The following is a 123,556-nucleotide window of genomic DNA, read 5'->3' as shown; positions in this document are numbered from 1 at the left end:
TAGCTTTTTATTCAGCAGCTATCCCGTCTGCAATTTCAACAATCTGGTTGCTAGGTTCCAAATTACCCCAGCAACCATGCACTGATTTGAATAAGAGACTGGAATATGAATAGGCGACAGTCTGAATAGAAGGATCAGTAATAAAAAGTAGCAATAGCAATACATTTGTAGCCTTACAGAGCATTTGTTTATAGATGGGGTCAGTGACCCCCATTTGAAAGCTGCAAAGAGTTAATGGAAGAAGGCAATTCATTAAAAAACTATAAAAAATAATAATATAAATAATGAAGACCAATTGAAAAGTTTCTTAGAATTGGCCATTCTACAACATACTAAACATTTACTTGAAGGTGAACCACCCCTTTAAACAGATAAAGAAGATGGAGTCATCAGAGAGGAGTATAGAGTAGTGATGTAAGGGTTGGGCTTTTCCCGACCCGGACCCGCCTGCCACCTGCCCTCCCACCACCATTGCTCGCCCGAGCCCGACTTCCGGGTTCCTTTCATAGTTCCGACCGCCCACAAAAGAGGCGGAGCGAGAGGCGCGCGTCTATAAAATTCAACCCAGAAGTCAGAAGCCGTCATTTGGAAGGACCTGGAAAGGGGGATGCAAGGTCAGCCCGAACTCGCCCGACCCACGGGTATCGAGCACAGTGAGCCAGTATCCAACTGCATGGGCCAAGGACACTGTAGCGCAGCATCTGTAAGTATGAAGAGTACTAAGCTCAGTGATATAGAACATATTCTCAGTACCATTTGTTGGGCTGCTGTTGAGTATGGCATCAGCATTTTCCAACTAGCAGCATATAATTTGTTGCCAAAATACAGTCTTGGCACCCATCTCCAGCCAAAGCTGAATTGTATTTATTCAGGTCATAATATGCAGTATCTAGTAGCAGGGCTGGCATCAGTGGCGGGTGTACAGGGAGTATTTCAGTCAGGAGATTCATGGGGAGTTAAAAAGTGACCCCTGCAATGAGCACCACCAAATTCTATTATTTTAAGACGTGCACCACCAGTATTTACTTAATACTTAGCAAGCGGAGTTGCTTCAGACTACTAGATTGTATGTTACAGCATGTTTAATAGTCTGGTAAATAAACCCTTTATAGACTTTATAAAGATGTTGTGCAAATTCTGCATTATGGAATAGATCTGCAGTGTCCAGAAAGCAGAGGCCAGAGGACTGTACAAACAGTGGCCATTCAGCAGTTTCTGTCTTGTTAGTGGATATTCTGAAGTTTAAGTTTGCAGAAAACGCACCAGAATAGTGGATATTTTACTGATTTACTGATAAAGTTTGGGTCAGTTGGATCATTTGCATTCATTTTATCACATCAGGGCATATGCAGACCAAATGGGTAATCAATGGCCTAATATGGTCCCCAACCAAAAGGCATTTTCCAGTTTTCAATTGGCTCTTACACATGGGTGCTTGACATGTTCAGAAAGTAATAGAATATAGAACGGAGTTTGGAACCGACAAAAAACACACTTAAAAAAATCATACACACGCAATATACATGGATTTACATGTTTAGCATGCATTTATAAATGCACAAAAATTGTTGCGTGTTTTAGAAGCCTTAATCAATAGTTAAATGAGCCCCTTTTGGCCCAATACATCTGTATGGCCAGTTGGCGATATTTAAAGGGACACTTTTACTAAGGGTCGAAGTGAATTCGAAGTGAATTTTTGAATTCAAAAACTTCAATTTTCGAAGTAATTTTTGGGTACTTTGACCATTGAATAGGCCAAAATTAGATTCGAATTGAAAAAACTTTGAATATTCGACCGTTCAAAAATCTAAGTACTGTCTCTTGAAAAAACTTCGAATTCGCCACTTCGCCACCTTAAACCTGCCGAATTGCTATGTTAGCCTATTGGGACCTCCTAGAACCGAGGTTTTTAGAAGTCAAAGTTTTTTTTTTTAAAATCGTTCAAGCGATTCGATTCAAACGATTTCTACGATTGATCGAACAATTTTAATTCGATTGAAAACAGCTAAATTCAAACAAAAAAAAAAACTTTGACTATCAAATTCTTTAAATTCAATGGTCCAATTTAGAAGTTTTAGCACTTCGAAATTCGACCCTTAGTAAATGTGCCTCTTACTGTTTCACAAGAGCATGGAAGTTCTTTAAGTGAATCATCGCACCTAAAGCCCACTGGAAGAATAATGCTTTGTATTTATGGGTTTTTTTCATTACATTCCTTATTTTATACTGTATAAATCAATAGTCAAATTATCCCTTTTTTGGCCCAATATATCTGTATGGCCAGTTTGCAATATTCACTGTTTCACTAGAGTATGGAGTATGGAAGTTCTTTAAGTGAACCATGCCACCTAAAGGCCACTGGAAGAATAATGAATAATACATTGTATTTATGTTTTTTCATAATATTCCTTATCTTATACTGCATAAGGAATTTTTGCAGGTATAGTAATTTATGTCCCACACCCCTTCTCTTTATCCTTATCTTATACATTATTAGCATGCAGAAGGACAAAATGACAGATTGTGGCAAAATCATTTCCACTAACCAGGTGCTCTTGGAGCACTTGCATAACACTTGGCAGTGTCACCCACTGTAACCTACAGCATTTAATATCCGCCTAATTTGTGTTTGTAAGTTACCCTCCCATTTAGACTGTAAGCTCTATGGGGTAGGGACCTCCACCCTTTTGTCTCCTTGACACAAACACTTAGGGGCCGATTCACTAACTTCGAGTGAAGGATTCAAAGTAAAAATACTTCGAATTTTTGTGCTCCTCGACTATCGAATTGGCGTAAATTCGCCTGAGTAGAATGATTCGAATAGATCAAGCGCAAAAACGCTGCGACTATTCGCCATTCGATAGTTGAAGTACTGGATCGAGTGCAAAAACGCTGCGACTATTAGACCATTCGATAGTCTAAATTACTGTCTCTTTTAAAAATACTTCGACTGCCTACTTCGCCACCTAAAACCTACCGAATTGCTTTAAAAGCCTATGGGAATGTCCCATAGGCTTTTTTTCCAAGTTTTTGATCGAATAAAAAGGCATTCGATCGAATGAAAATCCTTTGAGCGAATATTCGATCGAGCGCCTATTCGCCTGGCGAATATTCGCCAATTCGACTATTCCCCAGCGCGTAAATTCGCCCGAATTGCCTATTCGATTCTATTCCCCAGTCGAATTTCGAGGGATTTAACCCCTCGAAATTCGACCCTTGATGAATTTGCCCCTTAATCTGTATTGTAACTGTACTTTATATGTATGTGTATTGCATTTTTGTACTTACGATATTTTCATTTATTAATAGAATGACTCCTGTTTGTTCTTCTAATTTACTGTTCTGTTGTACAGTGTCTTGCCCTCAAGGAGCACTATACAAATAAAAATATACATGCATACATATATATATATAGATGCATAATCACTTGAATATATCAGGTTGCAACTCTGTGATCCATTGTTGTGAGCTGACAAGCTCCGGATGGAACATAGAGAAAATGTTATTACAAGGTAATAATGACATTTTTTGGATAGGATAACGTAGGCAATTAGAAGGCATTGATTAAGATGGGAGGATCCAGAAACAACACAAAACAAGTTCCTTAAACATAATAGTACTCATGTTATTGACATTCCTTCTTGAATGGAGGTATGATTCGTTTGTGGGTTACAAACTGGTTGGATATCTTTCCTGACAATTAGTCGGATATCATTTAATTAAGTGTAATTGATTCAGGGAGCAATTGTATCGCTGTTTTGGGATAAGGAAGGAGTTTTCCCCCATGATGTTGAATTCACAGTTTAATCTGTTGTTGCTTTAGGTTTTGTCTGCCAAATCTCCCCTATCCCATTCCCCATCCACCCTCCTACTAGATAACGCTGATCACTTGTACTTTACTCATCCAGTTCTCACCCTTTCTAACTATCTCTTTCACCAATCCCGTCAAACTTCCCAGCATGTCACCCATTCTCCCACTGTACTCACAAGTGGTCATTTAATATGGACCCAGGAGTGCACTTCTGCCCATAGGAAGGCTACGCTTTGCAGCTATCACGGAATATAAAATGGGGTATGAGGTGCAGAACAGTGTCAGGGTGGGGGATAACGTTCACCATACTTCCAATCTGCTCAACATTTGACACACCTTGAACTGTACCCTACCAACTCCACTCCACTCACCCTCTGACCATTTCACGCTTATCAAAACTTCTGGGACAGATCATGTATATTGTATTCTTTCAAAGATGCTGGCAATAGTTTAAACACTATATTTTAATTAAATATTAAGAATCATATGGAGCAGAGTTTATAAAGCAGTATATATGAAATATTTGCATCATTTGCACAAAGGCAGCACGACAGGGAGTTTTATACTATCATGAAAGTAGATAATTCTAAATAACCTTAAAGGGATACTGTCCCTTTATATTCAATTTTGAAATCTGACATGGGGCTAGACATATTGTCAATTTCCCGGCTGCCCCAAGTCATGTGACTATTAACTGATGCGTTTTGAAAAAAACATGTTTTCAGATGACAGGATCCCTTTAATAAGAAGTTTCTGGAAATAAGCCTTTCAGCCTTTTGGGAATCTTTTCTCAAGTAGTAATGGAAGAGTATGGAATAGTGACCTATAGACTTTACCAGGAGAAGATCATTAAAGCCAGATATCAGGGGCTTGAGAAGGGAGTTGTGAGTCAGATGTTGGTATCAGATTTTATGCTCAGTCTAATGAGATTGAGCACAATTTTGGGCAGTTACATTAATAGGTGGAGGGTGCAGAGGGGGGTATAGAAGTGAGTTAAATGTGGTGAACAGCGGTTGTTCTTTAGCTATTAACAGAGCTTGATTGTAGCAGGATAGCATGAACTTGAAGTGGATGAAGTCAGGATCAATTTATGACTTTCTCGGCTGTCATTCAGCTGATCTATTACATCTTCTGAGTTTCAACACATGTGCCAGGGTTGGGGTTTAAATGGTCGACTGTGACAGGTGGTAGAGAGAAGCTGCCATATTCGGACAGGAAAGGTTGTTAATATGAGATATTGGCAGTCCAGCTACTGTTGATAATGGTTGTGGATCAACAATAATATGAATATATTAGAATTAAAAACCACGCTTTGCAAATTCAAACCAGGTTCTATGATTACTAGTAGTATGGAACCACAGTTCTTCTTTACAGAGCTCTGAAAGGAAAACTATACTAACTATACTACCCCCCCCAAAATGAATACTAAATCAACAGTACTTCAAGACATCCTTGTGGATTATAATAAACAGATGATGCTGATTGGAGCAACATTCCAGGGTATTTATTCCAGAAAGATCTTTTTTTTTCACAAGTCGTAAATTGAGAAAGCCGATTGGATGACTGGTGAAACTTCTTCAACAAAAACACAACAATTCCAGTTGATTTGACTTATTTCTACAGAATAACATTATTCGTAACATCTTTGTACAAACGTTTAACCACAGAACACACTGGTCTTAAAACATTGACACCACGTGGCTCTTCTTCTTGACTCCTTTTTATCACAAAGCTTGTGCTGTAAAGTTAGGCTTAGGGGCACATTTACTTAGCTCGAGTGAAGGATAAGAAGGAAAAAACTTCGAATTTCAAAGGTTTTTTTGGCTACTTCGACCAACAAATTGGCTACTTCGACTTTCGACTACGACTTTGAATCGAGCAATTCGAACTAAAAATCGTTTGACTATTCGACCAATCGATAGTCGAAGTACTGTCTCTTTAAAAAAAAACTTCAACCACCTAAAACCTACCAAGCACCAATGTTAGCCTATGGGGAAGGTCCCCATAGGCTTTCTAAGTATTTTTTAAGCGAAGGAAAATCGTTTGATAAATTAAAATCCTTCAAATAGTTCGTTCCAACAAATGAATTGCGGTAAATCTTTTGACTTCGATATTCAAAGCCGAAGGATTTTACCTCGACAATCGAATATCGAGGGTTAATTTACCCTCGATATTCGACCAATAGTAAATGTGCCCCTAAAAGTAGCAATGACATAAAGCAGTTGCATTTCATTGTACAGATGTCTGGGAAATGTGACAACATCAGGGTAGTTGAGGGTAAGGATTACTACAGGTATACTAACAGTGCAGTGAATAAGAGTAAAACAGTCAGATGGTGGGACCCTTTAAGAGGGGATGCGCCGTTATCTCTTGTTTGATACCCAGTATAGAAGTACGGGTGATCCTGTGAAATTAAAAAAAAAAGTTGTTATACTCATATTTTCTTTGTAGCGCTGGAAGCTGGCATTTAAATTGTGACTGTTCTAATGCTCTGTTTTGGCTGTAGAATGTTTATATTGGCACCCAGTTCAAACATATAAGTAAACCATTAATTGTAATATGGATTGAGATAGAATCCTCCAATGAAAAGGTCTTTGCTACCCCTTTATGGGAAAGGAAAACCCCTTTCATGGCAGTCTGGGTACTCGACTACCCATTTAATCCTCCACCCACTGCCACCGCATTCAACTTATTTGACCTACCTGGACATGTCACCACCCAAACCCTCCATCTCTAAATAGTAATCTACCCTGGTAAAAGTGGCAACTCTACTTGGACAAAGACCATTTAAAGGAAAACTATACCCCCCCCCAAAATGAATACTTAAAGGGATACTGTCGTGGGAAAACATGTTATTTTCAAAACACATCAGTTAATAGTGCTGCTCCAGCAGAATTCTGCACTGAAATCCATTTCTCAAAAGAGCAAACAGATTTTGTTATATTCAGTTTTGAAATCTGACATGATGCTAGACATTTTGTTAAATTCCCAGCTGCCTCCAGTCATGTGACTTGTGCTCTGATAAACTTCAGTCACTCTTTATTGCTGTACTGCAAATTGGAGTGATAGCACCCCCTCCCCCCCCCCCAGCAGCCCAACAACAGAACAATGGGAAGGTAACCAGATAGCAGCTCCCTAACACAAGATAACAGCTCCCTGGAAGATCTAAAAAGAGCACTCAATAGTAAAAGCCAAGTCCCACTGAGACACATTCAGTTACATTAAGTAGGAGAAATAACAGCCTGCCAGAAAGTAATTCCATCCTAAAGTGCAGGCACAAGTCACACGACTGGGGCAGCTGGGAAACTGACAATATGGCTAGCCCCATGTCAGATTTCAAAATTGAATATAAAAAAAACTGTTTGCTCTTTTGAGAAATGGATTTCAGTGCAGAATTCTGCTGGAGCAGCACTATTAACTGTCACGGGAAAAAAAAGTTTTTTACAAAATGCATCAGTTTCCCCTTTAAGCAACAGATAGTTTACATCATATTAAGTGGCATATTAAAGAATCTTATCAAACAGGTATATATATTTAAGTAAATATTGCTCTTTTACATCTCTTGCCTTGAACCACCATTTCGTGATGGTCTTTGTGCTGCCTCAGAGATCACCTGACCAGAAATACAACAACTCTAACTGTAACAGGAAGAAGTGAGGAAGCAAAAGACAGAACTCTGTCTGTTAATTGGCTCATGTGACCTAACAAGTTTGTTGGTTTCTTTGTGTGCACAGTGAATCGTACGATCCCCTTATTTTTTTAAAATGGCTGTTTTCTATTTATGATTACCCAATGGCACATACTACTAGAAAAGTATATTATTATGAAAATAGTTTATTTACATGAAGCAGGGTTTTACATATGAGCTGTTTTATGCAACATATTTGTATAGAGACCTACATTGTTTGGGGGGTATAGTTTTCTTTTAAAGGACTTCAGCCTCCCCCTAATGGTAGTTGTGGCAATTTATTCCATAGAGGAATCTAAATTATGTCCGTAAAATGGAAGTGCAAATATTTAGTACTTAAGTCTACTTAGAATGGGAAGAGTGGATTTCGGGCTTTTCACGTTATGCACAAATCCACCTCTCACTGGTGCTTATAGAAATGGGCAAAGTGGTTTTAGTGGGTTTACCCATCATGCCTAAAATCAGGGTTGGACTGGGGGACCGCTGTCCAGGGCGCCCATCCGGCCCCCCGCCTGGCCCCTACTGCGAAGTTAGGCCAGCGCGCACGCACTGCACAGAGCCATTTTTTTTTTTTGAGGATTTCAAAATAGAGAGAGGGGGTCTGGCCCGGCGAGGGCCCATGAGGGTCGGGGCCCACCGGATTTTTTCCCGGTGTCCCGCCGGGCTAGTCCGACACTGCCTAAAATCACCATCCACTATTGCTGCCTATAAAAATGGGCCCAAGGGTTTTATTTACTGGATTAAGCAATGGGTATCCATTACCCCTAAAACCAATGCCCTTAGGTTGATGTTTTTTGAGTGTGAATTCTCAGTTATCCGAAGAAAGGTAATTAAGAACAAACTGAGAATCTGTTGGCAGATTAGAACCCACCAAACCCAGTTTTATTTTTCTCTCAAATTTATATATCTATTATCTATTATGTAGATACAAAGATTTTACCTTAGAAGGACAAAGAAGCGGGATTGGATCAGACAGAGTTTTCATGTAATACTTATCTCCTTGTGGCTGGAGCTGAAAGGTAGAAAAATAAAACGATGTGTTGATTATGTGGTGAGCAGGCAAAGAAGGGATAGTGTATTGTAGTATGTAAGTACACTTCTGCCACCCTAAAAGTTTATTATACCTAGATCTGATTATTCAGCCAATTATACAAACACATATATTAACTTTTAGCATAGTTATAGGAACACAACTCCTATTTCTTGACAAGCTCATCTGCAAACCATCAGGATGATATGGCGCTCTCCAATGCTTTACTGTTACTATATACATTCAACATACAGGAAAACACAGAAAAACCACCAATAACCAAAACAAGAGCTAAATAGGGTCTTGGCCAGAAAAGCTTACTGCAGGATCCTTGTGTTATTAGCATAAGCTCACATAAGGTAAATTTAGCTAGCTATACATCATAAGATCTTTCACCAATATGCCCACCAAAGATTGGATCACAATTGCTGCTATGCCGGCTGTCAGATTGAGGACCAAATCAACACACAGATGCAGCCCTCATATCTGCTCATTAGACATCAAGCCAATTTTTGGGTAGGCCAGTTGTCCCATACATAGAAAGATAAGCTGCTGACTTCTGAAGGGGCCATATCAGCAGCTTAAAACTATTTGTGTATGGCCACCAACAATTACGATCTTTCCTGGAAAAGAAATATCGTTAGTTTCAATACACACATGTAGAGCTGAATCGTCAGATATACAGGTAGAAACAATAGAATTCTACCTGTAGCCGACGATTTAGCACTACCAAATTTGGTATGAAAATGTATTTTGTACGATAATATCTGTGCATGTATGGCCACCTTTACTCTCTGAATTCTAATTTAAAAGCTTCTCAAACTGAGAAGTCTCATCCTTCTCCCCTAGATTCAATATAAATGTTACTTAAAGGAGAACTAAAGAATTAGTGTAGAAATGTTGTATATTATGGTTTGGGCTTCTGTGCCAGCCCGAGGGAAACACAGCCCTTTAGCAGGGAATATCTGTGCCCCAAAGATGCCCCATTAGCTCCCCATCTTCTTTTCTGCTGATTCATTGCACATGCTCTGTGCGACTGTCACTTACTGAGCTTAGGGATTCACTCACAATATACAGTACAGCTTAGCTGCTGAAAGCTCACTGAGCATGTGCATATCGCAGACACTCCTAACAAAATCCAAGATGAGAAAAGATATGACAACTTTTAAGTTCTGGGTCATAACTACTAAAGAAGTGATGGGGTGAATTTGACCCATTTTGAAGAATATTCGTGAAACGACGAAAAATTTGCCAAATGCATTTAAGTCTATGGGCTACAATTATTTTTTTGACTTGCAACAAATTGGAGTGTTTGGGTGTTATTTCGCAGCGAAAACCTGGTGAAAAAATTCACTCATCACAAATACTAAACATTTAAATTGGTTCAATAAGTTCCATATACAAAATATGGAAATTTAGCCATATTCATTCTTTGGGTTTAGTTCTCCTTTACGCAAAAATCTTATCTTGGTCCTTGTTTCCTTCATTGTGCAAAAGCCCCATAAGTTTACACAAACTTATTTTTATAGCATTCCAGATTTGGGAAAGATTACCGGTAACTGGAAGATGATCTTAGTCATTAAATATTTACAAACTAATATATCCTACCTGGACTAACCCCAGGGTAGATGAAAAAGGACTCACAAAGACAAGTAAGATACAAGTAGAGGTGACTGTGCACCCTGGGCCCATTGATGCATCCAGCCTCTTATACACTGAGAGATCCGGTCCTTTGGCGATGTCGCCCAACGAGCGGATCTCTCCCAGATTTGACCACATTGAGGTGGGCGATATCGGGCTGATCCAATGGTAGGCCCTAGGGCCCAACGATCGGATCATAACAACGGGATTTTTAGTCCTGTCCAATCGGCATCTGTCCGATTTTCGGCCATATGTCGATCAGGGAAGCACATTGGAGGGCCCCATACACGGGCCAATAAGCTGCCAACTCGGTCTGACGGCAGCTTTTATCAGGCCCGTGTATGACCACCTTTAGGCATAACTAGTGTAGAGAGTACAGTTGCACAATCTACATTAGAAGAGAGGGTGGTTTAAATTTCAGCTCTCAAATTTTTGCCACCCCTGGGAACCTGTCGCACACTACAGCCTGAATCCTCAATTGCTTGCTTCATGGCAAGAGGCATGCAATGGATTAACAGGTTTATGTTCAACTGGAAAGTGACACTTAAAGCTGGTGCTCTGTTATGGTTTATTATTCAGTTAGAAATGGTATAGGCCTTAAGTTTATAAGCTATAACTAGCATGAGAGCTAAAGGAGGATTCACACAATGATATTCTTTAGAGAACCACACCCATTGCTTCCAAGTTTGCCATCATTGTAGTCACAAGCCATGCTTTAATTTTTCATATCAGACTTTTGGAGGGTTATTTATTAAGGCACAATTTTCTTGGCGGCGCTGAAAACCGGTAAAAAAGACGGTAAAAACAAGATTTTTTTTCGATTATGCCCTGAAGCTGTTCCAAGTCTGAATCGGAAAATAAGCCATCTGAAAACCTGCCAGATTCATGTAAAAGTCAATGGCAGATGTCCCCTTAACCATTTGAAGATGTTTTAACTCTGTTTCCGGGATTTGACACTGTTTTTTTCACGAAAACTCAAATTTTTCTTGGTTTTCGGGTGTCAAATGTCACGGTTTATCCTGAGTTTTTTTATCGATAAATAAGGGCAATATGTGGATTCAGTGGCATAACTACCAGGGGTGCAGGGGGTGCGATCGCACCAGGCCCCACACCCCCTTGGGGCCCACCGGAGCCACAATAATGGTTATCACAGGAGGCTGTGCAGGGGGAGATATTACAGCTTGCACGATTCATAGGGGGGAGAGCCCAACAGGGGGGCCCAGGTGCACATGCTGTACCAGGGCCCACCGGTGAGAAGTTATGCCACTGTGTGGATTCTAGTTTGGTCTGACTTTTTTAATTTAAACAAAATCAGAAAAATTCAGATTTTGATAAATAAACCCCCTTAAAGTTTCATTGGAGTATGCAGGGGAGACAGCCACTATTCCAATGAATTAAATGTTTGTGTGCAAATAAATATGGCTAAAAATAACCTATTTCTATATTTAACTGAAAATTAATACCACTAATACAATTTTTACAAATTTTTCTTACTCTTTCTCTTTCTTTTCATTTTTAAACTGTCTTCACTTCTCGGCGGTAACAACTGAACCGTTACGGAATATTACTATTTCTATTGTGTCAGTGAAATAAGTGTATGTTCAATTTGTAAAAAAAGAGGAAATAAGCAATTCAGAAAATCCAAAAGGGCAGATACTTTCACATGAAACTGAATATAGATATATGGACAGATAGACAATACCTTATTACTCATTATACAGTAAAATTCTTAATATAAGCTTTACCATGTTATTCCACAGTGCCCTGGCCATTTGCTCATGACCTTTGATTGTAAGGTGGAAACAATCAGGAGTAAAGTAGGAATAGTCGACAACCCCGTTCTGCAAAAAATAATATATATTTTTATTTATTTTATATAATAATGAGCTATTATATTTCCGTCATAAAACAATCGATTGGCTTTGTTTTACCCAGTACTGCTCATCCCTTTGTAATTGTATGAGGACTAAGGTGCCATCATTTAACCTTGAAACCTGCTCACACTCACTTGGTCTGTAGGTGGTTTGACATTCTTTAGAAAAGGCTGAAGGATCACCGCAAAGTCTTTCTTTGAATTAAATCTTGTGGAATTCACAAACAGCTGCTCTAGCTTTTCCTGCAGGGGTGGAAAAAAAGAACCCAAACCTAAGACAGAAGGTTTATTTTTTTACGTGTGTACAAATTATAGGGTAAAATGATTTTTTTATTCACCAATACTCCATATACTGAGATTTACTTATGCAAGCTCAAGTGCAAAGTGATAAAGTACACACTAAGGGGGTTATATTCGTGATTTTTTTTTCTTATAAAATCGGGATTTATTAAACCCCGAGGATGGAAAAATCCGAATCAGAAAATCCGGCATCACAGACCTGTCGAGGTTGCATATAAGTCAATGAGAGAAGTCCCAATGATTTTTTGATTTTCGCTGGGTTTCGTGCAATACCCTGAAGTTTATGGGTGAAAAATCCGAAAAAAAACCCTGTGAAAATATGATGAAAAATCCGAAAAAAATTGTGAAAATCTGATTTCTTTTCCCGAAAAGCAAATTTTTGGGAAACTGTAATAATAAATAAGCGTAAAAAAACAGAGCAGACCGTTTGTAGCAGGAAATATTGAGATAAATTCGGACTTTGATAAATAACCCCCTAAACCTTGCACTGGTGTTAATCAGTTTTTACAACATACTTGCACACATACATGCAGGCTCGGACTGGCAATCTGTGGGTTCTGGCAAATGCCAGAGGGGCTGCTATCAGTGCCATAGAAAGTCACTATTTAGCGGGCTGGTGGGACCTGTTTGGGCCTCTTTTTACTTGGAATGTCAGGGTCTATTTTGATCCCCAATCCAGACCTGCATACATGTACCTTACACCTTGAGCTGAGTGCCAGTAAACTGGTTTAGCCTGCTGAACAGCACCAGTGCATGCAAGGGGCAAGGTACAGGGTGTATGGATGCATTCAGACCAAAAAGGTTTGCTTAGCTTGTGTGTAGTTTGACAAAGTGGGTACAGGTATAGGACCAGTTTTTTACTTCCTTGTTTTGTGACAATTTCCAAATTGCATATGCAAATTAGGATTTAGTTTGGCTGGGCATAAGGATTCGGCCAATCCGAATCCTGCTGAAAAAGGCAGAATACTGGCCAAATCCCGAACCGAATCCTGGATTCGTGCATCCCTACAGATCAGTTTATAAAAGCATTAAAAGGAAATGCATAAAAGGGCCACCAAATGTGATTGCAGAGAATACGGGCAGGGCCGAAATCAGGGGGGGACAGGGCATGAAGGGGGGCCCTTTTGAAAAGTGCTGCACTTTTGAAAGTGCCGGGCCCCCCTTTTGAGTGCGATGAAGCTTTGCGGTCATTTTTGAGGTCCCGAACAACCGCAAAGCAGAAGTGCCGAAAAGCCGAACAGCCGAAGTCCAGAAGCGGCAAAAAGACCCGAAGTCACGAAAACAGCCGCAATTGAAGTCCTGAAGCGGCAAAAAGACCAAAGTCACAAAAGGAGGCAAAGTTGAAGTCCTGAAGACATGAGTTCAATTCTACTGAACACCAATTTGTGTTTTTTTTTAATCCCCTGGCCACCAATGTATTATTTTAATATTCTATAGGCCTCTGCCACCAATGTTTTTTTAAAAAATATTTTTTGGGGCCCAATTTTTTTCCAACTTTTAAGGGGGGCCCTGGTGCCATTGTTTTTTTTAAAAAAATATTCTTTGGGCCCCAATTTTTTAAGTTGTAAGGGGGGCCCTAGCACCAATGTTTTTTTAAAAAAAGGATTCTTTGGGGCCCCGTGATTTTTAATAGCGGCCCTGGATATGGGAGCACACACCGAGTGCAGCAGCGGTAATGCAATTACCTGGTTCAATGAAAAAACATAACCCATTGATTGCCAGGCAAATCTCTGCAGTAATTATCATGCACCCGAAATTCACATACCGTATATATTCGAGTATAAGCCGTCCCGAGTATAAGCCGAGGTACCTAATTTTACCTCCAAAAACTGGGAAAGCTTATTGACTCGAGTATAAGCCGAGGGTGAGAAATGCAGCAGCTTCTGGTAAGTTTCAATCAAAAAATTTAGGGTTTTCTGCTCCCATTGGAGGTGCCGGTGTCTCGTTTTTGGATGCCGGCGACCATTCTTGGACGCCGGCGAATATTTTGGGGACTATTCTTGGATGCCGGGGACTATTCTTAGACGCCAGCGACTATTCTTAGACGCCGGCGACCGTTTTTGCGCTTGACCCGAGTATAAGCCAGGGTAGAGTTTTTCAGCATATTTTGGGGGCTGAAAAACTCGGCTTATACTCGAGTATATACGGTATCTTTAAGTTTCCAGGCCAAACAGACATACCCTTTAGGCACAGTGTCAGTATATCTTATATATTCTAATGGCAGCTAACAGGTATCTAGCATTACATTGGTGGAGGAGTTGATTATAATTGCACTTATGAGACAACTTTGTTACCATCATAAATGTAGCAGCATACAAAAAAACTCATCTCAATATGACAATTGTAACGTAGGTTAGGAAATACAATTTTTACATTCTGGATCTGTAATATTTTCACATAAAGTCAAAAATACCCTGTAACTGAGCTTCGGCTCACCTGAAACTGGGTCATCTGATCTAATATTTCTTGGAACTCTGTAGAATTTTCATTTGGCACAACCACACAGGAACAAAAACTCCTAGAGGACAAAATATTAGTCCGGCATGTGTGAGGCTTCTCAGTAGTATTGTAAGCAATCAAATCGAGCGATACAGTCACTTACAGTTATACAAAATAATCAAATGAATACAACTTGCCTTTGAAGCAAACATCCCAAACTCTCGTCATTAACGCTGCGAAGTTTCTCAATACGTAAAAGCTGAACAATATTTATAATGGCTCTTGGTAGCTGCAAATATAAAGTTAAAGGGATACTGTCATGGAAAAACATGCGTTTTTTGAAAAAGCTTCAGCTAATAGTGCTGCTCCAGCAGACTTCGGCAATGAAATCTCTTTTTCAAAAGCAGATTTTTTTTTTATATATTTCACTTTGAAATCTGACATGGGGCTAGACATATTGTCAGTTTCCCAGCTGCCCCCAGTCATGTGACTTGTGCTCTGATAAACTTCAGTCACTCTTTACTGCTGCACTGCAAATTGGAGTGATATCACCTACTTCCTTCTCCCCCAGCAGCCCATCAGCAGAACAATCCATGTCCAACTGCGACCCCATTCAGTTACATTGAGTAGGAGAAACAATAGCCTGTCAGAAAACAGTTCCATAGTGCAGCACATGACCAGCCAAAATGTCCTGAGATGGCTGCCTACACACCAATTTTACAACTAAAACAAATTACATTGTTGAATTAGGAATTCAATTTTACATGGTAGAGTGAATTATTTGCAGTGTAAACAGTGTCATTTAGGAATAAAAACTACACCATAAAAATCATGACAGAATCCCTTTAAGCATTCTGCTCATTGATTAGTCTTATCAAGGAAAGGTAACATGTCAGCCCTAATGCTGCAACTGTCACTATCCTGCCTTTCTATCCTACAGTTTCTACATTCCTAGATCAAAGAGAAAGCATTGAGAGTGTCAGGGCCCGAAGGATCCGGTTGGGATATACGGACAAAGGAGGAAGTAGGGTTGCCACCTGGCCGGTTTTTTACTGGCCTGCCCGTTAAAAATGATGATTGATCCCAATGTTATCAATAGGGAAAAAGATAAATATATAGGAAAGCTGGTATTTTTTTTCAGAAAAGGTGGCAACCCTAGGAGGAAGTAGCAGGTATCGTGGTATCCAAGGGGTTAAGAAGTTCAGCGTAGTCCAGGCAATGGTCAGTTCAGGCAGCAAGAATTCAATAGTCAGTGAAACAGGCCGAGGTCAGTAACAGGAATCAGTAATAATTAGTAAATAGCGCACCCAGGAACACACAAGGTAGAACCTATAAACGGGCAAGGTTCAGGCATCTTTGGCATATATTTAAAGGGGATTTTCGCCAAAACGGGTGCTCTGACGTCAAGCGTCACTTACTGACGTTGAGCGTTGCTCATGCGCCAAAATGTCACTATATGATGCGCCCGGTCCTTGGGCGCCTCCATCTTGCCTGCGGCGCAAAAGAGTAAAGGAACGCCATCGGGCATTCCTTACAGCAGGGATCCCCAACCTTTTGAACCTGTGAGCAACATCGAGAAGTTAAAAGAGTTGGGGAGCAACACTAGCATGAAAGATTTTCCTGGGGTGCCAAATAAATGCTGTGATTGGCCATTTGGTAGCCCCTATGTGGATTGTCAACCTACATTGAGGCTCTGTTTGGAAGTGCACCTGGTTTTTATACAACCAAAACTTTCTTCTAAGTCTGGAATTCAAAACTAAGCAGCTGCTTTGAGACCACTGGGAGCAACATCCAAGGGGTTGGAGAACAACATGTTGCTCACAAGCTACTGGTTGGGGATCACTGCCTTACAGTGAGACAGACTATACTGTGGCATCTTTGTGTCTGCATTTAAACTTTCCATCCCTCCTGCACAGACACCCACCGATTTTTTTAATAAAATCTTACCGACCTACTAGAAGTGGTCTTCTAAATCCCCTTTATCCATTTTAATTTTTATATTTTATTGTTATATTTGAGCTAAAAACAATTTTTTTTCTGCCATTTCATCTTATCTATCGTCCAGTATATTTTGATCCATACTGCAATTCCCACCCACACCGACACAATGATAGTGCGCTGCAAATTGTTCATAATTATCACAAAGGAGCAAATTGGCATCTGCATTGGTAAATTGCATGCAAGCTGCAGTCCTGGCACCTTTGTAGGTAGCTGCAATGAAACCAATAATTCTGTTAAAAATAACATAGCATGTAAGAGTTTTGCATCCTGCATCTTGTAGTTGCATTTTAAAAGTGTTGTATTATTTACTTTCTTATAACTGGATGCATTTTTGGGTTTAGAATATACTGTAGGTAGACACTTACTTGCTGCTGCAGTATGTCCAGCGATATGGTGAGGTGGTGGATAAAGTTGTCTGCAGAGAAAAGAGTCTGTAGAGGAAAACAGACACTATTATAACAATATGTATGCTATGTATAAAGAGTTTATCTGGTAACACTGAAGACAGCTCCACTATCAACAATGTGATAAATCAAAGTGTCTACAAGCACACGAGTATATGCCATTAACAGAAACAATCCACAGTAGTAGCGCTGCACATCATTTTAGAAAGATTACTGGCTAATAAATGTTTGTGGGTTATCAGCTGAATATAAAATCAGTAGCTGGATGGATGGACATAGGAGGCAAAGCTGCCCAAGGTGGGGGCAAGGCCAGTAGGCTAAACAATCTGGATAACATCCAGACAGGGTGAAAGATGAAAAAAGTATCTCTCTCTCTCTTGCTGACCATTCTGATCTCATATCTTGTGACTAATATTTCCAAATACACTTCTAGGTTGTTTGTTGGACAGGTGTGCTCTGAAGGTTTAACATAAAAAATTTTTTTCAAAAAAAATTAATTTGTATATAACGAAAAAAAAAACACCAAGACATATTTAACTTTAAAATCGCAAAGTCTTTATTAAGAAATAACTAACCAATACTCCGTTTGCGCTCCTCTTTAGAAACGGCGACAGGTTGACGGTCCATCGTGCATCGCTCGATTTCTCCTCCCTGTCTATCTCCTATAGAAGGCAGGGAGGAGATATCGAGCCCCGCACGATGGATTGTCGCCCTGTTGCCTTTTTCTGAAGAGGATAGGATTGCCACCTGGCCGGTATTTTATAGAAGGCAGGGAGGAGAAATCGAGCGCCGTACGATGGATTGTCGCCCTGTCGCCTTTTCTGAAGAAGATAGGGTTGCCACCTGCCCTGGCTGCTAAAAATGTTGCTTGATGTCAATGTTATTCATAGGGAAAAACCATAAAAATATAGAAAGGCTGGTATTTTTTCCAGAAAATGTGGCAACCCCAGAAAAGAAGCTCAAGCGGAGTATCTGCAAGTTATTTCATAATAAAGACTTTGCAATTTTAAAGTTAAATATGTCAGTGTATTTTTTTCGTTATACACAAATTTTTAAAAAAAAATGTTTTTGATGGTACTGGTCCTTTAATTATATATCCCAACCTAACTGTAACACGCTGAAACTAGAACAGAGACATTGGGGATCACTTCTAAACACTGGGCAAATTTGCACCTGGGCAGTAACCCATAGCAACCGATCAGTGATTAGCTTTTTTTAAGCCAGCTGCTCGTTAATGAGTGAAAGCAAACATCTGATTTATTGCCATTGGTTATTGCCCAGGTGCAAATTTGCCCAGTGTTTATAAACATTCCCCACTGACTTTTATTACTATTAACAAGTATTTATAAAATTCCAACAAATTCTGGAGTGTTGTAGTCTGACACCTGCACATCTGAGAACTTTTAGGTAAATATATGGCCAGAACAATTGGGAAACAGGAGACTTGAGGCCCTGACAACCAATTGAGAATGAAGTAGAACACAGAAGGCAACATAGTATATCACTAGGTCCAACCATTCCTCGGGGAAAATTCACTAAGCGCTGAAAATGCGATAGCGACGGCTTTGCCGCACTTCGCCAGGCGTAGTTTCACCAGGGCTGCGCAAATTCACCAAGATCCAAAGTTGCGCACAGGTTACCGAATGCTTGCGAAGTTGCGATTGCGATAATACGATAAGCAGTCCGAAGTTACGCTAGCGATGCCTAATTAGCATACGGCGTGCAGTTAAAGGGCACCTATCACAGCCAAAATCAAACACATATTAACAATCTGACCAGTACAAGCTAAACACGTTTAATCAAACTACATATAAAGTCTTTTGAAAAAACTGCAGGTTTTAAAAAAAATCCCTTACTTTGTCAAATGGGTTCTTTCACTGAGGGAGGCCATACTGTGACTATAACAGAGACTCTAATATGCAAATTTCAGGAGCATGCTCAGATTGTAACACTGCTTTGAGTATTCTACCCAGAATGCCTTGTTTAAGTAAACTCCTCCACTAGAAGTATCATGAGATTTCCCTATCTTGTCCCCTGCTGGTGATGTTATTATGCAAATGAAGGGCACACACTAACTTCCAGCAGGTGGCAGCACTACTGAACAGCAGCTAACAGAGGTTTGGCTGATTTGAAAATAGCTTAGAAGGGTTGATAAGGAACAAGGAATTTCAACTGAGCATGTGCGAGATTTCAGAGCTACAGTTGGCTGGGAAGATATAGGTAGGAGGAGCCAGTGAAATCCAAGATGCCTGCCTCAGCTAGAACTGCAGTGGAGATAGGGGAGATCTTGCAGAAGGTAAAGTGAGCTGATCATTTACATTATACAAACCATTCTAACTGTTTTAAAAATCGGATTTCTTGAACTTTCACATAGTGTATTTACTTAGTAAATGATTTTGGTCATGATTGGTGCCCTTTAAAGTACAATGGACGTTTATGCTGCAGCAACTACATTACACTACACAAGGCCAGGGAAACTTAATAAGATTAAAGAGAGGTGTTATATTGTCCTACACATGTGCCCACTGTATAGTTTAGGTGCCAAATGTAAGGGGGAAGGAGGGTTCCCCAAAAAAAATTTACAATCTTTTTCAGCCTATCGCTCAGTAAAAAGTAAAAGACGCCAGCGTTTTTTGGGACTTAGAAAAATTTTCAACTATTTTTGAAGAAACTCCTATCTACTCTATTGCACTTCGACTGGTCTGAGCTGGTGAAGGCGAGTCTTGTGCAAGAGGGAACGTTCAGTAAAATCTGCAAGTTAGTGAATTAGCGTAGTTGCATCCTTTTGCCAGAGCGCAACTTCGCCCGCCGCTTCACCCGCCGCTTCACCCAGTGCGAAGTAGCTCTAGAGTATGAATACTTCGGTAGTGAATTTACGCCAGCACCCGTTAGTAAATCGGCAAAGTGGCATAATTACGTCACGCTGGCGAATTTTCGCTAGCATTAGCCACTTCGCCCTTTAGTAAATTTGCTCATGTCTGTATTACACCTGTGCCCAACCATTTCCCATGCCTGAGTATAAAAACAAAAAAAAATCCCTATGATCTTCACCCACCTTATTTTTGCAGTAATCACATATGTCATTAGATCCAATGAAGATGGTCACTACTTTCCAATCTTCTTCAAAATTGACACCCTGAAAAGAAAGATGAATTCAAAGGAGTATTGCAGGGCCTGCATAGGATTGCATGTGGAATATTCTGTCATTTATATCACAGGGCACCTGTATATTTAAATGTTTTAAATAAATAATGATCATAACTATAATGCCTTATATAATATATACATATATCTTAATAAATATATTAAATAAAAATATAATGAATACTGTACATTAAAAAAAAATACAATAGCATAGAAATATTACCGGATACGTTTTCATAGTGTCAATCAAGTGCTGGGTTTGTTCTGGCAATTCGCTGCAATGGAAAAGTCATGCTTCAGTTTTCATTTTTATATTGGCTCACATGTACATAATAGATACTTGCAGCAGTTTTATTAATGATCTATTTATTTAACTGTTGCATACATTTGAAAAAAGGGAGTCTCTTTATGCCACTGGGAACAAGCATGAGTTTTGGGATTTAGAGATCTTAGAAATATTATATATTCCAGTTTGATAAGATTATTAATATGCCATATAATATGATGTAAACTATCTGTTGCTTAAGTATTCATTTTGGGTGTATAGTTTTCCTTTAACTTAAGCATGATCATAATAAAAACTTGCAAAAAAACGAGTTGTGCCTTACAATGTATTTGCTCCAGTAACAGCCAGATTTAGGCCTGTATCCTCCAGTGGGGCTGGTCTATAGCTCACGGTTTTCCTTTTTCCAAATCCAACAATGTTGGGATTGAAAAGTTTCAGAATATCTAAAATGTTTAGGGAGATATGTCAGTTGGAAACATAACAGCACATAGAGAACTACTATTAGGAAAAAAGTGGATGATAAAAACAGGATTGGCTCTACATGGAGACATGTTGAGGTACAGAAGGTTGGAATTGGCAATAAGGGAAGGAGGATCACCGGCACAGAAAGATATAGGGAAAAAGGTGACTATTATGACACACATTGGTATAGATAATAAAGCCTTGTCCATGAATATGCAGGTAAATGGGGTATAAAGATGTTACGAGAGCTCAAGGGTACTGATACTCACTTGGTAATGTAGTAACATCCAAGATGTTTCCAAAGCCCCCAATGCTGTTAATATATAACAAAAACTAATGTTAGAAATTCCTTTATTAGAAGACACAAAAGCTTAAGGGTAGAATGGAGCCAGCGGTAGACATTGGGTTTTTTGGTGCAATGACAAGATTCATTTTTGAATATGAATTAACTAGAAGGCATATATACATTATAATTAGTTCATAACCAACATTTAACTTAAAATTCAATAACTGTGGAGCCAAGAGAATAGTCCTTGTCAGAGCAGATATCAGCAGCACACCGTAGATATGAACAAACGTGTATTTTATTGCATCAAATCATTTTAAACAGGGCAACGTTTCGGGCCGCCCGGGCCCTTTATCAAGCCTTGGAATAGTCCTTGGAGACACTAGAACATTTAGCTAGAAGGTATGCACTGATTACATATCATTTTAATGTAATCAGTGTGTGGCAAGAGCAGATCAAAAAAATCTTCTAATAAATGCAAGTAAATGGGCTGCAAGAAGTCTCAACACTAGGGCTAAAACCTAAAGAACCATAGCTGGCTCTCAAGCATAGAGTTCCTATCAATATATGCTTCAGAACTTTGATCCCCAGTGAAATATATCCCCCATAAAGAGTTCCTTCTTCTAGCTATTGGTTAAGGAATAGCCCAGTTTCTGGTTTCTCCTGTCCTGCTTGTGCTGGAGGGGGAGATGCTTTTGTATTGACAGTAGCATAAGCACACTTTTCATTAAATGTCTTTGAATGGGTGTGACCAAGGAGGGAGTGGCCAAAAAGTAGATTAATAATACTAATATTTCATTGTGCCTATTATAAGTGTAATATCACTATCAGAGCTACTTTCAACAGAGGAAAACAGAGAATGGAAAGACAAGGAGCTGTTATTGATAAATTGTTGAATTTGGGGAAAAAACAGCAAGCAACTGCAATTAAATCTTTTTTTGCATTGTGCCCTCCTTTTTCTAAGATGGTTGTGCTGTAGGCACATATAACCAAAGATGCAATCCACTGCACTTATACACTTATTTATTTGGAGAGGGAAAGAAACATGGTGGCTACACCTTCCCTTTAAAAAGCCGGGGAGGATGCCTCACAATGGCACTTGCTGTCCAACGCATTTGCACTTTATTCATTTTTTGCTTCAAGCACGTTTGCATCCATAGACTTTCCCATAGAACAACAGCATTCAATATTTAATGGGAGAATTAGATGGCAAGCAAAAGGCATGACCTTAAAAGGGAGGTAAATAATTAGTTGAGAGTATGTCTGTACAAAAGAAGGGAGATTATTATTGGTAGAGGGAAGAATTAAGAAGATAAGAAGGCAAAAAAAAAAAAGAGAAAAAGGTGATGTAGTAACATGAAAATTACATGGAAGAACAAAGTAAAATACAGTTCATATGATATAAGTGTTAGGTAGATGGTATGTGGCAGGGCTTGATCATTAATCCCTAATGGTATCTAAAGGTGGCCATACATGGAGAGATCTGCTCAATGTCGCCAAACAAGCTGATCTTTCCCCAATATGCCCACCTTGAGGTGGGCAATATCGGGCTGATACGATCGAGGGCCCTAAGGCCCAATGATCGGATCCTAATGATGGCTAACCGGTGGTCCGACGGGATTTTTAGTCCTGTCCGATCGACATCTGGCAGACTTTCAGGCAGATAACGATCGGGGAAGCCCGTCGGAGGGCCCCATACACGGGCCAATAACCTGCCGAATCGGTCTGTACTAAAAAGTATAAGTAAGAAGATGAAATGGCCATGACCACAGAAAATAGAATAGCCATTGGTCAATAGAATGATTAGCAACTAATACTATTTTGAGACAAATATTTGTACCACAAGAGCTTGCAGTCTCTTCTTACCTCCAGGAAAGTTGTCGGTATTCATTTGGGGTCTCCAGTACATTTGTAGCATTGGCTGCAATTGCTGTCTGAAACGCAGAGGGGCAAATTTACTAAAGGATGAATAGGGCCGTCGCTAGAGAACATTCGCCAGACATCCAATCTGCTGGGACATCACCAATTTACGAATAGGCATAGAGGAAAATTCGATGTCGAAAGAGTACATCACTAATGAAGTTTCGTGCCCTTTCACCAGGCAAATTTTTGCTCAGGTGAACGATCATTACTCCGCAAATTCACTAGTGTGTGAATTTTCCATTACGATACCCCTTTCGCCAGAGTTTCCTTTGCCAGGTTATACCTGGCGAATGGATAAGATGAAGCCACATCCTCCTCAATCTTATGTCAGTGACATCATATCCTGTATGCCGAAAAGTCAAAAAAAATTGAGGGTAGCCTCATGTCTAGGACATTAGAGGATCTCATTGACTTTATTATGCTTCCTTTTTTTCATATTTTAAAGTGGGATTATGTTTAAAAGTTGAATATATATTTTTTAAAAATTTTTATTAACCATTTGAGGGGCATGCCACATTTGTTTTAGGGTGGGCTCATGTCTAGGACAACAGAGAATCTTTGTCTTTATTTTGCTTTCTTGGACATTTTTAATAAGTGGCCACTTCAAGGATTACCAGCAACATCTCTAATAAAGACATATATACAACCTATATGTACCTGCCATTTTCAAATTGACCTAAGAGTAAGTCTGTTAACTAATTTCGCTAGGCAGAAATTCATGGTAGTGAAAGTTCGCTTCTAAATGCTTGCGCTGACAACATTTCGCTGGAGAAACTTTGCCAACATTTGTCCTCTAAAATGTAACTTTTCATTTTGATGAATTCGCATATGCGCTGCAAATTAACGTCTGACGAAATGGCACGAAGTGTGGCTGAGCCTTCCGAGGCGAAAATTTGCCCTTTAGTGAATTTCCCCCAGAGAGTTTTGTTAATCCTTTTCTTATATCACATTCTCTTCCCCAAAATGGGGCAAAAGAGTTCTTACCGTCAGTGAGTCCCCCAAAGCAGCCACAACTTTCACATCAGCTGGTTTCACTTTCTCCACTGTGAGAAAAAGAGTTGAACAGACATATCATGTAATATCCAGTTTAAAACTATTGCCCTTTCTCTTGTTCAGGAGACATAGGTATGCCGTGTGTTCCATTAATTCTTACTGAGCACTTTATATACCTATCATTCTATTATTATTATCATAATTATTATTAATAGTAGTAGTAGGTATGCCTGGTGTTTCAATAATTATAATAATACCTATCATTGTAGTAGTAGTAGTAGTAGTGGTAGTAGTGGTAGTAGTCGTCATAGATATGCCTTGTGTTCCAAAAATTCTTACTGAGCACTTAATTTACCTATCATTCTTTTATTATCATAATTATTATTATTAGTAGTAGACTTAGGTATGCCTTGTGTTTCAAAAATTATAATGATAATACCTATCATTGTAGTAGTAGTAGTAGTAGTAGTAGTAGTAGTAGTAGTAATAGTAGTAGTCATCATAGGTATGCCTTGTGTTCTAATAATTCTTACTGAGCACTTTATATACCTATCATTCTACTATTATTATTATAATTATTATAATTATTATTAATTAGTAGTATTAATAAAAATAATAATAATAATAGATTATGTCCCCTCAGATAAATTTGCAAGATTTCACATTACCCCATGGGGACTTTTATTTTTATTGCACAATATGTTTTATAAAGCAGAAAAAATAATCTACTCTATGTCTGGTCCTTGGGAGCCAGATAATCGTATTACCAATATGCCACTTCCTCCCTTCATCATTTGTTGTGACTATTTTGTTAGCAGTAGTCCATTATATAGGGGATATCTGCCCACTGGTAATCTAATTATCTACCTTGCAAGGACCAAACATGAAGTAGCTTCAATTTCCCTGTTTAGCCTGTTTACCTCAAGCACCAAGAAAACAGGGACACTAACTTAGGGTCATTTATTAGAGATAGAGAGAATAGATTTTTCATGATTAAAACAAAAGGCAAAAAATAGGTAACTTTATGTTATAGAATGTCCAGTTCCTAGCAACTTTGCCATTGGTCTTCATTATTTAAATTGTATCATTTTGGAGTTATTTGCCTTTTTTCAGCTTACAAATGGGGGTCACTTACCCCATCTAAAAAAAACAAAAAAAACATGCTCTGTAAGGCTACAAACTTTTTGTTGTTTTTTAATTTTTTATTACTCATCTTACTAGTCAGGCCCTCTCCTATTCATATTCCAGGCTCTTATTCAAATCAAAGCATGTTTGTTAGGGTAATTTGGTACCTGGTAATCAGATTGCCAAAATTGAAAACTGGATACTGAATTGACTGAATAAAAAGTGAAATTAAACAAAAACGAAAAATAATAAAAAATGAAAATCAATTGCAAATTGTCTCAGAATATCACTCTCTCCATTATACTAAAAGTTAATTTAAAAACATCCCATTTAGCTAAAAGTCCTATCCATTGTACTCTTGTTAAACAAGGGGCTTTAACACAGTTCAGTATAAAAATAAAAACTGGGTAAATAGATAGGCTGTGCAAAATAAAAAATGTTTCCAATATAGTTAGCTAGCCAAAAATGTAATGTATAAAGACTGGAGTGACTGGATGTCTAACAGAACAGAACAGAACAGAACACAACTTCCTGCTTTTCAGCTCTCTAACTCTGAGTTAGTCATTCCTTTAAGATGAAAACCTCCCTTGGTGTAATCAATCTATGTTGTCATCTGGAAGGATTTGCTAACCATACATAGTTTTTTCTAGTTGTTTTCCGTTCAAAAGAAAAAACTAGTAATAAAAAGCGAAAAAATTAGGAAAAAAAAAAAATAGACATACATAGGCTGATACTGATCCTGGTATTGGCCTGTGTATGGGGACTACCTGACCAGATATCTATCCAAATTGGATCAGACTTATTTGCATCCCAGCATATGACATAGTTTCCACTGATTTGGTTACCAGGCAATTACCAATCAGTGACTTGAGGGGTCACATGGGTCATAACTGTTGCTTTTGAATCTGAGCTGTTGAATCTGAACATGTTGAGGATCAATTGCAAACAGATATGTCCCTTGTGGCTCCCACACACTAACTCAGAGTTAGAGATCTGAAAAGCAGGAAGTAGTGTTCTGGTTATTATGTGAGACATCCAATCACTCCAACCTTTATACATTATACATTTTGTCTAACTAACTAGATTAGAATCGTTTTTTATTTTGCACAGCCTATTTACTCAGTTTTTATTTTTACACTGAACTGTTCCTTTAAGATGTAAGAAAGATTTATGTATTTATAAATAGCAATTAACTCCCACCCTACCTTGAATATAAAGAGTCTCAGTATAGAAGCAGCTTGCCAAACAAAATATACCTGAAGTGGGGACTTCAGCAGAGGGAGACATATCCGGGCATATGAGTATTGAATCATTACTGCTCCCATTTCTGGCTTTCTCCGGAAACTCCTGGTACAAAAAATAACTGTTATAATATATTGTTTTTTTTTTCCTAAACCCTGTTGATTGTAACTAGTAGGGATGGGCAAATTTGAGTAGTTTTGTCAAAAATTTGCCGCCGGCAAAATGTCACCGACACCCATTAAAGTCTATGGGCGTCAAAAAAATTATTTTTGATGCACGCCTTTTTTTTTTTGGACGCACAACACCATACAAGTCTATGGGCGTCATTTTTGCGGTGAAACAAGTCGAAAAAATGCGCCCATTCCTAGTAACTAGTTTACAGGTGAATTTTAAGGGTTTCAGCAGAGTTATGCACTACAAATTCTGTGTATTTTTGGCCTATTTTTCATTGTCATCATAACGAGTGGGAAGTTTATAACACGTGTCACCCATAAGGACAACATACATCAGCTTGTTATCTTTAACCCCCTCTCGTCACCAGAGTAAATAGTAACACTATGGGGCAGATTTACTAAGGGTCGAATATCGAGGGTTAATTAACCCTCGATATTCGACTAGGAACTAAAATCGTTCGACTTCGAATATCGAAGTCGAACGATTTAGCGCTAATCCTACGATCGTACGATCGAAGGATTATTCATTCGATCGGACGATTAAATCCTTCGAATCGAACGATTCGAAGGATTTTAATACAACGATCGAAGGAATATCCTTCGATCAAAAAAACGCAGGCAAGCCTATGGGGACCTTCCCCATAGGCTAACATTGACTTCGGTAGCTTTTAGCTGCCGAAGTAGGGGGTCGAAGTTTTTCTTAAAGAGACAGTACTTCGATTATCGAATGGTCGAATAGTCGAACGATTTTTACTTCGAATCATTCGATTCGAAGTCGAAGTAGTAGTCGAAGGTCGAAGTAGCCCATTCGATGGTCGAAGTAGCCAAAAAACACTTCGAAATTCGAAGTTTTTTTAATTCGAACCCTTCACTCGAGCTTTGTAAATGTGCCCCTATGTCTTTGCAAATACAGTCATTTCTGTCTGAATATTTTTCATATATTATTTAATCCTCTGCTATTTTCTCTTCGATTTATTCATTAATTCGCTGATCAAAAGAGCATTCTGACAATAAGGGAGTTATTTACTATGGCGAAATTTTTTTTGTAGCGTCCGTTTTGATGCCAAAAAACCCAAAAAAGTTGTGGTAAAAAAAATGCCAGTTTATTGTCCCTGAAGCTGTTGCAAGTCCAAATCTGAAAACATCCATCTAAAACCTGCCAAATTCATGTAAAAGTCAATGGCAGATGTCAAATAGGAATAAATAGAGGCAATGTGGCATTAAGGAGAAGTCTCCTTTATTCCGCCGCGATCCGCAAAAACGCAGGCGTCACGTCGGATGCGACGAAAATAAGGTAAGCAATGCTATTGTCGGATCGTGTCGCATTGTTGATGCGACACGACTGTCGGATGCAGACACATCATCTGCATCAGACAGTCGTGTTGCGCCACATCAACGCTGTGACACGATCCCACAAAAGAATTACTTACCTTATTTTGTCGCATCCGATGTGTCGCCTGCTTTTTTGTGCAGCGTGTCGGATCGCGGCGGAATCTTCCGTGGAGTCCTACCTTAAATCCCCAAGGTCATTTTGAGGTTAACAAAACATTAATAAATTAATTAGAAGTGTGTTTGGAGACCAAATTAATCTGAATGTATAAGAATTTTGTTTTACTTTAAAAAAAAATTCATTTAAAACCTGGCCGGCCAGGAACCCAACATATAACAATATAAATACATAAATAGATTTTTTAAAATTATTCAGGTAGGTTGTCACTTAAAATCACAGTAATAGGAATTTTCCGAAACTCCTAGGTTGTATCGAATGATTCCCCCAGTCTAGCTGGTGTGTCACTTGTAAGGTTTAAATTACATTTTTGGTGAATTTACCCCAAAATCGTGAAAATCGGCAAGATACCGGGACTCTGTGAATCGTGAAAAATCGGTAAATTGCAGAGATTCAGTGTGAGCAAATACACCTTTTAATTAATTTATCCCCTTAAGCATTTGAAGACATTTTTAACCCTCACGGAATTTTTGGTGTTTTCGGAGTTTGATCCTGTTTTTTCTGCAAAAACTCGAATTTTTCATGGTTTTCGGGTGTCAAATGCAAATGTGTGGAGTTTTTTTTTATTGATAAATTAAGGCAAATTGTAAATTCAAGTTTGGTTGGACTTTTTTATTTAAAAAATCAGGTACTGTCTATCTGAATTAAGAGAGTATTTTCATAATTTTCATCAGAATTGACTGCAATACATGTATTTCATTTTAACAGTATTAATTTAAATATGTTTGCACTTTATCCCCATGTTTTCTTTCAATGGGAACCAATGCAGCAGTAAAACATAGATCAAAGGCTGCATTATATTAAAACTATGGTGTTTAAAGAGCACAGTGTAGATAATAATGGGGTCTCGTTAGTTCACATTCAATGGAATGTAAAACTAAATATATCATTTTGTTAAAAAAAAAGAAAATGCAGTTATGGGTAGCTTTCAAATATGGATTGATTAAAAACTTTCAGTGGGTTGAAAGCAGTATTTGTGCTACTGGTTCTGGTGCTACTGTACTGCTGGTTCTGACTCTTGAAACAATGTAAAAGTGATCAATTTTGCTCTAGCCAGGATTCCCTTTCCTGCAATGCCTTGCACACTTCCTCACTTGTGATGTACACCCGCGCCCGACTTCAGGGTTCCTTTTTATAGACCCGTGCCGACCCGCCCTGCTGATGACGTCACAAAAGGGGCAGGGCGCACAACTATAAAAGTTCAACCCGGAAGACGGAAGCCGGTATTTGGAAGGTCGTGGGTGGGGAGAACAGTCAGAAGAGCTCAACCCGCCCACAACCTGGAAAGGGAGGTGCGGGGTCGGCCTGAACCCGCCCGATCCGTGGGTAAACTGGAAGGTATCAGGCCAGTCCGCACATCACTATTCCTCATAGATCTATAAATCAGCTGGCTTCTGCTACATTGTTTCCATTGTCAGAAGCGGCAGTGCAGAGAATAGCAAGAGACAAATGTTGCTTTCAGTAGTATTTACATTCACAAATTGCTTTAAAGCCATTGAAAAATTGTAATACATTTTAGAAGAATACTATTTAGAAGAATACCAGAGCATGCACTGATAGAATAGCTATGATAACATCTAACTATACAATATTTCCATTCTTACCTGTAATCCATACGTGGATATTTGGATTTTAAGTCCGGACATATAGTTATCAAACCAACCCAGCCCTTTTTGAAAGAAATAGAAACGGTACAATGAAAAACAACCAGTAAACAGAAGTCCAAAACAAAAACAAAAGAGCAGGCTAATAGCTCATACAAGCATTTGTTTGTACTGATATGGAATCTCCTATTTGTCTGAGAAACTGACCTCAGGTGGCAGCACCCGCAGGTTACAGGGGACACCAAAAAAGCTGTTCCTAGTAACTTTAATATGAAAGAGTTGATATTGTTTAAAATTGTGTTTTCTAGCCAATCAACTCTTCTAGTGCAGAAAGCACAGTTGCATGAAAACTAGGATGAAATCATAAATGGGCAATATGCAATTTATATTCAGGCTAAAACAATATGCCCAAATGTTCTATACGTCTAAAAATCATTAATGACCTTGAGTTTATGGCCCTGGGTGAGAATTATGATGGGACCAGTATTGCCAAAAAAAAATAGTAATGGTGATCACTTACCTGATACCCTTTTTTTTAATCTTTTTCTGTTGCTTCTTTTTCGGGAGGATGCACAGACACAGTAGAGTGAAAAGCTGAACTTTTAAGAAAAAAAGGAGTCTTTTTCACTCTGCTGCATCAGCCTGGGACCATTGAAGAACGAAGAAGCTCCGTGGTGCTGAGATGTTTTCAGTTAACTGGAGCACTGGCCTGGGGTACCAGGTAAGTGATTGGAATTCATTTTTTTTGGCAATACTATCATATCATAATTCTCGCCCAGGGCTGGATTTTGATAGCGGACGCCCCTAGGCCGTATGCCGTTTGCACCCCCATCCCCTCCTCTTTATTAGCGCAAGTTTTCATCATCGGGACAGGAGCAAAGGGAATTGGTGCACAGGAAATTTTAAAACTATTGTATCTCCTGCGCATCCTCAGTGTTTCTGAACCAATGTGGGTGTGGTTGGGCTGCTGCCCTGGCCTTGGTGGTCTCTCCACAAATCCAGGCCTGTTCTTGCCCCAGGGCCATTAACTCAATCTCATACATTTTACCACCCAATTCAGCACCTGCACCCTCTGCCACTATTTTCTCTTTGATTAAGTGTTGTGAAAACACGAAATGCGTAAGGCTGTAATCCACACATATACTTCAATAAAGACCTTTTTTTACTACTACTGCCTGGAGGATTGGTCTTTGAGTGCCTACCCTACAAACAATACGGTTATATTTTCTCTGCTGTGCCAAGGTTTTTGTCTAACTTAACACTATATTTCTCACTGTACCTCCCCCAATTATAGTTTAAAATACAGTAGAACCCCCATTTTATGTTTTTTAGGTGACCAGAAAACAACCATGTAAAATGAGGGAAAACTTAAAATCAGGGAAACGTATTATGCATAATATAGGTGGGACCACAAAACAACAATTTAAAATGAGGGAAAACTTAAAATCAGGGGATATAAAATGGGGGTTCTACTGTACTGTATACTTCACATTTAGCCATCCTTTGTCTCTGCTTAACGCTTCTAATACCATACCATTGTACTGAGCAAAGCGCTGTCGTGCATAGACGAGAACAAGTGGACGGTCGGGACTCGGCAGAGAAGGGACCAGACTAGGGTAGGAGTAAGTACGTGCCTGGCGCCCCTCCACCTCTGCACCCTAGGCACGTGCCTACTCTGCCTACCCCTAATTCTGGCCCTGCTTGTACAAAAATCTTTCTGTAATTAAATACCCTGGAGTCTTGCTACAATCACCATACTCTTCTCTGTATAATCGGCAGGGGGTCAGAGATCTCATGGGGGTAAGGTGTTGATTGAATATCATGATTAGAGCTATGAGGTGTTATTAAACTATCCAGGAAGAGGTGCTAAAACAGCAATGTATGTGGCAGCCAATAGGTGTCGCACTCCACCGCCTCTGTTCAAACTTTCACTCAGCACATCAACACAGTGGACCACAACATCAGGTTTACACAGAAAGATTTGCAAGATAGTACACTGGCTTTTTTGGAGTGCTTTGTAGGAGTCAGAGAGGGTGGAAAGCTGGAAATAGAAATCTACAGGAAACCAATCCACACAGACCAGTTCCTGCTGTTTGACTCCCGCTACCCACTAGATCACAAACTGGGGTTTATCAGAACCCTACATCACAGAGGAGACCCGATCCCCATCAGCACATAGGCTAAGGTGGAAGAGTTGGAACATCTTGGAGGGGCCCATAAAACTTATAGGTGTCCAGATTGGGCCTTGTTAAAACTGGGAGAAGGAGAAAGAACAACACCAAAATTACCACTGAAGGTGGAAAGCAGGACAAAATAACTTGGTCCTCCCACATATTTCTGGGGTGTCCAAAAAATTAAGGAGGATCTTTAAAAAACACTACATCCCGGTCTGCTTTAAATCCAGCAACACAAGCTGGTTCATCCAAAAAACCCAATACTAAAGCATAAGAAGAGTAACATTGTGCATGCAGTGCAGTGAGGAGTGTTCAGATCTGTATATGGGAGAAATTACACAACTATTACACATACGTATGGCGCAGCACAGAAGAACCAGCTCCTCTGGTCAGGACGTGTACATATAACTAAAGGAAAAAGGACACACATTCTGGACATGGAGGAGGACTGGTTTTAAAGAGGGGTCAAAGAAGCCATATATGTGAAAACTGAACAGAAAAGCCAAGTTTGAATAGAGGAGGGGGTGCATTATCTATTGTCTGCCACATACAATGCTGTTTTAGCAGCTCTCCCTGGATGGTTTAATAACACCTCAAAGCTCCAATCATGCAATCAACACCTAACTTCATGAGCTCTCAGCCCCCACACAAAGATTTTTGTACAAGCCATTCTGAATTGAGAAAGCCAGTCGGATGACTACAGAAATGTCTTCAAGAGGAGAAAAAAAAAATTATATATATATATATATATATATATATATATATATATATATATATACGCACGTGTATTAAAAATTAGTGGTGAGCACAACTTTCCCTTGTTATAGTTATACAGGAGCAGTGACCAGCTCCATGTTGTAGCTCCCACCCTTCCCAGCTATAGTCAGGTGATCCCACTGGTGTCTAATAAAAGGGCAGCCAAGTTTGGGAGTTTTACTTTGAAAGCAGCAAGTAAGTTGCAGGTAAAACTTAGTCCCTTTGTAAAATGAAGCAATAGAATTCTTACTGAATCAGCTGCAATTTGAGAATAGGACTGGCCAGATATGGGATGACTTTGATGTAGTTGGCCAGCTTAAATATATTGCAATATATGGACAAACAATCCCTGTTTTGTTTAAAGGGCAAGACTTTTTTTAGTAGCTTAAAGCACAAAATGTTTCAATGTCCTTAATATATTGATAATGGGTTGAGTGCAGAGGACCTCTTGTAGAGAGAGAGAAAGTCCTGGTGATTTATTACTATACATATACTATGACCTGGATGAATGAGAACCTCCACAGACAATAAGGAGTTGTTTCATGTTTTTGTTTTCTGAAATTATTCAAATGTATTTGTCAAATTTGGTCGTTGGTGACATTGCATACTTGACCTCTTCCTCAGCAGCCCAATGATCTGCCCAATTTAAAGTCCATTATTCAAGTAACTACTCCCAGCCTTCCAACATTTCTTCCCCTGTACTAGAGCAGCTGATGACTAATGTGTTCTGAAAGTCTGTTTGCTCCATACATGCCAATTCAGTTGCTCAGTTCTCCTTATAAATGGCAAATTTGTTTGAGTGAACCGGCTGCAGATGATCCACTCTGATAAACTGTCCCCTGACTCCCCTTGTGACTATTCTGTAACTAGTCTGTCTACCCCCCACCTATTTCTTTACCCCTTCCTCATCAAAGAGCACTCTCTTAGGTTGTCTCAAACCAAGCAACTCCTTCAGATTCTGTACATTTAAAATAAGAAAAAAATACCTACATCTAACACAATGCTCACTGGGAGACTCCATGATCTTATACATGTGCAAGACCCACATTGAGTGGCACCAACAAACCCCCACATTATAATGAATAGCTCCCTTTTTGTTTTTAAAGCATCATCATATTATTATCACATTCTTTATTTTCACTTGTTGCGCTGCTTCTAAATAAACCCAGTTTGATCAGTTTCCTGTTAAATTGCAATTCTCAGAACTTTCTGAAAGCTGAAGAATGTCCGAGTGCTGGAACCTGTAGTTCAATGGGTCATAATTTGGACATTTTCATATAAATACTTTATATAAAAATCATAGGCCAATAAAGGTGTGCCCCAGGCCTCACCTCCTCTGCAGATGACCCTGCATTAACGGCTATATTTTACTCTATCATGCTTGGTTGAAACAATGTTGTGAAATTTAAGTTCTATATTTTCATATGACCAGTTGAAGTCTCGAAAGCATCTGTATAGATGTAAGGTTTTAAATCTCCAACTACTGTAGGACACACTACTTTTGATTTGTGTGGGGAGAAAACAGAACTTACCGTGTGCATGGTGCAGCCACAAGGAGAAGACGATCACTTTTACCATCCCCATTCTATTTACTGAGATTTGTTACCTGCCCAGCGTTCCAGCAATTTCTTTTTAAGAAGGTATTAGATAGCACTTGTAGTAAGCTAAACTGGGAAACAGCAGACAGAGTCAATACACAGAAAAGTATTCCGTGTGTGAGTGCAGGGGCACTGAAGGTCTAGGTTTCAGTCCAGGGCTAAAGAGCTCACAATGCACAAATCAGTAGCTGTATTTTCCACATTATACTAATTTATTCATATTATCAAAGTCCATGCTCAGAGATGTCCCACTTATTAAATGAAATTCTTTTCCGGCTAACAATTCCCTTACTGTTATCTGATAGTATGTTTAGCGAATCAGCATTCCATTAATGTTTATCTGCCCCCTTCTAATGCTGTAACTGATAAAGCTTGTCTCGGTCACTGGCATATTTTATAGTACAAAGGACATTACCTTCTTGGTTACAATAATGTGATAACAGGAGATCTATGCCTCAGAATAATAATACTGAAATTAGGGATGCACCAAATACAGGATTCGGTTTGGTATTCGGCTGAATCCTTGTGCCTGGCTGAACCAAATCCTTAAAATCATGTGACTTTTCGTCAGAAAACAAGGAAGTAAAACTATGTTAGGGTTCGGATTCGGTTCGGTATTCAGCCGAATCTTTCACAAAGGCTTCAGGGGTTCGGCCGAATCCAAAAAAGTCGATTTGGTGTATCCCTAACTGAAATATAATGGTCTGGAAGTTTTTTTTAGGAGCAGGCAGTACAAGGGGAATGAATCGCAGGGGACTGGACCATGCATGTGGCCAAAATATTGACATCAAACGATTTTTTGAACAGATCCGCGCGCACACACACACACACAATTATTTGCGGTCGAGGAGCTTACCCATTATGGTACAAACAGTATCAATGTTTCGAGGGGGAAAACCCTTCATCCTGATGAAGGGAGGGGGGAGTACCCATTTTATTATGTTGGTAGCATTATAAAAGGGGTAAGCTCCTCAACGACAAATAACTGTGTGTGCGCGGATCCGTTCAAAAATCGTTTGCTGTTGCTAAGGGACCCGGCCAGGTCAACAGAGGGCTCGCACCACCAGTGCAGTGGAAGTGAATTACAGGTGTGCAGTGGATCTATTACATTAATCCAAAATATTGACATGCCCAACGGATATCTGCCAAGTACTGTCCCATTATCTAAGGCAGAATTAAAAAAGTTCCATGAGTTGAAGGACCAATTTATGGTGACAAATATTGAATTAGGTCAATTTTACCCACCACTAGGGTTGCCACCCGGCTGGTATTTTACCTGCCTAGCCGGTAAGACACCTAAAAAGGCAGGTATTACAAATTTACTGGCAATGAAGCTGCCGGTAAATTTGTAATAACCTTAACAAGACCCCTTGGCCTGCCCCCAATCCACTGGATTGTTCTCCTTCTGGAGATCTCTTCGAGACTACGAGCCCCTTTTTACATCACGGACCGCCCCTTTTTGTTCCCGCCCCCCCAGCCGGTAAAATTTTTAAGAAAAGGTGGCAACCCTACCCACCACCCGGGAGGCCATATCAGGCACATATCTATTAGTTTTATGTACATTGATTCATAAAACTTTAACTATTTGATGCAAGGGGCCTTTAATGCTAGTTGCAAATTTCCTATTCTCAGATGCATATCTTTGAGCAGTGAGCACACAAAGCAAGGTTGCACTGGGAAGTAAACACACTGATTAAATCTAATGGCAAACATGGTGATTGCATTTGGACTGCTGTTGGAGTTTGGAACTCTGAACCGGGTTTGTTGTGGTCACACTATCTGCACGCAAATTCAAGTTTATGCACTATTTATCTTGGTACATAACTGCCCAATCAGTTTATATCTTGCCCGAGCAATAAATTAAATATGCAATTAAGCAAAAAAATTGCTTGTTTTACAGATGATGTTCTGGCATCAGTAAGACACTGGCCAAGGACCTCATCAGGCCATAGATCCAGTCCTTGATCAATAGGTCTGCATCGGCCCATCTTTTGATTCAATCGGCATGATTTTCCCTGTTGGATTGTCAAACTGAGCTATGTGTGACGGCTTCATGAAGCTTTCATTCGTAAGGGAATAGAAGAAGAAGCGGCAGCTTTTATTATGCTGTGTAAAATGAAAAATGTCAATGCTAGTTTTACAGCTGTTATTTACACTGCACAATACACTGCTTCAGACCGTTGTAAGTTCTGGCAGAAGTTGCTCAAAGAAAAAGCAAACCAACAAAATGATGCAATTTTTACACCGTTTTTTACATGGCGATGCCTGATGAATTATTCTGCTGTTTTTTTACTCCACACAATAAATCTGCCCCTTTATGTAGGATGATTTACTATCAAAAAAAATAAGGAAAAAAAGGAGCATGGGTATATTATTTAAAAAAAAATAGAAATTTAAGAGAGGATAGGGTATTCGCTATTAGCAGAAATAATTTTGCAAAGACAATTTAGAACAAAATCAATTGTCAAGCCCACAAAAATACAAACCCAAATAAAATGAAATCTTACTACTCTTGCCAACTGCATGGATATCGATTTCTCTCTGTTTGGTGGGTCCACTCAATACACTGTTCATTTATTTTCCTATCTGCCCATGCACTTTTCTGCTCTTCATAACTTTTTCCGTAAAGTCTCAGCTTAGCATTTTTTTTCTACTTCAGAGTTTTCTTATCCCAGTCCACCTTCTTTTTGACATTATTTCTCACTGCTGTTCTTCTTATCCAGGAAGTTTAGAGACTGCTAAATAAATAAATGTACGTCACAGTTTAAACTTTTTATTTAAATAAAACTCATAAGCCCAGCTGATAAATTACATGGCTTTCTTGTCTGCCCCAAGCTTTACTCTAACCCCATAGGGGAGCTGGGTTCTCAAACATTGTCCCTTGAATGCAAAGTATTTAATCCTTCTCATGCTATGGGGTTGGACTGTGCATGTTCTGCATCCCAGCACATCATGACAAGGATTAGTAAAAGTATGTCCGTGGCAGTCGATCTCGAATTCTTGCTGTGAAATGGAATTTTCTCAATTACATACAAAATGATTTTCACTTCAAATCCAAGCACATTTCTGATTACAAGTGATGTATCTGAAGATCTCTTGTCATTGCATCAAAGGAGTAATTTAAAGAACTCCTCAAGTTCTCCTCTGATTCCACAAGTCATTGCAGTATTTTAGGCTTTTCTACAGTCTTCTTCCCCAGAATGAAAACATGAAGAACGTGACATCTCTGCAATGACCACAGCTGCTTGAGTAGCTTTTCAGATTCAAGGGATAAGTGATGAAGACACTTAGCCAAATCCAAACTTGAACTGCAGTCATATCTGCTGTGCAAGGGGCTTCTCATAAAAAGTGAAGCTGACAACCCGAGTTAAGTGGCATTTCCTGTTCTAACACATATTGTTGCAGAGAGGTGCAGAAATATGCCCTAGTGCAGCTTTGTATATTCAGAAAGAGCACAAATATTCATTAGGAGTTTGCCTCTGATTGATGGGCTCTATAATAAATACAAAGAAATTAAAAATAGTGCTAACAATATCATGGGGAGAGGGTAACCCCACAGCAGGCCTTCCCAATATCCAGCACTTCCTTTTAACAAGTCCTACTTTTGGCCCTAAGGTGAGAAAAATACCTTCACGACTATTTTCAGCAGTGACGGTTTTTAAACTTTTGGAATCTTTCATAAATAATACTAAAGAAAAAAAATGTTGTTGAAAATGGATGCTTTCCATACAGCAGAAGGGAGGTAATTACCCATAAAAAAAAAAAATGAAATATAAGAAACCAAAAAAAAAAAAAATGAAAAGCAGAAAGCAAAATAGCTTGTTTTGTTTCTATTATCACTCAGCAGATCAAAGTGGTTGCATATGTCCTGACCCATTGTGGGACGGAGGCAGCTCTGGTCTTCTGGAAGCTTTTGGGTAATCGTTTTTACACCAAGTAATGTTGTTTGTACAGAGCAAACCCTTGTGCTCACTGTGGTTGCTGAACTTCTTGTTGTTGTTGGGGTTGCTCTGGCTGTGGAGGTGGTGGGTCCTGAGGTGCTGCTCTTGGAGCTGGTGTTGGGGGTCTTAAAACAACTTGAGGCTGCCTTTGTCGATATGCAATGACTGTCCCAAGCAGCAGAGCGATGATGGTCATAAGGTACAAGTCCCACTCTGGCCCCAGCAACTGGTCCATATCCAACTGGGACACCATTTCTTTAACCTGATGCAGTGGCAAGTTAAAGAGAATTACATCAGAAAGAACTTAAAGCATCAAAACAACCGTTTTGGTTTTGCAGCAACTTTGCAGTGTAGAACATCAAAACGTACATAACTTTTTCATTCGACTTTTATTCTGCTCGCAAAGTAAGCAAAGCTTATCATCCATAGATATTATGATAAAGATAACGACAACACTGATCATTTTATTTATCTATAGCTCAGATTACCAGTGCAAAAACCTTTACCCTCTGCACTGGTTTGTTAGCAGGAGTCCATTATGCAGGGGAATGATCTCTGCACTGGTAATCTAATCATCTAGCTCGAAACATGGAGTAGCTTCAAATTTCCTGTTTGCCCAGAGATTTTATACGATTAAAAAAATAGGCAAAAAGTATGTTGAGGAGAATCCCTATTCTCAAGTTCAAAACAAAGGTATATTGCCCCTTTAAAGAGGACCCGTCACCCAAACAATTATTCAAAATCCTATTTTATCACATTAATCAAGCAAAATGAACTATGAATGCTTTAATAAAATGTTTTAAATGTTTAATTGCAACACTGCGGTCGATTGACAATCTTGAAAGGAGTCTTTTGCTCACTGAGCAGGACCTAGCGGGGTCAGATAGTTTGGGGGGAACAGAACAGCAGCAGGATGTTGAGGCAGCTAGCTGGGTGACAGTTAGAAAATCTAAGGTGGGCAAAAGGAAAATGGAGGCTGATCCGGAGATTATACATCGCAACAAATTTGCCAGATTGTGTGAAGATGATGGGAGTATGAACTCTGGATTGGCAATTCTAGATGGGGCTGATCTCTCTAACAGCCGGGAGACCAGTTTCTCTAGTAGTGGTGGGGGGGGGAGAGTAGAGTCAGGCCTAAGCAGATTGTGGTTGTAGGGGACTCAATTATTAGGAAAGTGGATAGGGTAATTTGTCGTCCGGATCGCTACAACCGAACAGTTTGCCGTCTACCTGGTGCCAGGGTTCGGCATGTGGTTGAACGGATAGACAAATTATTGGGTGGGGCTGGGCACGACCCAGCTGTCTTAGTGCATATCGGTACTAATGACAAAATAAATGGTAGATGGAAGACCTTAAAGAATGATTTCAGGGATCTAGGCTCTAAGATCAAGGAAAGGTCTTCCAATGTAATCTTTTCTGAAATTTTGCCTGTGCCACGTGCAAGTTTAGGAAAACAGCGGGAGTTTAGGGAGCTTAATGCGTAGCTCAAGTCTTGGTGCAGGAAGGAAGGGTTTGGGTTCCTAGAGCACTGGGCTGACTTTTCGTTGGGGTACAACCTATACAGCCGTGACGGTTTGCACCTCAATGGAAGGGGGTCCGCGGTGCTAGGGGAAAGAATGGCTAAGAGGTTGGAGGAGTGTTTAAACTAGACAAGGGGGGGGGGGTGAGATAAAGGATTATGGGGAAGCTAGTGTAGACGGGGCAGTGGGGTTAGTAAGGGGTCATGGGGGAGGAGTGAGGGGGGCATACAGTTTACCAGCTAAGGAGGTCCCTCTGTTACAAGGAAAACAGAATAATACTAACTTAACGTATAATTCTTCACTAAGTAATGCACATTTCAAAAGTAAAAGTAGTAACCTCCGCTGTATGCTGGCAAATGCACGGAGTTTGTCAGGTAAAATGGGAGACCTAGAATTAATTGCATGCTCTAAAAATTATGATATAATAAAATTATGATATAATCACTGAGACCTGGTGGGATGAAACATGTGACTGGATTGTGAATTTAAATGGTTACAGCCTTTTTAGGAGGGACAGAGGGATTAAAAAGGGTGGAGGAGTGTGTTTGTATGTAAAGCCTGAATTAAAGCCATGCGCTAAAGAAATAACAATAGCTGGCACTGGTGAGGGTGTAGAATCACTCTGGGTAGAGATTTCGACTGGGCAAAAGGTATCAAAAAGAATTATCATTGGTGTATGCTATAAACCACCTCGTATAAGTGTCGAGTATGAAGCCCAGCTACTCTTGCAGATACAAGCGGCTTCACAGCTGGGTCAAGTTGTTGCTATGGGTGACTTCAATTATCCAGACATTGACTGGGGTAATGGGGTTGCTAAGACAGAAAAAGCTAGTAGGTTTGTAAATATGCTGAATGACAACTTTTTATTCCAGCTCGTTCAAGAACCTACTAGGAATAACTCTCTTTTGGACCTTGTAATAACTAACAATACTGAACTCATCTCTAACATTTGTGTGGGTGAGCATTTAGGGAATAGTGATCATAACATGGTCTCCTTTGAGATTCTATTGCAGAAGCAATTCTATAAGGGAGTAACTAAAACACTAAATTTCAGACGTGCAAACTTTGACAGTATAAGGGCATCTCTGCAACATATTAAGTGGGAAATGCTTTTCACAGGGTTAAACACAGAACAAAAATGGGAAGTCTTTAAAATGCTGCTTAATAAATATACTTGTCAGTATATTCCACTTGTAAGCAAGGAACGTCGTTGCAAAGCAAAACCTTTTTGGTTCAATAGAAGCGTTGGTGTTGAGGTGGGTAAGAAAAGACGTGCTTTCAAGGCTTTCAAGTTAGCTGGTACAGCCGAAACATTTATAAGGTACAAGGAGGCCAATAAATCATGCAAAGAAGCTATAAGGCAAGCTAAAATTGCTATAGAAAAGGATATTGCAGCAAGCAGTAAAAAAAATCCAAAATTATTTTTTAAATATGTCAATAGTAAAAAAATGAAGCAGGAAGGGGTGGGACCCTTACTATCAGAGGGGGGTCAGCTGGTTGATGAAAACAAAATAAAAGCGCAGATTCTGAACTCGTATTTTTCATCTGTCTACACAAATGAAGAACCAGTAAGTGAAGGTTTCCTTCTTAACACTCCCAATTCTAGTAATACAACTAATGATGCATGGTTCACACATGAAGAAATTCAAAAGAGACTTGAACATGTTAAGATTAACAAAGGTCCAGGGCCAGATGGTATTCATCCCAGGGTAATTAGCGAGCTTAGCTCTGTGATTGCCAAACCTCTTTACTTAATTTTTCAGGATTCATTGAGATCTGGCATAGTGCCGAGAGACTGGCGAATTGCTAATGTGGTGCCTCTATTCAAAAAAGGATCCCGTTCTCAGCCTCAAAACTATAGGCCAGTTAGTCTGACGTCAGTATTAGGAAAGCTTTTCGAAGGGTTAATAAAGGATAAGATACTGGACTTCATAGCAAATCATAATACTATGAGTTTGTGCCAGCATGGTTTTATGCGTAATAGATCTTGCCAGACTAACTTAATTTCTTTTTACGAGAATGTAAGTAGAGACCTCGATTCTGGGATGGCAGGGGATGTGATTTACTTAGACTTTGCTAAAGCATTTGATACAGTGCCACACAAAAGGTTACTGGTTAAATTAAGGAATGTTGGCCTGGAACATAGTATTTGTACCTGGATAGAGAACTGGCTAAAAGATAGACTACAAAGAGTGGTGGTAAATGGAACATTTTCTAATTGGACCAGTGTTGTTAGTGGAGTACCGCAGGGCTCTGTACTAGGTCCCTTGCTTTTCAACTTGTTTATTAATGACCTGGAGGTGGGCATTGAAAGTACTGTTTCTATTTTTGCAGATGATACTAAATTGTGCAGAACTATAGGTTCCATGCAGGATGCTGCCACTTTGCAAAGTGATCTGTCTAAACTGGAAAACTGGGCAGCAAACTGGAAAATGAGGTTCAACGTTGATAAATGCAAGGTTATGCACTTTGGCAAAAATAATATAAATGCAAGTTATACACTAAATGGCAATGTGTTGGGAGTTTCCTTAAATGAAAAGGATCTAGGGGTCTTTGTAGATAACACGTTGTCTAATTCTGGGCAGTGTCATTCTGTGGCTACTAAAGCAAATAAAGTTCTGTCTTGCATAAAAAAGGGCATTAACTCAAGGGATGAAAACATAATTATGCCTCTTTATAGGTCCCTGGTAAGGCCTCATCTGGAGTATGCAGTGCAGTTTTGGACTCCAGTCCTTAAGAGGGATATAAATGAGCTGGAGAGAGTGCAGAGACTAAGTGCAACTAAATTGGTTAGAGGGACAGAAGACTTAAATTATGAGGGTAGACTGTCAAGGTTGGGGTTGTTTTCTCTGGAAAAAAGGCTTACACTTTACACTTTACAAGTACATTAGAGGACATTATAGACAAATGGCAGGGGACCTTTTTACCCATAAAGTGGATCACCGTACCAGAGGCCATCCCTTTAGACTAGAAGAAAAGAACTTTCATTTGAAGCAACGTAGAGGGTTCTTCACAGTCAGGACAGTGAGGTTGTGGAATGCACTGCCGGGTGATGTTGTGATGGCTGATTCAGTTAATGCCTTTAAGAATGGCTTGGATGATTTTTTCGACAGACATTGGGGCAGATTCACTAACTTCGAGTGAAGGATTCGAATGAAAAAAATTCGAATTTCGAAGTATTTTTTGGGTACTTCGACCATCGAATTGGTTAAATTCGTTCGAATTCGAACGAAATCGAACGATTCGAACGAAAAATCGTTCGACTATTCGACCATTATGGGGAAGGTCCCCATAGGCTTGCTAACCTTTTTTTGAATCGAAGGATTTTCCTTCGATCGTTGGATTAAAATCGTTCGAATCGTTCGATTCGAAGGATTTAATCGAAAAATCCTTCGATCGATCGATCGCAGGATTAGCGCTAAATCCTTCGACTTCGATATTCGAAGTCGAAGGATTTCAATTCGAGGGTCGAATTTCGAAGTATTTTTAACTTCGAAATTCGACCCTTAGTGAATCTGCCCCCTAATATCAAAGGCTATTGTGATACTAAACTCTATAGTTAGTATAGGTATGGGTATATAGAATTTTAATTAAAAGTAGGGAGGGGTGTGTGTATGGATGCTGGGTTTTCATTTGGAGGGGTTGAACTTGATGGACTTTGTCTTTTTTCAACCCAATTTAACTATGTAACTATGTAATTTGGACTTTTATTATACAGATTTGTGTGTCTGGGTGACAGGTCCACTTTAAAAAATATATTCACAATTAGGGCCTTGGTATGGTTAAATATTATGGTGGACTGGTTTAGGAAGAATAACAATACAATTTAATCTTTTGTACAGAGACAACCTGATAGCAGCAAACTGCTTTACCGTTTCTTACTAGACTTCCTACTACATTAGCAGCTCATAACCAATAAGAAAGGTGTCATGAGAACGGTAGACTTTTGAAAGCACAAACACTTTGTCTCCTATAGGCCATTAAACCTGGAACTATATAGATAAAACATGTATATCTACAAGCAGAGGTACCAGCTTCTAGCAGTTTGTGTTGCTGAACTATTGTCTTGGCTGCTACAGGATTCTGCATGTGTTAAACCTGAAGTATACATTGCTCCAATTCCCCCTTTCAGAAACAGAGCCATTTTGCATTATCCATGTCAGTTTAGCTTGTTTTGAAAGCATACATATCTGTAGGGTAAACGTCTCTGTTCCAGACAGGGGTTTATGTGGGGCTTGTGCTAATGCTACAAGAAGATATTGAGTTATATTGGTGAAAAAATGGTTAGGGTTTATAAAATTGGGATCATTTGGAAGTACAGGGGCTGCAGAGAGGGAAACAATGTGCTCCATTTTGTGCCAAGTACCATAGGGCTCCAGTGACACCATTGCTTTCATTGGGCACATAGAAGTAGATAGGCCAAAGGAGTGGGAAATTGAAAGTAGGCTTGGAAGTTTGGGGGAATGTATTAAGTTCTAGAAGATCGTCATTACTTATGAATTCATTGTAAATGGTCAACATCCATTCAGTGGGGTATAGTCACCATTAAAGCTATATTGAGCAAAATCAACAAGATTATAGATTAATCTTTTTAAATTGTAAGGAATAACAAGCTTACTCACACACCAACCAGCTTTGTGAACTAGCAACCAATGAGCATCAGTTAGTTTGTTTCTATATTAGAAATATGCAAGCATCAATGATTTTAATGCCTAGAGTACTTACATTCATATCATGCAGAAACTCGAGAGCATAAAGCATCCCAAGTTTACACAGCGCTAGAAACACTGGCACCTGAGCATCCGGACTGGCTTCAGCAGCCATATCATAGAAACGCTTAGCAAGATGGATGTCCTGTGAAAAGGAAAAAAAAAACAAACAGATTTTGCTAAAATTAAGAACACATGGAAAGCATATATGTTGACGATTCAATTAAAGTGATACTGACATGTGCCTATAAAAATCATAGGAACGCGTCTGTATCGAGGAGGTGCCGACCCCCAGGCCCGCAAACCTTCGCAAAGCAGACCCTCCTACATTGCTCCTACACTATCTTCTGTGGTTGTTTCAGTCACGCTGGGCTGGTGCGATCCTTCCATAGGCTGATTACAAATGAAAACAGGAAGGAAGGAAGGATCGCTCTGCCCGAGCCCAGCATCACTGAAACAACCACAGAAAAACCATTAGCAGTGTCAGAGGGTCGGCTTCATGAAGGTTTACGGGCAGCTTTTAGAGGAAAATATTTCTTTGATACGGACACGTTCCTATGAGTTTTATAGGAACGGGTCGGTATCGCTTTGATATAAAGTGCTTTATTAAACTCACAATTTACTTATTGCACAATATTTGTTTACAACGCATCCAAAAAGCAGTAACAAAACATCTCAAATGTGTGAACTTTACCTTTTTGTGTATTAGCATTAAAACTGTGCCAAACATTCTTATGCCCAAAAGCACCATTTTAGGCTCTAAACAGATGCTCATATTTTGCAGTATAACACAGGTATGGGGTCGGTTATCTTAATGTTCTAAACCTGGGGATTTCCAGGGTCTATCTGTAATTTAAATCTCCATACCTTATGTCTACTAAACAATTATTTAAATATTAAACCAAAAGAATAGTTTTGCCTCCAAATAAGTATTAATAATACCTTAGCTGCGCAATATGTTTGCGCTCTAAAAATACATGTTTATAATAATTACAAGGTACAGTCTTCTTATTACAAGGAAACAATTTTTAAAATTTTGAATTATTGGATTAAAAAATATGGAGTCTATAGGTGATGGCCTTCCCGTAATTCAGAGTATTCTGGACAACCGGGTTCCGCATAATTGATTCCGCATCTGCATATGGATTAATAAACACAGAAGTACAAATACTGCTCTTTAGAAACACATAGCAAGTTACAGCACTCCATAATGAGATAACAATCACCTGCTTGATTCCCAGGCCCTTCTCGTGCATATATCCCAGGTTGAACATGGCTTGGGCGCTGTGTTGCTGTTCAGAGGCCAGGCGGTAATGAATAAATGCCGTCTCGTAGTCAATATCAGTTCCGTAGCCATAGAAATGATAATCGCCTAACTTAATCCTGGCAAGGGTATAACCTAAATGAGAATTAAGTGGATAGGTCATGTTAAAAATGGTGATTTCTAAGTTTTGCAATTCATACATGTCTTTGTTACTACATAGTGGAGCACTGAAATTTATATACCCACAGGTGAACATGTATGTGTGCATAAACAAAAAAACACCAAAACCCCCCAAATCCCATGAATGCCAGTAATATTGGGTAAAGATGGTGTATTTATCAAGCAATTGTATTGCCGCCTGAATTTCCCATCAACTTGACTGGGTTACACCATGATTGAAGTAACCTGGCAATAATGGAGTAAATCAAAGTACACACCTTTATAAATACCACAACTTGAGGTTATTAATTAATCGTTTTATAGATTGAGATGGCAACTAGTCATATGTAAAGAAATCTGCCATTTATTTTTACTGCTGGTTTCCAGAGTTCATTCTAAATGGACCCAATGTTCATCTAATGAAAGATATATATATAGATAGATAGATATATATATCTATATATCTATATATATATATACAGCGTGGAGTCGGTGCACTCAGAGCACAAAATGGATGCCTCGGTGCTGGAACTAAACAACAATAGTATGCAAGTTTCAAAAAAGGTCCGCACACACAGGACTTAGGTGAGTAAGAAAAAATATTGTTTATTCAACGTTTCGGCCCAGTCACTTGAGCCGTCCTCAAGGACTTGTAGCACCATTTCTACAGAGAAATGGTACAACATTTTGTGGAATGATGAAAGCAAGATCATTTGTTTTGGATCTAGGGGATGCAGACAGTTTGTCAGACGACCCCCAAACAGAGAACTCAAGTCAGTGAAGCAGGTGGCACAAGCATCATGATATGGGGATGTTTCTCATACTATGGTGTTGGGTCTATGTGTCGTATACCAGGGATCATGGATCAGTTTCAATACATCAAAATAGTAGCAGAGGTCATGTTGCCTTATGCCGAAGAGGAAATGCCCTTGAAATGGGTGTTTCAACAACACACTGACCCCAAACACACAAGTAAATGAGCAACATCTTGGTTTCAGACCAACAACATTGATGTTATGGAGTGACCAGCCCAATCCCTGGACCTTAATCCAATAGAAAACTTGTGGGGTGACATCAAAAATGCTGTTTTTGAGGCAAAACCAAGGAATGCAAAAGAATTGCGGAACTTTGGGATTAATTGAAATTACTATTGAGTATAACACACACTGATGAATTTTAAAATCATGGATTGTTTTGGATATTTGGATATTTATTGGACCTATAGGTTGAATCATAAGGAATAATTTTGATTGCGCGTGACACTGGGTGATCTGGTTCACTTTAAAGGTATGGGGAGCTATGACTAAATTGAGAGCTATAGTTCCATTGTGGTTATCAAAGTAACAGAAAAAAAACGTCTTCTAAGGGGCTGCAATACGGATTCAGTGGGTGTTTTATATGATACACCGATGATTTTTAGGAGTCTTTTTAACTAGTTATGTTTGTGATATCAAAGGCTATATGTGCACTTTAATAATAATAAGTATGATAATAACATTGGCACCACATGTGTAATAATGGATATTGCACTGATTGGTTGTTAGGGGTATAAAAAGTGTGTTTCACTTCCTGTTCACTATCCTGATGACGGTCCCATGTGGACCGAAACGCGTCGATATGGAGATTTTTTATGAAAATTCTGTGCCGCGAGTGCTTTCTACTATTGCACTGTGTGTGTTTTAAGAAGTCCTGAGAGTAAGGACCTTATTGCATTTTGGGTTATATATATATATTGAAATTATAAGGATTTTCACTTTTTAAAACACACTGCTATTATTCTAAATACCCTATCCCATAAAAACAAAAAACATTATTGCCCCTCACTCTTTTGTAGCTTTGGGAGATCCCACTGGTGAATGCTGACCATGGGTGACTAGGGAATATGGAAATTGCTAAATACTTTCTGTTTCCTGGTCACTTTCCTTGGCAGCATTCACCAGGGATTGACCACCCTATTTGGTCATCTTTTTATGGAGAATACGGGGAAGGAGCATTAGAACCTTTAACCTATTAGTGGGAGGTCCTGTCCATGGGTTGCAGTGTAGCTTAACCAAACTGTGAATGTTGACATTGAAAGTGACCAGGAAACCGCAGTTACAGTAAATAAGTAACCATTTCCTTTTTTTATTTGTAGCTGTAATTAAGGGATAATTATTAAGCCTCGTTTTTGCGTTTAAAGAAAGATAAGCTCTTTTCCTCTTTATACAGGTGTATACCGCAGACTTAACAAACCTTATTATCTGCACAATAGCCTAATATCTACAGTACTTACAACTAATGCACATAATGAACTGGAACTTTATTAAGCTCCTCACATTTATAGTTATAATTATATAATATCTGATTTTACATTATTATATTTTGAATTGAAGACCATGCTAACCTACACAAAGAATTATAACGTTTAATGTAGGATTGGAGGCTGACCTTGTGAGGCTGCCCGATTCCAGTGTAGAAGAGCTCTGGGAAACGTTTCATTCTCTCCAAATATAGCTGCTTCTTCTGCAGGAAATATGACAGTCACAGTTAGAAATATCTCTCTCAGTCACAAAGGCACTGACACAGGACAAGTGTAAAGTATTTTGAATGTCCCAACATCCTACTCTCTTACTCTGGTCTAGGATGAAAGCCGCATTGCTCTGGGCCACCTCGTATCCCTGTTCAGCCAGAAGAAGGTACTGCACTGCTGCTGTATTGGCATTGCCATTCTTGTAGCCGTTATATGCAGTCATAAGCCTCTCTGACCAACGCCCACGCTCGCACACATTCTTAAACAACTAGATGAAGGGAGCATCAAGAAAATGTTGTTAGTTAAGCAAGAAAAAAACGTAATGCATTCTCACCTAGAGTAAATTAAAGTGTAAAGTTTGTATTTATTTCTGAATGCCCTTACATAATCTGCTACCATGTAAACTGCAGTTACTTAGTAAGTGGCGGGGGTTGAATGTAGGGATGCACCAAATCCACTTTTTTGGATTCGGCCGAACCCCCGAATCCTTCGCAAAAGATTCGACCGAACCCTAATTTTCATATGCAAAAAAGGCCGAATCTTGGCCGAATCCTGGATTCGGTGCATCCCTAGTTGAATGCTTCACAAAACAACTGATGGGAAAAAACTAAGACCTGTAGAACACAGATGACTGTACTGGATACACTCTACAGTAAAATAAATTCCTGCTTGACGGTACTAATGTCTGCTATAGGCAGAGCTTTCGTAGAAGTGTATGCAAAACTACAGAATCACTGCAATCACGAATGCTCATGTGACATAGACCTTATAGAATTCCTCTGCTGTTTAATAAAATAAAATGTCATCTTTGGGTTTTGTTATAAACATCTTCAGGCAAGTAGAAAAATACAACACTGCAAGAAAGAATCCGGCCTTCTGCCTCACAAGATAACGTTTTAGTCGAAAAGAGGTTAAACTGCTGAAATTCTGAGGCAGCTCCCCTTAAATGTACAGCTAAACACTAAATCATTCTTAAAAGGGGTTATTCACCTTTTGAGTTTACTGTTAGGGGCACATTTACTTTTGGTCGAATATGGAGGGTTAATTAACCCTCGATATTTGACCCTCGAAGTAAAATCCTTCGACTTCGAATATCGAAGTCGAAGGATTCACCGCAAATGCTTCGACCGAACGATCGAAGAAAAAATCAAACGATTAAATCCTTCGAATCGAACGATTCAAAGGATTTTAATCCATCGATCGAAGGCTTTTCCTTTGATCAAAAAAAGCTTAGAAAGCTTATGGGGACCTTCCCCATAGGCTAACATTGGTGCTCGGTAGATTTTAGGTGGCTAAGTAGGTAATCTACGTTTTTTTTAAAGAGACAGTACTTCAACTATCGAATGGTCGAATAGTTGAACGATTTTTAGTTCAAATCTTTTGTGTCGTAGTCGAAGGTCGAAGTAGCCAATTCGATGGTCGAAGTAGCCAAAAAAAACCTTTGGAATTCAAAGTTTTTTTCCTTCTAATCCTTCACTCCAGCTAAGTAAATGTGCCCCCATGTATGATGTATAGAGAGATACTCTGAGACAATTTGCAATTGGTTTTCATTATTTGTGGTTTTGGAGTTATTTAGCAGCTCTCCAGCTTGAAATGTTGGGTGCAAATTACCCTAGCAACCATGCATTAATCTGAATATAAGACTGGAATATGAATAGAAAGAGGAGTAATCAAAAAGTAACAATAACAATACATTTGAAGCCTTACAGAGCATTTTTTTTTAGATGGGGTCAGTGGAAAGAATCCTAATTTGCATATGCATATTAGGGGTGGGAAGGGAAAAACATTTGTACTTCCTTGTTTTGTGACAAAAAGTCACGCAACTTTCCTGCCCGTACCTAATTTGCATGTGCAAATTAGGATTCGGATTGGCCGGGCAGAAGGATACGGCCGAATCCTGCTGAAAAAGGCCGAATCCTGGATTCGGTGCATCCCTAAAATAAACATTGAAGACCAATTGAAAAGTTGCCTAGGATTGGCAATTCTACAAAATATTATACGTTAGTTCAAAGGTGAACCACCCCTATAAACTATTAGTTTGATATTGCTTCTAAAGAACACTACCAGTAGAAAACACATACTTTGTTTAACAATGTAAAAAAGATTTGCACCTACCTCAACAGCAGTGTGGCAAGATCTCATCACTCCTGTGCCAGTCGCATGCATCTGGGCAAGGTTGTAGAAAGCCAAAATGTGCCCTCCTTGTGATGCCAGGTTAAAATATTTCAGGGCTTGTTTGTAATCTTTCTTTACGCCAATGCCATCTGTAAAACAACCAGGGTTCAACAATTAAATTCCACTTTCACTACCAACAAAAGTTTCACTAAAATAGTTTATTGCAGTTAAAAGTATTCACAACTCATTGAGTAATTCTGAGCGACAAACGTTTTAAGATGTTACATATTCTTGATGACAATATTTAATACTGCATATATAAACATAGGATTTGTCACATGAGAAACAGACAAATCCGCAACAGAAATTACTATAATCATTAGATACTTTAACTCTTGTGTGGCTGAATTGGTGCTCTTGTGACTTTATTAAACTTTGTGCTAGGGATGCAACGAATCCAGGATTCGGTTCGGGATACGGCCTTTTTCAGCAGGATTCGGCTGAATCCTTCTGCCTGGCCGAACCGAATCCTAATTTGCATATGCAAATTTGCAATTGCAAATTATGGGCGGAGAGGGAAATCGTGTGACTTTTTGTCACAAAACAAGGAAGTTAAAAATGTTTTCTCTGTCGTCTAAAGGGGGACACAGGGACTCTTGGGTTTAAGCTCCACCCTCCAGGAGGCAGGACACTATTAATAAAATTAAAGTTAAGGGGGCGTGCCCATATAGTGGCTTAACCCCACATGCTGTAGCATTCCTTCAGTTTTAAAAGTGTCCTGCTTCAAGCCAGGAGCGATCTTCTCCAGCAGGGTCCCATATTACACCACAATCCGGGACTGTTCGCTTTGACGGGATGGCTGTTGAGGCGGCCATCTGGAGACGAAAGGGTATAGCGGACGATGTGATTGCCACTATGCTGAAGTCACTCAAAGCTACGTCTTCTAAAGCCTACCACAGGGTTTGGCGCAGCTACTGGAACTGGTGCGAGGAATCAAAGTTTTCCTTCCATGAATGCAATATTCCCAGGATCTTATCCTTTCTACAGCGAGGTTTTCGACTCGGTCTGAAGCTCAGTTCCTTGAAGGTCCAAGTATCTGCCCTCTCTGTCCTTTTCCAGTCTCGTCTAGCCCTAGACGATTCAGTCCGCACCTTCCTACAGGGAGTACAACATATCGTTCCACCTTATCGATCACCAGTCCCTGGATGGGATCTCAACCTCGTTTTGGAGGCTCTCCTTGACCCTCCCTTCGAACCTCTGGGAGTCGTCTCTGAACAGTGGCTTACCTGGAAAACTGCCTTCCTTGTTGCCATTTCATCTGCTCGCAGGGTATCGGAAATAGGTGCCTTATCTTGTGATCCGTCTCTGCTGGTTTTCCATAAGGACAAGGCAGTCCTGAGGACTGTGCCTTCCTTCCTGCCTAAGGTCGTGTCATCGTTTCACGTGAACCAGGAGATTGTGGTTCCATCTCTCTGTCCAGAACCCAAGAATGACAAGGAACGGAGATTTCACAGTCTGGATGTGGTCAGAGCACTTCGCTGGTACCTTGACCGTTCTAAATCATATCGGCGCTCTCAAGCCCTTTTTGTCATTCCGTCCGGGCCTCGGAGGGGCCTGTCAGCTTCCAAGACTACCATCGCACGTTGGATCAGAGAAACCATCAGACAAGCCTACCTAGCTAAGGGCAGAACTCCTCCTACAAATGTTCGAGCTCACTCCACACGATCCTTGGGTGCTTCCTGGGCTTGGCGCAACTCGGCCTCCTTGGACCAGATCTGCAGAGCAGCCACCTGGTCTTCGGTTCATACATTCACTAAATTCTACAGACGGGACACGTTCTCATCAGCGGAAGCCGCTTTCGGCCGCAAAGTACTACACACTGTGGTACAGTAACGTGTCTTTACCTTATCTGAATTCGCTCCCACCCTGCTGTCTGGGGCTGCTTTGTTAAGTCCCCAAGAGTCCCTGTGTCCCCCTTTAGACGACAGAGAAAACAGGATTTTTTGATACTCACCGTTAAATCCTTTTCTCTGTAGTCGATAGGGGGACACAGGGCTTCCCAACCCTGAGCGAAATGTTGACCACTTGGTCTTATGGAATCGTTTTGCAAGTTGAGTATTGATACAGTTTATCTTTCAGCAGTCTCTTTGGTACCAACTGAAGGAATGCTACAGCATGTGGGGGTTAAGCCACTATATGGGCACGCCCCCTTAATTTTAATTTTATTAATAGTGTCCTGCCTCCTGGAGGGTGGAGCTTAAACCCAAGAGTCCCTGTGTCCCCCTATCGACTACAGAGAAAAGGATTTAACGGTGAGTATCAAAAAATCCTGTTTTCCCCTTCCCACCCCTAATATGCAAATTAGGATTCGGGTTCGGTATTCAGCCAAATCCTTCGTGAAGGATTCGGGGGTTAAGCTGAATCCAAAATAGTGTATTCGGTGCATCCCTACTCTGTGCACAATAAGCAAAAGGACAACAATAACCGTTTATCAAATGTTTATAACCCATGACATAAAATGTGATCAAAGTAATCCAATAAATGCTGGGGGAGGGAACTGGTCTTCACATAAACTGTCAAAGCTTAGTTTCCCTAATGCCTCCCAAATTCTAACTGTCCAATGATTGCTTTATTATAACCTATCTGTACATCTATATCAACAAGGTATATATATCCATCAGCCATTATAACATTTATACTTGCTTGTGCTGAAATTAGCTATGTGACCAGATAATAATAAAAAGTGGAACCTAATGACCGTGAGCTTACAGAAAGACAATTAAGATAACAAGGGTTATTAAGTAATGAAAGTTGCTTATTTATACTGATGTATATGGAGTAAGCAAATATTAATCAACAAAAAGAAAATATGATATGGTATTAGCAATAGAAGACCTTGTAACGGGCAGCTAGAGAGAGATCTCTCCAGGCTATCGAATGCTCCTGTATTCTGTGATTGATCAATTAAAGAGATACTGACACCAGAAATTAAACCTTTTTTTACATCTATCATAATATTGTCTTTGCATGCTATCTATAATGTTGCCATAAAAGTATTTACAGATGCTTTTACATTACCTATCTGATCCCCATGTTCCTCTATTAGGGGGCTGCCATATTTGAGTTTCAGCAGCCTGTTAGCATTAGAAACTCTTAAGCTGGCCATACAGAGAGATCCGCTTGTCTGGAGATGTTGCCACCTTGAGGTGGGCGATATTGGGATCTCTCTGTGTATGGCCATAATGCACGGAACACACAATCCGACTGGATTTTTAAGGTGGTTTTAGACAAATTCGGCACTGCTCGTGTACAGGGCTTCCGACGGGTCTTCCCGATCTATATCTGGCCCCAATATTGATCGGGAAGGTTTAATTTTTCCGCCAAACGACACGTCGGAGGCCATTGCTCCTCGTAATCCAATCGTTCGGCCCTAGGGCAGAACGTTCGGATTACCCCGATATAGCCAGGCTGTTGGCGGACATATCGGTGAAAGATCCGATCATTTGCGGATGTCGCCAGACGAGCGGATCTCTTCATGTATGGCCAGCTTTAGTCCTGCCCGATCGACATTTGGATGACTTTCGGCAAGATATCGCTCGGGAAGCCCGTCGGAGGGCCACATACATAGGCCAATAAGCTGCCGACTCGGTCTGTCTGCAGCTTTTATCGGCCTGTGTATTGCCACCTTAACGGAAATGTTTAGAAGGGAAAGTCAGGTTGGCAAAACAGTCAGGTTCAGGAACTTCAAGTAACACTTACAAAAGCAGCCCTATGAGTGAAAAATGATCAACATAAGCCATAGGTAACTTTTGATATACTTTAATATTTTGAAGTTCTTCGCACTCCCACTCTCTATGTACCACTATGTATGTTTAAATAAAGCCACTTATTGATATTAATCCTACTGCCTCCCATGGATATGTCTACCTGCGCTGCCAGCATTTTGTTGGATGCATTTAATATTTTGAATAATATTTTTTTAGTGTCAGTATCACTTTAAGCTTCCTTCTCTGATGAAATCCTTATTGAGGCTCAGCTTATTGGGACTTAACAAAACTCACTATGAACTTGGGAAGGTAATATCAATCTTACTGTTGGGAAGGGACTCTGGTTAATAAGAGGAGTACAAATTTGCAATGGAGCATAAAAGTATTGCCTGTTCGGCATGGGCATCACTAATATATAACCTGAAAGCAGATTTGACATCTATAAAGGCATTAAAAAAAACATATCAGATGTGGCTTACTACCATATCTCAGTCACCTACTGTAATACATTGATCCAAGCTGAAGCTGTCCATCGACCCACCCTTGCTCAGCTGCTTTCTGGAAGTATTTCAAAGCCAGCTCAAAGTCCTGCAGAAACAATTAGCAAATCAAAGTTACTGGGGATAACAAGATTTCAAAACACTTTTTCATTTGACATGAGACTTAGACAACTGAACTTGTCCCTGTACAATTTGTGTGCCGACGCCAATAAAACTTGCAGAATTAAATATGTATATAATAAGAACAGAAATGTTTTTTTTTTTTTAAAAAAAAAGTAAGAATATATTCTATATGTCCTGCGCACACAAGAATAATGAATGCATACAATTTACAATTTCTTTACTTACAACAGGAACCCCTCTTCCATATAGATACGCCATGCCAAGTCCACTCTGGCCAACAGGGTTTCCCTAAAGTAAAAGTAAATTTGGTCATGGCACTTTTCAGCTTCAAAAAGTACACTTTGCTGTATTGTACTACAGGTATGGGACCTGTTATCCAGAATGCTCGGGACCTGGGGTTTTCCGGATAACGGATCTTTCTGTAATTTGGGTCTTCATGCCTTAAGTCTACTAGAAATTCATTTAAACATTAAATAAGCCCAATAGGCTGGTTTTGCTTCCAATAAGGATTAATTATATCTTAGTTGGGATCGAGTACAAGCTACTGTTTTATTATTACAGAGAAAAAGGAAATCATTTTTAAAAATTTGGATTATTTGGATAAAATGGAGTCTATGGGAGACAGCCATTCCGTAATTCGGAACTTTCTGGATATCGGGTTTCCGGATAAGGGATCCTATACCTGTACTAACATACAGCACTTAGAATGCAAGTTTCACTTCTGCAATTTGTCATTTAATTTATGTTACTGTGTATATTTATTACAATGTTTTCCCCACTGTTTCTAACATTTCCGTTCCCCATTTTTAGTTTCCCTGATGACGGTTCCAGTTAGAGACTGAAACATTGGCGAATAAATCCCACTTTGGTGATTTAAAGGGGTTGTTCACCTTAAAATTAACTTTTAGTAGATGTAGAGAGTGATATTCTGAGACAATTTGCAATTGGTTTTCATTTTTTATTATTTGTGTTTTTTTAATTATTCAGATTTTAATTCAGCAGCTCTCCAGTTTGCAATTTTAGCAGTCTGGTTGCTAGGGTCCAAATTACTTTAGCAACCATGCACTGGTTTGAATAAGAGACTGGAATATGAATAGAAGAGGCCTGAGAAGAAAAAGGAGTGATAAAAAATAGCAATAACAATACATTTGAAGCCTTACAGATGGGGGTCAGTGACCCCATTTGAAAGCTGGAATGGGTCAGAAGATGGTAAAGGCACATAATTCAAAAACTATTTTAGAAAAATAAAGGCCAATTGAAAAGGTACTTTGAATTTGCCATTCTACAACATACTACATGTTGACGTAAAACTGAACCACCCCTTTAAATACATTGTGCAAATTCCTGAGAATGGCGTCAGTTATGCTTTCTATTAATATTAAAATAAAAATGGAAGATTACATATACCATAACAGAATAATAGTCAAAGAACAATGAACTTTTATGTCCACAGGCCGTCACTAGAATTAGTTACAATATATATTAATTATGACGTTAAAGAGTCAGAGACTATTCCAAGTTGTGAACTCACCATATCTGCTGCTTTCCTAAAATACTGAAGCGCGGTTTCATTACTCTGAGTCACCGAATCGCTTCCTTCAGAATACATCTGAGCTCAAAAGAGAGGAAAACAGGTACGATTATATTGCTTACCTCAAAGAAAAAACTGTTCAGAAGATGAGGGCGCAAGTTAATAATTACTAATGCAAGTTTAAGTGTTTCAAGTTTGAATTGACACTTTAGTTTTTAGTCAGTTACTAAAGGCTGCTACTTTTTCCATTTCCATACCTTTCCTAGAAAAGCCATCGCATGGGAGTTTCCTGCATTTGCTGCTTGATTAAAATACTCAAAAGCCCTCTGAAAAAGAAAAAAAAAGGAAAAACAGAACAAGTAAATTGCTGCAATGCTGCTGCTTCAAAATACTTCAAGGCTGACTTACAATGAAAGCATCAAAAATAGCAAAATTTGACTAAGGCAAAATAACATAGCTTATCTATAAAAAATTGGGAATAGAAGTAAAAATCTTAACACAACTTCACCTAACAGTTATTACAGGGTACTGCTTTTCTTTAACACAAACAGCTACAATAATTCTTTTTGATAATGCTTGATGATACAGGGTATCGCATATGTCAAAAAAAAAACCAGAAAATAGACTTTACAGACTGGTAGTAAGGCCAATACAGTCAATGCTGTAATGTTTTAACCTGCGCTGATATTTCTCTTTAAAATATACCTGATGATTTTGTTCCACACCGCGCCCTCCGTGCAGATGAAGCTGTCCCAGACCAACCTAAAATCAGTAAAAAGGTAAACATTTTATTTGTTTAAAAAATATTATATGATCTGTATTATATCATGAAAAGAATGACAAATGAGGTAACATATGGATATCCATATTAAAATATGCATATTAGTAATGATACATTATAAAATTAAAGATTACAGATGAAGCCCAGGCAGGATTATAATAGAAGTGAGAACATTCTAAGCAACATGTATGCAATTCCCTAAACACATTTTGTACATTCCGAGCAGTTTGGAGGACATTTTGCATATGTTATGATATTTACTGAAGCTCTGTCACCTTAACTCTGGGTGCCCAGATGGTGCTGGACTAGAACTCCCAGCATAGATCAACATATACTCTATCTTAATTGAAAATAACACACACTCACACGCAGAAAAGAGAACAAAAAAGCACAAGCTCTTATATGTAATAAAAAAAAAAACAAGTTTGCCCAGGAGCAGTAACCTATAGCAACCAATAAGCCGTTTGCTTTTTAACAGGTGACCAGTCAATGCTTCCTGTTGCTACGGGTTACTGCTCCTGGGCAAACTTAGGGGCACATTTACTTAGTTCGAGTGAAGGAATAGAATAAAAAAAAACTTCGAATTTCAAATGATTTTTTTGGCTACTTTGACCATCAACTACGACTTCGAATCGAACTAAAAATCGTTCGACCATTCGATAGTCGAAGTACTGTCTCTTTAAAAAAAAATTCGACCCCCTACTTCGCCACCTAAAACCTACCGAACCTCAATGTTAGTCTATGGGAAAGGTCCCCATAGGCTTTCTAAGCTTTTTTTGGTCGTATAAAAAAAATGTTCGATAGATGGATTAAAATTCTTTGATTCTAAGGATTTAATCGTTTGATCGAACGATTTTTCGTTCAATCGAACTAATTGCGGTAAATCCTTCGACGTCGAAGGATTTACCTTCGGCAGTCGAATATCGAGGGTTAATTAACCCTCGATATTCGACCCTCTGTAAATCTGCCCCCTAGTGTCCCCCTTCTTACATAACCCCAAAGGAGTCTTGGCTCTGCTGCTCTCAGCCTGCGTTATTTCATCAAGCGGATAGATGTGGATCCGCTGTACTCAAGTGGACGCTGTACTTACCAGTTTCTCTGCCTTTAGAAAAAAATGCAGGCCGAGAGTGGCGGAGCCAACACTCCGTGTGCCCTCAGTTTTAGGTTATAGGAGACAGGAGGAGGCTTAAAAGAAGGCCTATTAAACATTCTAGTCTTTTAGAGCTATGTTAGAGCTATGTTATTATATTATAGTTAGAACAAAAGCATCCAAATTCAAGAGCTTGTATAAACGATCCCATGTACATCCATTCAGGTGTATGCTAGTGATAAGTATCTTACAAACCTGAGCCTGGACATCTCCTTTCTCAGCCAGAAACTGGTAATACTGGATCAAATCTTCCTCAAGCATTCCACTAGCCATGCCTGGATTTTCCACTTCATCTGCCAGGCGAATCCTTTGTACAACAGTGCCACCTGTCAGTGAGATGTCACTAGCAACTGAGAAGAAAGAAAAGAGAAGATTAAGAATAGTAAATGTTAAATACTGCTAATTCGGCTTAGAGCAAAATATTTAATAATATAAAGATTATACAGACAACGGGTCTTATGTGTCTTTTTTGCACCACTCTTTTAACTTCAGAAAACCACCCAATTTTTTGGGTTTAAATGCAGCCTCTATATGCAATAATTCATGTACAACGGGCCAGACAAGAAACTAAAACCTACTTTTGCAGAATGACCTAAGCACTGTCCCACTTCTATCGTTTGAGCAGACAGGATTCATTTCTCCTGTAGTTGTTACAACATTTAGAAAGTAATGCAATGATGTTACATGCTACATAGCCTATGAAAAGGGGAGCTATTCCTGAAACACATCAGACCTGGTTGTCTAACAGCCTGTCACGATAAATTACTGCCTTTTTTTAAACCGGAATGCCGATTGGTCTGTGTTTGAAAGAAAAACTGCCAAACAGAATCTCCTGTTGGCTACCAGTCCACATAGGGGCTACCGCAGGAAGTTTTTTCATGCTTGTGTTGCTCCCCAAATCTTTTTACATGTGTATGCGGCTCACGGGTAAAGTGACGCCTTGCCTTGGGTAAAAGAAAACTCCTTACGAACTCTAAAAAGAGCTAAGGGGTGATACATCACCTAGACTGGCAACCTGAAGCACTTGGCAAAACTGCTTCCAGAAAGGTCAGTTGAGCACCCTTTTTAAATAGCCTGTTTGAGAGTTAATTTTTAGGTTTCAACCACCAAGATTCCAGATTTTGGCCAAACAGAACTCGAGAACTTTAAATGCAAGTCACAGTTAATCTTTGATTTCAGAAGCCAATTAATTTCCACTGATTGGTTACCAGGCACTAACCAATGACTCATCAGTGACTTGAAGGGGCCACATGGGTCATAACTGTTTGCTTTTGAATATGAACTGCATGTGAAGGATCAATAACAAGCTCTCTGAACAGTTGTGACCCATTAAAACCCCCCCTTAAAGTCGTTGACTAACTCAGAGTTAGAGAGCTGAAAAGCAGGAAGTTATATTCTGTTCTGTTTGACATTTAGTCACTCCAGCCTTTATCCATTACATTTTTGGCTAACTAACTATATTTTTATTTTGCACAGCCTAAGTGTTTTTATTGTTACACTGAACTGTTCCTTTAAGAGAGCTGTAACTCAGATGTCATTCAATGAAGGTCGGCTACATAATTTGTGGTGACATGGCAGTGTCACTCTTTGAAGTAAATCCAAAAACAGTGCCCGCCACACCCACTGCTTAACGCTTAATTTTTAAAGCAGGTACAAAGATAGGGACACTTTTGACAGTAACGCAGAAAGGAAGCAGGAAGAGGACTGTTGGGCAGGAGGGTTTAGTTCTCCATTAAATAAGTAAAAGAATGAGATCAGTGAAGAGCTGAATCATCCTTAATTTTAGCTTTAAAAATAAATACATACTGACTAGATTGTGTGCTTTTCAGAACAAGGTAACAATGATCATGTCAATCTGTCTGATTTATAAACACTCGGCAAATTTGCACCTGGGCAGTAATTCATTTCAACCAATCAGTGATTAGATTTTTTTAGCCAGCTGCAGACAGAATGGAAGCAAACATCTGATTGGTTGCCATGGGTTAGTGCACAGGTGCAAATTTGTCCACTGTTTATTAATGACCCCAAAGTATAAGTTTGTAATCCTTCCTAAAACTTAAACTAGTGCCCTTAAAAAGCAATTATATTTGGTAACATCCCTATGCATGGATATATATCTATATCTATATCTATATCTATATCTATATATATATATATATATATATATATATATATATATATATATATATATATATATATTTGATTAGCAGGCAAGGCAAGAATAGCAGACTTTACATATTAAAGAAAAAAAAAAAGAAAAAACCTTTTCTGACAAACACCAGTTAAGCCTAAGACTACTAAATCAGTTAATTATATATTAATGATTTGCAATTAAGCCTCACCGCTTTCCTTCAATTACAAACAAACCATTTTAAATACAAGTTTTATAAACTACAAAAAAATCACCATGGTTTGCAACAAGCCGATAATGTGTGAGAGCGGATTCACAGCTCTGCAACACTCCAATTCCAGCCCAGTATCGATAGCCCTACAAGGAACAAGACAAAAATACATTTCAGGAAAAACAAATTATTGATAATATTATGGAAAAAATGTTGAAGATGGCTGACTTACCAAAATCATATGAGCGATAAGGTTACCCCCTAGTGCACCAAATGTGTAATATACAAGAGCCTGTGGTTTCAAAACAAAAAGTCAATGAAAACAATTAAGAACAAGAAACTTGACATTGTTATATCAGTATTAGTTACCTTTGCTTGACTGGAATTTACACCCAGACCTGAAGCATATAAAAAGCCAAGAGCCTGAAATTTAAAAAACAGAAATACCAATAAGCATCAAAAGGGCAAAAAAGATTGGAACCATTCCTACAGCAGGTAGACAAGGTAACACAATCCATATAGAACATACTTTTTTAGAGTTTATTGTAAAATAAAACAATCATTGTAATTCACAAGCAGCTGAAACTGTTATGTTTTAGCAAACCGGCTTTTACTTTCTTTAGCCTTTCTTCAGATCTCCGATCTGAGCAAAAAGTGATTCTTCACTAAAGTAAACCAATTCCAATTCTGTGAACTCTGTTTACTGCTATATACACCACACTCTTGCAGTTTCTCTAAACTACTTAATTCTAGTAATTCTGCTCACCTATATACTGCTATATACACCAACCTACTGCAGCCTCACTACACTGCTTGATTCCAGTAATTGTATTATAGCTTGTTAACACCAAAAACTTTTGGCCATTAGGGCTAGTCCACACGGGGAGATAGCGACGCGTTTGCGGTCGCGGCGACAAAGCGCCGCGACAGTCGCCGCGACCGGCGCAGGCGACAGTTTTGTATGGGCGCCTATGTAAAAACGCCTGTGCTAACCACACGAGGCGATGCGCTTTTCAACAGTCGCCTGAAAAAGCCTGGCGAGGCATTTTCAGGCGACTGTTGAAAAGCGCATCGCCTCGTGTGGTTAGCACAGGCGTTTTTACATAGGCGCCCATACAAAACTGTCGCCTGCGCCGGTCGCAGCGCTTTGTCGCCGCGACCGCAAACGCGTCGCTATCTCCCCGTGTGGACTAGCCCTTAGGTCTACTTTGATTTATTACTTGTGATAAATATCTCAAACTTTGCACAGGGTCGCCTTAACCTTTTGTATTGATTACTGGTTTGCTATGTATGTAATTCTGTATGCTCTATCTATCTATGTAATTCTATATGTTCTTTCTATAGCTATGTTTTTTTTTATACACATTTATTTTAGAGCGCTGCAAAATATGTTGGCGCTCTAAAAATATATGTTAATAATAAAATTAACTCCCACAAATGATATAGGACTCATAAGTGCACATTTTTTTGCACTCAATCTATCTGTACACTCTCAGAGTCAGGAAACAAGAGTACTTTAGCAAAAAGAAAGTAACCCTTCTTAAAAAAAAAAAAAAAAACAGTGAGATTCACTCTCCCCTCCACCTCCATGCACTTTATTTACTATAATGTTAAGAACTTTAAAAACCAGTACTATTACGTTATTCTCCTAGCAGCACACCTCACTTAACTTAACACTTCCCAGGGCCTGCCAATGCCCTGCTATCTGCAAAACTTTTCAATATAGTTAGTTAGCCAAAAATGTAATGTATAAAGACTGGATGTCTAACATAATAGCCAGAACACTACTACTATAACTGAGTTAGTCAGCAACTTTAAGGGGGGCCACATGGGACATAACTATTCAGTGAGTTTGCAATTGATCCTCAGCATTCAGCTCAGATTCAAAAGCAACAGTTATGACACATGAGCCCCCCCTTCAAGTCACTGATTGGTTACTGCCTGGTAACCAATCAGTGTAAACCAAGAGAGTCGCAACGCAGGAAGTAGTGTTCTGGCTATTTTGTTAGTCACCCAATCACTCCAGCCTTTATACATTACATTTTTGGCTAACTAACTATATTGAAAATATTTTTTATTTAAACAGTTTTTGTTTTTAGACTGAACAATTCCTTTAATGTCTCTAACAATGTAGTGTATTCTTCCTGTTAAGGACACCCTAAGGCTGTCATTGGCCCCTTCACCATCAGTCTCTCTCTCTCTTTCTCTGTTATCAGACCCTGTGCCTTAGAGATACCTTTACTCCTAATATCCAATCAATAAAAAGGCATGACATTATCACCAAGGAATATTTCTTAGGGTAAGGACAGACAGGCAGATTAGGAGAGATTAGTCACCCCTGCAACAAATCGCCTCTTCTTTGTGGCGTAACAATGTCCCCGAACTGCCTTCCCCTACCTTCCCGCCGGCTATAATGAAAAATCGCCAGCAGGATGGCACTCATGGGGCTTCAATTTCTGAAAATGAAACGCTGCGAGTGCCAAAACTCCAGGCAACTTCAAAAACGAAGCGCTGCGAGTGCCATCCCGCTAGCGATTTTTCATTATAGCCGGCGGGAAGGCAGTTCAGGGACATTGTCGCCCCAAAGTAGAGGCGATTTGTGGCAGGGGCAACTAATCTCGCCCAAACTGGTTGTGTGCCCTTACCTTTAAGAGACAGTTCATCACACTCTTGGATCAGTAGTTCATATCTTACCATCTGACCACGGGGTGACCCTTGCTCTGCCAGTGATTCCAGAAGTTCTTTAGCAGAAGGGATATTTTGTTTTATAGGATCTCCAAAGAGCAATGCATAGGCCACCATCTCCATTGCCTTGATGTGGTTCATATCAGATGCTTTAATAAAATACTGGAAGGCTCTAAAGAGACAGAAAAGATTTTACGTACTGAGGAAAATTAAAAAAAAAAAAAAAGTGCAGGCAACGTTTGAATCTCTGTACAGGTTCAAACAAGCAGCCAATTCTGTTCAACAGCTCCCATAGTTAAATATTTGTTTTAGATGAATAAATAGGACTAAACCATCCTTCTGTACAATGCAGACATCTTACATAATAGATATTCATTCCTATGGATCACAAGAAACCAAGATTTTGCATTTACATATGTGGCAACTTACTCCTTCTTCTGTGATCTTTTGCTGCTCTCGTTAAGTATTTTCAGGCCCAGTTGGTAAAGGTCCTCTGCTTCCAGCATCTGACGTCTCTTATTGGATTGCTCTTCAGCTTAACAGAGGAGAGAACTAAGGTTAGGACATGGACTCAATAAATAAAAGTCAACTGTCAGATCAATGCCAAGCCAACTGTGATCTAACTAGGAAGAAAGGATTGCTAGATTTTCTAATCCTGCCCCAGCTTGGTATCTCTGTTAATATAAGGCATTTAATCAGTAAACAAGCATCACTGTTTAAAGGGATACTGTCATGGGAAAAAAATGTTTTGTTTTTTTTTCAAAACGCATCAGTTAATAGTGCTGCTCCTGCAGAATTATGCACTGGAATCCATTTCTCAAAAGAGCAAACAGATTTTTTTTATATTTAATTTTGAAATCTGACATGGGGTTAGACCTATTGGCAGTTTCCCAGCTGCCCCCAGTCATGTGACTTGCGCTCTGATAAACTTAAGTCACTCTTTACTGCTGTACTGCAAGTTGGAGTGATATCACCCCCCAGCAGCCTAATAACAGAACAATGGGAAGGTAACCAGATAGCAGCTCCGTAACACAAGATAACAGCTCCCTGGTAGATCTAAGAATAGCACTCAATAGTAAAATCCAGGTCCCACTGCGACACATTCAGAAGGAAAAACAATAGCCTGTCAGAAAGCAGTTCCATAGTGCAGCACTGGCTCTTTCTGAAAGCACATGACCAGCACAATGACCCGAGATGGCTGCCTACACACCAATATTACAACTAAAAAAAAACAAATTACACTTGCTGGTTCAGGAATTAAATTTTATTCTGTAGAGTGAATTATTTGCAGTGTAAACAGTGTAATTTAGTAAAAAAAACATCATAAAAATCATGACAGAATCCCATTAAGCAGAAGCTCTATAAGCAAAAACATTTTTAAAACACTTTTTTTAGGCCTACCATTGGCTGTTTAAGTGCATAGTCTTGCACCACAGTCCTTGGTTATAGTTGAAGGTTCAGTCCCACTATATATTTCCATTTGTTTAACATTCTCACAATATTCTACAATGAGCTAATGTGTGTGCCCAAGATAATAGATATTCTCTCAAAGTGCAACTATTACCATTACATTCTACCTCAAACATATGAATGATGCACAGCTGTGCATCCCATACTCACAGAAAGACTAGAATAAATTATAGATACAACATTTAAGGTTTAATCACTTCCCTGTTTCCTCCACTGCATTAAGCGAGTCTTGTTATATTTTATAGTTACCATGTAAATATTTAAAGATACTGAATTCAGTACTAGTCTGTCGCTATGAAACACTCAACATACTCCAGATTTCACTTGCTTGCCAGGAACAACACCCTTCACCCAAATTCACGTTAGCAGTACCCCATTTGTATTGCTGGCAACACAACCAAGCATAGAGGACCTTGGTCGATCATAATGTATAAACAACTGTTCCAGATATAGGCAGACAATCCAGGTTAGAGTGAGTACCTTTTCTTTGAAGGTGTATTGGTAGAAAACCCAGTAAGGGAATGGCACACAGACTAAATCCCAGAGTTTTACAGGTGGGGAATTTCAAGCTCATTGGACTGCAAAATACTTCCGCTTGGGGGTGCTGTTTCCTCATATACACCTGCCTTCGGTACTATACCGGAGAACAGGTTATACAGGATCTTTATGTAAATATATAGTTACATAGTTACATAGTTAAATCGGGTTGAAAAAAGACAAAGTCCATCAAATTCAACCCCTCCAAATTCAACCCAGCATAAATATACACACCCCTCCCTACTCACATAAATGATGTATACCCGTATCTATACTAACTATAGAATTTTGATATTATGTCTATCCAAGAAATCACCCAAACCACTCAAAGGAGAATTCAACCCTGTATAAAAAAAACCCGTACCACCCCACCCCAGGTAGACCCCCTCAATTCTGCCCCCAAGCTAGGAGGGATGGGGGGGTGTCTACCTGGGGTGGATGTACAGAGTTTTTTTTATACAGGGTTGAATTCTCCTTTAAAGGCATTACCAGAATCAGCCATAACAACATCACCCGGCAGTGCATTCCACAACCTCACTGTCCTGACTGTGAAGAACCCCCTACTTTACTTCAACGTTGTCCTTACTCTGCACCAATACACGAGTAATGAATTAAGGGCACTTTCAGGGGTAATCACCTATGCGGGGGGAAGCAGGAGGGGGACTATGTAGGGGTTTTTTTATTATTGGGGGGGTTAAGTTCTCCTTTAATAAGGATCATCTCATAATACAGGTTGAATATTTACTGCCTTGAAAGAGATGGCGTCTCAGAACATGATGGATCATTTATTGCAAGCACAGTTGCAGGGGCACTATATTTGCTACTTGTTAAATTACTTGCATCAGAATGTGCTGCTTGCACTTCTTTATAGTTGTGCTTTGCACCAGCTGTCCTTGCCACTCCTGTTCTGAATTTCATGCAATTGTGCAGGGGAATCCTGTTGCGATCACCTCTGAACCAGGCGGCAGCTTCAGGGTTCCCACAGTGACGATAGAATAGGATACACACATAACTAACACCAGAAACAACACCAACAGGCATTTTCATCACAATTGCGTCTGACTTTCATCAAGTACAATGCAAGTGCATCAGTCGCAAATGTGTCAGACTCCACTTGCCCTGGCGAATGCATTGAAGCTGGTATTATGGAAAAATATGCTGTATTGTGGGTAAAAAAATTGTACACAAATGCACTTTTCATACTATGGTGGGGTAATTAATTGACCCTTATGAAGCTGTACCTCATCTTACATATATAAAAACATGTGCATTTTGCAACATACTAAGAAAATGTTTGTGCCTCAATTCACTAGTGAAGATTAAAACCAACACATGAAATAGCACAAAAGCTAGTACATTTAGAACTCACTTTCACAGAACCCCCACTTCAAGTCGCTTTTGTAGTCATAAGTGGTTGCACACCAAAGTCTGCCATCTTCTCGCCCATCCGTTGTGCACTCAGTGTATTCTTTATCCAGGAACAGGAATGGAAAACGACATGCTTCTCCCTCAGCAGTGCCTCCCAAGGCTAGGATTTGGGGATCTAGAATATTACAAATAACGGCAAAAAGCTTAAATTAACAAGCTGCATCAGGATGCCTGTTGGAATACATTAAACATTCTAAGTTACAATGTTTACCACTGGAAAAGGCATTTCAACATTTTAATAGCAGAATCAGCGATATGATAAATAAGTCAGAGTTGCTAAGGTATCAGCCATGACAGATCAATTTTAAGCTAGAGCAATATTTCCACTTTAAATCACTCAAGGAATATAAATTAATTAAGATAGTATTTTAGAAAAAGAAAAGTTAGAAATTCTCGACTTTATCATTTCAGCTGAGGGAAAGCCGCAGCATAGTTTTTTTTTTACCGTTAAAACTGAAAAGTGTTTGTTTCAAAGGAAAAGTTAAAGGGATCCGGTCATCAGAAAACATGTTTTTTTCCAAAATGAATCAGTTAATAGTGCTACCCCAGCAGAATTCTGCACTGAAATCAATTTCTCAAAAGAGCAAACAGATTTTTGTATATTCAATTTTGAAATCTGACATGGGGCTAGACATATTGTCAATTTCCCAGCTGCCCCAAGTCATGTGATTGTGCCTGCACTTTAGGAGAGAAATGTTTTCTGGCAGGCTGCTGTTTTTCCTTCTATGTAACTGAATGTGTCTCAGTGGGACATGGGTTTTTACTATTGAGTGTTGTTCTTAGATCTACCAGGCAGCTGTTATCTTGTGTTGGGGAGCTGCTATCTGGTTACCTTCCCATTGTTCTTTTGTTTGGCTGCTGAGGGGGAAAAAGGAGGGGGTGATATCACTCCAACTTGCAGTACAGCAGTAAAGAGTGATTGAAGTTTATCAGAGCACATCGATAAATCTACCATAAGGGCTAGTCCACACGGGGAGATATCGACGCGTTTGCGGCGACAAAGCGCAGCGACAGTCGCCGCGACCGGCGCAGGCGACAGTTTTGTATGGGCGCCTATGTAAAAACGCCTGTGCTAACCACACGAGGCGATGCGCTTTTCAACAGTCGCCTGAAAAAGCCTGGCGAGGCGTCGCTATCTCCCCGTGTGGACTAGCCCTAAAGAGAAGACTGCATTAAAATGTAAATACAGAGGGTGCACTGCAGGGTGCAAGCCACTCATAAGCATCAAGAATAGAAAGGCTAGATTGGACTTTGCTAAAAAAAAAAAAAAAAAAAAAAAACATCTAAAAAAGGCAGCACAGTTCTGGAAAAACATTCTTTGGACAGATGAAACCAAGATCAAACTCTACCAGAAAGGTGGCAAGAAAAAAGTATAGAGAAGGAGTGGAACAGCTTATGATCCAAAGCATACCACATTATCTATAAAACATTTGGGAGGCAGTGTGATGGCTTGGGCGTGCATGGCTGCCAGTGGCACTGGGACACTAGTGTTTATCCATGATGTGACACAGGACAGAAGCAGCCCAATGAATTCTGAGGTGTTCAGAGACACTGTCTGCTCAAATCCAGCTAAATGCAGTCAAATTGATTAGGAGGTGTTTCATAATACAGATGGACAATGACCCAAAACATACAGCCAAAGCAACCCAGGAGTTTATTAAAGCAAAGAAGTGGAATATTCTTGAATGGCCAAGTCAGTCACCTGATCTGAACCCAATTGAGCTGCATTTCACTTGTTGAAGACTAAACTTCAGACAGAAAGGCCCACAAACAAACAGCAACTGAAAGCCGCTGCAGTAAAGGCCTGGCAGAGCATTAAAGAAGGAAACCCAGAATCTGGTGATGTCCATGAGTTCAAGACTTCAGGCTGTCATTGGACAGATTGTCCAATAACTTTTGAGCCATCATGCAGAAAATGTACATTTTGGTGATACCTTTTATTGGCTAACAGAATAAGTAACAATTGCAAGCTTTCGGAGCACACAATTGCTTGCAATTGTTACTTATTCAGTTAGCCAATAAAAGGTATCACCAAAATGTACATTTTCTGCATTTTTTCAATGGCTAACACGGTACAACATCTTAAAATTTTGAGCAATCAGTAATTCAGGCGCAGACTCTAAACTGCTACAATTTTGCAACATTAGTTGATACATTTCTCAGCAGCATCTCTGGAGTATTAGCAACTATTGTATCAATCTGAAAACAACTGAACTTAAAAAAGTGTTTGAAGGGAGTGATAGTGTAGCAACATTAAAGGAAGCCTTAAAGGCCCAGTAACATCAATTTCTTTTTAAAAAAAAATTAGTTAGTATACATCTGGTTGCTAGGGTCCAATTTACCCTAGCAACAAGGCAGTGATTAAAATGAAAGACTAGAATATCAATAATAGAGGGCCTAAATAGAAAGAAAAGTAATAAAAAGTAACAACTTTATTAGAATTGTAGCTTTATTTCAATGATGGGAAGAGGCAGAAAGAGCAAGGAAAATAATAAACTATAAAAAATAAAGTGATTTGAGGGGGGCACATAGGTCATTTCTGTTGCTTTTGAATCTGAGCTGAATGCTGAGGAGCAACTGCAAACTCACTGAACAATTGTGTCCCATGTTTTAAAGTTGATGAGAGCTGCAAAGCAGGAAGTAGAGTTCTGTTCTGTTAGACATCCAGTCACTCCAGCCTTTATACATTACATTTTTCGCTAACTAACTATATTAGAAACATTTTTTATTTTGCACAGGCTATTTACCCAGTTTTTATTTTTACACTGAACTGTTCCTTTAATATGGACCTATTGTGGAATAAACACATGGAACAGCAGGGTAAAGATTTGCTGATATTTCCTTCTCCTGGTACAAATAAATCCTGCGACTCCTGAGTCAAACGAGATACACATGAACACAAATAATTTGTTGAAAATTATTTTAAAAAATATTTTATTTTAAGATTGTGTTATGATTCTGCTATAGAAAGAACCCTGGACCAAGGCATTTTTCTAAAAAGCAGAGCTAGCCCAGGGACCAAATATGTAATGACTGAATTCACTGGAGAATTCCAGTAAACACAGTGGTAACCACCCTCCCCAGTCAACTAGGGTTTACTTGGTGTTTAACAACTCACAAATTAAATGCAATTTCAAATCTACCTTGTTGCAACCCCTGAACCAGAGAAACCTGTTGTTATATTTACACAAGATATTTAATTTTTTCCACCTACTTATTCCCTTTATTATATTCTATCTATCTATCTATAATTATATATATAATTATATATATATATATATATATATATATATATATATATATATATATATATATATATATATATATATATATATATATATATATATATATATATATATATATATATATATATATATATATATATGCGTCCTGTGGGTATCAGCACTCGATACTTGTATGAGTTTGAGGTGCAGCATCAAATTAATGATACAGGTGATGTAAGGATCAGCACACTCATTTGTAGAAAAGCAAAGTGTATTTTATTTATTGGACACAATGCTGTGTTGAAATAAAATACACTTTGCTTTTCTACAAATGAGTGTGCTGATCCTTACATCATATATATATATATATATATATATATAAATATATATATAAATATATATAAATATATATATAAATATATAAATATATATATATATATATATATATATAATCAAATGCTTCACCGGCACTCACCCTCAATGAATCAAGTCCCGGGTGCTCCTCAAAGGAGAACAAATAGATGCAATCAGAAGCACTCACGGTTGCAGTGATCAAAGTATCTCTTTTATTGGAGTGTCACAAACTACCCCACATCAACGCGTTTCGGTTCTCTCAGAACCGTCGTCAGGATGCACCCAGTGGTCATCACATGATGTATAAATACAAACATCCACCAATCAGTGTGAAGCATCAATTAAATATTCATGTCAGTGAACCAACATATCATTAAAATGTTAATCACAGTTCCAATACCCATTGAAAACATATAAATAAGTGATAAAATCGTATAAAAACTGTAACAACGTGTTCCTAGAATTGTCATAATAGCGTGAGGTATAGTGTCCCCACTAAACATTGTGCATACAAGTATATGTGATAAAACCTTTTTATATAGTTATAAATTTTTAAAAACATAGTAAACTGGGTTGTCATAGATGCCTCAAAGGAATAACCACTAAATTGGTTCAAAATTTCTCAAAAGGTGACCACTTAAAAAAAACAATGATGCCGGTAAAAACTTTGTTACCGGCAAAGCTGCATATACATCCCAGCCAACCTACAGATATTCGTTCACCTTGAGGTGTAAATCATCTCAAAAAATAAATTAAATTAAATTAACAGTCAGGTTGTTTTGTATATATGTTTCTACTCCATACAAGATACCCCGAATCCATATACCTAACGGGCATTTTCTTTAGTCCCAACTAGTAATGGTTATTTAGAGTGGTTATTTGGCCTGACATATTACTTAAATGGGTCCATTCCTGAGGTCATCCCCCCAACCCGATTTATAGTTCAACATTACAAGTATTAAAACAATTTTCAAAGAATTGTGGCAAAAAATCACCCTTACCTCAAACTCTAGTGACCCCTCTGTTGTCTCTGACCCTTGTATAGTCAGAAGACAATAGAGGTAAAAAACTAAGACCTTAAACAACTTTAACAAAAAAATTTTTTAGGGGATGTCAAAGGAAAAGGAAACATACCAGGAGGGGGGGGTACAAACCGCCGAGGGAGACCACCGAGAAAGATGAACATGTAATTTTTAATCTAAGCAAACATGTACTGACACAGGGTGAAGCCTCTCTGCTGGGTAGAGGTCTGTCTTTTTGATGATTTACACCTCAAGGTGAACGAATATCTGTAGGTTGGCTGGGATGTATATGCAGCTTTGCCGGTAACAAAGTTTTTACCGGCATCATTGTTTTTTTAAGTGGTCACCTTTTGAGAAATTTTGAACCAATTTAGTGGTTATTCCTTTGAGGCATCTATGACAACCCAGTTTACTATGTTTTTAAAAATTTATAACTATATAAAAAGGTTTTATCACATATACTTGTATGCACAATGTTTAGTGGGGACACTATACCTCACGCTATTATGACAATTCTAGGAACACGTTGTTACAGTTTTTATACGATTTTATCACTTATTTATATGTTTTCAATGGGTATTGGAACTGTGATTAACATTTTAATGATATGTTGGTTCACTGACATGAATATTTAATTGATGCTTCACACTGATTGGTGGATGTTTGTATTTATACATCATGTGATGACCACTGGGTGCATCCTGACGACGGTTCTGAGAGAACCGAAACGCGTTGATGTGGGGTAGTTTGTGACACTCCAATAAAAGAGATACTTTGATCACTGCAACCGTGAGTGCTTCTGATTGCATCTATATATATATATATATATATATATATATATATATATATATATATATATAATATCTATCCAACTATATACTGGTGCACTCCAAAAACTTACAAGTAGATAAACATCAAAAAATTAAAAAAAAACAACGCACTCACAGGACTTATAGTGCAAAGAAAAATCAATTTATTACAGGTATAGGATCCCTTATCCAGAAACCCGATATCCAGAAAGCTCCGAATTACGGAATAACTGTCTCCCATAGACTCCATTTTATCCAAATAGTCCAAATTTTTAAAAATGATTTCCCTTTTCTCTGTAATAATAAAACAGCACCTTGTACTTGATCCAAACTAAGATAATAATTAATCCTTATTGGAAGCAAAACCAGCCTATTGGGTTTATTTAATGTTTAAATTAATTTCTAGTAGACTTAAGGCATGAAGACCCCAATTACGGAAAGATCCGTTATCCGGAAAACCCCAGGTCCCAAGCAATCTGGATAACAGGTCCCATACCTGTACAACGTTTCAGCTCACAAAGTTGTAATAGATTTTTCTTTGCAGTATAAAAATCCTGTGAGTTGGTTTTTTGATGCTTTTGAGATATAGATATATATAGATATATATATATATATATATATATATTATATATATATATATATATATATATATATATATATATATATATATATATATATATATATATATATATATATATATATAGAGAGATATAGATATATATATATATATATATATATATATATATATAGATAGATATATATACACACACACACACACACATACTATAATGTATACAAACACTTGCCTGTTTTTTGAAGATTCATGGTCTGTGCTCCCTTTTGTTCGATCTCTTCTCTTTCATTTTCATCTTCAGATTGAAAGTCTTCTGTTGGAATAAGCTCTATGGTAGGTAATTCAAAAGGTTTTGAATTTTCCTCTGAAGTCAAGTCTGGGTGCACAGATAGGTCCAATTGAATTTCATTTTCATCAAATATGGCTCCATCTATGTCCTGTTCCTCTGCATCTGGGAGCATATTGCCCTCCATATTTTGGTCTCCAGTGGGGTATACTGATTCATGGTCTTCTGATGTCTTACAGAGAATACGAAAACCATTATGTTATAACTATATTTAAGAACACTGGCCTCATAAGTATATTTTACTTGTCTTAAGGTCGCTATACAGGTATGGGAGCGGTTATCCAGAATGCTCCGGACCTGGGGTTTTCCGGATAATGGATCTTTCTGTAATCTGGATCGTTATAGCCTTAAATCTACAAGTTTGGGCAATTTCTCTCTCTTAAAAGCTGCAACAGTTAGTGGCGCGGAAGGATCTAGACCTCTGATTAAAACCAAAGGAATGTTACTTTTATACTATGACCAGAGGTAAACAGATAGGGACCACCGTATGGGGTTTACCTTGAAGTGGTATGGTGGCTTACCAATTTTATGATCATAACTTTGTAAATAAAAACACCTGTTTTTATAAACACATGCACCTGTGTATATATATATATATATATATATATATATATATATATATATATATATATATATATATATATATATATATATATATATATATATATATATATATATATATATATACACACACTGAATTACTTGTGAGACAGGGTACCAGGGAATGTGCATTGATTAATCGTATAAATCAGTTGCAATTCCATTGTATTTAACAAAAACTCAGGAAAAAAGACGGCACTTCTGAAAAATGGGATTTATTGGGGTTCCTGCTAGTAAACCTTACGCGTTTCGGGAGTTATCCCTTAGTCATAAGGGATAACTCCCGAAACGCGTAAGGTTTACTAGCAGGAACCCCAATAAATCCCATTTTTCAGAAGTGCCGTCTTTTTTCCTGAGTTTTTGTCGAATTCACAGTGGGGACACTGTTGGACTGTGCACCTGAATCGAGGGGGGAACGGTGAGCAGTGCGGTCCTTATTTCTTTTTCTACTTATTGTCCATTGTATTTAAACTTATTTTTTTAGCCTGGAGTGCTCCCACAACCCCCCTTGTATTTTTCATCTACAAGAAAATCATGTAAACATTAAATAAACCCAATAGGCTGGTTTTGCTTCCAATAAGGATTAATTATATCTTAGTTGGGATCAAGGACAAGCTACTGTTATTATTACAGAGAAAAAGAAAATCATTTTTAAAAATTTGGATTATTTGGAAAAAATGGAGTCTATGGGAGACAACCTTTCTGTAATTCGAAGCTTTCTAGATAACGGGTTTCCGGATAACTGATCCCATACCTGTTTATGCTTAGATCCGCTTTGCAGTTTTTCAGATTCTGCCCTAATTACCATACTGTCTGGGTATGCATGCGACTTTGGGCGGCATCGGTTCTGACCTACCACTAGATTGCAATAAGTCTGTATAAACTGAAAACTGTATCTGCGCAAGACTTTTCTTAATGTGTAGGTGAAGCATAGACAGATGCAGAAGGGAAAGAAGTAACAGTTTCTCCTTATTTCCTCTCTGATCAGCTCATTTGGCCGGAAACAATATACAGTAAATCAGTTTCATTCCTATTTTAGCTGTGTATGCCACCTTTTACACTATTATTATTTAATTTAGTTGAAGTACATAATAAACTTTACAGAATAAAAACCTTGCAAAACAAACGCAAACTACTTAAAATTTCCACTGATTTAAAAATGCATTAATACTCAAGTACCAGATTCCATAAAGCACCTTGTGTAAAGATGAATTTCAGAAAATGTACTCATACGTAGATTAAATTACCTGACTATTTGGCTAGAGAGTACCCGACACCTGGTAAATGTGCCTTCTCCAACACAAATACATATCTGTCCACTTCCCTGTTGTTAGTTAAACCCACTGCATTTATTATACATTATAACTGCATGTAATATACTGTACATTATGGGACAGATTTATAAAAGTGTGAGATAAGAAGTTACCACTCACTCACTTTCTATTCATTCGTATGGGATTTCTAAAAGCATATTTATGAAATGGTGAACGCCATTGATAAATAAGATTCTAAAAATTCCATAGGAATGAATAGAAAGTGAGTGCGTTTTTCTGTGTTGAGTTCGAATCTCACACTTTGATGAATCTGCCCCTATAACTGCATAAATAAAACTTTTTATTTTTGAAGAGTATCACAAATACAAATCTACAGCTGGCACTTTCCACAGGAATCAGTAAAAAGCAAATCGGAGATCACAAGGGTTTAATGACCACAAATTAGAAGTAAAAAAAATCAGAATCAATTGAAGACTCACCTGTGGATCATCACTACCCTTTGGAATATCTGAAAACAGGAGAAAAAAGAAACATCATATATGAGACTTGAGGAAAGGTAAATGCAAAAACATGACACAAATCTGCTTCCTCTTCATACATTGTTTCCAAATAAATCATTCCATATATTATTCATCATCTGCATCACTCCCTGAACCAACAGAGCTTACAAATACAAGGCGGCTATCACATTCACACATGGCTAATTTTATAAAACACCAATTAACATGCCTTTTGGTTTTCATAGTGTTGCGTGGGCTTCATCAGGGTTGTCCTACCTATATAACCTACCTAACGGCTAGTAGTTGATCCAGAGAAAGGCAAAAAACTAAGTTTAAAGCCTCTCCAATTTGCCTCAGAGGGGGGAAAATTCCTTACTGGCTCCAAGATGGAGTTGCAAGTGCTTGTAAGTGCTAACCATTGTGCCATATCTTTGTAAACAGAACATGTAAGGCATTGTGGGAACAAGAGTTGACTGGAGGGAGATCGGACTGTTGGAACATTGTTTCCATGGTGCATATAGCAAAGACCATCAGTGCAGGGTATAGCAATGGCTTTACAAATAAACGTTAAAATCATTAAAAATGTGTAATACATGTACATGTGCAGGTTGTGGTAAATGTGCCCTTCGCTCCAAAATTGTGCGTGATGAAGTTAGCTTGAAAATGTTACTGCAAATTAAAATCAAAACATTGGGGCTCATTTATCAACACTGGGCAAAGTTGCCCATGGGCAGTAACCTATACCAACCGATCAGTGACTGACTTTCTTCAGCCAGCTGCAGGAAAAGCAATAAATGCAACAATTTGATTGGTTGCCATGAGTTATTGCCCTTGGGCAAACTTGCCCAGTGTTGATAAATGAGCCCCACTGAATCAGGAGTCAGTTTTTTTTCATGACTGTATTTTGATCAGCAGCTTTGCTACATTGCTCTGACTTTGCATTTATAATATCTTCTAATGTGTTGGCTTCTCACTTCCCAGCATTTCTCCTGCTGTTTCTAATTCCGCACCAGGTCTTCTGGATCACTCAGTTCATGTTACCTATACGTGTACAGAGCAACTTGGTTTAAAAGAAATCCCGGACTGGATCATCTGTGCCTATAGAGACATGGGGTAGATAATCGCTCTCTCTGCACATTGCTGTTAATGTACGTCACTCCCCATTACAATCACCTTACCCTCTGGCCCATTCTGCCCCTCACTCACGTATCTACGTTCTCTCAATTGGCTTTTTGTGCCCATTTACCCACCGTTACCCTGCTCTCTCCCTATTTAACTACAGATTGTCAATCACTGGGACCCTCATTTTTGTCTCATTCACCTGCGGCGAGTCCTGACAACACCTCCAGGGAGCCGCAGTAGCAAACGAGCAACAGCAGAATGCGCACAGTCCTGCCCCCCATTCCTCCCGCAGCCCAGACCCCTGCAATTCCGTGTGACAGTCCGAGGCTACGGCCCAGGCCTAAACATTCCCAGTCAGCCAACAGCGCACAGTTCAGTAACCAATCGGCGATCGCTACTCATCTACCTGGACCAGTCACAGAGCAAGCTCACACACCAACCAATCAGAGTTGCGAACGGCAAGTTCCGTTTATGACTTGCCTTGTTTTGGATTGGGCTACATGGCCCTCTCTAATTGGTTGTGCAGCCGGCGGTGGCTAAAAAAACTACAATCCCCAGCATGCTTCACCACTGGCCTGAGCCTACGAGACTCACGGGAATTATAGTTTTGTATGTGTTTTGGGGGTTTTGTATTTGAAGTCAGATCGTAAACCCAATTCACTTAGCGTGTTTAGAATTTCATGAGGGGCCGCAGGTCCGGACTGAGAATTAAAATAGGCCCTGGTATTTCAGGTACACAGAGGCCCAATCAGCCCACACAGAGGCCCAAACAGTTCCACCAGCCCACTAAATAGTGACTTTCTATGGCACCTTATAGCAGCCCCTCTATGGTTGCCACTTGCCAGTGCCACCCGGCCGGTATTTTACCGGCATAGCCGGTAAAACACCTGCCGGGGCCGGTATTACAAATTTACCATCAATGTAGCTGCAGGTAATATGTAATACCATTTACAAAATCCCTTGCCCGCCGATGAAAACTTACATTTTCGTTGGTTTCGGGCGGTGGCACTACCCCCGTGGCTCCGTCCCTTAATCAGCGCCCCTCATCGGCTCTGCCCCTTTTTACGTCACGTCCTGCCCATTATTTTCCGCCCCCACCACTGGCCGGTAATTTTTTTTTTTTTAAAAGATGGCAACCCTACCTCTGGCATGTGTCAGAACCCACAGATTGTCAGTCCGGGCCTGAGGGGCCGCATCACCATAGGATTGCTACCTGGCCGGTATTTTACCGGACTGAGAATTAAAAATGATGGCTGATCCCGATGTTATTAAAGGATAAGTAAACCTTTAAAATAAGTGAATGTAAAATTAATGGGGCTGCTATTCTAAGCACTTTTGTCATTTACATTCATTATTTATTTTGTTTTTATTCCAGGATATTAAGGGATACATGTACTGTTAATATGAATGCATTTTGTTACAACAGCGCCACCTGCTGGTCAGTTTCTGAGCACCAATTTTTTTTCCTAACCATAAGAACATTAGAGCAGCCTTTTTCTTTCTCCTGACAACTTCCTTGACTACTTAGTGGTCAGAATGGTGGGGAAAATGACCAGCAGGTGGCACAAAAATGCATTCATATTAACAGAACATGTATCCTTTAATATCTTGGAATAAAAACATAATGAATAATTAATGTAAATGACAAAAGTGCCTCGTTAATTTTAAATTCACTTATTTTTAAGGTTTACTTATCCTTTAACAGGAGTGGCTTTTTGCTGCCATTAGTAATTCAGGTTCTGTTTATTTACATCTAATACTGGCAGTAAAATAATTTGTGCCTGGGAAATTCACAGAGTTTGAAGAGCTACAAACTGTACCTCCCAACATTTTGGAAATAGAAAGAGGGACGAAAGAAAAAGAACATATTGAACCATGTTCATTTTGCAAAATTTGGCAGGTTATGAAAGTCTAAATAACATTAAACCACCGAAGAAAGAGGGGCACAGGACACAAAATATGTTGATCACTCACCATGTAGCCCAAGACCCTCAGTTTAGGAAGTGGATAAATCAGCAGCATACAAAAATAGCGGTACCGGGAAATCAGAAAGATTCTACAAGGGCAACCAAAATTAGAGTTAAATTAGAGTTAAAATATATAATATTTAATCATGGGCTATATTTACCTCCCAGGAAGTAGGTATTTATAGGAGACATGACCAATAGGAAACAAGATACAAAACATATTTACATTCAAAGCAAAAAAAAAAAAAAATGAAAGTTTGAACACATTTCTGTGGTTTTTCTATTATTACAGTTTTGCTAATGAAGGTGAATTGCCCTTTAAGCTGCAAGTCACAGTTTCCCCAATAGACCTGCTTATCTTAAATTGTTACCATTTTTTCTTTGCTTATCTTAAAGGGATACTGTCATGGGAAAAAAAAAATTCAAAATGAATCAGTTAATAGTGCTGCTCCAGCAGAATTCTGCACTGCAATCCATTTCTCAAAAGAGCAAAAAAAATTTTTTATATTCAATTTTGAAATCTGACATGGGGCTAGACATTTTGTCAATTTCCCAGCTGCCCCTGGTCATGTGACTTGTGCCTGCACTATAGGAGAGAAATGCTTTCTGGCAGGCTGCTGTTTTTCCTTCTCAATGTAACTGAATGTGTCTCAGTGGGACATGGGTTTTTACTATTGAGTGTTGTTCTTAGATCTACCAGGCAGCTGTTATCTTGTGTTAGGGAGCTGCTATCTGGTTACCTTCCCATTGTTATTTTGTTTGGCTGCTGGGGGGAAAAGGGAGGGGGGTGATATCACTCCAACTTGCAGTACAGCAGTAAAGAGTGATTGAAGTTTATCAGAGCACAAGTCACATGACTTGGGGCAGCTAGGAAATTGACAATATGTCTAGCCCCATGTCAGATTTCAAAATTGAATATAAATTTTTTTTTGCTCTTTTGAGAAATGGATTTCAGTGAAGAATTCTGCTGGAGCAGCACTATTAACTGATTCATTTTGAAAACATTTTTTTTCCCATGGCAGTATCCCTTTAAATTGTTACAATAGTATCTAAGTGCACCTGCCGCGTATTCTGGGCTCTCTGACAAAAGCCAATTAAAGGGATACAGTAGCCTGCCAGAAAGCATTTCTCTCCTAAAGTGCAGGCACAAGTCACATGACCAGGGGCAGCTGGGAAATTGACAAAATGTCTAGCCCCATGTCAGATTTCAAAATTGAATATAAAAAAACTGTGCTCTTTTTAGAAATGGATTTCAGTGCAGAATTCTGCTGGAGTAGCACTATTAACTGATGCGTTTTGAAAAAAACGTTTTCTGATGACAGGATCCCTTTAAATCTGTTTGCTCTTTTGAGAAATGGATTTCAGTGCAGAATTCTGCTGGAGCAGCACTATTAACTGATTCATTTTGAAATGACAGTATGTATCCCTTTAAGTCCTGCTTACTATGTTACTCTGAATGCATGTTTAGCATGACATGTAATGCACAGCTTACTTTAGCATGCAGCATTTGCTTCTAACGGTCGTGTTGTTCATGTATGTAGCTTATACATCGGATTTGTATATCTGTTTTTTTTTTAAATTATTTTTTAAATTATTTAATTAATAAAATATTTGTTTTTTACCTTTGTAACTGCAAGCAACATGTAGGCTATGATGTGTTAATTCCACTCGACCTACAAGTTCTCCTGTGAACTTTAAGAAGTAGATCTGAAGAAAGCTGTTGTGTAGAATATCTCTGTTCCACCAGGGGGCCCTAAAGCTCTGCATGTTATAGACTCAATCACTCTCACTCTCTCTCTCTCTCTCTCTCTCTCTCTCTCTCTCTCTCTCTCTCTCTCTCTCTCTTTTTTTTTTTGCAGTGAGTCTCAAATCATCTCAAGTCTTTGTGTATTGCTCAGACAGACTGAATTGCTCTGACAGACTGTGATGAGAAGGGAGGCTGAAGAACACAGGAGCCACCTGTAGTAACAGCTCTGCTAAGACTGAATTAGAAATATATAGCACAAAATAATAACAATCACAGGCTCAGCTGCCAATAACTGGGCTTCTAAATGAAAGGGGACTAGGGAATCTGGACTGATGTATGATATCTTACAACGGTTATTTTGGTACTGGAGGGGACAAAGGGTAAGAAAGAACCTTTGATATGTCTGATTTTTCTTGGATAGAATGTCGCCTATTTGAAAGCAAATATCTGTTCCTGGTGAAAAGTTTGTGACTTGTATTATATATATAATACACAAAAGCCATGAATATCTTGTAAATTATATCCTTATAAATGGTGAGTAGTGATGTCATCCGTTATAAAGGGTGAGTAGTGATGTCAGTTTTGTCACATGACTCACTAAAACTTGTGTATTATTGTTGTAAAATAAGTTACCTCAGAGTTCCTCGGCTCCTCTGTAATTTATAATATCCTTATAATAATATCCTTATAATTTACAATTATATATATAATTTTATGTTTTAAAATATTTTGTTATATTAGCCCATATAAATGTTGGTAATTAAGGACATTCCCTAAGGTAGTTCCCTAATAGTAGTTTCAGATGATTAAAGGGGGAGGCAGATCCTGGCCCATTTGTTACCTTTAGCAGCAACGCAGTGCTCTCCCCAAGAAAAAAAAAACAACCTGCAAAGAAAAAATTTGGCCAGATAGGAGAAAAAAAAAAAATTAATACATGCCTCCCCACCTTTCGCCTCTCTAAAATGCTTGTTGTTACATATGTCCATAGGATTGTAGACTTTAGCAAAATCAGCAAACTGTCCTTCTGGCTTCTATTTGAAAAGTACTCTTCTGAGTGGGGACCAAGTAGAACCAGGCCACAGGACAAACCAGCCAGGTGATGTACCTGCCTAAAATAGTCTGAGGAGAACACTGCAATGCTGCACTGGAGCATGAGCCAAGCTTTACATCCTTGGACCACCCTCTTATCTCTCCTGCAGGGGCAGAAGTGTGCAGCTCCAATAGGATGCATTTTTCACCCTGTAGGTGAAATTCACATTCCTTTTCTGATAAGTTGTTTGCTGTCTTCTGGACAAGTTTCCATTAATCTTCCCTGGCACCCAGTTCTACATACACATAAATGTTGTTTGTTTTCTTAGGAGAAAAGGCACTTGCAAGCATATCAGAGGTCATTATAAACAGACAGATCTTTTGCCACATAGAAAAGAACAAAGATGCTAGAACCCAAGGTCATCTCTTTAGACTTGAGTAACTGAACTTTAATTTGAAGTAGAAAAAATCATTCCTCAGGCAGAGGACAGTGAGGTTGTGTAAAACCCAGTGGGTGATGCTTTGATGGCATATTCTATTAATGCCTTTAAGAGTGTCTTGGATGACTTTGTGAACAATTATACTATCCAAGGCTATTGTAGTCTTGGAGTGGTTAAAATTTGGTGGACTCTTTTCTTTTTCAACAAATTAAAGGAGAAGGAAAGTCATTTAGCACTTGCCAAATGGTAGGCACCCCCAAGTGAATGTATTTACTTACCTATAACCCTGGGCCGTTGCTCCTATCAGCAGAAAACTGCACCGGCCCGGGGCTATTCCAGCGAGCACCACGGATCGCTTCTCTTCCGGCTTCTTCTTTCTTCAAATTTCCCAAGGCAGTAGAATGAAAAAGCCAACTTTTTAGTTAAATTTATAGTGCTTTATCTTTTGTTTAGGCTCCCTTAAATATTTCATAAGTGATAGTAAACAGTGACATATCATAAATCGTAGGATAGTATAGTGGATCTAAGGGTTAAACCCTATTAACATTTCACATACCTTAAGGTAATAAAGCATAAAATGTACTGAAACAGTAATGAGAAAGTAGCAACCAAGGCATATTTTTAGGCAATATCTTTGGAATATAAAGATCTATACTCTTGCTGAACAGGGAATCCTGCATTTATCTTGAAAAACTGTAAAATAAGGATGCTTTTACTAGGAATCGACTTCAACTTACGCTAGAGAAGTGGAGCATGCAGGACTCCAGGTGCCATTCTGCAGCATGAGGAATCCCCGCAGTTGTATCCAAAGTCAGCCCCTACTCCCAGTCATTGTTGTAAGTGAATGAACAAATGTCTGACAAATAACTATCACTACTGGTAAAAGTTCTATACAAAGATTAAGGGCCTTTGACTTGTAGAAGAGCTTAGGCTCTTCATGAATTGTAATACCCTCCAAGCCTTCTCCTATACTGATGCCTAGGAAAGCAGCCTGCATGCTTTAAAAAAAATTAAAAATCTTCCCAGTATATTTATTAACGTTTAGTTTGTGATATAATGGTAGAAATGTGCTACATGGCCTTCAGCAATGACATTTTTCTTATTACCTTCCAGAATTTGCAAATGTTAAGACTACAATCTAACAACAGAATGTAAAGTAGACAGGCATGTCTTGTTCCTTGGCTGCAGTTATTTTTCTGCATTGCTTCTCTCGTTTTCTGGCTCTGGGGCAGTGTAAGTCATCCCCTGAGCAGCTGCCACTTTTCTTGTCATTTTGACATGCAACTTAAGGCAAATCAGAAGCAGATGGAGCTCTTGGAATGATACAAATTAATTAGCGAACATTTGATTCACAGCATCAGCTGATGAGCATATTTATCATTTTTCTATTTTTTCACATTTCTGTATACTAAAACCCTACTATTTTATGTGCTGTAGTGTTCCCATTTATAGTATCCTGCTTTCCACAGCTATAGATAATTTAAACATTACTATGCAGCCAGCATGATATCAATACAAAGTATTATAGTATAAAATGAACATTAAATCAGATTAAACCCAATGATAACTTCCTGTTGTTTGGCCCTAGAACAATTCAGGTTCCAGGTGAATGGTACAGTGAAAATACATATTTATGCTAACCAATGACTTGCATTAGACTTTTATAATTCAGAACTGTTTATAAAATTCTTCCCCCCACCACCAAATCCCATTGGTGTGAGTGCGTTGATTACATCTGCTGATTCCTACTGAAAGATTCTAGGTCACCAATCACAAATTCCCAATATGTTATCTCTCATGGAACAGGAATTTATAGCAATATACTGAAGCATTGATTGTCTTACATATAGGCAAGTAAAAGAGAAACTTTATGAAACATAATTATTATTGTAAGCTGTATTAATGGCCAGAGAAACATTTATCAAACATTGATCAAACATCATATCGTTAAAAGGTTGTAGTAGATTTCAGCTACAGGAAAGTATGTTTGTACACACAAATGTAATTTTATCCTAGTACAGGAGCTTATCTAATACCCTGATTCAGTGTTCACTGCTTTAAACTAATATAAAAGAATGCACCTTTGGCAAAGATAATTGGTGCAGCATAGAGTACATCACTGGTATAAATGCAACAAATACTATAACTCTTTCCAGCACAACCGTTATCTAAAGTCTTCGTATACCTGGTACAGTACTGGGGTTAATTCCCCAAAATCCGAAAAATTCATGATTTTTTTTTATAAAATCTGACTTTTAAAAAAATCACAAATTTTTCGGAATTTATTAAACCCCAAAGGGCTAAAAAGCCCGAATATAAAACCACGGCATCTCAAACCTGTCGAGCTTGCATAAAAGTCAATGGGAACAGTCCCATTGATTTTTGGTTGTGTTGGGGGTTTCTGCAATTTCACAACGTTTTCGGAGCTTTCGGAGGAAAACTTAAAAAAATTCAGAGATTTCGAATTCACGAAAAAATCTTGAAATTCTGAGCTTTTCCCGCAAAGGTAATTTTCGGGAAAATGTAATAATAAATAAGCGTTAAAAACCCGTGCGGGTTAGATCGGAGTTTGTAGCAGCCGATATTGAGATAAATTCGGACCTTGATAAATAACCCCCTACATGTTAAGCAAATAGTTGTAGAAGTCCTCCATTTCTGGAATGCACGGTTTTAGGAGTCTACAGAGAATATAGATTCACTTATGTTAATAAACCCTTCTGTCTTTTCAGTTTACAGTTAAAAAGCATCACTGGAGATTTCAAATACTTTTTAATATTATATTTCTATAATTACCTTGTCATTAAAAACAAATTAAAACTAGCAACCAGTCTTTAAACTGTACTGTTGCAGTCACTGCACTTCCTTGAAATCATAGTTGAAAGGTTTATAAGTGCATCACCCCCATACAATATATACTGCCCTGTATTGGCGTTTTCCCCAAGCAGTCTCCAAACTAGGCACATATAAAATTGGTTCCACTGCTCTTCATTTATCCTGAGTGACTAAAGACCCCAAGACATTCTTGGTGACAGAATTAGGCTCCTGTTGTATGAAGTTAATAAATGCTCCGGGATTTCTCTCCTTTAAATTAGCTCTGTGCCCTTACACACTCAGAGAGCTGGGAATTGGAGAAAGAAAGTCAGTAACAGTGGGAAGAGGAGGAGGGAGACCTTGCACTCTCTTCTGTTAATAATGCACTAGTTCCACTCAGCTGTATACCTCTGGTTCACATTCCCTCCCTCCTTTCCATAATGGAAAAAAAGAGAATGACAGGACCTAAATTAATTTCTGATTGATATTTTGTGACCTTTTTATCACTGTGACGAACATCAGACACATTTACCTGCTCAAGTGATGACCAAGCCAACGATCCTTGAACACAAAAGTTAAAATAATTGTTACCTTCAATGGAGGGTAAACTGAAATTATCCTCCATACACAGAACCGTTTCTAAGGATTTCTGTTTTTTTCCTATTTAAATACAGGCCAGTAATTGTAAGTGAACAGTTTTTTAGGAATTTCTGTTTTTTCATATTTAAATACAGGTCTCTAATTGTTAGTGAGCCAAATTTGCAGAGATGCACTAATTAAAAGCAACCCTGTCAGAAAAGGACTCTATGGGCCATTATATACAGCCACAAATTAGAGTGAATATTTACAGTATGTAGAATTACTATTTCAAAAGGGTCATATACTGAAATAAATTTCTATTTAGCTTAATTTACATAGGGTCCCTCACATTTTGCCATAAAATACACAATTCTGTATAGCCATGGTTTATTATAAGGCTCTTTAATGACTGATACAAGCAATCTAATATTTTACACCCTAAATAAGGTATCTTCATCCTCAAAAGGTGTTGAACTTATATACTTTGTTAGTTATACATCTAGTCTAGGAATCATTCTTAGGGATGTTCTTAGGGATGTTCTTAGCTCTGTGCCCTTACACACTCAGAGAGCTGGGAATTGGAGAAAGAAAGTCAGTAACAGTGGGAAGAGGAGGAGGGAGACCTTGCACTCTCTTCTGTTAATAATGCACTAGTTCCACTCAGCTGTATACCTCTGGTTCACATTCCCTCCCTCCTTTCCATAATGGAAAAAAAGAGAATGACAGGACCTAAATTAATTTCTGATTGATATTTTGTGACCTTTTTATCACTGTGACGAACATCAGACACATTTACCTGCTCAAGTGATGACCAAGCCAACGATCCTTGAACACAAAAGTTAAAATAATTGTTACCTTCAATGGAGGGTAAACTGAAATTATCCTCCATACACAGAACCGTTTCTAGGGATTTCTGTTTTTTTCCTATTTAAATACAGGCCAGTAATTGTAAGTGAACAGTTTCTAGGAATTTCTGTTTTTTCATATTTAAATACAGGTCTCCAATTGTAAGTGAGCCAAATTTGCAGAGATACACTTATTAAAAGCAACCCTGAAAGACAGAAAAGGACTATATGGGCCATTATATACAGCCACAAATTAGAGTGAATATTTACAGTATGTAGAATTACTATTTCATAAGCGTCATTTACTGAAATAAATTTCTATTTAGCTTAATTTACATAGGGTCCCTCACATTTTGCCATAAAATACACAATTCTGTAAAGCCATGGTTTATTATAAGGCTCTTTAATGACTGATACAAGCAATCTAATATTTTACACCCTAAATAAGGTCTCTTCATCCTCAAAAGGTGTTGAACTTATATACTTTGTTAGTTATACATCTAGTCTAGGAATCATTCTTAGGGATGTTCAATGATGATCTGGGTAAACTTCAAATGGTCTATCTAATATGAATCATGAATTTTTTCGCTATTTCGCGAATCTTTTCGATGTTTCGTGAATTTTTTTCGTCATTTCGCAAATTTTTCAGCAAAGCGGACTGGGACAGATTCGCTCATCACTAGTGATATTGTATTCTGGATTAAAGATTTAAATGAACTGTAATAGAAATTAAATTGCAATACAGGTATGGGATCCATTATCCAAACCTGTGATCCAGAAAGCTCTGAATTACAGAAAGACCATCTCCCATAGACTCCATTATAATCAAATAATTCAAACTTATAGGGGCAGATTTATCAAGGGTCGAATTTTGAAGTGATAAATACTTTCGAAATTCGACCCTCGAATTGAAATACTTTGACTTTGAATATCGAAGTCAAAGTATTTTTCACCGAATTTGGCCATCGAACGATCAAAGTAAAATTGTTCGATAGAACGATTAAATCGTTCGATAGAACGATTAAATCATTCGAATCGAACGATTCAAATGATTTTAGCATACGATCGAACGATTTTACTTCGATGTGTGAAGACTTATACAATGTTCTAGAAGGTCCCCATAGGCTAACATAGCACTTCTGCAGGTTTAATTTGGCCAATTATTGAAGTCGAAGTTTTTTTAAAGAGACAGTACTTGGATTATTGAATGGTCGAATATTCGAACGATTTTTACTTTGAATCGAAGTCAAGTAAATTCAAAGCCATGGTATCCTATTCGATGGTCGAAGTATCCAAAAAATTACTTCGAATTTCGAATGTTTTTACTTAGAAATTTCCCTCGAAATCACTTCGACCCTTGATAAATCTGCCGCATAGCATTGATTTCCTTTTTCCCTATTATAATAAAACAGCACATTGTACTTGATCCAAACTAAGATATAATGAATCCTTATTGGAAGCAAAACCAACCTATTGGGTTTATGTAATGTTTACATGCTTTTCTAGTGGACTGAAGATCCAAATTACAGAAAGATCTGTTATTGGGAAATCCCCAGATCCCGAGCATTCTGGATAACAGGTCCCATACCTGTATTATAAAGTTCTGTACACATAAATTATAAACAAAAATGCTAAAAGCAGACAAAAACAAAGATTTAATGAGCCCTATCTGTAAGAGCATATTGTTTGAATCAACATGTTTGAGAAAGAATGTTGGTGTTTTCCACATGACATTTGCTATTTGGTTCAAGGTGCATGTAGGCTGATTTATAGAACAATTATGATATATATAGACATATGGGATGAAAAACTGGCTTTTTGTGACTTTGTAAGATTAGGAGTGACAGCGAAGGCTGCTACATACAAACAGCTAGTCATCATCTGAACATCCCTGTCTAACCTCTCCTCCACCCAGCTTGTTCATCTACTTCCCTTGGGCTTAAATTGAAAAGCAATTTGTTTAGGGAAGGCACCTCAATAACTGACCTCTAACATTTACATGAGGAGAATCACTCTTGGGAGAGGACAAATGCAGAATTTGGCGGCCATATTAAATATTCAGCAGCATGGATTGTGTCTGGCGACATGGGGGATTGAGAATTACTGAACTAGTGATGAGAAGGAGAAATAAAAAGCCACGGAGACAGCATGAGAGCACTTATAGGGAAAGACTACTAAACTTAGCCGCTTGATAATTAAGAAGTGTGATTTTGAAATCCACTCATGTTGGATCATGAAAACAAATTTTACTCCTTGACAACAAAGCTCAGTACAGGTCATATTATGTGAAAGAGTATGTTACATTCACAGTTAGGTCAACACTAAACAGAAATAAATATTATATGGGCTTGGTAGTTTTCCAGAATGATAGGGGGATATTTTCTCAGCACTTTCATCTTTATAAAATATCAATGTAAAATTGTCATATTTGCCGATACTTACAGTATATGTACACACATACAGTATATATATATATATATATATATGCAAACACACACACAAAATATGACAGTATGATACAATTCTGTTCAACAATGCTAGAAATCATTCCAAGTGTAAATCTTCACACTTACTAGAATAAAGGCAACTTTGCACAAGTGCAGAAAACCCTAGAATCTTATTGGCAATGAACTATGGAGTGAAGGTTTAATAATGAAAATACATTATTCATTTGTTGCTGCTCTGGGGCAAACTTTTACTTATGATATTAATGGTATGCTCTGTCGGTGGAACATGTGCAGTATTTTTTCTAATTCCCCCCTAATTACCATGTCCATTTTTGCAAAACTTGACAGGTTATGAAAGTTTGAACACATTTCTGTGGTTTTTATGTGTTATTACAGTTTTGCTAATGAAGATGAATTGCCCTTAAAGCTGCAGATCACAGTTGCCCCAAGATACCTGCTTATCCCGCTTATCTTAAATTGTTACAAAAGTATCTAAATATCTATGCTGGGCTCTCTGCTAAGTTGTGAAATTGTGTATCTTTTTCTGATTGTTCAGTGCAGGAGATCAAAGAGAAAGTCTGGACATTTCAGTAACAAAACTGGGACTGCGAGTTGAGCTGTCAAAATCGGGATTGTCCCTCGAAAAACAGGACAGTTGGGAGGTATACCCCACCCTTTCCAGTTAATGACCCAACCACACCCAGTTACACCTTGATCATTGCCATCACCCTGTACGCTGAGAGAATCCAAGATATGACATTGCTAATGAAAAGAAGTGCCTATAGTTAGTAAGTGACCAGACGCACATTAATGTCTGTCCCAAGCAATGTATGGGAATGAAATCCCCTTAAACTCTGTTGCTCTTCTTTAAACTTGTCTAGAGCTCCAGAAAGAAATTATATTAAATCTCCACTTCTTGCATGTATATTTATATTCATTAAATAGTAGAGGAATAGGTAATCCAGAATGCTCACGACCCAGGGTTTTCCGGATAACAGATCTTTCTGTAATGTGGATCTTTATACCTTAACTTTACTATAAAATCACGTAACCATTAACTAAACCCAATAGGTTGATTTTGCTTCCGGTAAGGATTAATTATATCTTAAAGGGGAACTATCTTGAAAATGAAAATTTAATACAATCTTCATCATACCGTAATAAGAAACTGTCTAAATACAATCAATAAATATTCTGCATTGTTTCTGAAACAATCAAGTTTATCTTCACTATTCCTCTCTCAGCATCTGTTTCCCTTCATTCTGTCTTCATTCAGGAGTTGCATGTCAGATATTCATTGACAGTTAGATACAATATTTCTTATAGGAGGGCTTCCTTTCCTAGCAGATGAATTAGAGCTCACTTAAATAACTAATTCCAGTACAACCAAAATCTAACAAAATAACTGCCTTTTGCGCAAATTCTGCATGTAGAGAGACATGATGTCTGGTAATTTTAATAGAGTGAGCTCTAATACATCTTCTAGGCAAAAGGAGCCCCCCTATAAGATATATTGGATCTAACTGTCAATGAATATCTGACACCCAACTCCTACATGAAGACAGAATGAGGAGAAACAGATGCTGAGAGAGGAATAGTGAAGGTAAACTTAAAGGACCAGTAACATAAAAAATTATTTTTAAAATAAATTTGTTTGTACATAGTGAAAAAAAACGACCAAGACACATTTAGGGGCAGATCTATGAAGGGTCGAATATCAAGGGTTAATTAACCCTCGATATTCGACTAGGAACTAAAATCCTTCGACTTCGAATATCGAAGTCGAAGGATTTAGCGCAAATGCTGCGATCGAACGATCGAAGGATTATTCCTTCGATCGAACAATTAAATCCTTCGAATCGAACAATTCAAAGGATTTTAATCCAACGATCGAAAGAATATCCTTCGATCAAAAAAACTTAGGCAAGCCTATGGGGACCTTCCCCATAGGCTAACATTGACTTCGGTAGCTTTTAGCTGCCGAAGTAGGGGGTCGAAGTTTTTTTTAAAGAGGCAGTACTTCGACTATCGAATGGTCGAATAGTCGAACGATTTTTAGTTTGAATCGTTCGATTCGTAGTCGTAGTCGTAGTCGAAGGTCGAAGTAGCCCATTCGATCGTCGAAGTAGCCCAAAAAACACTTCGAAATTCGAAGTTTTTTTACTTTGAATCCTTCACTCGAGCTTCATGAATCGGCCCCTTAACTTTACATTTGCAAAGTCTTTAATAGGAAATAACTTACCGTTACTCCACTTGCGCTCCTCTTCAGAAGAGGCGACAGGGCGTGGATCCATCGTGCGGCGCTCAATTTCCTCTCCCTGGCTATCTCCTATACAAAGCAGGGAGGAGAAATCAAGCGCCGCACAATGGATCATCGCCCTGTCGTCTTTTCTGAAGAGGAGCGGAAGCAGAGTATCGGTAAATTATTTCTTAATAAAGACTTTGCGAATTTAAAGTTAAGGGGCCCATTTACTATCAGTTGAAGTGAATTTTCGAATTAAAAAACTTCGAATTCCAAAGTAATTTTTGGGGACTTCGACCATCGAATAGGCCAAAATTCGATTTGAATTGAAAAAACTTTAACTTCGAAAATGGAAGTACTGTCTCTTTAAAAAACTTCAACTTCGACACTTCGCCATCTTAAACCTGCCGAATTGCTGTTTAGCCTATGGGGGAACCTCCTATAAACTTTAGCTAAGTTTTGAGTAGTCAAAGTATTTTTTTGTAAAATCGTTCGAATCGTTCGATTCGATCGATTTAATCGATCGATCGAATGATATCAAAATTCGATGGTCAAATTTAGACGTTTTTTAACTTTGAAATTCGACCCTTAGTTAATGTGCCCCCAAAATGTGTCTTGGTGGGTTTTTTTTTCCTTATGTACAAACATATTTTTTTTTACATTTTTTTATGTTACTGGTCCTTTAATTATTTCAAAAATGCTACAGAATTTTTAATTGATTGTATTCTAAATACAATCAATTAACAATTCTATACCATTTCAGAAAAGTTTCTTATTTCAGTATGCTGAAGCTTTTATAAAATTTTCATTTTCGCAATAGTTCCCCTTTAATTTTGATCAAATACTGTTTTATTACTACAGATGTGATACTAAACTCTATAGTTAGTGAAGATATGGGTATATATATTTATGTGAAGGTATGGAGGGGTCAGTGTGTATGGATGCTGGGTTTTCATTCGGAGGGGTTGAACTTGATGGACTTTGTCTTTTTTCAACCCGATTTAACTATGTAAAGGAAATTATTTTTAAACATTTTTTCTTATTTGGATAAAATCAAGTCTATGGGAGATGGCCTCTCCATAATTTGAAGCTTTTTGGATAATGGATCCCATTCCTGTACTGACAAAATAATAACTTATGTGAACACTGTGTCTACTGGCTTACATCTGAACAAGTCATCTGCAGTGATATTGGAAAACATATTTGCCCTTGCTGCTTTGTGGTGCAAATAGGTTGAAAGAATACAATACTTATCAATATTCTTTCTCTCTGTCTAATATTGTGAATCTGATGCCATCATGTTAAACAACACTATGTTCATGCTTTATGGTTGAATGCACAACCTATCTTTGTTGTGTATTACATGTATCGTACTTAATCTTTTCTACAGTCTCCCCTTTACTGAATTTTTATCACCCGGGGGGCTCAGAAATAGAAGAAATGATATTAGCTAGTTTTAGTGACGAGTGAACAGATTCTATAGTTTCAACATGTAATGGAGGGGTTCATGGGAAAAATGCCTCAATGACCATCTCATTATATATATTTAGAAGCTCTTTTTAAATTGCTGCTCTGAGAGTAAAGGTAATTACAATTGCTAGATATTAGAGTTACATGATTACCGAGTAACCTGCTTTTTGCAGGTTTCAGATGATTGCCCATCTGTATACTCTGGATATTATAGTTCAAAGAAGCAATTACTGAAAATGGTTTATGTGTGACAAGTGGTATTTATGATGTGCAATGTCCTACAGGTCATTACTTATTGTTAACTCTCAGTAGGTTTGGTAAAATTCACTGAACACATGCTGGATCATTGCGATTTGAATGTGATGTTTGCCAGATGTTATATCCCAGTTTTTATTTTAGGATACCTTTAATATAATTTTATAAAAAAAAAACTAAGAGGCTTTTTCATGAATGGCTCACCATTCGAGCAAAAAATAAATAAATAATATATAGTATAAAAGCAAGTTATACACCAAATGGCAGTGTGTTGGGAGTTTCCTTAAAGGGGAAGGAAACCTAGTTGGCGCAAAAACCCTCCCCCCCTCCCATGTGTTGCCCACCCTCCCTCCTCCCCCCTGGCCTACCCGTCCCGCTGGGCAAATGCCCCTAACTTGTTACCCTTCTGTGCAGGTCCAGTCCAGGGAGTTCACAGACGACATCTTCTTCCGTGCGATCTTCTTCCTGCTTTGAACGGCGTTTTGGCACATGCGCAGTAGGAGCATTTCGCCGGTACGGATCTACTGCACATGCGAAAATGCTCCGAAATGCTCCAACTGCGCATGCGCCGTTCAAAGCTGGAAGAAGATCGCGTGGAAGAAGATGTCGTCTGTGAACTCCCTGGACTGGACCTGCACAAAAGGGTAAGTAACAAGTTAGGGGCATTTGCCCAGGGGGTAGGCCAGGGGGGGAGGGAGGGTGGGCAACACACGGGAGGGTGGGGGGAGGGTGGGCAACACATGGGAGGGTTGGCAACACATGGGAGGGTTTTTACGCCAACTAGGTTTCCTTCCCCTTTAAATGAGAAGGATCTTGGGGTTTTTGTAGATAACAATTCTGGGCAGTGTCATTCTGTGGCTACTAAAGCAAATAAAGTTCTGTCTTGCATAAAAAAGGGCATTAACTCAAGGGATGAAAACATAATTATGCCTCTTTATAGGTCCCTGGTAAGGCCTCATCTGGAGTATGCAGTGCAGTTTTGGACTCCAGTCCTTAAGAGGGATATAAATGAGCTGGAGAGAGTGCAGAGACTAAGTGCAACTAAATTGGTTAGAGGGATGGAAGACTTAAATTATGAGGGGAGACTGTCAAGGTTGGGGTTGTTTTCTCTGGAAAAAAGGTGCTTGTGAGGGGACATGATTACACTTTACAAGTACATTAGAGGACATTATAGACAAATAGCAGGGGACCTTTTTACCCATAAAGTGGATCACCGCACCAGAAGCCTCCCCTTTAGACTAGAAGAAAAGAACTTTCATTTGAAGCAACATAGGGGGTTCTTCACAGTCAGGACAGTGAGGTTGTGGAATGCACTGCCGGGTGATGTTGTGATGGCTGATTCAGTTAATGCCTTTAAGAATGGCTTGGATGATTTTTTGGACAGACATAATCTCAAAGGCTATTGTGATACTAAACTCTATAGTTAGTATAGATATGGGTATATAGAATTTATGTGAAAGTAGGGAGGGGTGTGTGTATGGATGCTGGGTTTTCATTTGGAGGGGTTGAACTTGATGGACTTTGTCTTCTTTCAACCCGATTTAACTATGTAACTATGCAACAGTTCCCATACCTGTAAATACTGTATATATAAAAATATATATATTTATCAGTTGTGAATTTGAGTTGCTAGAGGGGTAATTAACATCAGTGTTAAAGCACAAGGTTTGGGTGCAAGGGATGTACTAGTTACTTATTGCCTAATGTTCCATATTCACCCAAGCACAGAAGAGAGGAAGCTTACTTTGGAAAGTAGTGAAAAATTGAAAGAGGGGAAACAAAGCCATAATAAGTACATACATTGATCAAATAACCTCTTAGCAGATTTTATAGATGCTGAAAAAATGTATATATACATAATAAATATGTTTGAACATCTCATTACATGTTATGAGAAACAAGAAGTAAGGAATAGTAAATACCCAGTCGCAAGTCATTGCCATCTGTGGGCACGTCTAATTACAAAATCTTTATGGCATGGTTTAGTGACATTTTCCCACCTGCACCAGTATTGAGGCAAATATGTTTACTATGTTCAGTTACCTGCGCCTGCAATGAAGTCAGTTCTTCTGTGCCAGAATGTCCGTACTGACATTCAAACAATCCATTAATATAACAGAGGGCAATACAATAACTAATATAAAAATAATAGATACAAAAAACGAAGTGTTAAGAGACGACGGGATAAATCCCCACACCATGCAGTTTACAGTCTAAATGGCTTCCCTGCTTTTATAAATTAGGATGATTCTGTTCACAAAAGCAATGGAGGAGATCCTTAAATCTAACGGCGCAATAACGTCGCTTAATAATACATTAAAAGTGACATATAGGTGGAAAAAGTAATAATCACAGAAATATGGGATTGGAACAGTGCTTCATATACTCTTAAAATTCATAATATAAAGAGCAAGTATAAAATTAACATTTCGGAAATCTTAATGGCTCATTCATGTTTATAACACAAAGCCCCTGGAATGTGTCATGTAATGTTAGTTTGAAATCTTGGCTTCAACTGCTTCAAAAACATTGATAAAAACTTCCCCAAGAATCTATTTAAACAATGCTCATTTTCAAGCATCATTCCAAACTTAATTTTTCGTGTAATCTAGCATGTGCTCTGTGGGCAGATCTGCTTGACCACTATGGGACAAATTCACCAAGATTCGTAGTTGCGCCAGGCGTAGTTTCGCTAGCGCTCCGCAAATTCACTGAAATCCGAAGTTGCACTCAGGGGTAGCGTAAGGTTGCGAAGTTGCGCTAGCTTTGATTCGCGAAGTTACGCTAGCGATGGTTAATTTGCATACGGCGCCAAATTTAAATTTCAATGGAGGAATATGTAGCAGCACTATAAATGCCTGGGAAACCTTCAAAACATCAAATAAAATTGTTATTTTGCCCTACACATGTGCCCACTGTATAGTTAAGTTGCCATGAGTTAGGAAATGTAGGGGGGAAGGAGGGGAGCCCCAAAAATTTTTTCGATCTTTTTCAGCCTATCACCCATTATATAGAAAAAACGACAGTGTTTTTTGGGACTTAGAAAAAATTTGATCTTTTTTTGAAGCAATCCCTATCTACTCTATTGCGCTTCGCCTGGTTTGAGGTGGCGAAGGAAGTCTAGCGTAAAATGTAGCGTTCAGTACAATGCGCGCGTCAGTGAATTTGCGTAGTTACGTCAGTTGCGCAAATTCGCCAAGCGTAAGGGTGCGAAGTAACACTAGCGAATGTACGCCAGCGTTCGTTAGTGAATTTGCAAAGTAACGAAAATGACCAACGCTAGTGAATTGACGCTAGCGTTAGGCGCTTTGGCGCTTAGTGAATTTGCCCCTATGTGAGTGCATAGCATGCAAATTGTTAATGCCAAGCTCATTAAGTGCTGACATACACTATCCTGCCATGATACCTTATAATGTTGCTCTGTTCCTGCACTGGGTGGATTAGCATTGGTGGTGTTGGACTAGGCATAGGACAGGTGGTTAATATTTCAGACTAAAAACTTCCAGGGTTCTGAGCAGACTGTACCCATGCTTCTGTCCTTGTTCCATAGTCAGGGGATAAATACAACCAGATAGGGAAAGAGGACCTAAGACCTACTTATAGAGAGAAGCGGAGGTATAGCCAGTGAACCATTAGAAACTCATTACTAAAGCAATGAAAGGGATTGATCCCTTCATAAAGCTCAGAATGCCAGCAATTAACCTACATGCAATTAAACGCTGGCAGGCTTAATGGCATGCAGATAAATCAGCGTTTTATACCTGGAGGAAGAGAGATGGGAGATATTAATATGCTTCAGCATATTGAATTAATACTAATTAAAGTAGGATCATAGCAGGAGCCACCCACAAAGCTCCTTTTACAGAAGCCGAAGAAGCAGCAGTTCAGCACCCAGTGTCCTGTCTCTGCATGAAGTAACTTTCTGCAGCAAAATCAGTTCTAAAGGACTGTTGAGTCTAAAAGAGGTGCAATGCACGACACAAGAAGGTCATAAAACATAAACTATAAAGGCACATGCATACACATACTGTGAGACACACCGGGAGATTACCACGGTCTTTTACCTCCTGGCACATCTCTCCACGTATTCGGGCATGCAGGCGTGCACCTCCGGGTTCACACGTTAGGAGCAAATGATGTTCCGTCATTTCGTCAGCACTTGACGCCGAGTGTCATGAATAGGGATGTCGCGGACTGTTCTGCGGCGAACTTGTTCGCGCGAACATCGGCTGTTCGCGTCCGCCGCAAGTTCACGAACGTCGCGCGACGTTCGCCAATAGGCGTTCGCGTCAAAATCGTTCAACCATTCGACCATTCGGTCGCTAAAATCGAACGATTTTCGTTCGATTCGAACGAAAATCGTTCGATCGAACGATTAAAATCCTTCGATCGTTCGAATCGAACGATTTTGGATGTTCGAAGTTCGCGAACTGTTCGCGAACTGTTCGCATTTTTTGCCGGTGTTCGCGAACGGCGTTCGCGAACACATTATCGGCGGTTCGCTACATCCCTAGTCATGAAGTCATGTTTCGGCACCGGATTTGAATATGGGTGCCAAATCCTCTTTAATTCTCCATGTTGACAATGCCCAAGCTAGCTTCTGTTTACAGATCCTGCCAAAGCATTTATACTATGATTGAATTTCTGTTTTTTGACTCCTACCTGTTCATTGACTTCGATTCCTGCCGCCTGCCTTGACCCTTTTGCCTGATCTTCGACTTCGCTTTGCCTAATCCTAGCCGGTACCTCGTTTTGGACTTGTTGCTATATTTTACGCACTACTACCGGGGCCCCAAAAGGGCGTCTGTGAACACCGGAATCCATAGAGGTGCCCTGTGCATCCAAGTATACCCATGGCTTCTAAGGTTCCTAACAGACGAGTATGTTACACATACACTGACAGTTTAATGCAGTGCACACTTGGTAAGTGGTGCTGTTGTTTTGAGCCAACGCTCAAACTTGCATAAAGGGCAAATATTTTTTTCTTTGTGAAGAAGACAGGTTATTTCTGGGTGTTGACCCAGAAAGAACATTTTCTCTTCACAAAAACAAAATATTTGCCCATTATGCAAAGTATACTATTTCCGCCCTCTTTTAGACAAACAAAGAAATGTTTTAATCAGATAATTTCTGGCCAGTGCAAGGGCAGCACATTTCACAGTTATATCATTGCAGGAGATTCACAGTGCCTGTTAAATATTACATTAATGTACAATAAACTTTTTAAAGCTATCGTGAAACATTTCTGTTAAAATCTGTAATGTGTCCATAGATCCTTGAACCAGCGGGGGGAACCCTATTTTAAAGATGGCAGGATCCAATCGATGTGTCACTATGCCTATAAAAAAGATATCTAGCACTAACTTTACTTTCCAGAAGTGGCTGTTACCGACCTAGGTTGGTTAGTGAAACTGATCAGAAATTAGAAACTAAAATAGTGTAGTATGTTCAATCACATGGGGTGCCACCCAGTGCTTCAAATGAATTATTACAGTGTTTTATTTACACTGTTTCTCTATTGTAAATATAGTCGAGAGGGGAAGGGTTTTCAAAAAGTTGCTATAGTTATTTTTGTGTTTGTTCCAACACACCTCCACCGGTTGGCCAAATTGAAGATATCGCACTGGGTTTGCAAGTACCACAAGGAGGATCCAAAAAAGCAGGCAGGACTACACTGAACACTGCAGTAACCAGATTGAACTATATGCGATTGCCCCAATTATTTTTAAAGAATTTTATGAATAAAATAGTTTTACACTATTTTGGATTTTATTTCTATTTTGGAGTTTGAAGAAATTGTGCAGTTTGAGGGGATCTGTACGTGGATTCACTACATGCGATACACCATACCAGTGGTTTGTAAGTAGGCAATTTAGCAAACCGGTGGAGGTGTGTTGGATCAAACACGAAAATAACTATAAAACCCTTCCTCTATCGACTATAGGGGGCTGATTCACTAAGGGTGGAATGTCGAGGGTTAAATAACCCTCGATATTCGACTGGGAATTGAAATCCTTCGACTTCGAATATCGAAGTCGAAGGATTTAGCGCAAGTAGTGCGATCATACGATCGGTGGATTATTCCTTCGATCGAACGATTAAATCCTTCGAATCGAACGATTCGAAGGATTTAAATCCAACGAGCGAAGGAATATCCTTCGATCAAAAAAAGTTAGCCAAGCCTGGGGACCTTCCCCATAGGCTAACATTGAGTTCGGTAGCTTTTAGATGGCGAACTAGGGGGTCGAAGTTTTTTTTAAAGAGACAGTACTTCGACTATCGAATGGTCGAATAGTCGAACGATTTTTACTTCGAATCCTTCGATTTGAAGTCGTAGTCGAAGGTCGAAGTAGCCCATTTGATGGTCGAAGTAGCCCAAAAAATACTTCGAAATTCGAAGTTTTTTTACTTCGAAACCTTCACTCGAAGTTAGTGAATCGGCCCCTAAGTGTAAATAAAAAAGGGGAACACTCCTGTAATAACCCATTTGAAGCACTGGGTGGCACCCCATGATTGAACATACTACACTATATTAGTTTCTAATTTCTGTTGCCACAGGCGCTGATTCTTTTTATTTTTGGAGATTTTTTTGTGCAGTTGAGAGACTGTAAAGAGATCGACAAGAAATAAAAAGCCTGAAGGATTAGCATTTTCAACCATTTGTTATTTGTAATTTGGTTAGTGAAACAGCCTACACAACAGGAGTGATTTCAGAACTGGCGGTGAGTCAAAGTCCTGATGGGCTGAAAGATAAATGTGAACAGAATCCCAATCTATAGGGGCCTGCAAACGCCCCCTTAAGCCCAACAATACTTCTGAAGGGGAAGTTGTACCTCTGACATAGTTCAGTTAAAATCTAGACGGTGCCCCTATCCCAGGGTTAGGGATAAATAGTTTCTCTAGTATGAGTAACTAGTATGCCAAACACACAATTTCTTTAACTGCATTGCTGCTTCCTGAGTGGCTATGATTCTAATGAAGTTTTCAAGGAAATTTGGAGCAAAACCAACCGGAAAATTGTAAATATGTATGTACAGGTATGTATGAATAACTTTATTTATAAAGTGGTATAATAATATGCAGTGCTGTACAATCTTACAGTATACAAAGATACACACAGGGAGGGCATGCATTATAAAAAATGAACTAAGTAGTAATATACAGAGAATATTGCCGTGTGTTACGAAATACAGTAAGAGGGAGGTCCCTGCCCCATAGAGCTTACAATCTAAGTAGTGTGACTATGAAGATTTTCATTCATCCAGGTCATGTATTTCTAAAACAACTGGACTTGCTGAGTAATCAAGATGTTTCACTACTCATCTGAGCAGCTTCTGCAGTTCAACTGACTGGTGTGGGAAGTCTTCGTCATACAAACTGTTCTGCTAATCCAATCACAATGGCACATTGTAACTCTTTAGAGAGGTGACACTTGAAGACCCCACTTCTGTTTGGTTGGAAGGGTTCAAAATCTGATATTTATCTTGCACTGCCTTGGCTCACCTACACAGATAGCCCCCGTGGGGGTTTCCCAAGGGCATGCACTATCCAATCAGTGTCTTTTCCCCCTTATCTCTGCATCTTTTTATATAGTCAGTGTGCCTTTCGCTTATTTCTCATATCAGGGCTAGGACCTGATAATTACAGAGCTGTCAACTGTTCTGTGTTTCCATGACATAAGCAGAAGTGACGTCTAAGGAAGTGACATCACACACATGAGCAGAACTTCTACTGAAGCCAAAGAAACAATGCAGCGCATGCGCACATCGCTCTGCTGACGTCACTGAAACCAAATTATACTCTATGCCCCCTAACTGTAAAATTAAGAGTGTTTTCCTTCCTAAAGATTAAAGATTGTGGCAATTCCCTTTCAGTCAATAGCACAACAGATTTGTCTGCGGATCTGTACTACTGTGGATGGCAAAACACCAGAAAATGCCTTTTCCTTCATTAAAAATTGGATTGCTGCATTACACACAACATCTTAATCACTGAAAAATCTGGAAGAATGCAGTTTCCTAAGATCACCACTACCCGTCTTCAAGGTCATTCAACTGAAAGCCAAATTGTCTTTTCATATCTGCAACAAAAGAAACATACAGAAAAAATTACCAAAGAAGTGGACAGTGGACAGTGTACTGGAATCCCAGTGTTTTTGTTCTTTGCAGGTCTTAAATAACTTTCAATTGCTGGGTTCTGCAAACCCTCAAGATAGATCAGATGTTTTCCCAGTCATTGTCAAACATCTACAAAAGATAAAAGAACACTTTTTTTCAACTACTACTTTTCCCTCAACAACAATCAGGACTAAGTCTACCCCATGTTTTTTATTCTCAAGACATCAGGAGAACCAATAGTCATCACAAAGCTCAGGTCCATTAACAATTATTTCTTATGCATTTAGCTCTAGTTAACTGTCATCAGCCTTTGTGACGTCTCTCTCCATATTGCAGTATGACATTCTTACTTGAAATTTCTTCAAGTAGCAATAGATTTCGAAGTTGAAGAATTGGCAGCTTTTTCTTCTGCTGATTCAATGGCTCATCTGGTCTTTATTAAAGTCTAGCATCTGCTTATGTTACCAGAGTTTTACAGTAATATCTTCTCCTTGATGACTGACTGATCAGAAGTTCCCCCTTCATCTCTGCTCCATCACCTAACGCGTACCTCAGAATCTACTGGGGGAATGTAATATGATTGGTTAGCAACCAATATTTTCATTGTTTGCATCCTTTTGGACTGATTTGAGACCTCAATTACTTCTTTACAAATTTTGCGAACAAATGACTTTTTTGAACATGCGCAGTGTATGTAGTAAAACTTCACAATCGCAAATGAAACTCCAAAGCAAGTTTTAACGCTAAGGGGCAGATTTACATAGGGTCGAATATGGAGGGTTAATTAACCCTCCATATTCGACTGCCGAATGTAAATCCTTTGACTTCGAATATCAAAGTCAAAGGATTTACCGCAAATAGTTCGATCGAACGATCAAATGAAAAATCGAACGATTAAATCCTTCGAATCGTTCGATTCGAAGGATTTTAATCCAAATCGAAGGATTAAAGTAGGGGGACGAAGTCTTTTTTAATGAGACAGTACTTCGACTATCGAATGGTCAAATAGTCGAACGATTTTTATTTCGAATTGTTTGATTCGAAGTCGTAGTCGAAGGTCGAAGTAGTCAAAAAAAACATTCGAAATTCGAGCTAAACATTCAAAAAAATGCAATTTTTAGCAAAGCTTGTGATTTTAATTACATTGCTCCATACCTGTGTTGAATTATCGGCTGTAAAAAGATGCGGTTGGATACACATAAAGACTTGGTCCTTCTTCTAAGAGGGCTACTCACACTGCTTGACACCTTCTGCTATAAGTCACAGACACACTGAGAATCAGCACCAATAATACCAACGTGAGAGAGCTTCATTGTTGGCACAGAGGTATACATACCTCTCTCTCTCTCTTTAAACCAGTCACTTAATTGGTTGATATTACCACAAAATACCCAGTAAGGCCCCTCAGTTCTGCGTTAGTGTGGCATATTTTCAATACAATCAAACAAAGAGACAATCGAGCTTACTACTGTGTCATTCAGTCCAAGGTTTGTAGAGAGCAGAAGAATATTCTCTAAGCCTTTCTGACCTTTCATAATCAACACAAAGCAAAAAAGTGAAAAAAGCTGCTTATCTGAAGAAACATGGTGTGACCACGAGACAAGCAATTACTATTAGAACTGCCTGTAAGCTCACCTCCAAACACTTGGATCTTGTCCTGATTCTAGAGGCACAGTGCCTATATGGAGCGATTGAAGGAGTCACCTGAAACCACTTCTCTAAAAATGGCCTTTTATTGACCATCACAGGCTTACACCAACTTTATGGGGGGTTATTTATCAAATTCCGAATTTATCTCAATATTTTCTGCTACAAACTCCGATCAAATTCGCTCTGGTTTTTCGCGCTTATTTATTATTACGTTTTCCCGAAAATTTGCTTTGTGGGAAAAAATCCGATTTTCACGATTTTTTATCAGATTTTCACGACTTTTTCGGATTTTTCACCCGAAAACTCTTTGGGGTATTACACGAAACCCAGCGCACATCAAAAAATCATTGGGACTTCTCCTATTGACTTATATGCAACCTCGACAGGTCGGAGATGCTGGATTCTCAGATTCGGACTTTTCCATCCTCTGGGTTTAATAATTTCCAAACAATTCGTGATTTTTTAAAAGTCCGATTTTATAAAAAAAAAATCACAATTTTTTTTGTGATTTTTGCATTCGGAGAAAATAACCCCCTAAATGTAAGCCTTTATGAGTAACCCCTCATATTTATCAGAGGACTGTTAATAATTATTCTACATTCTACAAAACCACTTTAAACCGTGGTTTTTTTTGTTTTTTTATGCTCTTTAATGAAGTCTATACACAGGGAGAGAAACAGCCTGGTGTAGCATTACTTTAAAGCCTTCTTTTTTTTTTCACTTAACCAAGTGAGCTCTTTTCCCTGCACCGAATGTCTTAGGGAGATACACATCTGTCACTGAGGGGCTGAGGGACTATAGACAAGGAGGTCTCTAACTTTATCAAGGCAAGATGTGTTTTATATCTGACTGCTCTAGTTCTGAAATTCTCCCATGACCAGAGGTTTAGTTAAATGTTACTAGTCTGGCATGCAATATTTTCAGAGTTTATTTGAAAACATAGCACCAAAAAGGCTTTCAAAAGTGTTTTAAAAAATGATTATAGGATGAGAACACTTGTTTATAAACCCAATATCCAGAAATGTTTACATTTTGGGAGGCGTATCTGCCATAAATTCTATTTCAAGTCAATAATTCTATTTTTTAAAATATTCCAATATTCTCTGTAATAATAAAAAATACCTTGTACTTGATCCTAACTAAGCTACATACGACCATATTGGTGGCAAAACAATCCTGTTTGGTTCATTTTATGTATAAATGTTTTTTTTATAGCCTTAAAGCAGTGATCCCCAACCAGTAGCTCGTGAGCAACATGTTGCTCTTCAACCCCTTGGATGTTGCTCCCAGTGACCTCCAAGCAGGTGCTTCTTTTTGAATTCCTGGCTTAAAGGCAAGCTTTAGTTGCATAAAAAAACATGCATACTGCCAAACAGAGCCTCCGGTTGACTGCAAGTCCACAGAGAGGCTACCAATACTCAATCACAGCCTTATCTGGAAGCCCAGGGAACTTTTTGCATGCTTGTTTGTGTTGCTCTCCAACATTATTTTATATTTGAGTGTGACTCATGGGTAAAAAAGGTTGGGGACCCCTGCCTTAAAGTATCATGATCCAAATTAAGGAACTCTATCCATAAAGCCCCAGATCCCAACATTCTGGATAAAAAAATATATTTATATAATTATTCTAACTAGCATATGGTCAGTGGTTTCAGTTGTTATTTCTACTGTTCTCCGTTTGTCATAAACTTGTGTGTTTCAGCTTGTGCTGCTGAGCACAAAGTAAACTTATAAGACACAGGAGCATATATTCATATATCAAAATATGAATGTGCAAATGAGAAGGTGCCATATGTTAGGAAATGTAGGGGGGAAGGAGGGAACCCCAAAAAAAATTTACGATCTTTTTCAGCCTATCACCCTGTAAAAAGTAAAAGACGCCAGTGTTTTTTGGGACTTAGAAAAATGTTGAACTTTTTTTGAGGAAGTCCTATCTACTCTATTGCACTTCGCCTGGTCTGAGGTGGTGAAGGCAAGTCTGGCACAAAAGGTAACGTTCAGTAAAATCCGCATCATTGTGAATTTGCGTAGTTACGTCCATTTTCCGGAGCGAAAATTGGCCTGGTGTTAGAGTGCGAAGTGGCGCTAGAGTCTCCTTCACTAGCAAAGTTACGCCAGCGCCTGTTAGTAATTTCCACCAGCGTTAGTTACTTCGCCCTTTAGTAAATTTGCCCCCATGTCTAAGGTTACATATGCATTACTAAGGGATAGCTGCAAACCAGCTGATACGTCTCACATAAACAACTTGTTTTCCAATTCAGATAAATGATAAATAAGTGTCTTTCAGTACACTACACAGGTATTTCAAAAAATGTCAAAGAGTCAAAACTATGGAATAATGATAGGCGAATCTCACTCATTTCGCGGGAGGTGCTCAACTTCAAACTGTATATCTATATTTGCTGATTGACAATAGGGCTTATTTATGTCTGCAGATGCAGTGGGCAACTTGTGCTTTTCCCCAAAATGAGTTGCCCTCCATATTAGTAATTCTTCCTCAGTCGATTGCACTGTCTATCTTTTGGATATTCTCCTGCTTCTCGCTTCTACCAGCAGTTTTACACGGCAGCTTCACTTTTAGCCTTTCCCCATTTGTCACACACTTGAGAAAAGCAGAATGTTATCTGAACCTTGTACCTTGCCACAGGCAATAAAAAAGTCCAAGACAAGGTGGGTATCATAGTAGAAAATTCACAAAAATCAGGATACACCCCCAAAAAAACAGAAACAAGTTCACACAGCAAACATAGAACCCAAGCACTGAGAACAGAGCAATGCTGACTTTATTCATTTCTTTTCCAAGTGTACCAGAATATACAGTATTGCTGTGTCTTAGTGTTTTAATTATTATGGGGATTTTGGGGAATGTTGCTTGGTCCCTGTTATATCTATAGACTGGGACCTATTTACAGTTTGCCCAAGTTGTATCTGCCTCATTATGAGCATCTCTGGGATAGACCATTAATGTACTTTACATTCCTTTCAATTGTTCAAACCTTGAAAGGTGCATTTAAAGAGGAGTGACAGTATAGAAACAGATCCATATACTTAACACTTGGTCGATGGCAGGTATAACAAACTAGGGGGCAAATTTACTAAAGGGCGAAGTGACTAACGTTGGGGAAAATTCGCCAGCGTGATGTCATTTTGGGACTTTGCAGATTTACTAAAATCGCTAGCGAAGGAGATAGACTCTAGCTCTACTTTGCACTCTAACAACAGGCGAATTTTCGCTCTGGCGAACGCAAATTCACTAACATGTGGATTTTACTGAACGTTACCTCTTGCGCCAGACTTGCCTTTGCCACCTCAGATCAGGCAAAGTGCAATAGAGTAGACAGGAGTTCCTCAAATCCTCAAAAAAATGTGAAAATTCTAAGTCCCAAAAAAACGCTGGCGACTTTTCAGTTTTAGGCTGCAAAAGTTCGTAAATTTTTTTTAGGGTACCCGGCTTCCACCCTACATATGGCACATAAACTATACACTGGACACATGTTTAGGGCAATATAACAACTTTATTTATTTTATTAAGGTTCCCAGTAGTGATGGGCGAATTTACGCAGTTTCGCTTCGGCGAAAAATTTGCGAAACTGCGAATTTTTTTAACGCCGGCGACAAATTTTTTTATTTACGCCGACGAACTTTCGTCAGCAAATTTTCGCGCCCGTTTTGAGAATTTAGTCGCCGGCGGCTATTCGCGCAAATTTGCCGCAAATTCGCGCCTGCCGAATAAATTCGCGAAACTTCGCCATTGTTTGGTGCCCTGGACGCAACTTTGCATTTTAGTCAATTAGCATTGTCCTGGCAAATTTTTGCCTGGCGAAGTGTGGAGATGTGAGCGAAGCCATCGCTGGCAAATTTCCGGAGGTTAGTGTATTTGCCCCTAGGTCTCTGCACCTTAGAAGATTCAGCAATGCATACTGAGTAACAGTACTAAACACAATCGATGCATTGGTATTAAGTGCAAGAAAACAGGCACAAATGTTTTGCGTTTGTTGTTGTGGCTTATACAGATGTGTACATTTTTGCATCTAGAATTGTGCTTACAAATGGTTAATGAGGCTCTCCAAGTTACCTGGTTTCTTTTAAAGTCATTGGGGACGATTCCCAGCTTAGACTTAGTACGTAAGTTTCCTGCATAAAGTTTGTCCCTTAATTAAAGTTTCCACTTTGAGTGATTCCCAGTATAACAGAAAGTTAGTTTTAATACTGTTTTATTTTTAATAAAGGTGTATGTTGTTTCTCTTTTTGTATTTAATTTTTAAGTAGAAAATCAGCACACTGCTTTACAGAACATTATCATAGCACGTTGTTACCCCCACAGACCCTTATGTTAATGGTAGAAAGAAAAACTGGACCCTGCATTTGATGAAATTTGGCCTTATGTCTGAATTTGATATGATTTATGCCATGCTTATAAGCCACCGCTAGATGACAGCAGAGGTCCACAAAATACAGCCATAGCCACAATAGTCTATAAATTAACTGCAAGAGAAAACACTTCCAGCTGTTTCAGGATGCTGCTAGAATCTGAATTTAAAGGAGAAGTAAAGGCTTGGTGCACTTGGGGGTGCCAAATCAAATCGATTGTATTGACTTACCTGAAACTCCGGGCCGGTACTCTTATTAGCAGAAAACTGCACTGGCCTGGGGTTATACCAGTGAGCACCATGGAGCAATCCTCTTCAGGCTTCTTATTTCTTCAAATTTCCAGGGGCAAACACATGTGCAGTTGACCGAAATAGCCAACTTTTTAGTTAAAGTTCAGCTTTTCGTTCTACAGAGCATGCGCAGCCGCGCAAAGAAAGAGGAATACGGAAGAAGATCGCTCTGTGGTGCTCGCTGGAAGAACCCCAGGCCAGTGCAGTTTTCTGCTGATAGAAGCACCGACCCGGGGTTTCAGGTAAGCCAATACAATCACTTGGGGGTGCCTAACATTTGGTGCACCAAGCATTTCCTTCTCCTTTAAGCTAAGAGAAGTCCCTGAGTTTTGCTATTGCAGTAACCGCGTGTGTACCAGGCAGACTGCAAGATCTGCCTGTCATGAGAGCAGCTTTGCATGAATACACAGTGGAGACTCCGTTGGCCAGCTATAGGGGCAAATTTACTAAAGGGCGAAGTGGCTAACGCTAGCGAAAATTCACCAGTATGACGTCATTTCGTTACTTCGCCAATCTACTAACGGCTGCTGCCGTAAATTCGTTAGCGAAGTGGACGTACTCTAGCGCTACTTCGCACCCTTACACCAGGCGAAGTTTCGCTATGGCGAAGGGACGTAACTACGCTAATTCACTAAGATGCGGATTTCACTGAACGTTACCTCTTGTGCCGGACTTGCCTTCGCCACCTCAGACCAGGCGAAGTGCAATAGAGTAGATAGGGCTTGCTTCAAAAAAAGTTTAAATTTTTTCTAAGTCCCAAAAAACGCATCTTTTACTTTATTTAAGGGGGATAGGCTGAAAAAGATCGTACATTTTTTTGCTGGTACCCTCCTTCCCCCCTACATTTCCTAACATATGGCACCTAAACCATACAGTGGGCTCATGTATAGGGCAAAATAACAACTCTATTTTATTTGATGAAGCTTTCCCAGGCTTGTGTAGTGTAATGTATTTGCTGCTACATATACGTCCATTCAACTTTAACTTGGCACTGTATGCAAATTAGGCATCGCTAGTGTAACTTCGCTTTGCTTGACGAAGTAACGCTAGCCCAACTTCGCTACCTTTCGCCTCCCTGAGCGCAACTTCGGATTTTAGTGAATTAGCAGCGCCCTGGTGAAGTGTGGCGAAGCCAACACTGGCGCAACTTCGAAGGTAAGTAAATTTGCCCCAATGTTTCTAACAACATGCAAGGGAAATAGTTACAAATATAAAAGGTTTTCTTCTTTTGTTACCATCAGCACAACTTACCATCAGTACAGCTGCAAGAGAAAAGGCTTACTAACAGACTGCTGACTGGTAAAGGCAACTAAAGCAACTAAATCAACACAGAAGGATAAGTATTTATTAACTGTTATTTTAAAGTAAGGGTTGTAAATTAAAGTACTGTGGTTTCATTTTTCATAGTTTTTTTCTGTCTTGAGTGCTAAATGGCATTATTTGTGCTTACAGCAAGTTTGCCACAAACTGCTTTACTTTGCAGTTAGTTGGTGGGGTTTGATCAGGGCCGGATTTACATAGCCGGTGCCCCTAGGCCTGATGCTGTTCATTGCCCTGTCCCCTCCCCTTTATTCATACACAAATGCAAATGTTCCTCATCAGGTCTGGAGCACTGGGGATTGGCACACAGGAAATTGGAAAAAACTATTGTATTTCCCATGCATGCCCAGTGTTTCTGAACCAGTGTAAATATGGTTGGGTGGCATGCCGCCCCCTAAAATCTTGCCTCCCTAGGTCCGGGCCTTGGTGGCCTTTCCACAAATCCAGGCCTGAGTTTTAGTGCACTTGAACAGTATAAATAGAACCCCTGTGACTGCAAATACAGGCTGCAAACAGAGGAGTTAAGTGGGGCCTCTGTCAGTGGAGTTGCAAACACAGGAGTTTCAAACTAAAGGAGGTTCAAACTAAGTCAAAAGTTTGTTCTAAACCCTAACTTTTTTTTTTAATTCCTGTTTTTTGATCTGTAGCTGGGATAATGAGTGCTAGCAAGATTGAATGTCTGACCCAGCGCACAGTCCGCCATATGTATGCAGATTTGGAAAATGAGTTCCAATCTGCTTACCTCTGTGGCGGTTCTGAGCAAATTTCCATATTAGAGGCTTGTGTTAGAGCACTAGAGCAGCAGATTGCAACACTGTGGTCGATTGGCAATCTTGAGAGGAGACTCTTGCTCACTGAGCAGGGGTCAGATAATTTGGGGGGGGGGACAGAACAACTGCAGGATGATGAGGCAGTTAGCTGGGTGACAGTTAGAAAATCTAGTGTGGGCAAAAAGAAAAGGGAGGTTGCTCCATGGTTTATACATCCCAACAGACTCACCAGATTTTGTGAAAAAGATTGTAAATTCGGGATTGGCAGTTCTAGATGGGGCTGATCTCTAAAAGCTGGAAGACCAGTTTCTCTAGTAGTGGTGGGGAGGAGAGCAGAGCCAGGCCTAAACAGATTGTGGTTGTATTGAAATAAATTATTAGGAAAGTGGATAGGGTAGTCTACTACAATCGCACAGTTTGCTGTCTTCCTGGGGCAAGGGTTCAGCATGTAGACAAATTATTGGATGGGGCTGGGCATGACCCAGCTGTCTTAATACATATTGGTACTAATGACAAAATTAATGGTAGATGGAAGATCTTCAAGAGCAAGTTCAGGGATCAAGGCTCTAGGATTAAGGGAAGGTTTTCCAATGCATTTTTTTTCTGAAATTTTGCCAGTGCCATGTTCAAATATAGGAAGACAGCAGTAGCTTCGGGAGCTAAATGTGTGGCTCAAGTCTTGGTGTAGGAAGGAACGGTTTGGGTTCTTAGATCACTGGGCTGAATTTTCCTTGGGGTATAGCCTATTTACTTATGACAGCTTGCCCCTCAATGGAAGGGGGTCCATTGTGCTAGGGGAAAGTATGGCTAAGAGGTTGGAGGAGTGTTTAAACTAGACAAGGGGGGGGTGAGCTAAAGAATTATGGGGAACTGGGGTAGACAGGCCAGTGGGATTAGCAAGGAGTCATGGGGGAGGAGTGAGGGGGGAATACCGTTTACCAGCTAAGGAGGTCCCTCTGTTACAAGGAAAACAGATGAATACTAATTTAACATATAATTCTCCATTTAGTAATGTAAATTACAAAGGAAAAGTAGTAACCTCCACTGTATGATGGCAAATGCACGGAGTTTGTCAGGTAAAATGAGAGACCTAGAGTGAATTGGATGCTCTAAAGATTATGATATAATTGGTATCACTGAGACCTGGTGGGATGAAACATGTGACTGGGCTGTGAATTTAAATGGTTACACCCTTTTTAGGAGGGACAGAGGGAATAAAAAGGGTGGCTGAGTGTGTTTGTATGTAAAGCCTGAATTAAAGACATGTACTAAACAAATTATTTTTTTATTTCAGCTAGTTCAAGAACCAACTAGGAATAATTCTCTTTTGGATCTTTTGATAACTAATAATACCGAATTTATCTCTACCATTTGTGTGGATGAGAATTTACGGAATAGTGATCATAACATGTAGTGATGTGCGGTCCCGCAGGACCCGTGCGGGTGGGTCTGGGTCAAGCTCTTCCTCCTGCTCTCCCTGCCAGATACCTTCAACTGCCAGCTTTATAGCCGAACGCCTGCTCGCCCCGCCTATTTTGTGGCGTCATCAGCGGGGCGGGGTGGCACAGGTCTATAAAGGGAAGCCAGAAGTCGGGCCACGGGTGGAGGGAGGGTGGGCGGGTTAGGGTCGGGTGCAGGTTGGGAAAAACCCGACCTGCACATCACTAATAACATGGTCTTTTTTGAGATTCTGTTGCAGAAACAACTCTATAAGGGAGTAACTAAAACACTACATTTTAGTTATGCAAACTTTGCGAGTATAAGGGCATCTCTGCAACATATTAAGTAGGAAATAATATAAACCCTGGTGCCTATGAAAGGGTAGCTATAAAAGATTTCTATTTTGCTTGATATTTCTTGGTTTCTGTACTTTTCAGAAAATTAATATTGGGCAAGTGGTGGTGCAGTGCTGACGGTGCTGGTAAATTTCAGCACATCTGACATGGTCAGGAGTTGCATCTGCATGTTTTATGTATGTGAGTATCCATATGTCACTTTGCCCAGACTGAGGGAACATGCAAACTGGTATGCTAATATAAACTTAGTGAGGTCCAATATATTACCTTGCAGTAATAGTGGCAGCATCTCCATGAGTATTTGTTCATGATTGAGAAGAACTGCCACAGTATATATTAAACATTTGGTTCACTACAATAGAGTCCTCATTGTAAAGGCCTGCTACATCTGTGTGCTGTACAAGATTCCTCATTAATGTCGGACCCACTTTCAAAACTGCTGTATGACTAAACTGGGGATATGCTGGCCATTCTTTTGTATGACATGGCAGAGCTCTGCTTTTGCAAATTCTACATAGTCAGGGACTAGGTGGGCATTGTAGAAGGAGTATTGTACTTACTTACAGCATTAAAAGCTGAACTTGATTAAAACAGGAGACTTAAGGGGTTATTTAGCAAAGTCCGAATTTATCTGGCGTTTTCGGCGCATGCGCAGTAGGAGCATTTTACCGGTACGGATCTACTGCGCATGCGCCAAAAGTCACAAAGTGAAATTGGAAAACTTTGTGACTTTTGGCACATGCACAGTAGATCCGTACCGGTAAAATGCTCCTACTGCGCATGCGCCAAAAACGCTGGTCAAAGCAGGAAGAAGACGGCTTGGGAGATGATGGCGCCTGTGAACTCCGTGGACTGGACCTGCGCAGAGGGGTGAGTAACAAGTTAGGGGCATTTGCCCCGCGGGACAGGTAGGCCAGGGGGGAGGAGGGAGGGGGGGAAACACAGGGGAGGGTTTTTGCGCCCAGGGAATTTCCTTCTCCTTTAAGGGCTGATTTATCAAGGGACGAATTTTGCATTCATAAACTCCCATGAACTTGAAATTCAACCAATCAAAATGTATAAAAAAAAAAATCACATTCTCTAAATTCGGTTGAATAGGATCGACCTGAAAACTCAAATCGAATTCGAATTGAATTCGATTTGAGTTTTAAAAACTCGATTTGACTTTTTTCTCCGAAAAAAACTTGAATGTCAGGAAGGCTGCAAACAACTCCAAATTGATCCCAGGACGTCTCCCATTGACTAACAGCTAACTAGCAGTTCGGCAGGTTTTAGGTGGCGAATAGTGGAATTAGAGTTCTTAAAGGGCCCGGGTATGATACATCTCGAAAATCGAATTTGAATTTTAACAATTCCCTAGTAGAATCTGACAGTTTTGGCCATAAAAAAACTCGAAAATTCGAATTCAAAATTTGAATTTTAAATTCAACCTTGATAAATCTGCCCATAGGGTAAAAAACCATGAAAACCTCAAAGGCAAAACTTTGCCATGTGAAAGTTGTCGAGGTGCTATAGAAGTCAGTGGGAGCTGTGCTGATCCTATTGGATTACTTCCGTTCGGATTTTTAGTGGTCTTACGATTTTTTCTTTGCTAGAAATTGTCTGAAAAACTCTAATCTTTAGAGGATTTTAACACATAGTTCAGTGCTTTTAAAAAGTTTGATAATAATCGTGGTTTGTAGTCGAGTTTGTGAGTTTAGACGTGGTCTCTAAAACCACTAAAATCTGATCTTTATTAAATAAGCCTCCAAGTGTTCATTTAATTTCCACTAGACATCTCAATGGTAGTGATCAAGCTTCTTTGTGTTCTGTAAATTCAATACAGAAAGCTTCAGACAGCTCAATGCCACTGTATGGGTTGATATTAATTAAACAACCCTACTAACCCTGTTGTAATTGTCTGGAGGTCTCCCAAAAGATCTTACTATAGATCAACAATGCAGAAAAGTCACCTGATTTTATGTACTATAAAAGAAATGTGAAATATACTATCAGAGTTGGAAAGCACATGGAAATTTTATAACAAAACGGCCACAATTAAATCTATTATTTACATAAAAATATGTATTATTTGAAATAATACTGCCTTTATGTCTAGTGTTCAGCATCTTTATAATAAAATGGAAAATGTCACTGGCATTAAGGACAAGTGGGAATGGAAATTCTCTTAGTACCATTCCATTCTTGTCTCTTTCTCCATATTTCTCCATAGATAGCAACACTAATTTTGAGATAATACCTAGAGATACGTCTTTCACAGGCAATAGAACTGATCTGATTCCCGAATTTGCATACTTGGAGTTTTGCTATTGTTCAGAATTTTAAAGCATTTTTTAGTGCTTGGCCATTAAGAGTGCATAGAATATAACATGCATGACTCTTTTATTCGTTTTCCCTTCACTATGCAAAAATATATTGTTGAAACCTTAGGAGGAAACATAAACTGAAAGAGCAGAAATAAAATTAATTTGGAACAATGGCAGGACACAACCATATAATGGCTAATGGGACGCTGTATAAAAAATACCTTTAATTTACAATTATTTGTGAATGTATTGAAACAATATTAATGGGGCACATTTACTATTGGTCGAATAGCGAGGGTTAATTAACCCTCGCTATTCGACTATCGAAGTTAAATCCTTCGACTTTGAATATCGAAGTCAAAGGATTTACCGATATTCGTTCGATTGAACGATCAAAGGAAAAATCCTTAGATCGAACGATTAAATCCTTCAAATCGAACTATTCTAAGGAATTTAATCCATTGATCGAACGATTTTCCTTCGATCAAAAAAACCTAGGAAAGCTTATGGGGACCTTCCCCATAGGCTAACATTGCACCTCGGTAGGTTTTAGGTGGCGAAGTAGGGGGTCAAAGTTTTTTTTAAAGAGACAATACTTCGACTATCGAATGGTTGAATAGTCGAACGATTTTTAGTTTGATTCGAAGTTGAAGTCGTAGTCGAAGGTCAAAGTAGCCAATTCAATGGTCGAAGTAGCCAAAAAAACCTTCGAAAATTTCAAAGTTTTTTTTATTCTAATACTTCACTCGAACTTAGTAAATGTGCCCCATTGTGTTTGCTCATATATTGCTAAAGCTTACAATTGGCTTGAATTAGTAGGAACTCATCTTCTAGCTCAGTGGTTCTCAAACTGTGTAACAGCTTAAAATCCACTTCAGTTAAAAAGAAGAAGAAGAAGAAGGCCATTTGTTTTTCTAAATACACCTAAAGATAATGGTAGGTGAGATTTAGGGGGTTATTTATCAATGTTCAAATTTATATCAATATTTTCTGAAAAAAATCCGACCAAATCCAACCAATTGCCTTATTTAGTAATACACTTTTCCAAAAAAAAAAATTGCAGGAAACCCCCCCCCAAACAAATCGTGAAAAATATGAATTGTACAAATTTTTCTGATTTTCCACCTAAAAACGTTTTCAGATATTTGCCCGAAAACCCCAAAATCTTCGGCTTATTGCTTGAAACCCAGTGCAGATCAAAACATCTTTAGGACTTCTCACATTGACTTATATGCAACCTCGGCAGGTCTGAGATGCCGGATTTTCGGATTCTGACTTTTTCCATTCTCAGGGTATAATAAATCTTGTTTTTGGCATTCGGAGTTTAGTAAATAACCCCCTTGGAGTGAATACTTATTAGATGTAGAATTTTTTGAAAATATGACTGAAAGGCAAATACAGTACAGCAATGTTCCATATACCTCTAATCTCCCTATGAATTAAGGAAGTACCTCAGAGTGGGGCTTGAATGAAAAAGTTTGACGGCATCAGTAATTGATGCATTGATGCTCTGCACTGGTCCCTGCCAGGTTTTAGTAATGCTTTGGGCCAGCATTCACTAAAAATTGTTCTTTTTGATCCTACAGATCCGTTCAAATGTTGTATACATTGTGTGGTATTCATTATGCTCACTATAAGGCAGATATTGTTTCCCTTTTTACCTATTTATTAAATCACCAATGCTCTGTTACTCTCGTTTCTATTTTGTTGTGATTCTGTTTTCTCACTCCATACTCATTAAGGGGCAGATTTCCTAAGCTTGAGTGAATTTTCAAAGTTAAAAAAGTTTGAATTTCAAAGTAAATTTTTGGGTACTTCGACCATCGAATAGGCTATATTCGGCCAATCGACTTCGATTCGAACGAATGGAAGTAAAGATCGTTTGAATATTCGACCATTCGATAATTGAAGTACTGTCGATTTTAAAAAAACTTCGACCTCATACTTCGCCAAATTAAAGCTACCGAAGTGCACCTTCCAGAGTACTTTTCTACGTTTTGTATGGTCGAATAAAAATCCTTCGATCGATTGCTAAAAATCGTTTGAATCATTCGATTCGAACGATTTCTATTCGATCGTTCGAATGCTAAATACTTAGACCATCGAATAGGCTATATTCGACAAATTGACTTCGATTCGAACGATTCGAAGTAAAAATCGTTAGAATATTCGACCATTCGATAATCGAAGTACTGTCTCTTTAAAAAAAACTTCGACTTCATACTTCGCCAAATTAAAGCTACCAAAGTGCACCTTCCAGAGCACTTTTCTAAGTTTTGTTTGATCGAATAGAAATCCTTCGAACGATTGCTAAAAATCGTTCGGATCATTAGATTCGAGCGATTTAATTGTTCAATCGAGCGAATTCTATTCGATCATTCGAATGCTAAATTCGGTGAAAAATCCTTCGATATTCGAAGTCGAAGGATTTCAATTCGAGGGTTGAATTTCGAATTTTTTTTAACTTCGAAATTCGACCCTTAGTAAATCTGCCCCAATTCTCCTAAAGTGATTGGTGAATCATTTAAAGAAACAGTAACTTCAAAAAAATGAAAGTGTTTTTACGTAATGAAGTAGTGTTGCCCTGAACTAGTAAAACTGTGAGGTCTAGATCAACCATACAAAAGTGTTGCAAAAAAACACTTTTACATTTGGGGAGATTAGTCACCCGCAATAGAGAAAATTTGTCGCTGGCTGACTAATATCCCCATGTGCCTTTTGTATATAGACAGCACAATCCAAAGTAATTTTTCTTAAAAAGCCTTTATTTGAAGGGCTTCATCTCAGACAAGAATACAGTTCAGACTAATATCCCCATGTGCCACTACCTTGAAACAGCAATTAACCCCTTGCAATCCAGGGCCCTGAATTCTCTTTGCATATAAAACATACTGGGAACTGGGATTTACAGCTCAGTGCTTCCACCTAGTGAGCACTGAGGATCACACCTCAAGGGGAATTCCACTAGGAAAATAAAACACACAGTTTGCAGTAACTTTATATAAAATTGAATGCAATAAGTGTAAATGCAAATCACACAATTAACTCTTTCCTGGGGAACCTGTGTGGACTATCAAACCCCTGGCACCATCTTTCAGTGCTCATAGGTCTTCCCAGAGATGCATTTGCAGAAATGTTTTAAGCTATATGTAGTTTATTAAACCAATAGTCAGTGTTTTTGGTTGATTAGTATATTAACTGTTTTCAACCCTAGCCATATGAATGTGACAATAAACTTTTTATTTGACCCATTTAAATTTTATTGTATTGCAGGGTCACCAAGCTAAAAGACTGTGTGGTTATGGCCATTCATTTGGCTCTACTGTCCTGCTTATACTGTATAACCATATTACCTACAGAGATCTCTCTATTGAAGTTGATCTATTTTCTTTACCTAAATGCACGTGTCCTTCAGAAGTGTAGGTGAGGTTTCCACAAGTTAGGTAATATGTACTGAGAGCTCTGCTCACTATATTTGTTTATATGTGCTTGTTTATTTTGTTCTGTATAACCCTGCCATACAAGTCAAGACATCAACTTAGCTACAGTAGATGTTACCAGGACTGGGAGTCAAAATAGGCCCTGGCATTCCAAGTACACAGAGACCCCATCAGCTCCCCACCAGCCCAATGTTAATATTTATAATTATTTTTTTTATCAGTCTAGCTGTGCAGTGTAAATGCAGGGTGGATGGCTTAGGTTGCCCAACAAACATTAGTCTGGCCTAGCCCACCTTAGAGACGTATTAGATCAAATAAAGAAAAACACTAGCTTATTTTAGTGGACACATTAATCTAGTAAGCTTATTGAAAATGAATTGGTTCTGAGATACTATTTACTGGTATTAAACAGAGCAAATAGATAAACAGAGATGTAGAGAATAATACTCCAGAAGTATCCCAGTCTCGCTAAAAGGTGCATTCCTCCAGCTGATGGTGCCTGATGCTCTTTAAAGAGAAACCTTGTGAACCACAGGCTCATTAGTGTGTTTCTTTCTCTTTACAGCCAGTCCTTTTCATGGTATGTGTACTATCCACTGTACTTCCTAATGAATATGGATTGTGAAGGACTCAAGATCTGAGACCTACACCCTTTGGCACATTTGCTACAGTGAAAGGACAGCCAATAACAGAGAAGAATTTAGGTTTAACCTCTACACTTCCAGAGGCATTACATTGTAATAAGTGTATTTAAAATCATAGGAGTACTGTGTTAAATAACTGATTTAAGCTTAACAAAACAGTTGCAGTTGCAAAATGAATGAGTTTCATTGAATTAATCATGCATAGCGTATGTATTGGATGGAACATTTCATCACACAAATAAAACAGTTTTTCTATCCAGTTGCAGATCAAATATATATACTAGTGGTGAGGTCTATTTATCTGCATAAAACTGGTTTCAGGGCTATCCCTGAATGGGAAGATGGGGAAGATGGGAAGGCTATCCTAAAACACAAAAAATACAAGACCCACTGGCTGCTGTGGTGCCGAGGAATATAGTGTGACTAATGGGGACAACTCATTTACAAATTCAGTTTATTTGTTTATGATTGAAAAAAAATTGTACTTTTCAGTTTCCACGGTGTCAATCCTACTCGTGTAGTAAAAATCAAGCTTGGAAAACTGGATTATGAAGTGATAACTGAGCAGTAACTTTATTGTCGATCTGGCAGTCAGCAGAGAAATAAACTCTCACTATTGTCCAGTCATCTTAGGTAAAACTCTCTGTAAACAACTGTTGTAAAGTTGCACTTGAAAGGTAAAATATATCATTTTTTAAAATCCCCCTCATCACAGAGGCAACGATGCACGCACATTGGGAATTTCACACTGTGGGTTAAAATAGAAGGCATCGCAGTGCACAGTTGACGTGGAATTTAAATATATAGCACTGACCAAGGTCTTGCTGGATTTGTAGGTCACCCAATTATTCCTTTCATTATGATTTATTAATGCCTGGCCTGTTTTCTTAATATCCTGTACCCGAATTTATTCATTATTAATGTTTGTGTTATAAATTTTTTCATTTGTATTTATTATTATTGGGCTTAGCTCAATTGTGTGCTATGGGTCAAAACTAATGATGGGATGATGTTTAGTGATGGGCGAATTTATTCGCCAGGTGCGAATTCACAGCGAATTTGCGCGATTCGCCACCAGCGAATAAATTCGCGAAGCGGGCGTGAAAATTCGCTGACGAAAATTCGCCCGCGTCAAAAAAAAATGGACGCCGGCGTCCGTGTTTTGGACACCGGCACATTTTTGCCAGCGAATGTGCGCCAGCTTCCAAAAAAACGGACGCGGGTTCCAGAAAAACGAACGCCGGCGTCAAAAATGAGACACTGGCGCCGTTTCATGAATTTTTTGACATTTGCAAATTTCGCCAGAAATTCGCAAATTTTTAGGCAAAGCAAAACGGCGCAAATTCGCCCATCACTAATGATGTTATCCTTTCTATATAAGACTATCCTTGGATTTGTAGGAAGACCTCAAATGCACAGACCTAGAATGGCAGTTGGTTTAGAAGGGCTGCAGGCTGTCAAACAAATAAAATAGCATTTTACATAAAAAAAACCAAATCTTGATTCTTGAGGTGTCTGTTAGTTTTGGAAAAGTAGTGAGGGCTATAGTAAATAAGGCTCACGATAATTATGGTTCATCTATAATTAATATAGTAATTATGGTTCATCTATATGTTTTATATTTGATTGTGTTATGAACAACAAATATGGATTAATCATACAGTATATGAAATGCACAGTGAAAGCTATTGTGTACATTATTTTAGAAGTTCATGTTGAACTTCCCCTTTTTTCTTTTTATGTCTATTGCCTAGTCTCACATTTGACTAGAAAGACAATGGGGCAGATACTAAAGGATGAAGTGTCTAACGCTAGTAGGGATGCACCGAATCCACTATTTTGGATTCGGCCGAACCCCTGAATCCTTCTTGAAAGATTCTGCCGAATACCGATCCGAAACGGACTGGGAAGGGGAAAACATTGTTTACTTCCTTGTTTTTTGACAAAAAGTCACGAGATTTCCCTCCCCACCCCTAATTTGCATATGCAAATAAGGTTTCGGATTTGGTTTGGCCAGGCAGAAGGATTCAGCCGAATCCGAATCCTGCTGACAAACGCTGAATCCTGGATTCGGTGCATCAGTAAACGCTATCGACTTTTCATCAGAAATCACATCCGATGGGACATCTACAATTTACTAACAGGTGTAGATGACAATTCACTAGCGAAAGAGACCGTCACTAAGGTTCGTTCTAACTCTGTCGCCAGGCGACTTATCGCTCAGGTCGTTGCTCCGCATATTCACTAAAGTGCCGATTTTACTGAACATTCGCCAGAGTTGACTTTGTCAACCTCAGACCAGGCAAACAGCTAAAATGAAGCTAGATCTTCCTCAATCTTATGTCACTTACATCATATCCTGTATATCTGGACAGCTGTATATCTGTCCGAGTAAAGCCCTTTTAATAAAGGCTTTTTAAGAAAACGTCATTGCTTGGTGCTGTCTGATTAAAAAATGTGCTTTAAGTTCGGCTGGAAGTTGCTGCCTGAGACATGCACCTGATTACATTGCATCCTGTTGGAGGTCTCTGATGAAGTGCAGTGACACGAAACGCGTCAGACCTCATGGCGCAGGGCGATACAGTTTGTTAAAATGTTAAATATTTAATAAAATCAAGTTTTTACCAATAATTTGATGATCAAGCGATTCCTTGAGTGATCCGAAGAGTGCGCTGTCCAGGATTTTGGTGTGTCCTGTTTGTGAGTGCTGACTTCTTATCCTGTATAAAAAGTGGCCACTTCAAGCATTTGCACCAACATCTCTAATAAAGATGTCCATACAACTTTAATGTACCCGCCCTATTCAAATTGACCCAAATGTAAGATCACTAGCGACTTTTCACTAGGCATAAATGAACGCTAGTGAATCTTAGCTATGAAATGCTCGCACTAAAGAAGTATCGCTAGCGAAAAGTTGACAGCGTTCGGCGCCCAGGACTCAACTTTGCATTTTAGTGAATTAGCGTAGTGGTAACGAATTTGCGTCTGGCGAAGTAGTGCGAAGTGTACGAAGCAGTCGCTGGTGACAATTTGCCCTTAAATAAGTCTGCCCTTAAATAAATCTGCCCCAATACAGGTATATTAAGGGGCAGATTTACTAAGGTTTGAGTGAATTTTCGAAGTACAAAAAGTTTGAATTTCGAAGTAATTTTTTGGATACTTCAACCATCGAATAGGATACTACGACTTCGAATTTACTTCGACTTCGATTCGAAATAAAAATCGTTTGACTATTCGACCATTCAATAATCGAAGTACTGAACTTTGACTTTAATACTTCGCCAACTTAAACCTGCTATGTTAGTTAGCCTATGGGGACCTGCCAGAGCATATTTCTACGTTTTTTGGATTCGAAGGAAAATTGTACAATCGTACGATAAAATAGTTCGGAATGCAATCGTACAATGTATAAAATCCTCCGACTTCGACTTCGAATGTCGGAGGATTCTATTTGATGGTCGAATTTCGAAGTATTTTCCACTTCGAAATTCGACCCTTGATAATTCTGCCCCTAATTGTGTTAAAGTTGCATGTAAATTTAGTATTTACTAATCCCTTTCTGTTCTCTGGTAGCAGAGAAAAGAACAGAGAACAAGTCATTTCTCATTTACCTGGTTTTGCTAGAATGGCGTTAAACCCTATAGAAAAGAGAAATATAAACAGCTAGATCTATACTGCTTTCAATATGATTCAAAAATAACACCAGTGAAACTTTGTGTAGGACTGCTGGAGATGAGACTATGGGGGTTATTTATCAAGGTCCGAATATCCGAACCTCGAATAATTAGTAGTTTTCAGAGAAAAAAAAAACTACGATTTGTTTGAGATTTATTTAAGTCTGATGGTCTAAAAACGCAGAATCCGAAACCCCAACATCTAAAAGCTCTCGAGGTCCTGTATAAGTCAATAGGGAAGGTCCCAGTGTCTGCGCTGATGTCCGCACCAATATCCGATGATTTTAGGGTTTCGGTGCAAAAAACTCATTGGGGCAAATTCACTAAGTGCGGAAGCGCCGAACGCTAGCGTTTGGCATTTTCGTTACTGCGCAAATTCACTAACGAACGCTGGCGTAGATTCGCTAGTGTTACTTCGCACCCTTACGCCTGGCGAATTATCGCTACGGACGTAACTACGCAAATTCACTAACGCGCGCAGTGTACTGAACGCTACCTTTTACGCTAGACTTCCTTCGCCACCTCAGACCAGGCGAAGCGCAATAGAGTAGATAGGGATTGCTTCAAAAAAAGTCAAAAATTTTTCTAAGTCCCAAAAAACGCTGGCGTGTTTTCTACATTATGGGTGATAGGCTGAAAAAGATCGCAAATTTTTTTGGGGCTCCCCTCCTTCCCCCCTACATTTCCTGACTCATGGCAACTTACCTATACAGTGGGCACATGTGTAGGGCAAAATAAAATTTTTATTTGATGTTTTGTAAGTTTTCTAGGCATTTGTAGTGCTGATACGTGTTCATCCATTGAAATTTGAATTTGGCGCCGTATGCAAATTAACCATCCCTAGCGTAACTTCGCTTCGCTTAGCGAATCAACGCTAGTGCAACTTCGCAACCTTACGCTACCCCTGAGCGCAACTTCGGATTCTAGTGAATTTGCGAAGCGCTGGGGAAACTACGCCTGGCGAAGTGTGGCGAAGTGCGGCGAAGTTACGCCTGGCGCAACTACGAATCTTAGTGAATTTGCCCCATTGTTTTTGCGTAAAACTCCAAACAAGTTTTCAGGGAAAGCTTTGAAGTTTGCCCAATCCTATTTCTTTGTCTTTTTTCTTTATAAGTAAGGTCCATTTGGGACTTCGAAGTTGCTCGAAGTTTGATATTAGAAATACTGAGATAAATTCGGACCTTGATAAATAACCTCCTATGTGTTGTGCAATTTTGTGAAGGTGGAGTATGAAGAACCAAGGCAAAGCAACTGTGTATAATGTAAAGGCAACGATCAACTCAAGTAGAAATAACAGGAAACAAGTGTAAGTAAACTGATAGGACAGTCTATAAACAGAGGTCAAAAAAGACAGCAGACAGTAATACGTCTGCATAACTGTCCATAAAGAGGGAGTTGGCAAAAAAGTCTGTTATGCAGGCAATAGGTCAGGGAAGACAGTAGACGATTTCCATTAAGACAATAACAAATTCCGTATAAGAGGCCAGGGTAGGTGGCAGACAATATCAAGTGTGTATGAAGCTTCTTTTATATGTATTACCCTTCCCAGTATAGTGTAAACTATAGAGTGACCTAGGATATGTAATGATAAATGAAAGCAGAAGTTTATCCAAAAATTACAGCTATTGTATTACAAGATATTAAAATATCCTTTATTCCCTTATTATAATAGTAGAATAGCTTCCACTTCTTCCACTGTATTGAAACAGGAACATAGCACATGATTAAATAAATATATCTTATTTTACTTGAGGCTATTTGCAAAATTCAGACTGTGAAAGCAATAATCCTGAAGTAGGAATCGGAAGGTAATTTCCATTTAGAAAGTCTATTTAAACCCTGATTGGGGTTGGATTGGATTATAACCCAGGTAGTGTGAAATAAACAAAGTTATAATTAGTAGAAGTAAAGGCTTTGTTCTTCCCGCATCCTTTTGGGATTTAAAACCACACAGAGCTCTGTATACTATTTAATTCTAAATAATAACAGCAGTTGTTATTATTGGTTGACACAATCCCAATGGATTTGTATAACAAAGTCATAAAAACAAGTAAGTGACTGTTATGTTAGCAAAGGAGAAAAACTACAAAGTTTAGAAACTGCTGAATATGTTGAAAAAGAGTCCCTACCATACCATGAACTCCCCGTTGAACTATCAATATTAATGATTCCTTCGTTTAGCCTCCTGCTCTCCTCTTCTGTCCTCCAAACATTCTCACCCCATCCCTGGGTGCACTTTACTTTGGCACACATTTTATACTAAGGGGCATATTCATTATGCTGTGTAAATCGAAATTAGTTGAAAAAACTGGTGTAAAAAGCCGTGTAACATAATTGGCAAGCTTATCAAGGTATGTGTGATTTTATGCCATGTGAACACCAGAGTTGATGCCGTTATTTTACATTGTTTATGGTGGAAGTCAATCCAAGAAAAAAATAAAAGACTATTCGCCAGGGCCGGGCCAAGGCGGCTGGGCGCCCTAGGCAACCCGGCCGGCCTCCCCGCGTGTGCGCACGCACGCCCCAGATG

At 38.9% G+C, this 123,556-nt stretch overlaps 2 protein-coding genes across 2 annotated transcripts; both read right to left on the bottom strand.

Moving 5' to 3' along the window:
- Positions 1-5,942: 5,942 nt before the first annotated feature.
- On the bottom strand, positions 5,943-34,913 carry LOC108699833 (phospholipase B1, membrane-associated). Its single transcript, XM_041574926.1, has 16 exons — positions 34,395-34,913; positions 29,933-29,997; positions 26,663-26,753; positions 24,273-24,331; positions 23,232-23,299; positions 21,349-21,392; positions 20,940-21,060; positions 20,555-20,606; positions 20,243-20,323; positions 17,149-17,214; positions 14,980-15,071; positions 14,780-14,861; positions 12,179-12,286; positions 11,916-12,011; positions 8,440-8,511; positions 5,943-6,215 (listed from the first exon to the last, which is right to left on the bottom strand). Exons 1-16 carry the CDS (start codon positions 34,444-34,446, stop codon positions 6,099-6,101), a joined length of 1,266 nt encoding a protein of 421 aa, XP_041430860.1. The 5' UTR covers positions 34,447-34,913; the 3' UTR covers positions 5,943-6,098.
- A 2,304-nt stretch (positions 34,914-37,217) lies between these two features.
- On the bottom strand, positions 37,218-77,250 carry sel1l.S (SEL1L adaptor subunit of ERAD E3 ubiquitin ligase S homeolog). Its single transcript, XM_041574401.1, has 21 exons — positions 77,016-77,250; positions 75,674-75,702; positions 73,207-73,492; positions 66,933-67,106; positions 63,986-64,091; positions 63,566-63,728; positions 61,241-61,294; positions 61,104-61,163; positions 60,936-61,017; positions 58,725-58,879; positions 57,304-57,360; positions 56,856-56,924; positions 56,599-56,676; positions 55,293-55,355; positions 54,945-55,032; positions 50,678-50,826; positions 48,665-48,830; positions 48,481-48,555; positions 45,857-46,029; positions 44,647-44,775; positions 37,218-38,663 (listed from the first exon to the last, which is right to left on the bottom strand). The coding sequence occupies exons 1-21, from the start codon at positions 77,095-77,097 to the stop codon at positions 38,430-38,432; spliced, it is 2,472 nt and encodes an 823-aa protein (XP_041430335.1). The 5' UTR covers positions 77,098-77,250; the 3' UTR covers positions 37,218-38,429.
- Between the last annotated feature and the right edge of the window lie 46,306 nt (positions 77,251-123,556).

This window comes from Xenopus laevis, chromosome 8S (assembly GCF_017654675.1).
Source record: "Xenopus laevis strain J_2021 chromosome 8S, Xenopus_laevis_v10.1, whole genome shotgun sequence".
NCBI classification, from domain to species: domain Eukaryota; kingdom Metazoa; phylum Chordata; class Amphibia; order Anura; family Pipidae; genus Xenopus; species Xenopus laevis.
This window is presented reverse-complemented; position numbering and strand designations above follow the sequence as displayed.

Excerpts from the sequence above, each read along its gene's own strand:
- LOC108699833 (XM_041574926.1), bottom strand. The coding sequence starts at position 34,446 with ATGGGGATGGTAAAAGTGATCGTCTTCTCCTTGTGGCTGCACCATGCA. Across the intron at positions 26,754-29,932 it reads TATCCACGTATGGATTACAG|GAGTTTCCGGAGAAAGCCAG; the intron begins GTAAGAATGGAA and ends TTTTTGTACCAG. Across the intron at positions 21,061-21,348 it reads GGATGTTACTACATTACCAA|ATATTCTGAAACTTTTCAAT; the intron begins GTGAGTATCAGT and ends TAAACATTTTAG.
- sel1l.S (XM_041574401.1), bottom strand. The coding sequence starts at position 77,097 with ATGGGGGGCAGGACTGTGCGCATTCTGCTGTTGCTCGTTTGCTACTGC. Across the intron at positions 73,493-75,673 it reads AGGGTAGTGATGATCCACAG|ACATCAGAAGACCATGAATC; the intron begins GTGAGTCTTCAA and ends ATTCTCTGTAAG. Across the intron at positions 55,356-56,598 it reads TTAGGAAAGCAGCAGATATG|GGAAACCCTGTTGGCCAGAG; the intron begins GTGAGTTCACAA and ends CTTTTACTTTAG.